Source organism: Aulostomus chinensis, chromosome 5, assembly GCF_037954235.1.
Source record: "Aulostomus chinensis isolate RoL2024-O1b breed Wild chromosome 5, RoL_Achi_v1.0, whole genome shotgun sequence".
In the NCBI taxonomy this organism is placed as follows: Eukaryota; Metazoa; Chordata; class Actinopteri; order Syngnathiformes; family Aulostomidae; genus Aulostomus; species Aulostomus chinensis.
In genome coordinates, this window is record NC_141324.1 from 1220437 (window position 1) to 1364615 (window position 144179).

Consider the following 144179-nt stretch of genomic DNA (forward strand, 5'->3'; position numbering starts at 1 on the left):
GGACTGGATGATTGGATGGGATAAGAAAGGGGGATTGGGGGGCGATGCAGGCGGTGGTTGCAGGAGAGAGATGGAGCTCCGGTGGATTAGTGGAAACACAGAAAGACTGCGAGGCACCAAGACCAACTGCAAAGTGCAACAAGTAATGGTAATGAGAGGAGGGGAGGGGAGGGGAGGGGAGGGCTCCATGTAACCTGATGTGTCCCCCAGCAGTCTAAGCTTATAGTAGCATAGCTATCAATGGTTCAGAGCTACCTGAACCAGTCCTAACTGAAGGCTCTGTCATAAAGGAAAGTCTTAAGCCTGGACTTAAACGTAGTTAAAGTGTCTGCCCATCTGACCCATGGAGAGATGCTGGTTCCATAGTAGAGGAGCCAGGTAACTAAAGGCTCTACCTCCCAGTCTGTTTTTATTGATACTGGGAGTCACTAACAGACCTGCATTCTGGGAGCGGAGTGCTCTGGTGGGACAGTAGGGACTAATGAGCTCTTTCAAATAGGATGGAGCTTTATCATTGAGAGCCTGATGAGTCAGCAGAAGGATTTTGAAGTCGATTCTAGATCCTACAGGAAGGAGAGAAGCTAAAGTGGAGAGATGTGTTCTCTCTTCTAACTCCTGTCAGAACCCTCGCTGCAGTGTTCTGGACCAGCTGGAGACTCTTTAGGGAGTATTTAGGACATCCTGACAGGAGAGAGTTGCAGTGGTCCAGCCTAGAAGTGATAAATGCATGCACCAGTTTCTCAGCATCACTCTGGGAAAGGATGTTCCTAATCTTAGCGATACTGCAGGTGGAAGAAGGCGGTCCTGGTCACATGATTTATGTGGAAGAAGGAAAGGTCCTGGTCAAAAGATGTTCATGTAGCTGCTCCAGGACAACCTTCTCAAGGATCTTGGAGATGTAGGGAGGTTGGATATCGGCCTATAGTTGGCTAACACATCTGGGTCAAGAGAAGGTTTTTTAAGTAAAGGGTTGATGACAGCCACCTTAAAGGCCTGTGGCTCATAACCTGTGACTAAGGAAAGATTAATTTGATTTAATATAGAAGTGTTGACTAGAGGGAAGGCATCCTTAAGGAGGCTTGTCGGGATGGGATCCAGCAGACAAGTGGCTGACTTGGAGGAAGTGACTGCAGAAGTTAATTCTGACAGGTCGATGGGGGAGAAGCTGTCCAAGTGAGCACCAAGTCTGGGAGGTGCTTCTATGGGGACTGTAGTCTGTCCTCCATTACTGGCAATCTTTGTTCTAATATTCACAATCTTTTCAGTAAAGAAAGAAAGGAAGTCGTTACTGCTGAGAGTTGGGGGATGCATGGCTCAACAGCACTGTGGTTCTTGGTGAGCCTGCCCACGGTGTTGAAGAGGAACCTGGGGTGGTTCTTATTCTTGTCTATTAGGGACGAGTAGTAAGCGCTTCTAGCATTATGGAGTTCTTTTTATATATTAATAAACTCTCCTTCCAGGCTTGGTGGACTTCCTCGTGCTGGCTGGAATGTGTCTTCCTTTCCAGTTGTCTGGTCTTCTGTTTTAAGGCACGCAGCTCTGGGCTGTACCAGGGAACTATTCTTTTCTGGTTGATAACCTTCTTCTTCAGGGGAGCTACGGCATCAAGTGTCCCAAGGAGTGCTGCTGCAGTGCTGTCCACAAGATAGTCTACCTGCGAGGGGGTGAAATCAGCATAACTGCCCATTATATCACTACAAGGTGTGGCAGCAAGCTCTGCTGGAATAAGCTCCTAAATCTAGAAACAGCAGTGTCAGATAGACATCTACTGAAGCGGGACTTTTTCCCAGGTAGGATATAATTTGTTAAAGTAAATTCAAATGTAATTAAGGAGTGATCAGACAAGACAGGGTTCTGAGGAAGAACTATGATGCGGTCAGCTTCTATTCCATAAGTGAGTACTAAATCAAGGATGTGATTAAAAGTGTGAGTGGGTTTGTTTACCCTCTGACAGAAGCCAACAGAATCAATAAGCGACTTAAACGCAGTGGCCAGAGAATCATCATTGACGTCCACATGGATGTTAAAGTCACCCACTAGAATGACTTTGTCTGAGTTCAATGCCAAGTTAGACAGAAAGTCAGGGAGTTCTTCTAAGAACTCAGAATAAGGTGCAGGAGGACGGTACACCCCAGCAAGTAAGAGTGGTTTCTCTGCTTTCCAGTCTGGGAGGGAGAAGCTGACAGTCAGGCTCTCAAATGAATTAATGAACAATTAGGTGGAGGGTTAATGAGCAAATTTGACTGATAGATTGCAGCAGATTCAGGTGGATCAACAACAGATAGCTGAGAACAACCAGTCAGGCACCCAACGGGAATCAGTGCTGACCAGCCCGTGGGTGTATATTAAAGTCATCAAGAGAAAGTGGTCAGAACCCAGGTGGCTGGGACCCTATCGGGTGGTGGAGAGAACCTCCACAGCAGTCAAGACATCTGGGAGTGGGGATAAGTGGATTCACTTATCATGTTGTAGACAGGCGGAGGAAAGCAGTAGACCGCTAACAGAGGTTAGAAGAAATTTGGCCGATACAGAATAACATGAACATGGGGGGGTGGACGGCGTTTCTGATGTGTCTGGCTGGAGTGCTTTTGAACAAGATTCCGTTGACAGAGGGAGAAGAGATGACAGTGACATACCAAAAGGGTCGTCAAGCAACATATCAGATTGATTTGTGTGATGTGATTGACTGTGGACAAGGATCACCCGCTTGGCGGGGATATGATGTATATGTGTGTATACATACAAATCAAAATCAGTGGTGTCCGTCATGGGATTATGTGGTCGCGTGGACAGTGGTTAGATGGGCTCCAAGGCCTTGTAAACAAGGGAAGGTGTGCACTAGAAACCAAGTCTCTACCATCAGAGGCCAACTACCTGATGTGGGATCAGCAGGGAATCCCCTGCTGATCCCATGAACAAATATAACTCCTAAAGCACCAGCATGCCTGGTTCCACCAGCATGCCTGGTCAGACACAGACAGGACAGAGTAGTTATGAAACAAGGAAAACAGAAAGTTGCTTCCACAGCCTCAATGTCACAGAGACTTTCAGAAGAAGTGGGACAGGAACAGATGGTGCTGGCACGCAGTCAGACAGAAGAATCTGATGACAACGAAGATCAAAAATACACACTTGAAGCAGAAGCGATCACATCAGCACCTCCTTGTATCACATGAACCTGGAGAGAGAGTGAGGTCGTTGGACTTCCTGCTCCAACGCCAGGGACGACGCGTCTGCGTGTGCTGACTCCAGGATAGGGAGATGATCTCCAGAACTCTGGACTCTTTCCTGTTGGTCTGAATAAATTCTACTGAACCAACTAGAAGGAGTCCTCCCAAGATTTAGAACAGGGCAGTGGAGACTCTGGGGTCCTTCTGACTGATTCATGATGACCTGTTGAAAAGTTCCTACAAGAGCTACACACACAGCTACACGCACAGCTACACACACAGCTACACACACAGCTACACGCACAGCTACACACACATACACAGGGTGCGCTAGCAGAGCCCAGGGACAAGGCCCTGATGAAGGGGATGGCTGGACAGACTGCCACCAGGGTGGCTGAGTCTGTGTCGGATGGAGAGGAGGATGTAATGGATGTTGATCTGTTCACACTTGCTGGGAAGAGGAAAACTCCAGAATCCACAGTTAATAGTAAAAAAATGAATGAAGTATCTAAGGGTGACCCACAATGTTCCTCCTCTCAGTCAGAGGAGAACACCCAGGACACACTCAGCTCACAGATGAACACACAGGAGGATTCCGACTCTGAGGTCATGCAGGTTGAGGCACATGGTGGTTACTCCTTCTCCAGGATCCGCTCCTCTCTCAAGAGCACTAAAGGGATGAGGGCCGTCAAGGTGGACGACTTTTTTCCTGACCTTCAGTTGTTTCACGACTCCATCAAGTTTTTTCCAAGGAAGTCAGGAGACCTGGGCAGCCGACCTTTACTGACCCAGAAGTTTACCATCTGAAGGAACTGTTGGTGAAGGTGCGGGCCCACATCGATAAAGTTGAATAGGCTGAATATGAGTCCTCTCCTTCCTTCCTTGTTGTTGTTCACACAAAGCTCCATCATGTGTGACGTCAGGCTCGGCTCTTTAAACATTAATGGTGCGAGGAGAGACGTAAAGAGAGCCTCTCTCTTCTCTCTGATCCAGTCAAAGAAGCTAAATGTGGTTTTTCTTCAGGAGACCCCCAGTTCTCCTGATAATGAGTCAGACTGGAGGAGGGAGTGGGGTGGAGAGCTGTTTCTCAGCCACAGGAGCAGTAGCAGTTGGGGGGGTTGGAGTTCTCTTCTCCCCAGATTTCCTACCCATTTCCTGCTCTGCGGAGGAAGTCATTCCAGGCCGGATGTTAAAGATTAGTGCTGTGTTGGAGAGCGTCACCATGGTCTTCATCAATGTCTATGCTCCTACTATTGGCTCAGACAGAATGGCCTTTTTGGATGTGTTGAAAAAGGTTCTTTCTAACTGGAGCAGTGAGGAGTTCCTGTTCCTGGGTGGCGATTTTAACTGCACTGAGAACCCTCAGCTAGATAGGAACCATCAGGGGCCTCATGCTCCTTCTGGATGGCTCTGTTTGAAGTGGGTTAGGGTTAGGGTGATGTTTGGAGATGTTTCTATCCCGGTCAGCAGCAGTTCACCTGGGCTCACAGCAGAGAGAACTCTCTGTCCCTGGCCAGACTGGATAGAGTCTACTGTTTTAAACATCACGTCAATGTTTTTAAGTGTCTCAATCAGTCCGCTGGGTTTTTCTGACCACTCTCTGGTGCCCCCGGTGGTTTTTTGTGAAGGATGCTAAATGTACGAGTGCATCCACTCAAACAAACTGTTGTGATTTACTCAATAAAATCCTCCTAACAACTTGTACTGCCTCTTTCAAGTACATTATACTGTTGCAATATTAAGTACAACTCATTGCCACTATCCAGTAATTTTATTCACCCCTGACCTGAAGGTTGAAGTAAATGTTATTTTCTTACCTTCGGTTTGGATGTCAAATCTGATCACATCCATTAATCAAAATCAATTATTATTTTCCAGCAGCAGTCATGTAATCTATTTGAAAATATGATGAAGTCTCATGTATCTTACACATTCACTGTTATGAAATAAACAAGTCGATTTTTTTATTGTTGCACTTGCAGTTCATTGGTTGTTCTTATTTTTTCTTAGTCAATTCTTATAATATATATATATATATATATATATATATATATATATATATATATATATATATATTTCCTGGGGTTCCTCACATTTCAGAATCATCCCAGTGAAGCAGTGGTGAAAGTCTGAACTCCTGTCCTACCAGAAAGGTGTTTGTCTTGAAGTCCTGCAAACTGAAAACTAGTGGACTGACCTGTAGAACCACAAAGACTTGGACAGCCAGCAGTATCTCCTGAATGTCTCTATTTTTCAGAATTTCTGACGACTGCAAAATTGGTCCGTATCTGAATGTCCCTCCCTGTCCCGCATCAGTTTATCCTCTCCTGGTTCAATGATATCAACATTTTCCCTGAGACACTCTTGTCTCCTGGCAGCTGGAGCAGAAGTCCTTGTTCACTTGAGGCTGAAGCAGGAGGATTGAAACGGCAGATGCTTTTTTCCAAATCTCTGATCACCAATTCCTCAACAGTCATTGCTTTGTAAAGTGTCCTGATCACATGATTGATTAGTGGTGCAGATGTGAACCTCTTCTAGTATCTCGTCGTTGCTCCTGCTGGGCTCATTGAAGATGCGGTTCAACTTCAGAAATAATGACCAAGATGAATTACGATGACTCCGCCCACATCTCCACCCTCTTTTACAAGAGTCTCATCATCATTTCCACCTGCCAACCAGGAAGTCTCTTCTGTTGTTGGACTTGAGTGTCTGCAACACAGCAGGTTTCAAGTCTTCAAGGCAGTGAGGATCACGTCGCCTACTTTTATGTGAAGCAAAGCTTGAATATATATTTGTACTGCAGTCGCAGTCTTTAAAAACACAACAAACAGTTTGGTGTTGTTTTGGATGAACTCCAAGGTGTTCAGACAACCGTCTCTCTGGGTCAAAACTCCATGAATTTCAGATGAGACAGCAAAATGATCCCCTTTGCCCCAAGCGTCCCCTCTCAGTGAGGTCCCTTGATAAATGGGTACCAAGTGTCGCCCGAGTTTTAAAAGAAGCAGGACAGTTGGAGTACAAGCATGACGGCGTCCACCGCTCGGTGGATGTTTAAGAGCTCCAAACCTTTAGATGCCCTAAAGGTGCAATTTTAGCACAACAACCATCTCATGGGCACTGAGGACTATCTATCTATCTATCAGTCAAATTTGCTGCACTGTCGTCCTTAGCCTGACAAAGGCAAAGACAGAATTAGTGAGAGGAAAAATGACAACTAAGCTCTTAACAAAAAGTAAATGAAGGACAGCAATGTCGCGTGTCAAAAGACACGGAGACAGACAGGATGCCGCCATTGGTCTTCAGGTCGGGAGCCACGAGTCGTCATGTTGCCAGCAGAAACTATTAACTTATATGGGGGGGGGGGGGGGGGGCTCATATTTACTGGCTGAAGATGCATCCATTTGAACAAAAAAGACCCTCATTGTATGAATCGTGTGAATGTGAAACAAACATGCGAAGACATGAAGAAAATCTGCTGTAGCAGCACCTCAGCAGCGCCATCCTTTGGTTACATGTCACACCATGCTTTTGCATTAACTGTCATCCTGGACTACACGCGACAGCCAAAGTATCAAACACATGCAGTTCCCATGACAATCTAAAAACATCCCTTTCATTCATATCATTTTATCACGTTCACTCTCTTGTGTAGGAGTGAGGAACCAAATCAAAATCAAGAACCATGAGTCTTTCATTGGGGCTCCTTTCTCCATGTTCTGGTACAGAAACTCAGCAGTTTCTATCATTTATTTGACAGGAACAGTTGATGACTCACTGGGAGTTTTGGTGTTCATGCTGTCACTGTCAAGTGCAGCTTCACATGAGAGGTAGCAGGATCATTCATGTGTTTATGCTGTCACCGTCAGGTGGAGCTTCACATGAGAGGTAGCAGGATCCATTCATGTGTTCACGCTGTCACTGTCAAGTGCAGCTTCACATGTGAGAGGTAGCAGAATCCATTCATGTGGTCATGCTGTCACTGTCAAGTGCAGCTTCACATGAGAGATATAGCAGGATCATTCATGTGTTCATGCTGTTACTGTCAAGTGCAGCTTCACATGAGAGGTAGCAGGATCATTCATGTGTTCATGCTGTCACTGTCAAGTGCAGCTTCACATGAGAGGTAACAGGATCATTCATGTGTTCACGCTGTCACTGTCAAGTGCAGTTTCACATGTGAGAGGAAGCAGGATCATTCATGTGTTCACGCTGTCACTGTTAAGTGCGGCTTCACGTGTGAGAGGTAGCAGGATTCATTCATGTGTTCACGCTGTCACTGTCAAGTGGAGCTTCACATGAGAGGTAGCAGGATTCATTCATGTGTTCATGCTGTCACTGTAAAGTGCAGATTCATACGTGAGAGGTAGCTGGATCATTCATGTGTTCATGCTGTCACTGTCAAGTGCAGCTTCACATGAGAGGTAGCAGGATCATTCATGTTTTCATGCTGTCACCATCAGGTGGAGCTTCACATAAGAGGCAGGAGGATCATTCATGTGTTCATGCTGTCACTATCAAGTGCAGCTGAACATGAGAGGAAGCAGGATCCATTCATGTGTTCATGCTTTCACTGTCAAGTGCAGCTTCACATGTGAGATGAAGCAGTATCCATTCATGTGTTCACGCTGTCACTGTCAGATGGAGCTTCACATGAGAGGTAGCAGGATCAATTCATGTGTTCATGCTGTCACTGTAAAGTGCAGCTTCAAACATGAGAGGTAGCTGGATCATTCATGTGTTCATGCTGTCACTGTCAAGTGCAGCTTCACATGAGAGAGGTAGCAGGATCATTCATGTGTTCATGCTGTCACTGTCAAGTGCAGCTGAACATGAGAGGTAGCAGGATCATTCATGTGTTCATGCTGTCACTGTCAGGTGCAGCTTCACATGTGAGAGGTAGCAGGATCAATTCATGTGTTCATGCTGTCACTTTCAGGTGGAGCTTCACATGAGAGGTAGCAGGATCCATTCATGTGTTCATGCTGTCAGTGTAAAATGCAGCTTCACATGAGAAAGGTAGCAGGATCCATTCATGTGTTCACGCTGTCACTGTCAAGTGCAGCTTCACATGAGAAAGGTAGCAGGATCCATTCATGTGTTCACGCTGTCACTGTCAAGTGCAGCTTCACATGAGAGAGGTAGCAGGATCATTCATGTGTTCATGCTGTCACCGTCAGGTGGAGCTTCACATGAGAGGCAGCAGGATCATTCATGTGTTCATGCTTTCACTATCAAGTGCAGCTTCACATGAGAGGTAGCAGGATCCATTCATGTGTTCATGCTGTCACTGTCAAGTGCAGCGTCATATGTGAGAGGTAGCAGGATCCATTCATGTGTTCACGCTGTCACTGTCAAGTGCAGCTTCACATGTGAGAGTTAGCAGGATCCATTCATGTGGTCATGCTGTCACTGTCAAGTGCAGCTTCACATTAGAGAGGTAGCAGGATTCATTCATGTGTTCATGCTGTCACTGTCAGGTGGAGCTTCACATGAGAGGTAGCAGGATCAATTTATGTGTTCATGCTGTCACTGTAAAGTGCAGCTTCACACATGAGAGGTAGCTGGATCATTCATGTGTTCATGCTGTCACTGTCAAGTGCAGCTTCACATGAGACAGGTAGCAGGATCATTCATGTGTTCATGCTGTCACTGTCAAGTGCAGCTGAACATGAGAGGTAGCAGGATCATTCATGTGTTCATGCTGTCACTTTCAGGTGCAGCTTCACATGTGAGAGGTAGCAGGATCAATTCATGTGTTCATGCTGTCACTTTCAGGTGGAGCTTCACATGAGAGGTAGCTGGATCATTCATGTGTTCATGCTGTCACTGTCAAGTGCAGGTTCACATGAGAGAGGTAGCAGGATCATTCATGTGTTCATACTGTCACTTTCAAGTGCAGCTGAACATGAGAGGTAGCAGGATCATTCATGTGTTCATGCTGTCACTTTCAGGTGGAGCTTCACATGAGAGGTAGCAGGATCCATTCATGTGTTCATGCTGTCAGTGTAAAATGCAGCTTCACATGAGAAAGGTAGCAGGATCCATTCATGTGTTCACGCTCTCACTGTCAAGTGCAGCTTCACATGAGAAAGGTAGCAGGATCCATTCATGTGTTCACGCTGTCACTGTCAAGTGCAGCTTCACATGAGAGAGGTAGCAGGATCATTCATGTGTTCATGCTGTCACCGTCAGGTGGAGCTTCACATGAGAGGCAGCAGGATCATTCATGTGTTCATGCTTTCACTATCAAGTGCAGCTTCACATGAGAGGTAGCAGGATCCATTCATGTGTTCATGCTGTCACTGTCAAGTGCAGCGTCATATGTGAGAGGTAGCAGGATCCATTCATGTGGTCATGCTGTCACTGTCAAGTGCAGCTTCACATTAGAGAGGTAGCAGGATTCATTCATGTGTTCATGCTGTCACTGTCAGGTGGAGCTTCACATGAGAGGTAGCAGGATCAATTCATGTGTTCATGCTGTCACTGTAAAGTGCAGCTTCACACATGAGAGGTAGCTGGATCATTCATGTGTTCATGCTGTCACTGTCAAGTGCATTTTCACATGAGACAGGTAGCAGGATCATTCATGTGTTCATGCTGTCACTGTCAAGTGCAGCTGAACATGAGAGGTAGCAGGATCATTCATGTGTTCATGCTGTCACTTTCAGGTGCAGCTTCACATGTGAGAGGTAGCAGGATCAATTCATGTGTTCATGCTGTCACTTTCAGGTGGAGCTTCACATGAGAGGTAGCTGGATCATTCATGTGTTCATGCTGTCACTGTCAAGTGCAGCTTCACATGAGAGAGGTAGCAGGATCATTCATGTGTTCATACTGTCACTTTCAAGTGCAGCTGAACATGAGAGGTAGCAGGATCATTCATGTGTTCATGCTGTCACTTTCAGGTGGAGCTTCACATGAGAGGTAGCAGGATCCATTCATGTGTTCATGCTGTCAGTGTAAAATGCAGCTTCACATGAGAAAGGTAGCAGGATCCATTCATGTGTTCACGCTCTCACTGTCAAGTGCAGCTTCACATGAGAAAGGTAGCAGGATCCATTCATGTGTTCACGCTGTCACTGTCAAGTGCAGCTTCACATTAGAGAGGTAGCAGGATCATTCATGTGTTCATGCTGTCACCGTCAGGTGGAGCTTCACATGAGAGGCAGCAGGATCATTCATGTGTTCATGCTTTCACTGTCAAGTGCAGCTTCACATGAGAGGTAGCAGGATCCATTCATGTGTTCATGCTGTCACTGTCAAGTGCAGCGTCATGTGAGAGGTAGCAGGATCCATTCATGTGTTCACGCTGTCACTGTCAAGTGCAGCTTCACATGTGAGAGGTCGCAGGATCCATTCATGTGGTCATGCTGTCACTGTCAAGTGCAGCTTCACATTAGAGAGGTTGCAGGATTCATTCATGTGTTCATGCTGTCACTGTCAGGTGGAGCTTCACATGAGAGGTAGCAGGATCAATTCATGTGTTCATGCTTTCACTGTAAAGTGCAGCTTCACACGTGAGAGGTAGCTGGATCATTCATGTGTTCATGCTGTCACTGTCAAGTGCAGCTTCACATGAGAGAGGTAGCAGAATCATTCATGTGTTCATGCTGTCACTGTCAAGTGCAGGTTCACATGAGCTTAGAAGTTTCTGAAGGGAGACTGGTGGTCATGAGAGAACTGAATGGATGGAGGGGGGGTAGAAGAACAGGGTGGCAGTAGGGGACACAGGAGTGGATCAGGAGTTTAATGATAGACGTGATGGTAGAATATTGTAGTCGATCTGTTTCGGATAGGAAGACTGGAAGTTCCTGTGTTGTCTGCACTCCGGAACAAAAGGTGGCGGTAATGCGCCAATAAGCTGAATGCCAACCGAAGAAGAATAATAGGAAGAAACCGGGACGTTTTCAAACAACAAGGAAGGAAGGAGAAGTCCGTGAACCCCCGGCCTCGGTCTTTGTCTCCTGAAGGCTGAGTGGCGCCGGTAGAACCTCAACATGTGCGCCGCGCAGCTGCTGCGGGTGTCGGTCCAGGAGCGGATCCTCGCCGCCGCTGAAGACTTCCTGCTGCAGCTGGGAGAAGGAGACTCAGCGGCTGGAGTCCCGGTGCTGAGAGCGCTGCTCACCGAGCGGCTGGCGGCGGCCGCGGAGCAGATCGTGGCTCTGCTGGAGGAAACCGTGGCGGAGTACGAGCGGGAGAACCGCCGGCAGAGGTTGCTGCTCGATGCCGTGCTGAAGCCCCGAGTCAGGCTGGACAGAGCAGGTGAGTCCCCGCAGGGACCTGCTGGGCCCCTCATTCAGCCCAGGAAGTGGAGCTGCAGCAGGGCCGGTTCTAGACAGGCATTTATGAGGAGGCACACTGTGGCGACGGAGGTGTGAAAGGGTATGGTGGTGGTGATTGTGTTGGGGGGGGGGGGGTTATGTGGTTCTCTGGATAACTGATTTTGTCATGTAATTTTTCAGACCTTTACCCTAAGACCGGTCCAACCTGGTCCCACTCGTCCCACCTGAAGGCTCAGCTTCTGCTGGTGTAACTCTTGGGGTCACTGAGGCCCACAAACCCCTGAAAAATTCAAAAAAGAAACTACAAAAACTTAAAACCCATTTCTCATCAGATGCCAACAACAAAATCTTGACATCTGCCTTCATTGGATGGCCTGTATCAAATACATTCAAACCAACAAGAACACTTGTCACTGTTGCCAATAGCAACAAAACTAAAAAGGGTCGGCCAGGTTATGAAAGAGATCAATAATCAAATCCATAAAATAGAACATCTATCCAGATCTTGACAACCAACAACAGAAATGATCTTAACTGGACGGTCCAATTCTGGGATAGATTTACCAAATAAAGTCAGAATCAAAAAAGAGCTCTCAATGTAGCTGATATTCACCAAACTGAAGGGTTGGCGTTGTGTTCAACCTCTTGCTTGTCTTCTTGTCCTGTTCTCAGCTTGTTGTTTGCACCTGAACAGCTCCACTCTCCTTTCTCACCAGTCCACTCCTCAACAACAGCCTCCTGTTAACAAACCTCCATATCCAAGTCATTTGTTCTGGACTTCTCATGGCCCAAGTTGACCAAAGTCCTCTTTCTTTGATGGAACGTGATGCGATGGTAGGGGTTTCAGATCTGTGACAAAGCAGAGAAGGAACTCTCCCAAGATGCTGAAGATGCATCAATGACAGGGCACGGAGGGAAAGAGAGGAGAGGAGGTGAACCTGTCCTCTCAGTGCTGCCTTTTCCAGTGGATTCTTCAGCTTCTGGAGTAAATCTGGTCCACATTCAGTTTGTGGCTCATCTGTTACTTTCTGAAGGGAGAGAGAGAGAGAAAGAGAAACGTCATTCTGAGTGCAACCCAACGCAGCAAAAAGCTGTGCTGGAACCTGACGGGCTACGTCCTGGCCTGGGCCTGTTAGGGTCCAAGCAGTGATTGATGTTGATGGAGGCAGTGGGGTTGGGAGGGTGTTTGTGTGTGTGTGTGTGTCTGTCTGTCTGTCTGTCTGTCTGTACTTGGCTCTTTTCCCAGATGTCTCCTGTTTTTGCTGGGTGGGCTGACATGTGTAGTACAGGTCTCAGTGATCCAGCACTCACTTGTGGTTCTAGTGACTTCACTCTCATTCTCCAGCAGGATCACATTGCAGAAATTAACAATCCGACGAGTGGATGTGATCATGAACGGACAAAAACATACACAACGACACAACGTTGATCCAAGCATCTGAAGCCAGCGTTTCTGTTCCCAGTTTGCTGACTGGTGGTCAGTAGCAGGACGTCTCTTTTCATTGGGTTGATTTCTGTTTCAGTCTGTTGCTCCGCTGTTTCAGAGTCAAATGAAGAGATTTCTGATGTTGCTGTTTGTGTCCTGCAGATGTGGAGCAGCTGCTGGTGATTAAAGAAGAGGTTCCCCCTGAGCTGCAGGACCCAGAGCCCCCCCACATTAAAGAGGAGTGGGAGGAGCTCTGGACCAGTTAGGAGGGAGCGCAGCTTCAAGGGCAGCAGGAGGCTGATATCACCACGTTCCCCTTCACTCTGGTCCCTGTGAAGAGTGAAGGGGACGAAGAGAAACCTCAGTTCCCACAGCTTCATCAGAGTCTAGCTGAGGAGATCTTGAAAGAAGAGTCTCTGACCAGCAGCCCAGTTCATCATCTGAAAACAGAAGCTGATGGAGAAGAGAGTGCAGGACCAGAACCAGAACCAGCCAGCAAGGTAGATCCAGATCCACTTGTACAACCCCAGACTGAAGACCAGATGTCAGACTCTTCTGAAGCTGAGACTCAAGTCAGTGAGGATGAGCATCCTTGTAGGTGCTCAAAATGCAGTCAAGGTTTTAGTAACAGAAGGCGTTTGGATAAACACATGAGAACGCACACTGGGGAGAAACCATTCTCATGCTCAGATTGTGGCAGAAGATTTTCAGAGGAGAAACATCTGAACAGACACATTAGAACGCACACTGGAGAGGAACCATTCCCCTGCTCAGTTTGTGGCAAAATGTTCTCAGTTAAGAGACATCTGAAAAGACACATGAGAACACATACCGGAGAGAAACCATTCCCCTGCTCATTTGTGGCACAAGAATGTCAGAAAAGACATATCCGAAAAACCACACGAGAACACACACTGGGGAGAAACCATTCCCCTGCTCAGTTTGTGGAAAAAGATGGTCAGACAGGGGAAATATGAAAAAACACATGAGAACACACTGGGGAGAAACCATTCCCCTGCTCAGTTTTTTTAGTTGCACTAAAAGATTCTTGGTAAAGAGACAACTGAAAAGACACATAAAAAGGCACACTTGGGAGAAACCATTTGTCCAAACATGGCATTGAAGCCATGAAAAAGAGGGGGAAACACAGGTTGAAAGCCAAATAAGTAATGTATTTGACTAAAAAAACACAGCGATAAATCAAAAATGGGCCCAGGTGCTTCCAACTAGGAGGAATGAACAGCTCCCCATCCTCCAGATACCTGCTGCAACACAAGAAACATCATGAAAGACAAGAGATTCCGCGTGACCTTTCAGTTAAACGTGTTGGGAGCTAATTTGCAGTATGCACCAAAACCTGGTTACATTTGGATGTTGCAAAAATACATCCCTGCAATTCTTCAAAACAATTAATAATACAAGAACACACATTAGGTTGTTTTGCACTGGACTGGTCCTTTAAGAGATTCACAGGATTTTGAACACCACTCTGGATTTTTCAGGAGGCCAGTGCAGCGAAGCTAAGACTTGGGGGTCTTGCTTCTTTGTTCCTGTCAATATGCATGCACCTGCATTGTGGAGCAGCTGCAGAGTCTTCAACCACTTGTTAGTACAGCCTGATAATAAAGAGTTACAATAGAGCAGTGACATCACTAGATAATGGGTCTCTAAGGGTTTGGGGCCAAGCACAGGAACTTCTGTGTTATCAGGGTTGAACAGTGAAAAGTTATAAGTCATCCAGGCCTTCGTGTCTGGAATGCATGCTTGTAGTTTAGACCAGTGTTTCCCAACCAGGGGTACGCGAGCACATTGCAGGGGGTACGTGGAAAAATTAAGTATTTATTTCCACGATAATAAAAAATATTCTTAGTCATTTCATAAGTCCGTCAATAAAATGGTACGTGTGCGACTTGTTTCCCTGGGGAGACAATAACCTGTGCACAGCCATACCAAAATCACACAGCGGGAACCTGTTTACCTGCAGGCAAACATGGATAAATGGCTGAAACGTCCAGTTGCTGTGGATCCAGGAGGGGGAAAAGAGCCGCCGACAAACGCAAGAAAGATTCCAAACTTGAACCAAGGCAGTACAGTGAAAACTATATTTGATATGGATTCGCTTGGACGTCTGCGGACCCACCGCAGCCTCAGTGCTACTTTTGCGGTGAAGTCCTGGCAAATAACTCCATGAATAATAACAATATCATGATAATATATTAGTATTAATAATGCAGTATTAATAATACAAACATTTACTATAATATTGTTTCTTATATTTATAATTTTTATTGCCTTGAAGGCAACATAATTTTATGTTTAATTTGAGTTAAATAAGAAGATAATGCCTGAATATTAAATGTTCAATTTAAGAAGATGAAATAAAATGACTTGCGTTGAATATTCAGTTGTGTTATGTTCTACTTTTGGAGAATCATGAACACGTATGAGTGAAGGGGTGCTCATGGTGTGACAAAAAGGCTCAAGGGGTACACAAGACAAAAAAGGTTGGGAACCACTGGTTTAGACAACTGCTGGCCTTCATCCAGCTTTATTGATAAATGTGACTGAGTACCATCTGTATGGAGTGTTTCCCAACAATGGGACCTAAAGGAAGCATATAGAAAGTGAAGAGTATCGGCCCCAGCACTGAACCTTGAGGAACACCGTGTTTAACTTTGGTTTCTATAGAAGATTTATCATTAACGTCTGCAAACTGAAGTCAACCTGATGAATACGAGTTAAACCAGTTTAATGTTGTTTGCTTAATGCCAGTGATGGGTGGATGAGGCGTCATGAAGCGTGTCGACACAATGACACACTGTGTTGATACTGTGTCACTGAATACTGACACCTGCTGGACTTTAAACTTCCCTGCAGGCTTGACAGACTGAACTGACACTGATTTGATGACCTGGTGTACACAATAATGTCATTGAAGTCTTTGCATTCATATTGGATCATTCCATGTCTTTAAACAATGTGAAGATGTATCTTAATGTGAAAATCTAAGTGAAAATGGTGGTAATGAGGACGCTTGTGGACTTTTACAAATTTTTATTTCAAAAAATAAGTTTTTCTAACGTTTTCAAATCAAGTCTGTTGCGTTTCTTGCAAGCGATTTCTCCTGCCGTGGAGAACACACGCTCACATGGCCCTGATGATGCCGGCGTGCACAGGAAGTCTTTGGCCAGCAGGAAGAGGCTGGGACAGGCAGTCTGCTGGCTCTTCCAGTGTACCAGAGGATCTTGTGTCCGTCCAATATCTGCTAGTATAGCTGTACTCGCTGTAGCTGCACTTCTTCCAAGTCTCCCCACTTCATCATCCAAGTGCTGCCACAGGTCATCTAAAAGAAAGAAAAAACAAAATTGGCTTTTTAGTACAATTTCCAAAAACAAGCACAGAATGACGAGCAACATGGCCGATGGGGTTGAGATAGCTGTGGTGAAGGTCCGGGCTGGGCCTCGTTGGTGCGCCTGATGACACGCGCACACTCATACCGCAGTCTGGTTACAGCCTCGTCCACCTGGAGGAACCCAAGTGATTTGAATCTGGGGTCCAGAAGTGTTGCTAGGGGCAACACACTCATAGACTCCAGACTGGAAGCAGTGGCTGGGACTCCACGCTTCAGGTGCTCATGTAGGTGTGTGGCTGCCTGTGTGTGCAAGGGTGAAGCGTGACGCTCTCGTGCAAGATAGAGCACGTTCATCATCAGGATGACCTTTGACCCTGACACTCACCTCTCTTCAGACAGCTCCTCTGTAGCTTGATGGAAAGGAGCAAGCACTACAAGTGCTTCTCCTATGGTGGTGAACTCCTCAGCTGTCAGTGGAGTCAAATCTGTCTTTAGAGAGGCCAGAGGTTCCCACACTGGTTCCCTCTCATCATGCAGCCCTGACAGCTGTGTGTGCTGTTCCAGCGTGTTGGCACCTCACTGATGAGTTTCAGGGTTGGCCCTCTCATCTGTTGCTGCACCTGAGCCAGCGTCTCCTTGGCTGTAGTGCTTGATCTCAAGTGTGTGACAGTGTTCCTGGCTTTGTATCTGATGATGGAAGTGTGGGTCTGATCACAGGATTTTCTGACTCCTAGATTCAGACGATGTGCAGTGCAGACTGAGTGGTGAATTTGGAGCTGTCTAGTGGATGCTGTCATGTCTGGTGCTGCGTCGGTCACTAGACACTTCACTTTGTTGGTGATGGCCCAGTCCTCCATCATGCCTCTTTGGACTGGGGCCAAACTGTCAGCAGGGTGACTTGGTGGAAAGTCTTGCACTCCCAACACATTCATTCTCACGAACGCAGTGACAGGTCAGAGCCAAGGGAGCCTCCCTGTCCACAGATGTCCACATGGCAGCTGGACTTCCTTTTTCACTCCTTCCCGTTCCTCCTGGTACTTTTTGGCCACCGTTTGTTTGATGGTCTGAAAATGACACCCAGAGTAAATCAATACATTGAAATTCAAGATGAAATAAACTGGAGATATCAACTACTGCTTTAGATCATCTCCACACAAACCTTTCTGGTTGGCAAACATGAGGCTCAAGGACCTGAACCAGTTCCCTGAACCCTTCACTCTCAACAGTGCTGAGGGGCTGGCAGTCCTTCAGGATGAAATTCAGCAGAGCCTCATCCAGCATCTGCTTCCTGGAAGCTGGATGGTTAAACATGAAGTGGAGAATAAATCAATAATAGTTACTGATTCCGAATTAATGATCCACAAAGCAACTGTGAGAAAGTCAGAGGATGGCTGCATGCCTGAGTTTCTCCCAGGGAACTTCATTGGCCTCAGGAAGGAAGGAGGAACAAATGCCACATTTCTCCTGCAAACAAATAACGTGAACAGTGAACTAAGAGCTACCTTGAAATGAACTGGAATTGGAATGGAACAAGACAAGTCGAAAATCTGAGAGGAACTGGGTGAAACAAGGAGATGGAATAAACACCTTGTTGTCCGACAGGACATCAAAATGGTCCCACAGGGCAGAGAGCTGGCGTCCCCCTGGAGCTGCTCCACGATCCTCAGAGACGTCCACGAGGAAGAACTACATCGTTTCAGCAGTTGCGTCCTGTTGACGGATGCGCTTCCCTATGAGCACAGTTGGGTTGAGTCGACGCAGTTCACGCATCGGTCACGTGATTGTTGGAAAGCTGTAGGCGCACCGACGCGGAGATCGCTCTGTGAGTTCGGCGCGCACTCGGTGTTGCGTGACCCATCACCACAGGGCGGCCTGGTCTCGATGTGGCCTGTCCAAACTCCTGAGACAGAGCATCGTGGGATAAAGTCCTTGGTAAGTGCGTTGTCTTCTGTTTGTTTCGGGTTCATATCGGCGGTGGAGGTTCGTCGAGGGGCTTCAAGTTCCGGACATATCGACGGTACTCGTTCTTTGCCGACGTCACCTCGGCACTAGCATGGCTAAAGTTCCCTCAGTAACAAGGCACTGGAGCAGGAATGTGGGGTCCCGGTGACTGACAGTCAACAACCTTGGCGCTCTCCTCCTTCGAGCGTTGGCGCTTCGCGAAGGTTCAGCAGTAAATACCTGAATGACATGTGGCAACCTCACTGATGTCCGAGCCGTAAATACTGCAGTATATGAAGGTACATGTACTGCAGTGAGCTTGAACGAGCTTCGTCCTCGAGCCTCAGGAGTGTGACGAAAAATGTGCTCATTGTTTAAAAAAAGAGAGAGAGAAGAACCGGTTGGCGGGTAACCAGATACATGTGGGATAAGTTCTGGTCCTGAGAAGGGACGGAAGCGTGGAGGCCAGCTGGTTGTTGTCAGGAGGAGAGAACGTTCAGCTGGAGAAATGAACGCTAAACTAGACCCTGATCAACGGCAGAAAGCCAGCATTTACCACACTTTCATTGGTGAGCACGCGACTGGATGGTTCCTGTTGTCATGGACAACGTAAGAACAACTCCTGGGTGCCACCTGCACTCTCCGTCATTGATAGTGGCGTTGAGTCAAGGTGAACTGATGCAGAGGAGCGTTCACATGGTTTAACCTGTGATGCTGAATCACTGTGGTGTGTAAAATGACCACAATCGCTACTGCGTTAACATGTTCTTACCATTTTATGAGTCTTTGCTTGATGAAATGATAGTAAACAATTACTTTTGGCTCCTTGTCTGTTCTGGTGCCAACGCACAGACTCATGGAGAAGAGCAGAACTCCCCTGTGAACAGAGGAGTTCTGCTCCGTCCACACTAGCACAGGAGTTAGAGGCTCCAGTTCCTGCTACTCAGAGCAGGACTCCAACTCATAGTCGACCAGCTCTCCTATCAGCCACTGTGGCCCTGATCTGTGCAATGATTGAAGCTCAGAACGTCAGACTCAAGGCTGTACGTGGTGAGGATGACAGTGTTGGATGGCGTTCGCCTCATTTTACAGGTGCACTGTGTGTACAGCATGTCATGTACCGTCATGAAATGGTTGGAACTGTTGGTTGCTGTGTAGCGTGGCTCCTGGCTGGAACCAAGTTTGACTTTGGCCTGTCTTCATGCGCGTGTCTGCTCTGTTCAGCAGGTGCTCTTCACATCTGATCACTGTGACTTGGTCGATCCAGAGAGAAAGCAACCGTCCCTCCCACCCTCCTGCTCCTGACCCTCCTTCCTCACCATGAATGAAGTCCATGTGGTCAGAGAGGGCTGGCTCCACAAACGAGGTAAAAAGTACGAGGTACAAACGCTGCTCGCTCAGTCCAGCAGAGGGAGACTGGTGAGCTCAGTGTGGTCCTGTTTACCGCACCAAGTTTCATGAGACATCTCTCTGCTCATTTGTCTTCCTCAGGTGAGTACATCAAGACGTGGCGGCGGAGGTACTTTATCCTCAAGAGTGACGGCTCCTTCATCGGTTACAAGGAGAAGCCGGAACTGAGCGATCGGACTTGGCCACCTCTCAACAACTTCTCCCTGGCAGGTCAGTTGTTTAGATGTTGAACATTTTGGTTCTCATTGTGCCTCCAGTTAGTTGGATGTTTTTACTTCAGTTTAGATGGAATCCAATCTAGGGGTGGAACGGAAGACCCAAACCTGGGCAGCCGAGGTGCAACGAAACTTGAATGCTCCTCTGTCCTTCTTTTATTCAGCAGTGGTTCAGACGACTGGCTGGTGGAGAACATTTAGTCTCCTTTTCAAACAAAGAGAGAGTTGGGATTTTCTGTCAGATAAGTGGGAACTTTGAAACTGTTTCTGGAGACAGACGAAAATACCAGGGGATACGACCACGACGGTAAGAGGAGCTCTGAGAGAGAGCTGACGGTCCACAGACAGGCTGTGCCCTGAATGAACCCCTGGTGCTGTTGACCACCCAACAACATGCTGATACGATGCTGTCATCAAGTAAAACCAGCAGGCCAGTGTGGAGCTTTTCTTGGGATCGAGGTCCTTCAAGAGTGCGTCAGATCATCAGTTTAGGAGTTAGACAGACCGTTGAAGGGGAGGCGCAATTTGTTTTGATCAGTTGCTCGATATTTTTCCAGGGGAGACGTCAACAATTGTTCCCACTATTCAGTGAGTTCTGCTTTCATGTCAATCTGCTCCCAGCAGCGGCGCAGGTGTCTAAGACCTCAAGATAAGTAAAACCCTCACTCGGACAAAAACCTGGGTATTTTCTCATGTCGCTGGTCAGCAGCAACTTGCTGTGATTCCAAGTCACGGGTCTTTGGTAGCGTCTGTTGCTGCTGCAGTTGTCTGGTTCAAGCTGCCATTTGTTGTTGTGCAGCGCTCATATGTGTCCAGAGGGGGGGTTGGTCTTGCAGCATTTGTCCTGCCCCTCCTCCACTGTGATTGGACAACACAAACTCTCTGAAATGTAAGGCGAGAGACCTCTCCAGAAACACAGAAAACCAAAATGAAAAAGTGGAACCCAGCTGTCACCACCTTGTGTGGGACAGCGCTGATGCAGGTAAAACACCTCTGCCGAGTCCATGCATCCACACAGGAATTATTCCTGGGTCGTTACACACGTAGGGTTTCCCAGTTTAAAAAACTGTTGGAATTCAACGTCACGAACGCCATGAAACTCTCATCCATTAAAAAATCCCAGTGGATTTGATGCCTGTAGATATTGAGAGTTGAGTCAAGGGAACCTTGTAAAGCTGCGTGAGGTCTGCCACTGCTGAACAACTCCACACCCACAGCCACTCAGGCCGTCCCAGCCTGCTGACACACAAATCAGACTTGGCTCCTTTTTGACCCCAACTGGTCCCCCAACCTGTGGCTCATCTGCAGGGAGGAGAGCTTTGCCTTGCCGGGGTGCCAGTCAGCACTCTGTCACGTCCCACTGAGTCGATTTGAGCAACAGCTCATGAGCCACTCAGCCAGTCACAACCTGTTGGTGATCCCAGCAGGTTTGGTGTCCAGCTGCTGCAGTGCTGACCACAATGGTGACTGGCAGGCATAAATCAGCTGATTCTGTTCCACCTGCTTTAAACCATGCTGGAGGATGTCCAGTCCTGGTGCACCTTCATTGGTGGAGGCTTGGCGGTGTGGATGAACAAACGGCGTCAGAGGAAGCCCTGTGTTTGGAAGGTTCCTCTAAAACAGCAGCACTGCACTGGCCTGGCACACTGGTTGATGGTGATGGAAGCCCAGCAGGTGGTCCTGGGCTGTGGTGCTGACGCAGGAGTCGCTAACCCGTCTGGACATCAGACGTTTGTGTCATTCATGCATCAATCATTCATGTCGCTTGGGTTTTCTCCCGCCCAGAATGCCAGCTCATGAAGACTGAAAAACCCCGACCCAACACGTTTGTCATCCGTTGCCTGCAGTGGACCACTGTCATTGAATGCACCTTTCACGTGGACAGCAATGACGAGAGGTAAGAAGGACTGAAGAATGTGGTAATAATGAAACTCGGTTCATTTGTTTGAGGCCGGCATGTTCACGTGCTCCTAGAGAGGAATGGATGCGAGCAATCCAGGCTGTGGCCAACGGTCTGAAGATGCGAGAACAGGAGGAAGAGGAGCCGATGAATGTGTTCGGCTCCCCCAGCCAGAGCAGCCTGGAGGATGCGGAGGCGGCCACGTCCAAGAGCCGCAACAAAGTGGTAAGAAGATCTGTGGTCGTGGACGATGGAGGTGGAGGGAGCTGACCCAAACATCAGCTAGAAGGGTCTTTGTTTTCCTTGGACCAGTTTGTTTCCTGTTCATGGTGGTTCTTTAATGTTAGCTTCCTTCAGGGCTGTCATTGTGTGTCTGGTGATTGTGATCATCTGGCTTTGCTAAGATGAGGGGCCTGGAGGCTGTAAATGTGGGGGATCTGGATGAATTAGCATTGCTTCCTCTGCAGAGTTGTGTGCTGAAGAGGTTCATGTCAAAGCCCAGCAACGTATCTCTGCAGAGCCAACGTTCTTTTGATTCAGTCGATAGATTTGAAAATAGAAACTTGACGGCAGGTAAGTCAATACCTCATCCAGAGGTGTGGCAACCAAACCAGGAAGTATTCCAGAGTGATTTATGTGTTATCTTCCAGGGGTGAAAAGTCCAAATCCTGCTGAAGTCATTTTGACTTGAGTTACCCAACACCTGCATGAAAATATAGAAAACCCTCACGGGTTCTCTCCGGTGCTCCGGCTTCCTCCACAGTCCAAAGACATCAAGAGGGACCAGGTTAATACAGACTCTAAATTGACCGTAGGCGTGGCTGGGAGAGCCAATGGTTGTCTGTCTCTATGTGTTGGCCCTGCCATGGACTGGTGACCTGTCCAGGGGGAAGGCTGCTGGGATAGGCAGTGGGTCCCAGGGACTGGGGCACCGTACATGTGTGTATGTGGACATACTTACAGACATGCACATGTGTGTGCGTGTTCATGCGATAAATGTGAATGAACACGCTGTCGTTCAGCATTCAGCAAAATGTGATGATGTAACCTGAGTAAAATGAAATGATGCATTCCCAGTATGACCAGTCCCCCATCATCAGTGGCCTGACTGGACTGGTCACCAGTGCAAACTCTTTATTTCCTGTGAGCATGAAGCTTGATGAGCATCAGACGTCCCCTTGAGGACGGTGACGCTTCCTCTGAGACTCAGACGAGCGTCATGAGAGCGGTGGTGGCTTCTTCATTGCGCCGTCATGTAAATGACAGGGAACTCTTCCTCAGTCAGGGAAGCTTGGTGTCTATATCAGCTTTTTATCAAATATATTGTTTGAATTGTGTGATTATTTTATGAAATAAAGGATACAGAATTTACATATTTATGTTATATTTCTTTATTTTTGGTTGATGCAGTTGCTCAGACATGAATGAATGAATCACTAAAAGAGCTTGTTAGTTGTCCGTACACGCTTGTTAGTTGTCCGTACACAGGAAAGTTATGTCTATCAACCACTGACCTTCATGGTGTCCATCATTAAAAATCCCTTTACGAGCCCAGACTTTGTGTTAACTTTGTCTGTTTCTTCTTTCTCCCTCTCCAGGAAAAACAGGTCACAGGTTACCTGCTGTTCTCTCTGGCCACCGCCGTCATCGGCTCTCTGCAGTTTGGTTACAACACTGGAGTCATCAACGCTCCAGAGCAGGTAGGGGACTGCGTTCCTGGTGTGAGCTGCTCTCAGTCTTAACACGTCAAAGAAATCCCAAGAACCCCTAAGAAATGAGAGCAGAGGAAGAGATCTGATCAGGCTCCTCCACGGAGGCTCCTCCACGGAGGCCCCTCCACGGAAGCTCCTCCACGGAGGCTCCTCCACGGAGGCTCCTCCACGTGATGTTCCATACCTTCACATCAATAACACCCAAACAATTCTGCTGTATTTACATATTCATTACGAATGAAGCATTTCTGTGTCTAAAAACGGACAAATAAAACAGAGGTCAAACCTGTTGACACATTTGTTTGTTCATTTGCTTGTCTGTTCATTTGGATTGCAACTCTCTCTCCAACTCCAGAAACTCAGATCCTTCTTCAATGATACTTGGTTGGAGCGCTACGGCGAGGCCATCAGCCCAGGGGTCTGCACCATCGTCTGGAGCATCACTGTTTCCATCTTTAGTGTTGGCGGCATGGTGGGCTCTTTCAGCGTGGGCTTCATGGCAAACCGATTTGGCAGGTGGGGAAGGAAACTTGTTAATTTGTTCGATCATTTACACACAAAAAACAAATAATATTTTCAAGTGAGGTTTAAAAGTATCTGTATAACAGTATTACTACACCGGTGTGCTTCAGTCGTAGCGCCACCACTCTAGATGGAGTTTAGATTTTCACAAGATGCCTCCAAAGTTCCCCACAGTTGTTACTTCTTTGTTTGAGCCAGCACCACACCACTCTTCCTGTTCCATCTGGTGATGAGATGATGATGGTGATGATTAGGGTTCAGATTTCCAGAACGTCAGACTAGGATTACACCATCCTTCCTCCTTCACTTGCTTTCTGTGGTATGCATCAGTTTAGAGATTGTAAGATTTCATCTGACATTCCTCTGGGCTATGATTGTTCCTGGTCTGGTTCTGGGCTGGTCCTGCATTCCAGGCGTCGCTCCATGTCTCTGGTCAACTGTCTGGCCGTGATTGGTGGCCTCCTCATGGGTTTCTCCACCATCTGTTCGTCCTATGAGATGGTGATTGCCGGTCGCCTCGTCATTGGCCTGTTCTGTGGTTTCTTTACCGGCTTGACTCCCATGTATGTGGGCGAGGTGTCACCCACGCCCCTCAGAGGGGCCTTTGGAACCCTGCACCAGCTTGGGGTGGTGGTGGGCATCCTGATAGCTCAGGTGAGAACTTCGCACTCCTAATATGGCATAGATTAGATTAGTTTTACAAGAATTTATAGATAGTGTTTAACCCTATCTTACTGTGTAGATCTGTGGTCTGGAGGCTCTCCTGGGCTCTCAGCAGCTGTGGCCCCTGCTGTTGGCCCTCACAATAGCCCCCGCTGTGCTGCAGTGTATCCTGCTGCCCTTCTGCCCTGAGAGCCCCCGCTTCCTGCTTATCAACCTCAACCAGGAGGAGCAGGCACGTAAAGGTACACACCAGGACTACAGTGCTAGTCATTGCTGCAACTACTGAGTTGGACTATAGTTTTACTGCTGCTTCTAGCACAAATACTACCAAAGATACTCCTGCAACTAGTGACAATACCACTGCTTTTATTGATGATGGTACTGCCTCCAGTGGGTTGGAGCTGTATCTTGTATTGATACTGTGACAAGATGTCAGCAAACGAGGGTCTGAGACCTTCCCTAGTATCAAGAATCTGTCCATGTGTTAAAGGTTCTAGTGGGCTGCACCAGATTTACAGAGTGTTTGTGTGAATGGTTTTTAAAGTGTTGGTGCGTCTCTGCGGTTCGGATGATGTCAGTAAAGACCTGCAGGAGATGAAGGAGGAAAGTGCCAAGATGGCCCTGGAGAAGAAGGTGACCATTCCGGAACTGTTCCGCTCAGCAGCATATCGCCAGCCCCTCCTCATCGCCGTCATGCTGCAGTTGTCTCAGCAGCTGGCAGGCATCAATGCTGTGAGTGTCTCCCTCTCTTTCAAGTCAAGTCAGGTTTATTTGTACGGTGCCAAACCCCAACCAAATTCTGTCCTGACTCTTCTACTCCAAGTAGAGCAGGTCCAGCACCTCCCTCCTTCAATGAACGTCCACCCAACAATTTTCCATCAGGCAGGAAGGTGGAGCAGATCCAGGATCAGTGGGGACTGAGAGAGAGCAGGAGAGCAGGACAGAGACAAAGACAGAGAATGGAGGAAGACAGAGAGACAGAAGGAAAGAGAGGGACAGAGATAAAGAGGGAGAGAAAGGAGGAGAGACTGATGGACAGAGACAAAGACAGAGAATGGAGGAAGACAGAGAGACTGAAGGAAAGACAGGGACAGAGATAAAGAGAGAGAGAAAGGAGGAGAGACTGATGGACAGAGACAAAGACAGAGAATGGAGGAAGACAGAGACAGAAGGAGAGAGAGGGAAAGAGAGAAAGAGAGGAGGAGAGACTGATGGACAGACGGGGACGTGAGCAGGTGGGAGCTACAGGTGGCAGCTGGAGCCTCTTCAGGTCTGCAGCCTCCTCCAGCAGCACCAGGATCTGGGATGAGGGGAGAAGAAGAGGAGTTAGTAACACGTCTGAGGACAGGAGGAGGAGAGAGAAGCCAGTGCATCATGGGAGATCCAGCAGTCTGAACCTATAGCAGCAGTCTAAGGGCCAGCCTAAGCAGTCCTGACTATAAGCCTGATCAACAAGGAGGTCTTAAGTCTGCTCTTAAACCTAGAGAGGGGTCTTGGTCCTGGGACTGGAACTGGGAGACGGTTCCACAGGAGGGGAGCCTGATAGCTGAAGGCTCTGGCTCCATCTACTGTTAGAACTCTAGGAACCAGCAGGAACCCTGCATCCTGGGAGTGAAGGGTTCTAGCTGGATCATAGGGGACTAGGAGCTCTGTCAGGGATGAAGGAGCCTGGTTGTGAGGACTTTTATAGTAGAAGAAGAATTTTAAATTCTGTTCTGAATTTGACAGGGAGCCATGCAGAGAAGCCAGTCCAGGAGAGACCTGGTCTCTGCTACCAGTTCTTTCACACACATACACACACACACACACACACACACACACACACACACACACACCACACACACACACACACTTATAGAACTCAATGTTACCAAATTGTTGAAGCGTGAGACTGAATTTATTTATTACCTCAAACCAGAACCAGAGGAAGGTCAGTCCCAGGTACCAGCTGCAGTAACTGGTTCTAGTGGGTTTGATGTGTTGGTAGCATATTTTACTGTTATTGCCTCACCACCCTGGTCCACACCACAGACCGAGTCAAGAGTGCAGCTTCCACTGCAGTTTAGTTGGACAATCAAGGCCAGTTCAGAGCCCCTGAACTCTTGGTTGGATGATCGGTTCTTCTTCAGGATTACCTGTCAAACTGTTTGCTAACTGCTTTACATGTGCTTTGAGTTGCAGGAAATCAATCGTTATTTAACCTTAAGTTGTCAGTAAACAATCAATCACCCATGGGTGTAGGCCTAGTTGATGTTACCCAGAGTGGCCAGCAAGGTGGAGGGGAGGAGGGAGGAACAACCAGCTCTGTGTTGGTAAATGATATGAAGGGTGTTAAATACAGTTAGCATGTCACTGAATCGGTAACGTTTTGGTGTCCTCTCTCCCTCTGCATTGTGTTCCTCAGGTGTTCTACTACTCCACCGGGATCTTTGAAAGTGCTGGTGTGAAGCAACCCATCTACGCCACCATTGGCGCAGGCATCGTCAACACCATCTTCACTGTTGTTTCTGTGAGTAAAGTGCAGTTGGTTTGAGACACAGGATACATGAACAAGGAAGAACCCATTTAATGGCAATGGTACGTCCATTGGAACACTAGTTGGCACTGTGCCCCCTTACAGATCAAGTGGGTTGATTCCCAACCACATTATCCAGGTCTGACCTTGACTTATGATTTCGGTTGACTAACGCCTGAAGCACACCATAAATCAGCGTCAGTTTGGGGGGGGGGACCTGACCTGGTGTGTCTGAAGCTGAGTGTGATGACATGTCCAACAATTCATAAAGATTCAGATTCAGAAAACTATCTTTATCCCTGTGGGAGGGCAATCGTGGTAGCAGAGAGCGGTACAGTGGGTTCCACAACAACATACAATCGGTGACGAAGTGCAGTGGAACGATCTATACGTCCCAGAGTTAGCAACAGTTACCTTGTAAGGGCATGACAGAAGTAGTAGTGCACAATAGATAAGTAGTATATTTACATTATTGTACTAAGTACTTTGCAAATATTGTGGTCTGTACAGGATGAATCGTAGCATGAATAGAGTATAAATACAGCTGCAGCACATACAGGAAGTACAGGCATACACTCGGTGTAGGACAAGTGGCCAGTGGCGGTCTTGTGGGTGGTACCAGGGGTCAGAGTGCAGGGAGGTCAGAGTTCAGGAGGAGGACAGCCTGGGGGACAAGGGGATCTCCTCCTCTGGGTCATGCAGACACCGGAGTCTGGGACCAGATGGCAGCCTCTCGAATGCCGGGAAGAGAGCATGGGAGGGGTCCTTCAGGATCTGGGCAGCCATGCTGTGGACCTGCTGCTCACACACAGCTGTCAGGGAACGAATGGGAAGTCCAGTAATCTTGGAACTCACCTTGACGATGCTATGTAGGCAGTTCGAAGCGAAGTAAAATCTGGTCAACTGACGTAAGTTTATCTTGAAGACGTTTCACCTCTCATCGAGAGGCTTCTTCAGTTCTAGTGAAGAGTGTGAAACTCCAGCTTATAAACCTATGTGGGAGTGGTCAGTGCTATTGTGGTGGAAACGACCCTCCCCGAGACTCACCTGGCCTCTCCAAACGACAGTCGTTGTGCGGTGTCAGGGAGTTTCAGGGGTGGTCGTTAGGGGGTTTCACCGACCACTCAGATGCTAATGGGCTGTGCTGGCATCAGCCGTTCCACATGGGTCTTTCAGCTGAACTCTTTGGGGAAGCTTTGAAAGGACTTGGTTGTAAATAGGTGAAAGGAAATGTCGCAGTCCACCTCCTCTGTTCAAAGACAATAACGACATTTCACTTGACATTTCCTTTCACCTATTTACAACCAAGTCCTTTCAAAGCTTCCCCAAAGAGTTCAGCTGAAAGACCCATGTGGAACGGCTGATGCCAGCACAGCCCATTAGCACCTGAGTGGTCGGTGAAACCCCCTAACGACCACCCCTGAAACTCCCTGACACCGCACAACGACTGTCGTTTGGAGAGGCCAGGTGAGTCTCGGGAGGGTCGTTTCCACCACAATAGCACTGACCACTCCCACATAGGTTTATTAGCTGGAGTTTCCACACTCTTCACTCGAACTGAAGAAGCCTCTCGGATGAGAGGTGAAACGTCTTCAAGATAAACTTACGTCCAGTTGACCAGATTTTACTTCGCTTCGATCTACGATGACCTGGATGAATGAGAACCTACACAGACATATGTAGGCAGTTCTTCTCCTGCAGGTTGATGGAGTGGAACCAGCAGACCACTGAGAACCATAAGACTAATTCAATAAATGTGAAGGAGCAGGTCAGAAGGATCTTGCTGCTGACAGAGAAATCAGTCCTCCTTGTCTTGGTCCAATAGCTCTTCCTGGTGGAGAAGGCGGGACGAAGGACTCTGCACCTCCTGGGTCTTGGGGGAATGGCAGTCAGTGCTCTGCTAATGACTGTGGCACTCTTGCTGGTGAGTTGAGCACTCATGCACACAGATGCAGAACACAATTCAGTGGCAATGTCTCATGTCTCTGTCTTTCCATCCATGTGAGCAGAAGAGCAACCCTGCCATGAGCTACGTGGCCATCTTGGCTGTCATGCTCTTCGTTGCCATGTTTGGACTGGGCCCTGGGCCAATCCCATGGTTCATTGTTGCTGAGCTCTTCTCCCAGGGACCTCGCCCAGCAGCTATGGCTGTGGCTGGCTGCTGCAATTGGACATCTAACTTCCTGGTTGGAATGAGCTTCCCCAAATTAGTGGTGAGGTTCTTGGGTTAACCCTAACCCTCTTGCTGGTTTTCCTCTCTGTCTTGCTTCTAACATTTTAATGGGTGTCTCTCTCTGTCCTCAGGAGCTATTAGAGCATTGGGTCTTCCTCATCTTCACTGGCTTTCTCATCTTCTTCTTCATCTTCACCTTCCTAAAAGTCCCAGAGACCAAGGGAAAGACGTTTGACGAGATCGCCCGCAGCTTCGGCCCGCCTCCCGCCTCCTCATCGGTTGAGGACCCCCCTGCCCCTGCCAGTTTTGGTAGGACACTTTCCACCTCACCGGTGAAAGAGAAGGTACCACTGGTTGTAGCCCCAGTGGCAGCGCCACCCCCCACAGCTGAAACCACACCCCTTGAAGATAAATCAACCCCACCTGTGCAGGAGAGTGTGTAGAGTAGCCGGACATAAAGATTGAACAGATATGAGGTTATAAATGATGGAAAAACACAATCACTATGAAACAGTAGAAGTATGATTTGATCAGACACCAACATGGCCGCCGCTGCCACTGCAGGATTAGTTTATAGGCTTTGACTGTGAAAAGGTTGTTGAATTTTCTGCCACATTTCCTTCTTTTAAATCCTCCTGTCGTTGAAGTGTGCAGTTGCTGTACGATAGTGAAATCTACATCCCTTAGAATTCAGCTCCGCGCTCCAGAGAGGGTTTCAGGTGTGGTACCAGGCACTTGTCCATGTCAACAGGCTTCGCCAAGATGAGTCGTTAGCGATGGCAGAGCGAAGGAACGTTTCATCTGCCTTGATTCTCATCAAGCACATCTTAAATTCATGCAGTCCCTTGTTTGTTGCAGTGGATATTTCAGTGCAGTATTTCTGCGTACTAGTAGTGTTACATTTCATTGTGATGTGTTCATTTTGTACTTTACTGTGCTCAGAAGTGTTTTCACTAGATTTTTTTCTTTGACCTCAGCTGTTGTGCATGAACTCCCACACTGGAAAACAAACGCCATAATAGTGAATTACTGCCTGAGAAAAACCTGCCTCAAACATGGCGGTGGTGGTGGTGGTGGGGGTATTAGGGGTCTGTGGCACCTTCATTTTGAGGATCTAAGCTGAAACCTTTTATTGGGGGGGGGGGGCACACCCCTGGTACAGTGGCTTTTCTGCTTTTGTGAGCCAATATTTCTGGAACGGTAGCTGCTTGGTAAAAACATGCTACCAGAGGAGAAAAGGTTCTAGCTTTCTTAAATCGGGTGACATGCAATGAACTGTAAGCCTTCCTTTCTTAAAGAGTAAACTACGAATATTTATTCCAATAGAAATGATAATAGATTCATATCAATTTAGAATTATTCTTATTCTGTTCAGTTGTGATACGTTTGTAGTTCAGTCCTCTATGACTGCTGCACTACTACTTCACCTCACAGCAAGTGCAGCCCCTCCGTCATAAAGACACGACTCCAAACAGATCTGCAACTGGAAGTAAATGCATGTTGGAATCGTTGCTCTGCTTCTTGTCTGGTTCACAATCGTGACTAGAAAGTCTGAGCACACCAGGCGGCTGTTTCAGTGGAGGGAAACCCACTCCAAGGAAAAATCACATGCAATCCAAGTAGAAACTAAATGAGCTCTGAGTGACACAGGAAGTCAAAGTTTAGATGTAACCAGTGAGATGCTATTTTGGCCCTGGTCCAATGCCTGGTCTGGGGCCCCAGGTTTAAAATAGAAAGAGGCCAATTTGATAACCAAGCAGTAACGAGCTCGTCAACAGTTGTTAAGGTAACTGTGCATGATGAACGCAGAGACCTCGGGTTCACTTGGTTTTATCGCCATCCAGGCTTGCGTAGACAGATCGTGCAGCAGCAGCCATCTTGTTCCAAGTGAACGTGACCCATAGTCCAAAGCCATCGAGGGCTGAGCTCCAGATGGTGTGAACAGAAAGAGGACTGAAGGGGACCAGAGAGGGAACAGTGCCCTCCTCCAGCTAACTGATAAATGTGAACTGGAGAAGAGCTGAATTTCCTTTGGTCCACTTTGAGAGGAATGAGTTGAGGTCTTCTATCAAGGACAGTGTGTGTCCACTCTGTAAATCTGCTCTGCTGCCCCCCAGCTCACCCCACTCTTCAGACCACAAGTCACGTCAGAGATGGACACGCGGTACTTCGATGATGAGTTCACGGCGCAGACCATCACTGTCACTCCTCCAGACAAGTGGGAGTGCCCTGACCCACCTGGTCCACCTGTCCTGGGTCATGGGCCGGGACGTACCAACTGACCTATCTGCTGTTTGTTGCTCTTCCAGATGACGGTCTTGACTGCGAGGACCCAGGACAACAAGCAAATTTCCCCCAGTCCTCCTACTGTGCTAGCATCAGAGAGTGAGGTCGTGGCTGCCACACAGACAGACACGAGGCAGGTCCAGCTCCTGGACCAGAAGAACTGTCCTCTAACAAGGTTTTCATCCTGGCGGGATGATCAGTGCCTCGGCTGCTGGCCAGGGTCCACACTACAGCCAGCGCGGCGTGGCCGGGCTGTAGTGTGGACCCTGGACTGGCGTACCTCACACGCTCATCAGCACAACTCCACAACACAAGCAGGACCGATGTCAGACCACAACTGCTGCTGCTTCTCCACACTGGAAAAGTGCCAGTAATTCTCTCCCTTCTAAGGTTTCATGAAAGCCGTACGGCTCCTTGATGATGCTGTGATTGACAGGTTCACATATGAGGTAGGAAGAAGTACAGCAGTTTACTGGCTGCAGGTTGTGTGTGTGGATTTGTTTGTTCTTTCTCCTGTTTGTTTGTTTGGGAGTGCATGGTCATCTTACCCAGAGTGACTGCACTGGAAAAAAAAGTCTGTTCAATTTACATGAAAAAAATATGTACATCGGTTGCACACATTAAAATGATGTTTACCAAAAAATATTTATTTGTGTTGTCGACTCAATCCTTATTTGTTCAAATAACACAACTTTTTCATGTAGATTATAAGTTTTTCTCTTATGTGATGTGTACAAAAGTAACCCATGTTAAACCAACATGACCATGTTGAAGCAATTTGAGTTTTTCACATCAAGTATTTGCAGCATTTTGCGATCTCAGCTTAATTTTTTCAGTAGGTCTCACACTATTAAGTTATAAAGCCTCTGCATACTTTGTGTACCCATCCAACAGAAAATGAAGCTATTTCTGTACATGGATTCATTCAAATGAATTCATGCAGCCGGACCGACTACCAAAATTACTAACATAGAATTTTCAAAACAAAGGAGGCCAGGAGAAAAACATTTCTTTTAACAAGACAAAAAACTGTATTTTGTAGAAGAGTAAAACTTCAACATTGACGCACAAATCCAGTTACTGCTTCCATGACACTAGAAAACCCAATCAGAGCCAAAACCCCCTTGTCAGTAGTATGTAGTAAGTACACCTGTGTACAAAGGCACACAATACACAAACAGAATTCACGCGTCAGAGCAAAGTAGCCTTTTCTTTCACCAGGCTACCACCTGACTATGTTTGAGTACATGGTAAACATCTGTTAACACCCTTAAAACCGTTTGCTTATGACAACAAAACAATTCTACGTGTGAGTGTGTGTACATTATCAATCACACTTGTCAGAAAGTAGCCTTTGTGAGCCAGTAGCCTCTCCTGTCTCAGGGGTGTCAGCAACTGCGTGTAATTAACATGTAGCTGCTATGAACTGAGGCTTTACTTCCAGTGCTTCAAACAGTTTCCTAATGAAAGCAAAGCATCAATTAACAATGACCTCAAAACATCAATGAAGAATGTTCTGTATTCCAACTGTGTTGTCTCAGCATCGTCAAATAGGACAGCAGCTCACTGTTTTGAAGCACTTGGGCTTTCTTGGACAGTGTCGCTGTCAAGCTCCATCCCAACTTTCTGAAACACTTCAAAAGTACCCTTCAGTCCACTGGGGTAGTTGAGGTTCAAAGCGTTGTCGGAACTTTTCAACAGGTCATCATGAATCAGTCAGAAGGACCCCAGAGTCTCCACTGCCCTGTTCTAAATCTTGGGAGGACTCCTTCTAGTTGGTTCAGTAGAATTTATTCAGACCAACAGGAAAGAGTCCAGAGTTCTGGAGATCGTCTCCCTATCCTGGAGTCAGCACACGCAGACGCGTCGTCCCTGGCGTTGGGGCAGGAAGTCCAACGACCTCACTCTCTCTCCAGGTTCATGTGATACAAGGAGGTGCTGATGTGATCGCTTCTGCTTCAAGTGTGTATTTTTGATCTTGTGTTATTTTGCAGGTTCTACTGTCTGACGGCGTGCCAGCACCATCTGTTCCCATCGTAGACTTCTTGTTGCAGCTGTGGAGATCAAACCCTCTCTTCTCCTGATCCACCACCTTGCTCTTGTCTACTTCTGACTCCCACCACTTCCTGCTACTGTCGCAATTCTGTGGACTCTGTTCTGACCTGATTAGCTTGAGGGAGTGACGCTAGCATGAGCTGTTGTGACCTTTCACCTGTCCACTCTGATACAGTCTGGACTGTGCTTCACTGCCTTGTGTTTCCTGCACTCTAGTTGAAGCAAATACATGTATAAATTTAACAGCAGTTGAAGCAAATATATGAATAAATTTAACAGCAGTTGAAGCAAATATATGAAGAAATTTAACTGCAGTTGAAGCAAATATATGTATAAATTTAACAGCAGTTGAAGCAAATATATGAAGAAATTTAACTGCAGTTGAAGCAAATATATGAAGAAATTTAACTGCAGTTGAAGCAAATATATGTATAAATTTAACAGCAGTTGAAGCAAATATATGAAGAAATTTAACTGCAGTTGAAGCAAATATATGAAGAAATTTAACTGCAGTTGAAGCAAATATATGAAGAAATTTAACTGCAGTTGAAGCAAATATATGAATAAATTTAACAGCAGTTGAAGCAAATATATGAAGAAATTTAACTGCAGTTGAAGCAAATATATGAAGAAATTTAACAGCAGTTGAAGCAAATATATGAAAAAATTTAACTGCAGTTGAAGCAAATATATGAATAAATTTAACAGCAGTTGAAGCAAATATATGAAGAAATTTAACTGCAGTTGAAGCAAATATATGAAGAAATTTAACTGCAGTTGAAGCAAATATATGAAGAAATTTAACTGCAGTTGAAGCAAATATATGAATAAATTTAACAGCAGTTGAAGCAAATATATGAAGAAATTTAACTGCAGTTGAAGCAAATATATGTATAAATTTAACAGCAGTTGAAGCAAATATATGAATAAATTTAACTGCAGTTGAAGCAAATATATGAAGAAATTTAACAGCAGTTGAAGCAAATATATGAATAAATTTAACTGCAGTTGAAGCAAATATATGAAGAAATTTAACTGCAGTTGAAGCAAATATATGAAGAAATTTAACTGCAGTTGAAGCAAATATATGAATAAATTTAACTGCAGTTGAAGCAAATATATGAATAAATTTAACAGCAGTTTAAGCAAATATATGAAGAAATTTAACTGCAGTTGAAGCAAATATATGAAGAAATTTAACTGCAGTTGAAGCAAATATATGAAGAAATTTAACTGCAGTTGAAGCAAATATATGAAGAAATTTAACTGCAGTTGAAGCAAATATATGAATAAATTTAACTGCAGTTGAAGCAAATATATGAATAAATTTAACTGCAGTCGAAGCAAATATATGAATAAATTTAACTGCAGTTGAAGCAAATATATGAATAAATTTAACAGCAGTTGAAGCAAATATATGAATAAATTTAACTACAGTTGAAGCAAATATATGAATAAATTTAACTGCAGTTGAAGCAAATATATGAAGAAATTTAACTGCAGTTGAAGCAAATATATGAATAAATTTAACAGCAGTTGAAGCAAATATATGAATAAATTTAACTGCAGTTTAAGCAAATATATGAATAAATTTAACAGCAGTTGAAGCAAATATATGAATAAATTTAACAGCAGTTGAAGCAAATATATGAATAAATTTAACTACAGTTGAAGCAAATATATGAATAAATTTAACTGCAGTTGAAGCAAATATAAGAAGAAATTTAACTGCAGTTGAAGCAAATATATGAATAAATTTAACAGCAGTTGAAGCAAATATATGAATAAATTTAACAGCAGTTGAAGCAAATATATGAATAAATTTAACAGCAGTTGAAGCAAATATATGAATAAATTTAACAGCAGTTGAAGCAAATATGTGAATAAATTTAACTACAGTTGAAGCAAATATATGAATAAATTTAACTACAGTTGAAGCAAATATATGAATAAATTTAACTGCAGTTGAAGCAAATATATGAATAAATTTAACTGCAGTTGAAGCAAATATATGAAGAAATTTAACAGCAGTTGAAGCAAATATATGAAGAAATTTAACTGCAGTTGAAGCAAATATATGAATAAATTTAACTGCAGTTTAAGCAAATATATGAATAAATTTAACAGCAGTTGAAGCAAATATATGAATAAATTTAACAGCAGTTGAAGCAAATATATGAATAAATTTAACTACAGTTGAAGCAAATATATGAATAAATTTAACTGCAGTTGAAGCAAATATATGAATAAATTTAACTGCAGTTGAAGCAAATATATGAATAAATTTAACTACAGTTGAAGCAAATATATGAAGAAATTTAACTGCAGTTGAAGCAAATATATGAAGAAATTTAACTGCAGTTGAAGCAAATATATGAATAAATTTAACTGCAGTTGAAGCAAATATATGAATAAATTTAACTACAGTTGAAGCAAATATATGAATAAATTTAACTGCAGTTGAAGCAAATATATGAATAAATTTAACTGCAGTTGAAGCAAATATATGAATAAATTTAACTGCAGTTGAAGCAAATATATGAAGAAATTTAACAGCAGTTGAAGCAAATATATGAAAAAATTTAACTGCAGTTGAAGCAAATATATGAATAAATTTAACAGCAGTTGAAGCAAATATATGAAGAAATTTAACTGCAGTTGAAGCAAATATATGAAGAAATTTAACTGCAGTTGAAGCAAATATATGAATAAATTTAACAGCAGTTGAAGCAAATATATGAAGAAATTGAACTGCAGTTGAAGCAAATATATGAAGAAATTTAACTGCAGTTGAAGCAAATATATGAATAAATTTAACTGCAGTTGAAGCAAATATATGAAGAAATTTAACAGCAGTTGAAGCAAATATATGAATAAATTTAACAGCAGTTGAAGCAAATATATGAATAAATTTAACTGCAGTTGAAGCAAATATATGAATAAATTTAACTGCAGTTGAAGCAAATATATGAAGAAATTTAACTGCAGTTGAAGCAAATATATGAATAAATTTAACTGCAGTTGAAGCAAATATATGAATAAATTTAACAGCAGTTGAAGCAAATATATGAAGAAATTTAACAGCAGTTGAAGCAAATATATGTATAAATTTAACTGCAGTTGAAGCAAATATATGAATAAATGTAACAGCAGTTGAAGCAAATATATGAAGAAATTTAACTGCAGTTGAAGCAAATATATGAAGAAATTTAACTGCAGTTGAAGCAAATATATGAAGAAATTTAACAGCAGTTGAAGCAAATATATGAAGAAATTTAACTGCAGTTGAAGCAAATATATGAATAAATTTAACTGCAGTTGAAGCAAATATATGAATAAATTTAACTGCAGTTGAAGCAAATATATGAATAAATTTAACTGCAGTTGAAGCAAATATATGAAGAAATTTAACTACAGTTGAAGCAAATATATGAAGAAATTTAACAGCAGTTGAAGCAAATATATGAATAAATTTAACTGCAGTTGAAGCAAATATATGAATAAATTTAACTGCAGTTTAAGCAAATATATGAATAAATTTAACAGCAGTTGAAGCAAATATATGAATAAATTTAACAGCAGTTGAAGCAAATATATGAAGAAATTTAACTGCAGTTGAAGCAAATATATGAAGAAATTTAACTGCAGTTGAAGCAAATATATCAATAAATTTAACTGCAGTTGAAGCAAATATATGAAGAAATTTAACTGCAGTTGAAGCAAATATATGAAGAAATTTAACTGCAGTTGAAGCAAATATATGAATAAATTTAACAGCAGTTTAAGCAAATATATGAAGAAATTTAACAGCAGTTGAAGCAAATATATGAATAAATTTAACAGCAGTTGAAGCAAATATATGAATAAATTTAACTACAGTTGAAGCAAATATATGAATAAATTTAACTGCAGTTGAAGCAAATATATGAATAAATTTAACAGCAGTTTAAGCAAATATATGAATAAATTTAACAGCAGTTGAAGCAAATATATGAAGAAATTTAACAGCAGTTGAAGCAAATATATGATATGTGATATGATATGATATATATAACATTTCAACATGACACTGCATGATGGCAACACTTTTACAATCATCTAAAAACTTTGTCTACCTGGATGAGGTTGAGGAAGTGGAACTGAACCAGGGATTTGTGCAGAAAGTCCCCTGAGAAGAGCCCATCATCTTTGAGTGTCTGGAACACATCCATCCAAGACTGGACACTCTTCCTACGCAGGACCCCCCACTACGATTCTGTCCGTTGATCAGCAGTGCTGCATCCCTAAAGGAGAGAACAGAAGAGAGAACACATCTCTCCCACTTTAGCTTCTCTCCTTCCTGTAGGATCTAGAATCGACTTCAAAGTCCTTCTGCTAACTTATAAGGCTCTCAATGATAAAGCTCCATCCTATTTGAAAGAGCTCATTAGTCCCTACTGTCCGACCAGAGCACTCCGCTCCCAGAATGCAGGTCTTTTAGTGATTCCCAGGATCAATAAAAACAGACTGGGAGGTAGAGCCTTTAGTTACCGGTTCCTTTACTGTGGAACCAGCTCTCTCCATGGGTCAGAGAGGCAGACACTTTAACTACGTTTAAGTCCAGGCTTAAGACTTTCCTCTATGACAGAGCCTTCAGTTAGGACTGGTTCAGGTAGCTCTGAACCATTGATAGCTATGCTGCTACAGGCTTAGACTGCTGGGGGACACATCAGGTTACATGGAGCCCTTCCCTCCTCTCCTCCCCTCCCCTCTCCTCTCCTCCCCTCTCCTCTCCTCTCCTCTCCTCTCCTCTCCTCTCCTCTCCCCTCCTCTCCTCTCCTCTCCTCTCCTCTCCTCTCCTCTCCCCTCTCTCCTCTCCTCTCCTCTCCCCTCCTCCCCTTCTCTCTCCTCTCCCCTCTCTCCTCTCCTCTCCTCTCCTCTCCCCTCCTCCTCCCCTCCTCTCCTCTCTTCTCCTCCCCTCTCCTCTCCACTCCCCTCCTCTCCTCCTCCCCTCCTCTCCTCTCCTCTCCTCTCCTCTCCTCTCCTCCTTGGTGTCTCTCAGTCTCTCTGTGTTTCCACTGATCCACCAGAGCTCCATCTCTCTCCTCCAACCGCCGCCTGCATCGCCCCCCCCCCCTTTTATTCCCTACTGTTACACTGGCCTGCCTCCCCTCCCATGAACCAGTCTACCATCCAGTCCCCCATCAAGCTGGCTTGCTCTCCCTGCCTCCCCTCCCATGAACCAGTCTACCATCCAGTCCCCCATCAAGCTGGCCTGCTCTCCCTGCCTCCCCTTCCATGAACCAGTCTACCATCCAGTCCCCCATCAAGCTGGCTTGCTCTCCCTGCCTCCCCTCCCATGAACCAGTCTACCATCCAGTCCCCCATCAAGCTGGCCTGCTCTCCCTGCCTCCCCGTCCATGAACCAGTCTACCATCCAGTCCCCCATCAAGCTGGCTTGCTCTCCCTGCCTACCCTTCCATGAACCAGTCTACCATCCAGTCCCCCATCAAGCTGGCCTGCTCTCCCTGCCTCCCCTTCCATGAACCAGTCCACCATCCAGTCCCCCATCAAGCTGGCTCGCTCTCCCTGCCTCCCCTTCCATGAACCAGTCCACCATCCAGTCCCCCATCAAGCTGGCTCGCTCTCCCTGCCTCCCCTTCCATGAACCAGTCTACCATCCAGTCCCCCATCAAGCTGGCTCGCTCTCCCTGCCTCCCCTCCCATGAACCAGTCTACCATCCAGTCCCCCATCAAGCTGGCTTGCTCTCCCTGCCTCCCCTTCCAGAAGCTTCCTTCTTCAGCTGTTATTAACATTTCCATGTTTCCTCCATTCTGTGTAATAAACTGTTGTCTTGTCTGTACCAACATCTCCTGCACGTCTGTCCCTCCTGGTGAGGGATCCTCCTCCCCTCCTCACCCTGAGGTTTCTCCCATTTTTCCCTGTTCAAGGTTTTCTATGGAGTTTCTCCTCAGTCGATGTGAGGCTCTGAGGGCAGAGGATGTTGCTATGATGCCATGAAGCCTGGAGACAAACTGGTGGTGAAAACAGGCCACAAAGAAAACTGCCTTGCCTAAATTAAGCTCCCATCTCCCCCATGATGGTCCGTGTGATTTCTCCGCAGGAACATCTGCATGTCCCTGACATGTCTGTTTTCTGTACCTGGGTCGGCTCTCAGCCGCTGCGGACAGCCCCCAATGCGCTTCACAGTATTTATGAAGTAATGGGCGATTACCTTGGGTTGCTGTTGGTTGTATATGGTTAATAGCTATGCCGTAGGGCTTTAGTTTATCAAATGAATCCATATGCCATAAGGCATTGGGACCTCTGCACGTCTACTGGTGGCGTCGGAGACTCCATGCTCGCCGGAGCTCGACTCCCTCTGGATCTAAAATCTTCATAATCACCCGCAGAGTTTCTTGGGAAACCACGAAACCTCTCAGAATGGCTCGCTGATGCATCCAGCAGTAACCCTGCCGGCGACCGGGTCCAGCCAGTTCTCCCTCCACAAACTCAACTACTTCATCCAAGAGCGTCTGGTTTTTTCTCTGGAAAAGATGCAATCTCTTGCATCTCCTCTTTAAAGTCCTGATACTCATGACTCTGTGACGCTGATGTGCCAAAAGATTCAGTGTCTCTTTGTTTGAGAAACCTAATCTGAAGTGCAACTTCACGAAATGCTCCACGTCCCTCATTTTAACTGTCCTCTACCGTCTCCTCCTCTGAAACAACAATGTGAATTCTGTTCTCGTAAAAATATGACTTTAATTTTCGTAAATTTATGACTTTTTCTCATAAATTTACGAGTTTAATCTCATAAATTTATGAGTTTATATTTTATGACTTTATTCTCATAAATTTACGAGTTTAATCTCATAAATTTATGAGTTTATATTTTATGACTTTATTCTCATAAATTTACGAGTTTAATCTCATAAATTTATGAGTTTATATTTTATGACTTTTTTCTCATAAATGTACGAGTTTAATCTCCTAATTTTACAAGTTTATAAATTACTTTTTCTCGCAAGTTTAAGACTTTTTTTCTCATAAATTTACGAGTTTATAATTTATGACTTTTTTCTCATAAATATACAAATTAAATCTCCTAATTTTACGAGTTTATAAAATTTCTTTTTTCTCATGAATTTATGACTTTTCTCAGAAATTTATGAGTTTAATCTCCTAATTTTACGAGTTTATAAAATTCCGACTTTTTTCTCGTAACTGTAGAACTCAAACTCGTAGTCTTACTACCTTAGTTTGGTTCTGAATGGCCCTAACCCGAACCCGAACCCTCCGGTAAAAGTCAGTGTCCAAGTCCTGCAGAAATGCAGTGACAAATCCAACTGTGCAGAGCGACGGTCACGCGCCAGTCCGCTCGAGGTGTTGAATGCTGCGCAGGCGCGTGCGGTGGGGATGCCTGGAGTGGCGCCACAGTCGGTAAGTAACGTTAACATTCCTGTGTCCGTAACATCGTTTGATAATTGTTTTTCAAGTAAACACGGTTTTATAGTTTCATGGATGAGGACTGAGGACATGTTGTCAACATTTCTGTCTCTGTTGGGTGACACTGTGAGGAGCTACATGCCTCATACACGCAACTAGCAGCTAACTTGCTAGCAGTGCAGAAGAAGTTGGACATGTTCTCACTGAGTAAAGATGCACCTGCAGAACGTCAAATGTTAACTAGGTATTTTTCTGAGTGCCGATGAGACTTCAATACACGCTGCCTCGTGCTAAAGTTATATCTCATTGTTTACCTGTAGGTCGGAGGAGCTCAACGGCGCCGCTGCGCAATTCGAACTGGATACAAAATGGCGGCGTCCCCGGGGCGATTTGGATACGTTTCTCCAAGGGTTTTTTATTTGATTTTGTCACTCGGACTGTTTATCAGTTCTGGGTTGAGCTCAGACGTCCCGTGTGCCCAGAACTGCACCTGCTACGGGGATTCAGTGGACTGCAGTGGTCTGGCGCTGACAGCTACGCCTCTGGACCTGCCAGTCTGGACGGTCTCCTTGTGAGTAGACTTTGAGGGGATGAAAAAAAAAAAAATCATATATAAAGTAGGTAATATCTGTTGTTATCCATTAGACTGAGCGTCCACTCCAGAATCCCGAGTTGTATGGTCTGTCACCTGCAGCAGCTCTTTTCCGTTCTTCTGAAGAACAGTACTGACAGGCTTCTCTGGAAGAGGTGGACTTGCCCACCTCACCATTATGCCTCCACTTGCACTTTTGACTCTAACACATCGGTAGACGTCCGTTTTCATCGGCAATCGTGCTGAAGCCTGACAGGCTAAATTAAAATGGTGAGATTTATGGTCCATGTCAACATCCTCTGATGCTGCCCTGCGTTCATGGCTTGGACCGTCAAGAATTTCAACATGTCCAACGCCAACTGCTGTCATAGAGACTTGTACAAGCTTTTTTTTTTTGCAGGCGCTCCATCCCAAGTAAAATTCACTTAGTGGCAGGAGAAGAGACTTGCTCAAGGGTGCATGGAGATGTTGTCATACACATTGAAGTTGAGTGGGAGCCAAGATTTAGTTACTTGAATATGAAATTCGTTCAGTCTCCCTCAAAAATGTTTGTGAGGTCACGAGCCGTTATTATACTCCTCACTTTCTAACGCGTTTCTAATTAATTCATTGGACAAGTTGTCTGTTTGCAATGTCGTGTCTTTCCACTGACTGAACAGTGTCAGCTGGTAAACAGCTGGATCCTCCAACATGGTAAAAAATAAACGTTTGCATTATTCAGTGAGATTTATGACGGCTATTGGCCGAATTCCACTCCCTTGCCAGCAGTGGCTCACAAAGTGGATTTCTTGTGAATCAGGCAGGATAAGATTGACACCAGACTGCCAGTTCATGGAGGAAGTGAGCCAATGTGGAGCAATTGTATGGTACATTGTCTCAGGTTTAGGGAATGTAGTTCTTATCAAGCGGAGTGACACAATTCATTTAGAGACGACACTGTTGTCTGTCCTCCTGATCGACTTTTTGTCTCATCAGATCCTGCCCTCTGGCAATCATGAATCTTCGGTGGCAATTGTGTACCAAATTGTCAGCATCTGTCAGTGTGTAACTGTGAACACGAGGTTAAAGAGCAAGACCCCTCTGGCTCCCATGTCCCTGAGTTTGGCAGTGTGTCTTCCCCTGGGAAGTGAGGAATGCAACTTTCAAAAAGTCTCTAAAAACATGGATAACAGCACTTGAACCTGGGGAGCCTCATTGCCATGAAGTACCACTTAGCCAAGTAGAACCAGGAGTACCACCCCAGCTTTGGCTTTGGCCTGGAAGCCGTCCTCGAGATCTTGTGTGGGTAGGGTTACCTGATCCGCTGTAGACCTGCTTCGGCGGAATCCAGCCTGTTTCCTTGGTAACTGGGAGTCGACTACTGGCTCAATTCGGCTGTGTATCATCCTCTCCAGGATTTTAAAAGGGACACACAACAGCGAGATTGGTCGGTAGGACTTAGGGTCATCTGCTGGTTTGTTGGGTTTCGGGAGAGCTATGACAGCGGCCCGTCGCCATGTCCTTGGGAGCTTGAACCACCGGAGGCATGCAGAGAAGAATGCACACAGCCAGGCAGATGTTATTTCGCTCTGGTGGATCACAAACTCTGGGTGAATGTTGTCGGGGCCTGGTGCCTTGCCTTGTTTAAGTTTGGCCATGGTGTCCCTGAGCTCAACTGGTGTGAAATCTCCTGATAGGTTGGTGTTGACACTGGCTGCCCTTGAGAGACTGGATACCTCGCATGACGTTGAGTGGGCAAATTCTTTGTCTGCGTCTGGGAAACGACCATTTTTCAGGAGTTGGGCTGCGATGGCATTTGCTGTCACAGGGCATTTGGGAGCCAGTGTACTTCTTCCTGAGAGTTGGTTTATGGTCTGCCACGCTTCACGGCTGGAATGGGTAAAGTCAATCGACTCAACGGCCTCTGTCCATCTAGCCCTACGGGTGGCGTCCAACTTCTCAAGCAGTGCCTTTGCTGTCGCATCCACTTCAGCTCTTGAGCTAGCCTGCTGGTGGGCTCGCAGGAGGTGGTTACACTCCTCATTCCAACCTGAGATGTAGTTTGCATTGTAACCTCGTGGTATGGTTTTCTTCGCTGCTCCTGTCAGCACTTCTCAGTAGGCTGCATATGCGGCATCTACATCACGAGTGTCTGGGTCCGGGAGGGTGGCGGATCTTCTCTCTGTCTCGACAGAAAATGCAAGCCAATTGGCCTTCCGGAAGTTCATTCTTTTGACAGGCTTCCCCGTGACCGGCTGCACCAGTGATGGCATTCTGATGACGGACGGTCGGTGGTGTGATCATGGGAACCTGTTGATGACCCTTCTTTCTGGCATCGGGTCATGACCGTGGAATACAGCAAAGGCAAGGTCTGGGTTGGTGAAGGTGTTCCATCTGGAGGAGTAGAAGCTTGGTGGTTCTTTGGGGTCAAACAGAAGGTGGGCGTTGGCGTTGGAGGCCCACTTGCTCAGCGTCTCCCCATCCGGTGTTGTGTGGGAATATCCCCAGTCAGTGTGCTGGCAGTTAAAGTCCCCGGCGTAGATGGCAGGTGCTGGGGCATTTGGGAGGGCCGATGTGGACAGTACAGATGGTGGGGGCTTGTACACGTTCACAACCGTTGTTGTCTGTATCCTTGTGGACAACCACTCAAGACTGGAGCCTGGTGGAGATTGGACTGTGGCTGTCCATGGGATGGCCGGCCGCCCTGATGTGAGCTTGCTCCCCCCCGGCCTCTTGCACCCTGGTCTGACGTGACGATTGGTTGGCGATATAAGTTTCATGAGGTGGTCTTGAACCGTATCTCATTAACTTGCTGGGGAGGCCGTGTGGAGGCTGTCGTCTTCGCCCCCTCGGTGGGAACAAGCGGCCATCTCTCGCCAAGCCTGCGAAAGATTCCTGGGCCGTCTCTCACGTCTGGAAAGAGGGATGGAGGGGTGGGAGGCTTCGGGCTCCCTTTGTCTCGCTAGCCTCAGCCCACCATGCAAACTCAAACACACTGCAGCCTCCTCTCTGCCAACAGGCTGTGTGCCAGCTAGGCAGGAGGTGTGTACATGTGTGTGTGTGTGTGTGTGGGGGGGGTAGGTGTCTGACAGAGATAGTCCTTATTTATGCTTGATATAAATTTGAATCATATGGTATGGGAAGCTCAACCTGAAATGCAGATGTGTATGTGCATGAGTCATTGTGTGTGTGCGTGCGCACACACACACACGCACACACACACACTTCCTCCTTACTCTCCTGCTCTGTGTTAGGGGTAACACTATACTACTGGACAAACCACTCTCTAATCAGCCTCTATTAGGGGTGGGCAGTACACCGGTGTCATAGTCATCACCGGTGTGGCATTGCGCCACGACATGGATTTTGCAATACCGTCAATACCGTGGTAAATCAATTGTGCGCTTTGAACGGCTGCATTTACATCAATAACAGCCTAATTCTAAATTAGGCTCTAAATTTTCTTCACTGATTGGAATACTATAGGCCTATCTTGTTGCAAATAAAAAAGTAAAACATATTCATATCAGCTTTGTATGCGGTAAAAGGGGAGTGGCCATTCAATTAGCGTAACGAGCACTTAACCTGGGTAATCAATAAGGAAACGACCGAGGAAACATCGTAAAGAAATATCGGGCCTATTATCTGAAAAGAAATGAGTGGAATGGAGACCGAGGCCGCTGGAGAGGAAACTCTCGTTCCAAAAAGAGGAGGCACCTCCGTTATTTGGAACTGGTTCGGTTTTAAATTATCCGACACGGAGCAAACATCGATAATATGCAAAGTTTGCCGCCGTGTTGTGACAGCAAAAGGTGGAAACACAAGCAACCTGTTCCATCATTTAAAAAACATGCACGCCCGTGAATATGAAAAGGCAACCCGAGCTAAAGCGAGCGCAAGTGGGACCAGCAGCACAAGCGGAGCACGTCCCAAGAATAAACAGCTGTCACTGCAGGCATCGTTTACTGCTGCGACCCCTTACGATAAGAGTAGTAAGAAATGGAAAGATGTAACTAGGGCAATTACGCTCTATATCGCAAAGGACATGGTGCCCATTCAAACCATAGAGAGAGATGGCTTCAGACATGTGGTTCACACTCTGGACTCAAGATACGAGCTGCCTGGTTGTAAATTTTTTAGCCAGAAGTGTCTACCAGAGCTGTACACGGAGGTACGGGACAGGGTAACGAGCGAAATTCGCCACCTTGAAGCCTACTCGGCCACAACGGATTTATGGTCCAGCCGGACGACTGAGCCATACATTAGCCTCACAATCCACTTCATCGACGATGACTGGAAGTTGCGCAGCAGATGCCTACAGACCGCCTTCTTCCCCGAAGACCACACCGGAGCAATAATTGCCTTAGGACTGAAGGATGCACTTTCTGCTTGGGGCTTGGATGAAGCACGTCTGGTGTGCATGACAACGGACAGCGGTGCAAATATGGTGCACGCTCTGGAAATAGATACATGGACGAGACTCGCATGTTTTGGACACAGACTGCACAACGCTATTGGTACGTTAGACTATCTAAACTTAACATTTCATATCCAGAAAATTTGTCAAGTCCTTTTCTGTTTGTATTTTAAAAAAGAAAACAAAAACAAATGTAAGGCCACCACATTAGTATTGTATTTATCATTGTTAGTATAGTAATATTTAGCCGTGATTCCTCTGGGGACCAGGTCAGAAAGTAAAAGGAAAAAAAAAACATCAACATGAGATTATATGAAAAATATTATTTGATAATATGTACTATATGTCTGTGTTTAAAATGAAAAAGCTGTACTATTTGTGGAGGAATGTAAAAAATATTGACCAACATACATACAATATGTAGGCCTATTAGATTTGTAATAGCCTAATATTCAGCGTGTCCATACAATAAATACTTATGCTGCTCGACAATTAATGGTTTATTAAGTTTTTCCAACTATGATAACCTACTTTTACACTTAATGCTAATATCTTTATTCATTCCCTTATTTCCCAGAGAGGAGTGTCCAACATGATCCTCGAGTTGCACGGGCCACAGGTATGTGCAAAAAAGTGGTTGGTACATTTTCCTACAGCTGGAAAAAGAAGAAGGCCCTGACTAGTGCACAGATAGAGCTGAACCTGCCCCCCCACAAGCTGGTCACAGAATCCCCAACAAGGTGGGGGTCTCGTGTCAAAATGATGGAAAGGGTGTTGGAGCAGGAGAAGGCCATCACTCAAGTCCTGGCAGCAGACCAAAAGTCACGTCACCTTCTACCCACCTAGCAAGACATTGAGGTGTTGGAGGCCATAACCAAAGCACTGAAGCCTCTGCAAGATTTTACAGATGCCCTGTCAGGAGAGGAGTCTGTTAGTGTCTCCTATGTTAAGCCAGTCCTCCATCTACTCAATTCAGACATTTTGAAGCCAGAAGAAGACAAAGCAGGACTCTGCGAGGACATCAAGAAGAGGGTCCTGGATTATTTGAATGAAAAATACAAAGATCCTGCCACTGACGAGCTGCACACCATGGCAACATTCCTGGACCCACGGTTCAAGACCACCTACATGTCACCTGAAAAGTTGGAGGAAGTGAGGAGCAGAGTAGCTACAGAAACCAAAGCTCTGGAGGATAAGACAGCCACAGATGCCTCTTCCACAGAGGACCAAAGCAAGAGGGAAACTAGCACTGCTCCTGCACAACTGAAAAAGCCCAAGAACAGCCTGGGCAGTTTCTTTAAAAAGTGTAGCAGTGCACCACCAAGGCAGCAGGGCATTGATGTGGAGTTAGATAGCTACCTGCTGATGGTGACGGCTGACAGTGACTCTGATCCACTGGAGTGGTGGCGTCTCCAATGTTCCCACTTCCCCCGCATTAGCCGCCTGGCAAAAAAATACTTACGCATCCCGGCCACAAGCTCACCCTCCGAGCGTGCATTCAGCACAGGGGGCAATATTGTAACAAGCTCCAGGGCATCACTGAAGCCAGAAAATGTTGATAGGCTGGTGTTCCTGGCAAAGAACTTGAATGTCTAGTTTCATCAGAGTTTGGATGAAGAGAGAGTTCGTTTTTGTGAAAAGTACACATTATTATCCTGTTCTTGTGTTATAATACTACAATACACAAATTTTTGTTTTGTTGCACACTGTTAAGAATGATTGTTAGGTTTTTTGCAAAATAAATATGTTGAGAATGCATAATACTCTCCCGTGTCTCTTTTTGATAAGGCTACCTTCCATTTACTTATTATATTATAGAAATATTAACTTTATTCACATAAAGGCACAAATGTACCAAAAAAAAGTTAATACCGTGATATGGTACCGTCACCGTTCAAAAAATGAAAAATACCGTGATATTAATTTTAGGTGGCAGCTATGAAATATACTGTTTGCCTAAAGTGCCAATTGACCCCTGTGGGTAATGTTTAGAAAGTGAGCCAGGAGGAAGAGACACTGTATCAGTTGTCGTGATCGGCTGTCCTTGAAGGCCGGCTGAATCGATGAACTGCTGTGTTTCCAAGCCTCCTTAAAGTGGATGGATGAGGCTGCGTGTCGCTGAAAAGTGCCTTTGACAAGTGCAATGAAAACAAACGTGGCACTATTTTTACTGTTAAATGCAGGAGTAGACATTGATGTATTCCCTTTTTCTCTGTTTTCAGAAATCTTGGCCGTAACAAGCTAGCTAACGTCAGCGTGGAAGCCTTCGCCAACCTTCCCAATTTACGAGAGCTGTAAGTATTCCCCTACAGTGTATACACACCACACTCCAAGTCACAGCGGTAAAAGAATGTGCGGCACTCTTCACTTGATGCTCAGCCACAATGTATAGGTTGAATAGCATTAGGATTTACGTCTCCATACTGATGACAGTTGTTGCCGGGGGCATTATTTTGGTTTTCTGTCCGTCCACCCTGTTCTCATGAATGCGACGTGTCAACGTGTGGGAATTTTTCTACTTCCGGCACAAACACGTACCTGAACTTGGGGTAACTAATAGGTTAAGATGATCAAATGGCACTGTTGTCTCACTAAAGTCATTTTGGACCATAACTCAAGATGTCATGAGCTGACTATGAGAAAGTGTCACTCAAATGTCTAATAGGATATAATTAGGATATAATTAGTGAGGTCAGTCCCAGTGTGATATCATCATATTCCGCCAAACATGTTTTGGCCTTTATTGGCAGCGGTAGAACTGCAAAGTGGCAATCTTAATGGCTCTCACTAAAGCTGCATGCTGCAAATGTGATAAAACAATGGTGTACCAGCAACAGACACCAGGAAATACTTCATTAGTTTATGGGACGTGATGTCAGTCATGTTGGACATCTGCTACAAAAAAGAAAAACAAGAAGTATATGACAAAACATCTGAGCGGTACATAAATCTAAGCCCTTTTTTACAATTCTTTGTGTTATGCATTGTTAAATTCAGCCTCCTAAAACATTTTCAGCCAGGTCTGTCCCATTACTACAGCTAAGCTATAAGCACTTATGTGTGTAGATGATTTTTAATTCAGTCTTTCAAGGGTTAGGTGGGAGTCTTGTCCATCCCAAGGCTCTGCCCCACATTTTTGTTTTTGCTTACACTTCAAGTCTGCTGAGTCTTGCTTTGTGACTGAAGTTGCTGCTCTCCGAACACGCTGCTCTCGCCACACACCACACGCTTGCCACTCTACTTCCTTGCAGCATCCCCGTATGTGTTGCCTTCAGCGAAGCCCGATTGAGAGTAAAGTGGCGGTTTTCTATAGTAAGCATCCCCTCCACCACCTGATACTGTGGCCACTGCTGGCCTTGTAAATATTTTATATGGTGAGGAGAGGACTTGGCTCGGTGTCACTCAGCACCAATGCACAAGACACATACACACACACATACACTCGCTAACTGGTGACACACACACTGGAGACATCTTCGTCCGGCTGGCCAGCCAGTCATACGCTCCTTGACATCTGTTTTACTTCGGTGTTGTTTTTGTTTTGTGAAAGGATGATTTGATATCTGCCGTGTGGCAGACATGACACGTGGGGTTATGAAATTGAGTTACACTGTTTGATTGAATTCATCCTTATGTGATGGAGCATGTGGAAAGGTCCCACCTGTCCCAGCATCTCTAGCTGAAAGTTTGTTTAGATGTTATAAGATTCAGGTCAAATTAAGAGTAGCTTTAGTTTGAACGAGACCTCTGCCTCGTCTGGTCACATAAAGTTGTTGACGGGTGTCACTGTTTCATTCTTTGTCATTAGAGTCCTACAGGGCTGACACATTTCTGTTGGTCAACCCAGAAGTTAATATCACCATGGGTTCCCCTTGGCCACAAGCTGGCTGCTTCCATGGATTGTAGGTCACTCTACAAAATAAGATGTCAAGTCTTCCAGGTTTATTCAGCAAGATTGTCACAAAAGAACACCACGTTAAGGATTTGGAAGTGTAAATGCAATCTTTACACAGCTGATGCTATGGCACAGATGGGTTATGTACTGCAGATGCATTACCCCAATGTCACCACAACTAACTTCCTGTTTTTGCAGTTTTTACTGTCTGCATCAACTCTCTGTGGACTGATTTAGCTAATAGTTAGCAGCTGCAGTTTTTTTTTTTTTAGAAATATGTCTTTATTATAAATTGTGCAAATAAACCATACAACTCAAATGTAGACAGATTTTACATATGCATTGTGTCTTAATTACATTTACACAACTTTTATACTTTACACCCCCCCCCCCCACCCCACCCCTCAAACCAGCACACGCAGTCTTAGTTCACAAACATAGTGGGATACTGTTAATAAACTAGAAAATACAATAGACATAGATACAGATATCAAAGTCTTTTCACAGCCTTCAACCTTCTTTCTTTGGTCTGGGAAGTACCTTCCAAAATATATTGGATATCCTCGGCCCAACATATTGGAAAAATGGAGTCCATACCTCGTAAAAAAGATCGATTTTGCCACGAGACCAATATGTTAAATAGTCCATCGGTAAAAGATCAAAAATTACCTTATGCCATTCTGAAACTGTGGGTGATTTGTTTGAGATCCATTTTAATAATATGGTTTTACGTGCAGCATAGGTCAACACATTCAACAATTTCTTCCTGTAGATATTCTTGATTCTCAAATGTGGTCTTCCTAACAGAAGGCATAGCGGATCCAAATCCAATTCTCCATCAAATACCAAATTCAACCTTGAAACAACCTTCCCCCAGAAATCCTGAATATGTACACAGGTCCACACAGTATGTAGAAAACTCCCCACCTCTGTACGACACTTCATACACAGAGCTGATTTCTTTGGGTCCATTTTATTTCTGAGTTGAGGCGATATTTGAAGACGATGTAACAACCGGAATTGTAATTCTTTTGTTCTGTTACATATGGATATGTTGTTAGCATTCTCCCATTTACTTGTCCGTGTATCCTCATCCATCACCACCCCAAGGTCCTGAGCCCACGTTTGTAGGATGTCATGATCTACTTTACAGGACTTAGAGAGGGCCTCATAGCAACGCCTCACTATAAACTTATTGTTATGTATTTTATCAAGTAGATGTTCAGTGGGTGACAGTTCCAAATTAAATCTGCACTCAGTTTGATTCTGAATAAAACTTCTCACTTGTAGGAACCTAAAAAAGTGTGTTTGGGGTAGTTTATATTTTAGTCTTAGTTGATCAAAAGACATCATTCTACCTCCTTCAAATAAGTCCTTTAAAGTTCTAATACCTGCCTTCTCCCATAAAGAAAAAACATTGTCCATCATTCCTGGGAGAAAATCTGAATTTTTCTGTATTGGGGTAATTGGTGATAAAACACCTATTCTCTTCTCCCATTTTTTTAATCATATCCCAAACCTTTAGTGTAGATTTGACAATAAAATTGTCCTCCACAATCTCCGAGTCTTTTCGGTTCAAAATAAAAGGGAGACTAGCTAGTGTTATTGGTTTTCCCAAATTGTATGTTTCAATATCTAACCAGACAAAGTTTGGGTCATTTCGTACCCAGTCTACCAAATACCGAAATTGAGAAGCCAACTGGTATAATTTGATGTTGGGGACTGCCATGCCTCCTTTATCTGATGGCAACTGTAACCTTGCTAACTTAAGTCGTGGTCTCTTATGGTTCCAGATATATGTCCTAAACCAGTTATTTATAAGTTTGATAGTGTTATTGTTTAGTAGGATGGGAATCATCTGAAATTGGTAAAGCAGTCTCGGCAAAATGTTCATTTTTATCAAGGAGATTCTTCCCAACATTGAGAGTGGTAGAGAGGCCCATCTATCCAAGTCATCATGGATGCGTTTAAGAAGAGGTTGGAAATTGGTTTTGTACATTTTTTGAAGCACGGGAGTGACAAATATACCTAGATAAACAAAGCCTTGTGTTGCCCATCGGAAAGGTGATAAACCAGGGGGAAGAGTGTGATGTGTTTGACCCAGTGGCATTGCCTCTGACTTATTAAAATTTATTTTGTTAAGTGCCACACCTCCTAACACAACATCATCTATTTTCCTCCAGGTCACAATAAACAACGACTGTGCCGTTGTCTCTTTCAGGTGGCTGAACCACAATGAGCTGACCTCCATACCAGATTTAGGACAGGCTGCTTCTGACATTGTATCACTCTACCTGTGAGTACTGCCATTCTTACTACTTCCTTAGCATGGTACCAGACTGATCTGGTTCTCTGTTACTGTGTTCTTAGGTCAGTGGCCTCTTTGAAATGTTCTTGAAATAGTCACATGACGTCTGTCGAGGATGCAAACTCTTTAGGTAACTCTGCATTAGCATTTGAGAGGCTGCGAAATGTAAAGTGACGAATGTGACCGATTATATGAAAATGTATTAAAAAAAACCTCAAAATTCCACTTGAGCTCTATTGGCATGAGTATGGAGTTCTGTCTTGAGCGATTAGCATGCTGTCAAGTAAATAACTCATCGTATTAGCTGGCTGTGGGGACTGCCTGCTTTGGCATCTCACTGGATATTTACTGCCCTATGTGGAAGGGTGTGTGTGTTCTGTGTTTGTCACAAATGTGAGCCCAGTACTCCATCAACAGCACATCAAGTTTTACATTGCCGAAAGTAAATTTTGATGGAAAATGGCAGTTTTTGGATGTTTTACATGCTGCAGTTTGGAAGGTAGTGAATTGATTCCTTAATTTTTGTGACCGTAATCATAAATGTGAAGTTCTTGAAGTGTAGATGATACACCAGATTCTTCTGAGTCAGAGCTTATTTTTCATTCAACACTTAAAGTATTAAAGTAGTCAATGTTATCCATACACAGATATTTTTTTTGTATTACTGAAGAATGTCTTTAGGAATGCAAGCCAGTGAAAGGCTGTCCCAGGAAGACCAAAATAGTCTCGGAGATGAATGTCAAAGTCCCGGAGCTGTTAGATTACATGGAATAAGATCCTATCAGCTTTTATTGGATATTTAAGATTCAACAGTCAGAAGTACAACCATGTCAGTTTTCCATCTGTTGAATGGGCTGGCGATTTCCAGAGTGCCACATTGTTTTCCTGTCTCACCAGTGAACATTCTTAAAACTCACCCATCCTGAAACTATAAAGACTAACCCAACAGTCATTCTAGTGCTCACGATTAGCTTCACTCTGTATTTTCTTTTGCACCTTGCTAGCATACAAGCCTATTGCCTGAAAGCTTGCAGCTGCTGCTTCCTGTAACACTGGTCATCATCATATCATTTTCATTGGTGAGCAACGGGGGAGTCACACCTTTGCCTCTCAGTGTGTCATCTGCCCCCTTCTCAGCATTCATCATGATGCATTGTCAGACTAATTCTGCTCTGGTTAGTAGAGGTGGGTTAAAAATGTCTAAATCCCGATATTTTATCATATACATTTGTAGGAAAGATTATCGATACATAAATCCCAGTATCGATCTTTTAAAATAAATTAGATTTTACCCGTTTATTTTTTTGTTTTGTTTGCCCCTTCAGTCTGGCGTGATTTAGTGCGTAGTGCAGCGTTACTGCGGTCAGATGATCAGATCTCGCGGGATCCAGGCCACGTGCCTCCGATCAGAGAACAACAAGATGGCGGAAGCGCAACTTTAATATCCGGCAAATTTAAGAGCCGGTGTGTGGCAGCACTTCGGCTTTAAGAAGCAAGAAAACTGCGCCCAACTTGACAAAAATAATGCTGTGCGCAAAATGTGCAAAGTAGAAGTGAACGGAATGGAAATACAACTAATCTCTGGAGCCATGTGACGAGGCATCACCCAGAGGACACTCAGCAACCAGGAAACTACAAGTCCCTGCAACAACCCTCGCTGGAGACAGCATTTGGGACCAAGTTTCCATCCACGCCTCCACGTGCAGAGAACATCACTTTGGCTCTGGCAGTTTTGATCTGCAAGGACCTCAGACCATCCTGAGTGGTAGAAAATGTAGGCTTCAGACCCCTCGTCCAGACACTGGAACCATGCTATGTGCTACCGACACGGAAACAACTGAGTCAAGTCTCAATCCCAAAGATGTACAGAGAAGTTAAAAACAACGTCACAACTGCACTGAAATCAGCAGAGAGAGTTGCCATAGCTGGTGACAGCTGGACAAGCAGAGCTACGATTCCTGCTTGACCATCACCTCTCAGCACACTGACAGTCACTGGTCCCTCATGTCCCACGTTGACAAACGCGGGCGATTGAAGCTCGCCACACCGCGAGTCATCCTGCTGAGCTGCTGACGGTTTGTGGAAGTCTAAGTTGCCCTTTTGTTTTGAATGACGGTCAAATATTTAAATAAAAAGTGCATGATATTGTACAACTATTGTTTAATGGTCAGTTCTCAATGTAAATATTAATATTTAATGATGCAGCAGGGTAGAGGGTTACTTTTACAATTAAATTTACAGCATTAGTCCTTTGAGAATGTCTTCCATTACCAAAGCAAAATTGGTATTGGAACTAAAATATTGTATCGTATATTGGATCGAATCGTATCGGAAATCGCATCGACTTGGGACCCAGTGGAATCGTATCGTATCGGGAGGTCAGTGGTGATACCCAGCTCCACTGGTTAGTAAGGAAAGATTCGAGATGTATGTGTCATGTTTCCGAAGCATTGTGTCATTTGAATTATTTTTCTTTTAGTTTGGATCTTTTGTGTCCAGTGTAGCTGGCAGTTTGCATTCAATACAAAACAGACTGGAACAAGTTCAAATTGCCGAATTGCAGCCCCTCCAAATGATGGGGGTGTCTTTTTTGGGCTTGACTCGAAGCCTGTTGCTAGGGGAAGGCCTGTGGGCCTGATCTTCAAGCAGGCCAGAGGGAGGGTCGGATATTTACAAAGCCACGCAGGAAAAGTGAAGGCTCACTGAAGCACTTGCAGCTGCAGCTGTCAGTCACATGGCTTACAGTAAAATGGGTAACAGAGCAGGGTAAGAAGGATGAGGCATGGAGGAAGGGATAAGGCATGTGTAAAGCGTCAGATCAGGGTGACATCATCGTGCGGCGAAAGCAGAATAGTTTAGAGGGAGTAATAAAAGAGGCTGCAGGAGGGTAGTGCGAGGCAAAGGAAGGAAGATCAATGTGTATACTTGGTTACTCCCAAAGTTAAATCCAACCAGCGCTGTGCTTGTTTCATAAGGATCTAGTGTTAATGGGCTGGTAAGTTGGTCGTCACTTGCAGGACTTTATATCTCATGTGTAACCACAGACATTGGAGCCAGTGGCAAACCTCAACGTGAATCACCCACCTGTGGCTATTCTGGGCTGGGGATCATCAGCACAAACCACCCAGTTGTTGGCGAGCAGGGAGGTCCAAAGACCAGCCCCTGAATTTGTTTTCAAAGATTTGAAAATTCAAATTCAGGGGCTGGAGTAAGGATACTGATGACTCGTGACATAGTTCAATTTACAGCAGTCCCACTCCAGCACTCACACCATAGTCCTTCTTTAAACAGATTGCTGACAGATCTTGCAAGTGGTCACATACTATTCAGATCTGCTAGCATAGCAGATAGCATTTCCTCTACCTTACTTTCCTTTTCCCTCTTGCAAAAATCCTCTGCAGAACAAAATGCTGTTTGTTTGCCACGAGGAAGGCAAGGTGTGGTAGCAAGCCGGCCCATGTGGCCACTTCTAACCTATAAAGCATTGAGTCCTACTAAAAACTATTGGCTATGGATAAATGTAAATACAGAAATAATGATACACAGACAATTATTCACATCTATGGTACTCAATTACACAAGCTGAGGTCGCAAAATTGCCTGTCTGCTAAAATGAGGTCAGGCTGGGGAGTTTTCTCTGGCCCCCTTTCAAACCTGACCACCAGTGATATGTATAGCCATGTTGTCCTCAAACCTGGGTGGATAATATGCGGGTTCTGTAGGGCCAGAGTGTTCTCCATATATTCGTAGATGGACTGTCAATGTCACTGACATCATGACAATGTTGCCCTGCCCTAGAATAACCACCAAACATCACAGATGCTTTTCTAAAGTTTCTCAAGAATCTTGACTCCAAATTACTTCAAACTCCTTCTTTCGATCTTCAGGATGACACCTACAAAGGTTAAAATGCATGATATCAGCCATTTAGAAGAAGATCACCTCAACATTCTCTCTTTTGTCAGAGAGATGCCTCTGCCAGCCCTCTAGTGTTCTTGTGCCACCCATGGAGGATGGTCTGGAATTCAAGCTTGTGTGAGACAGTGACACACAAGCACACACACAGCAGATAGGTCAAGAATTTGATTTCAGCCACTCATCAACAGTGAACTTCTCCCATGTGGCTGCTACTGTCTGACTTCCGTGCATTCTTCAAATGTGTCTCTCTCTCAGCTGTAGTGCGCTGAAGAGCGATTTGGTCTAAAAGAATAATCATCAATAAGTATGAATATAACTATTGATTACTGAATACATTTACTAATTAATATTAAATATTAATTATTCAGGGCACCACCCTGATGAGTTCAGGGAAACTAAAATGTTGACCAAGTTTGAGAAAAGTGATCAGTCTCAAACAGTTTATCCACTAAACAGTCAATATTCAGTAATATCAACTAAATAGGGACAACTCTGATCTTGAGATCCGAGCGCTGGCCACCACTTGGACACGTGACCACAGTTTTGTACACAAAAGACACTACGACTTCTCTCTTACAAATAAAAGTGTTCATTAAACACAATGCATCAATCGATCAGCAACACGTTGATATAACGGCTCTATCTAACCAAAAGATATAAAGTGATATGTGTGAGCGTGTGAGTGAAGGAGTGTGTGTGTGTGTGTGTGTGTGTGTGTGTGTGAGTGTGTGCGTGCGTGTGTGTGGGAAGGAGAGAAGGAGGAGGGGAGGGTGGAACCTGGTTGCCTAGCAACCACTTAGCGTAGACAGTGGAGGCTAACAGTTTTGGCTAACAGCTGAGGCCAGCTAGCCGCTAGTTAGCACCGTGAAGGTATAAAACGCGGAGCAGTCAGTTAGTAAGCTGAATGGCTCAGTGAGAGAGAGAGAGAGAGAGAGAGAGAGGAAAGACAGAAGTAAACCCAAAAACGTGTGTTAACGCACTTGTGCAGAATCAATATTATGTAGCACCTTCTTGAAACGTTACAGTTATTAACAATCAACATTAGTAGATACAGCGTAATGCCATACAATAGTATCTGCTGTTCACAGGACGTCCGTCACAAAAACAGTGCATTCATAGACACTATATAAACACAACTAAGCTGTTTCTCTGCCCAGAAAATGCCCAGTTAGGGAAATCCTTACTTGGTCCGGTAGGACGATAAGGAATTGAATCTCTGTTGATCCAGAGCGCGGGTCGGCTCGGTTCGGAGGTTCGCAGAAACAGCGGCAGGCAGCCTGCAAGGATCTGCTGGAGTTTACTGGTGGAGGGGTGAACAAGCTTGGCCGAGCTTTCGTTCACCAGGGAACCAGTTCATGCGGGTCGTGTGGCTCAACGGTGTCTTGTCTCGATGAGTGGACGGGGGGAGAGAGGTGTCTGCTTATGGAGTTCTCGCCGTCGCTGTACTTCCAGGCCAAGGTGCGAAGAGGTCCGAAGAGAACCGAAGAGGAGAGCCGAAGAGGGCGAGCCGAAGAGGGCGAGCCTTCTTGGACCGGTCCCTTTTATTTGGTTAGGCCGGTGATGTCACTTCCTGTGGGGCCTACTGGCTCTCAGCCAATAGAGTCGCGGCACGTGAACTTCCGGGCAAGCGGGGCGCGAGTTTTGGGGGGGGTCAGTGGCCAGAGATGATCCCCTTTTTACGACCCTTTGTTTTAAGAGCGTGTGGTCACTCCTAATGCAGGCTTCAGAAAGGGGTGTTAGGCCTCGAAGGCCTGAAAGTCCTTTCTTCAGATTAGTTGTAAAATCTCTGAATTAATCTCTTCTCCTGGTTGTGTTGGCACAACACTGCTAAATACTGGTGAGGTCTGAAAGGACTGATGTTCATGACAAATTCAGTACCAAAAATTCTGTCTGGTAAACCACATGTGAAGTTTCCCGTATATTTAGTAAGAAGTGAATTTGCTTGGAGTGTGAAAGTGGTGCGTTTGGAAGACTAGGTGCAAGGAATTTAAAAACAGTTGATACAATTTCTGGTTTTATCACTACTGTTGCACCTCACTGAATACAGCAGCATTTAGTATTCACAAACCATGTTCATAGGAAGTTGGCAGAAGTGCGAGAATGGAAAGAAAAATCATTGTCACAAACCAACAGCAGAGTGGCAGGAACTTTCCCCATTGTGTTCATTGTCCAGCCCGGCAACATCAAAGGGAACCTTTCAAGCAGCTCAGTGTAGAAATCATATGGGTGGCTGGATGATCTGATTTTTTGAATAAGTCTCCTACCAGCTTCAGACAAGAATGGACAAGCCAAACAATCATCCCCAAAGATGACACCACAAACAGGAGAATGGGCATGCTAGTGTCAACCGCTGATGCACTTGGCAAACACCAAAAGAAGTGTCAAAAGGAGCTGGACTCAGGCTAATCAGACGGTCAACGGTGCACGTGAATGAGATTTGGAATTAGGTGGAATCAAGAGTGAATAAAGCCCCCAGACATCAAAGGGAACAAGAGTGAAGCAAAGTCTTTATCAGAAGTGTCACTGGCTGTCTGATAATCCGTTTTTCTGAACATTATGATTGTGTTTGCAGGCTTCAAACACGCTCAGGCCATGCGCTGAGAGCACTGTTGCGGTGCTTGCTTCAGACGGTACCCGTCTCTGTGGGCCGCTTGCTTGGCCTCAAGTGCCACTGCTTTCCCAAGAAGCGACAACTTGACACTCAACACTGATTGTGTGATCTAAATGTTTACACTGATGCCCAAACGAGCTGATGCTGTTGACAGAGAGGGTCAGACAGGGTATAATGTAGAGATTCACCCAAAAAGTAACTTTTCAATCATTAGATTGTTCTAATAGCTAATGACCACTTTAGGGATGAAGGGTGTCGATCAAATTCTACACTTTGTCGGGACGTAGCCATCCCCACAGTGTTCTGTAATTGTCTTAGTCCTAACGTAGCCACAGGCTATCAGGTTTTGTTAAAGGCTTTTCAAGTGTCTTTCTCTGTTGATGATTGTTATTTTCCAGACATCATAACAAGATCAATGGTATTGATGGTGGACGGACTGGAGAACTTGTCTCTGTGGAAACACTGGACCTAAGCAACAATGACATCATGGAGCTACGAGGGCACTCTTTCCCCGAAGGCCTCCAGATCAGAGATTTGTAAGTACGACGATGGTACATAACTCAGAAAATCATTCAAGTGCAGCTATTCAAATCAAAGAAGATGGACTGCAAAATCCTGGGAATATTCCATTCAAAAAAGGTCCAAATTCCCCAACATGGAAAATAGAATTATTTTAAAGAAATTAACAGGAAACATACAACACCTGTCCAATCCTATATATGAGAATTCTGTTGAGGGGAATTTTATTTTACCAATAATTTTGGTAGAAAAACTGTTAAATATATATATATATATATCCCAAATCTCCCTACCAAAGCTGAATAATGTGCATTGATAAAATTGGTGGAAAATAACAAAGAAAACAGAAGTAAGTAACATTACTGAACACAGGCAGAAATGAAGATCATGGAATTTTGTGTTCAGGTTCCTGAGCAATAACCAGATCACTGTATTGGAGCTCGGTGCTCTGGACCATCTGGGCTCCACTCTGCAGGTCCTGAGACTGAGCCAGAACCACATCACTCAGATTCCTGTGAAAGCCTTCCAGCTTCCGAGGCTCACCCAGCTGTGAGTACCACTGGACTTCATCCATTTAACAAGCGAGTCGGAGTGCTGACGAGCATCTTAGGCCCCTTTCGCACTGCACCAAAAATGCGGATGAACGGGGGTGTTTGTGCACTCTGAAAGGGTCGACTTTGCATTTTGACCGGCGTCCACCAAACCTACAAGCGACCCGGGTGTTTAGCGGCTTGCCTCGGCTCTGCTCGGTTTCCCTGCAATGTGAAAAAAGCAACCTGCGTTGTCTCAGGTTTCACGCGACCTTCCTGTTGCATTCTGATTTTGTCACTGTGCCGCCTGTCAGGCCGTCATTGTGGAAGCTCTGGAAAATAAATACATAAATAAAATCAGGCTGGGCTGGGCTGCGAGAGCTGCTCACTCATCTCTCAATAAAGCTTTGGCTTCTGCAATAAGATCAGTCTTCCTGTTGGGAGCTCAGACCCTGGTCTGCTTGAAGCTTGAATGTGCCCCAATACCAAGCAAACTCAGGTACAAGAAGCCGCTTTGACACGCGTTTCAGTTTGAAAGGGGTCTTAGGGTGAATGTCTCGGTCACCTTGATCTTTGTGTTTTAAAACTCTCAACGTGTAGTGCTTATTTTACCTCTGTGGATTGATAAGGTCTGACTGGCTATATTATCAGTGATTTAGTGCCTTCTTTTATATCCTCAAATAGTTGGTTTATTGCCAGCACCATGCTTCGTCGTCTTAATCAAACGTCCATCCGGTGTCTCGGTGACTCCAGTCTAGAGAGCAAAGGGGACTCTAGTAAAGAAAGAGGATCCCACAGTTTCCCCAGGTGTCCACAGTTGGAGAGGTGGCCCCTCGTCGGTGATACTGCACCTTAGACACAAAAGAACCTGCCGGGATGTTTATATTTGCTAACATGGGGGCCTGTGCGCGCGTGCACACACACACACACACACACACACACACACACACACACACACACACACACACACTAAATGCACAAACTCTATATGCAGAAAAAAAAGACTGACAGGTGGAGAGACACCACCGAGGAATGCCTGCTGAGCTGGGGGCTGTTAATGGCAAAACTGAATTGAATTGAATGCCTTTTATTGTCATTATACAAGTATAATGAGATTAGAGGAAAATGCTCCAAATGAAGCATGCAGGCTACAGAATCCTTTGGTTTTGACCTTGGTGTGATGGAGAATGAAAGCAAAACATTCCTCAATCAACAGGAAAAATGTTTTTGTGCATTTAAATGTTGGCATTATTGTGAAACGGTTCAGAAGGTATGATCAAGTGTTTCACAGATGTTCCCCCGTGTTTCCTCTGTGTTTTTTTCCGTCCAACCTCCAGTGACTTGAACAGGAACCATATTCGTCAGGTGGTGGGTTTGACCTTCCAAGGTCTGTCCCGGTTGAAGGTGCTCAAACTGCAAAGAAACAGCATCAGCAAGATGACTGACGGGGCCTTCTGGGACCTGGTCAAGATGAAAGTCCTGTATGCATCCCCATTAGAGATGAACCAAGAAACAGAACATCAATGGAATTGTCACAAACAAGTAGACTAAGTTCTTGCGCACACATCTTCATCAGAAACATCTCACAGCTAATACCAAAACCAACCCTTCTCCTTAACACACCTGGGCGTAGCACGTCAGCTGAGAGCAAGCCTCTACCTGTTACAAACTGTGAAATGAGTACTCATTAATCACCAAAATAAAAAGAACAATTTTGTACCCTGACTTGAACGTACCGACAATCGCTGCAATCTCACATTCTCTGCTTAATTCTTGCAATTACATATAAAATAACACCATCATGGTTACAATTTTTTTTTTTTTTTAAGAAGTGGTTCCTCCAGATTTAGCCTGCACAAGAATGTTCATTCTGTGATTTTATCCTACAGTTCCCTGCATCCAGATCCCTTCATTCTCACAGTGTTGCTCCATGTCTAATGCAGCTACCTGGACCACAACAGCTTGACTGAGGTGAACGCTGGCTCCCTGTATGGCCTGACTTCCCTTCGGCAGCTTTTCCTCAGTAACAACTCAATAGCCCACATCAATTCTGATGGATGGAAGTTCTGCCAGAAGCTGAGGGAACTGTGAGTACCAGCATGTAAATTAGCCTGAACACCCAAGCTTTCATGCCAGATGTCCTCCTGCAAACCCTTTAGGAGACAAGCAAAAAAAACAGTCTTTCATTTTAGTCTAATGTAAAAAATAAGGCTTGTATTCTGGTCACATCAGCTGAAGAATGAGAATTTCCTCCCATCAGTTCCTGGGGAATTAAACGGGCCGTCCTCCAGTCAACCCATACCGTCACGCTATCTTACCAGGGTTAGGGTTAGGCTGAGCTGGTCATCTCCACACGTGACTGGCCAAGCAAACCTGACGCACAGCAAGGGCCACAGGGAGGGCAACAAAATGCACAATACTTCTTCTGACAACTGTCTGAAAGATGCCATTATGGAATATATTGTGATTTATAATCTGAATTTATAAAGAATAACAGCTCATCTGCAAAATATGCTCTTAGGTTGTTAAACAAGTAGTGAGACCTTGTTTAACGCCAGGTGTGAATGCCTAAAACTATTATTGTTATTATTATTAATAATAATAATTATTATTATTGTTATATTTGGTACTCATTTTGACAATTGAGTCACCTTTTTTGAGTGCCTAGACATGCTCAAAAACTCTAAACCCGTCACCTTATGGTCAGGGGGAAAGTTCTCCGCAGAAATTCTGAAAAAATGATCACCGGCCACGTGTTTCATCATTAATGCACCACATTCACTCGGCAACAGACTTTAAAAAAATCTGATGGTGCCACAAACTAAGTCCCCTTTGTTAATTCCTTTGAACGCATGACCATCCCCAGGGGTTGTATTGTAATTTTACCTGCTTCTCAAACCTGTGGTTCCATTGCGACCTCTTCAGCATGTGGGCGGCGTGGCTCAGGGGTAGAGTGGCCATCTAGTAACTAGAGGGTCGCTGGTTCGATCCCCGACCCCGGTGAACATGTTGAAGTGTCCTTGAGCAAGATACTGAACCCAAAATTGCTCCTGATGGGTAGGTCGGCGCCTTGGATGGCAGCCTCCACCGTCAGTGTGTGAACGGGTGAATGAGACGACGCTGTAAAGAGCTTGGAGTGCTGCTAAGGTAGAAAAGCGCTTTATAAAACTGAGTGCATTTAGGTGTCTTTTTCACCAAATTCCTAAAGTAAGTGAAACATCTTGGAAGTCCATGTCATGTTTTCATCCCATTTGTATATTCTCTAGCCTGTTAAGAAAAATAGGAATGAGGATGCTCTTGTATGTGCGGGCTGCGGGCCACATGAGGGTTTACCACGTGCCCAAGTACGCTTATAAATGGAGGCTGTAGACATGTAAAACTCCAACCAAGAATTTCTTTTCTTCCCTGTCAAAACCCTCGCACCTCTCTTGAGCTGTGAGGTCTGCTCAGCACATTCTCTGTTAACAATTTGTGAAAAAGAAAATAAAGTCACAATGGAAAAACTTGATGACCAAAAAAACAATTTCAGCCATAAAATTGAAGTGTAAAGATGTGAGCTGCCTCACCGTTTTGCCAGCCTGACATCTCCTTCCAGACCTCACACAGAACAGTTCTCTTTTATCCCCCTTTTTCCACTCTCTCTTTCTCCTACTCTCTCTCTGTCCTGGTGTCTGCCTTCCTTTCCTCTGCACTGTCTGTCTTGCTCTCTGTCTCTCTCTCTCCAGGAATCTGTCATACAACAACTTGACTCGTCTGGATGAAGGCAGTCTGGCTGTCCTGGGGGATCTCCAGACCCTCCGTCTGGGGCACAACTCCATCAGCCACATCACCGAGGGAGCCTTCAGAGGTCTCAAGGCCGTACGCGTCCTGTGAGTGTACCCCCCCCAACTGCCATTAGCAGACCCAAATCACTCCAAACAACCCCCGCTTGAGTGCTTCACTCCCACGGACAATCAAGGGATGTGCCACTTGGAGAGCAGTGAGAGCTGCGATGTCTGAATATTGCTCTGTGGTATTTGATATCAGGCTCCCTTTAGTTGACATCAGAAAGTACAAGCTGCTCTGTTTCATTTTATTTTCATAGCTTTTACAAGGTGTTCTTGCATCACTTCTGTTGAGGTTTCGGTGGCAACTACCTTCTGTCTCTTTATTTCTTTTGTTTGGTCTTGTTTTGTTGTCAACGCCGGTTCTCAACAAATTTGAATCTAAAAGGTTCCGTGTCACCAGTTCCCTCGAGGACACCCCCTCCTGCCCCTTTTTAGCAGCGGGTTTCTTTTCCGTCTGATCCACCTTTCACACATACAGACTAGAAGAAAGAATCAGGTGATTAATCCAGGAGAAAGACTTGGGGTCTTGGTTCCCAAGTTCCTATTGGCGGTGCTTCTGTTCAGTGAGAGAGGAGAAGCTTCTTTGTCAGTGGGGTGACGAGCCAAGACGCTTGAGGCCCTTTTTTTTTTGGCATTCTGGGTGATAGATAACTAGCTACAGAGAAAGTAGAGGGTGGTACCAAGAGCTGAGTTGGGACTGCCAGATCTCAGCTTTTTCTCATGTTTCTATTTCTTTGACTCGCCCACTTTGTTTGTGTTGGCTCTACCTTTTCAAAGCACAAGAAATGCTCATTTCTCCCTCTCGGCAATGCAAAGTTTATTCTGCCATCTCCTCATTATCCTCCAGTACACGCACATCTCTGTCTGTCTGCATCTCTTTTCTCCCTCCCTCTCCTCTGTTCAGTCCTGGTTTCTGTGTCTTTGAGGCAGACCTAATCTAGTCACTGGTGGGGAGGAGAGGCAAAGGCGGGGCCCTGAAAAGGAGCTGGGGGAGCTTTAATTGGGCCTGTGCTGCTGGTCGTGCTGGCATGGGGCAGGAGCCTGCATTGGGGTGTGAAAGCTCCAAACAAGCCAGGCTGCCCTCGAATTCGGCCACAGGGGCGGTTGGCTCACTTGGGCAAGGCAAGGGACGGACGGACGATGGGGGGACGGAGGGAATGTGGGCAAGTGGGCAACCTGTGACTTCCAGACCAGCTTTTGTCAGGGCAGTGAAACGCTTCACTGCTGGCAGACTGTCCCTGTTCTCATCCTCCCTCCTTCCGTCTTTTTTATCCTAACCCTCTTTTCTCTCCTTCTCCACAGGGAGCTGGACCATAACGACATCTCAGGCACAGTAGAGGATACCAGAGGGGCCTTTTCAGAATTGGACAGCCTCAACAAGCTGTGAGTGTATTTCCTCATTCTATTCTTTTAATCCCCAACCCCCGTTTTCTCTTTTGCCATCAACCCTTTCTTTTCATCCCCCTGTCCTGATGTTCGTCAGAACAGACCATCAGAGGAACAGGACAGAGCTGTCTCATTTGTCCTCATCCAAAAGTTTCCTATCAATTCCCAACTCTCTTTCTGCTGCCAGCTAAATTAAGGCCAGAGTGTTCAGTAGTTGGCGATCACTCCCTCCTCAGGACCCTACACTTCACTTGGAAAGGAATTAGTTTGCGCTGAGCGATGACTTGGAGGGCCCCTCTTCCATCTTTACAAGGCTTGCTCAAGAAACTGCAATTAGACTTGTGTTCATTCCCATCATTCTGTGGAGGCAGAGGCCAGCTTTTGTCCAGTTAAATCTGGCTTTCATCTTATGATATCATTCCATTCCACTTCAGCTTCATGGCCAAACTGGGTTCTGCCTGCTTCTTGTGATTCAAGACAGAGATGCTGTGAATCACTTGTATCAGTTTTCTCATCAATGTTTCCATCAAGGCAACTAAGTTGGCTAGGTGAGAAATTACAGTGGGCATGGAGTTGCTGGTGTTGAGCGTCCATGCACTGTCGCCAACCTGAAGGATGAAAAGACAATGTCCAGCCAAGATGGTTCCCTGTGTGAGCGCCACTGAAAGAGACAGAACATGAGAAAAGAGCTGGCAGGGGTTTTGCTCCCCAATAAGATTCTTTCTGTTTCTCCTCCAAGCCTGCACACCTCCCGTCCCCTCCTTCCCCATCTTTGTTGTTGAAAATTGAGGGTGAAATTGAGGGCTGCATTCAGTCATCAAATTCAAACGCCTCACACACCCCCGTACTCTGACCCTACCCTTTTTGCCATGTGTTGGCAGAAGCAGCCTGCTGCATCCTAAGGATGGCAAATCGAGGCATGGGAGAAAGAGGATCTGAAAAAAGAAGGGGGGGGTGGCGAACATCAAAGACTTAATTTTCCTAAAAGCGGCCTGTATTCCAGTCCTAAAATTGCTGGATCTCAGTGCTGCTTTCGACACGGTTGACCACAGCACTCTACTAGATCGACTGGAAAACTGGGTGGGACTTTCTGGAACAGTACTAAACTGGTTTGAATCCTACTTAAAGAAAACTTACTTTGTGTCTGTAAGTAATTACACATCAGAGCGGACAAAAATGACATGTGGGGTTCCCCAAGGTTCCATTCTGGGGCCACTCCTATTCAACATCTACATGCTCCCTCTGACTCAAATGATAGAAAACTACAAGATATCTTACCATGATTATGCAGACGACACACAGATGTACGTAACCATACCACCAGGAGACTACAACCCAATACAAACACCAAGGAAGTGCATTGAACAAATCAATGATTGGATGTGCCAGAATCTTCTTCAACTGAACAAAGATAAAACCGAAGTCATTGTTATTGGAGTTGAAGAAGGGCGATAAAAAGTCAGTGCTCAGCATCAATCTGTTATGTTAAAAAGCACAAACCAACCAGAAATCTTGGTGTAGTCATGGAGACATGAATCTGAACAGCCATATAAAGACAATGACAAAGTCAGCCTCCTATCACCTGAGGAACACATCAAGGGTTAAAGGACTGATGTCCCAGCAGGATTTGGAAAAGCTTGTCCATGCGTTTATCTTAAGTAGACTCGACTACTGTAACGGTGTCTTCACGGGTCTCCCTAAAAAATCCATCAGACGGCTCCAACTGATTCAGAACACTGCTGCTGGAGTCCTCACTAAGACCAGGAAAGTAGATCACATCACTCCAGTTCTGGCTTCCTGTCTGCCAAAGAACTGATTTTAAAATCCTGCTGCTGGTTTATACAGCACTGAATGGTTTAGGACCAAAATACATTTCTGATCTGCTGGTACGTTACGAACCATCCAGACCTCTCAGGTCGTCAGGAACAGGTCTGCTCTCTGTCCCAAGAGTCAGAACCAAACTCGGAGGAGCAGCATTTAGTTTCTATGCTCCACATTTCTGAAACAAACTCCAAGAAAACTGTAGGTCTGCTGAAACTCTCAGTTCTTTTAAATCACAGCTGAAAACCCCTATGTTTGCCGTGGCCTATTATTAAATCAAACTTGAGCCTCTGATCAGCGTCTCACTGCACTGTAACGTCTGTCTGCCTGTTCAGCTTCTATCTCTAACTTGACTTTAGCTGCAGTGTAACTCTTCTAATTGTGTCGAACGTCTCTCTCTGTCTTTACTCTCTCTAATTATGTTAAATGTCTTTTTATGCTTCTTTTTTGTAAAGCACTTTGAATTGCCCCGTTGCTGAAATGTGCTGTACAAATAAACCTGCCTTGCGAATGACACCACATGGGATGGAGGCGGGGCCGTGCAGGCAGCCATAAGCCAAGTAAATGTCTTGTTCTTTTTATATTGCCTCAATCATGTGCACTTGTCAGGACCGGACTCAAAGGAGGACCTAGATTCAGGATTGCAGTATAGGAACAAGCTTTATTGGTTGTTCACCAAAGTCAGAGGAGCGGGCTATGAAAAATCCTAAAGCCTCTCACGCGCACAAGCACTCACACACACACACACACACACACACACACACACACACACACACACACACTGACTTCCGGGCTAATGGCTATCGATCCAAGAGGGGGAGAAAACAAATTCAAGAAAGGGGAAAAGATCTTCACAAAGAGATCCAACCAAATCTACTCTACCAAAGGTAAAGCGCAACTGACGACTGTCTCTGGCTGAAATAAAGCTCCATCTATGCCTGGCTGGCTACTCCATTACTAAATGCTACGCTAAAAAAGCAAAGCTCGCTCACTCAACAGAGGAGGGCTGAGAAAACTACAATAAAAAATGAATCACAACGTGACCTCACCAAGACTAGAAAATAACAAACTTCTGAACTCAAACTGATCTTGACAATAACTTCTTCTTACCTGACTGTAAAAATGACAAAATAAAGCTCTTGACTTGATAACAATGACTCAACTGTGACAGTGGGGCTTCCGTGGTCGGCAATGAACAACACTTCTGCGACGAGACAGGTGAAGACAGAGACACAGACACACGAGGAGCGAATCACGCTGATGGAGGACAGGTGTGCGGGGCGTAACAGGGGAGAGTGGAATCAGCAGCATGAGACACAAGAGGGGGCGGGGCGGACGCTAACTGACAGGACCGGGGAATGCAGGACGACAACAGGAGGAGAGGCTGGTGCACTGAAATGAGAGGGAAATTAATTCTTAAAAAATAACACAAAGAAATAAACAAGACAATAAACCCAGACAAGACAAGCTCACCGCTGTGACTGTGACGGCACTGATTTCTTCAAATTAACAATCTGAAAATGCGGCCCCCTCGTCCAGTGACAAGACATTTGAGTTCCATCTCTGGGGTCTTCACTATGAAGCAGCCAACCATGTCTCCTCTTCCTGTGTAGTCAAGGGTACGGCGCAAAAGAAACAGGGGAGGGGTTAGGGTTCGCGGGTGAGGGTGGACGAGGGGATTAGGACCCCAAATCAGACAAACGGCAACTGGCTTCTTGTCTCAAAGTAGGCTGCAGTGCGGTGCACTGGAAACACACACACACTCGCAGGGTCGCAGGGGTATTAGGGCTGCAACTAACAACTATTTTAATAGTGACTCGTCACCGACTATTGAAACGATCAGTCGACTCATCGGATAATTATTATTTTTCTTAAATTTAGCATGAAGTTGATTTAATTATGTGTCAAATGACAATAAACAAGACAGATGGTTCAATGAAAAACACATCTTTTATTGAGTTCATTCATTTAAAACACGTGTGTCAGGCACAGTCTCATAACGCTAGAGCTCTCTTTTATAGTGACAACACTCTTCTAAAATGTCCAATGTGTCCTAAAACCGTCCTGCTTGAATGTCACTTGAGTCTCACCGAGGAGAGTCAGGCTGCGCTTCCTTCAGCTGCCCGACGGCTTCTTTAAATGTTCCTGCATCATCGCCATGACACCAAGGTCTGCTTAGCAACCTTTGCTAGTAGTCTTTTTATTCGCCGTATCCAGGCTAGAATGCTCCAGACTTGAGAAGTTTTGGTGCGCGTACCTGATGTTGACGCCGCCATTTCTCTATGTTCCCGCTCAGAGAAGAGACGCTACTGCGCATGAGCGACTCTCGCAGAGATGATAATCAAGAGAGACGCCTCACTCTGTTGGAGAAACGCGTGTGGCGGCAACAGTCGACGATGAATTCATTGTGGACAGCGTCGACTAATCGTTGCAGCCCTACTGGGTATCCCCACAAACTCTGCTGGGTCATTGCTGTTAAATTCTAATCAAGATAAAAGTGGTCTTCGAAGAGCAGTGCGGAGCCGAGGTGCCCCCCCCCCCCCAACCTTTCCAGTCACCCTGCCTCTTGGCTCATCTCCACACAGGTCATATCTCCAATACCTCAACCCCCCTACTCTTATCAGCTTCAGTCTTGCTAATTGTGCTTCTCTCCCCATCTTGTTCTCTCTCTCTCTGTCTTTCCTCATCCCCTGACCCACTCTGCTCCCCCCTCACTCTGTCTCTCATCATCTGTGGACACCCTTCTTGTTTGGAAACGGCAGAACTCTGTTTGGAAATAAGATCAAGTCGGTGGCTAAGAAAGCCTTCTCCGGCCTGGAGACCCTGGAACACCTGTGAGTATTCCACAACGCTCGGCAGCTCATCCTGTCGCTAGACTGGAGATGGGAGTAAGGGAGGGGAGGAGCTGGCAGAGAGGGGGTGGTGAGCAGTTTGATCGTGTCGTTGTGAAGCACCACCTCAACTTAAGCCTCTATTTTTCCTGAGTTAAGGAGCACGTATTGAATTTCGTCAGAGAAATGGAACTCTTTGAAAGGTCTTTCCTGACATGATTCCTAGATCTCCCTGTCTGCTTTAAGAAAAGCCAGACACCTGCTGATGACAGTTATCATGGATCATTGTTGATGAGCTGCTGTGGCCCAACAGGGACTTGGGAGAGAACGCTATCCACTCCATCCAGCCGTATGCCTTCAGTAAGATGAAGAACCTCAAAAGTCTGTGAGTTGTCTGACTCTCAAAGACAAACACACATTATTTTTGGGCTCAAATCTCACTGAAACACACTCCCTCAGTTCAGTACACTTGCTCACTGAAACACACGTTTCCCCTCCCCAGGCTCCTTCAGAGCGACAGCTTCCTGTGTGACTGCCGGCTCCGGTGGCTCCCAGAGTGGTTGGTGTCACGTGGTTTAAAGGCCGGCATCAACGCCACCTGTGCCCACCCCAACAGCCTGAAGGGTACCAGCATCTTCCAGGCACCATCCAGCAGTTTTGTTTGCGGTGAGGAGTTTGCGTGTGTGCTCGTTTGTTTGTTTGGAGCAGAGTTGGAGGGACAGGTGGGCCACGTAATTTCTATCCTTGCAAATGTTGTTTGTGTCGTGTTCAGAGTTTGCTCTTGTGTCTTTTTATAATCCAGTCACACTGAGCTCCACAAGCAGACGCCTGCTGAGCAACATTTGAGTATAGCCTGGACCAGATATTTGCTTTGTGCTTCCATTTGAGACTCATCAAGTCCTAACTGGTGTCATCTCAGTCGTCCCCCTGGGAACCTCTTTTCTCTCCGACTGCTAACTCTGCCTTTTCTCCCTTTCTCTGTCCTCCTGCCACTCCTCTTTCTACATCGAGATGACCTTCTCAAGCCCCAGATCACGGTGCAGCCAGAGACAGCGATGACTGTCCTGGGTAGCAACGTGCGTCTCACCTGCACGGCAGCAAGCAGCAGCTCCTCCCCCGTGACCTTCTCCTGGCGCAAGGACCAGGAGCTTCTTCACCAGGCGGAGACGGAGAAGTACGCCCACGTGCGCGACCCCCATCATGGCACCACATCTGATGCCGTAGGGGGAGGGGCCAGAGGTGTTATTGAGTACACCACAATCCTGCACCTGCGGCATGTCACCTTCGCCCATGAAGGGCGTTACCAGTGCATCATCACCAACTACTTTGGCTCCGCCTACTCCAGCAAGGCCCGCGTCATCGTCAACGGTAGGTTTTTCTCTTTCTTCAGGTCAGAACTTATCTGTTTGGAGGAGTTTTATTCCTCTCTTTCTGAGCTGCACATTTTAGAAACGGAGCAACACACAAGACAGGCATCTAAAGACATGCCACTCCATTTGTTAGCATGTGTGTGATGACATTGCTTCCATCAAGTACAACGCCTCTTTGCATTCTGCTTGTCTGATTCACAATCATGCCTTTTGACGGATGAGCCACGACTTCTCTTCCCCTTTAACAAGTCGTCTCTCTCTTCTGCCGCCATCTCTGCTGCAATGGTATTGGTGACAAATTGATTGAACTGCATGTCCGAACTCACGGGGGCGGTGTCTTCTATGCGTGGTCACTTGGCTGTCTTGCAGCTGGAGTGTACATGTAGCGTCGCGTCTCCGTTAACTGTGTGCCAGACCGCTGCCTTCTTCTCTGCTATGACAGGCACACCCACTCAGTGTGTATGCAAAGACATGGAAACAGCAGACACCCACTTCGCATCAACGCAGACACAGGCTACAGCGGGTCTTCACTGTCTCAGTCACCCCTCTTTTTTTTGTCCTCAGTCTTGCCGTCCTTCGTGAAGACTCCCGGGGACAGCACGATCAGGATGGGCCAAACCGCCAGGCTGGAGTGTTCCGCCGAGGGCCACCCGACTCCGCAGGTCGCCTGGCAGAAAGACGAGGGTACAGACTTCCCTGCTGCCCGTGAGCGCCGCATGCACGTCATGCCCGGCGATGATGTTTTCTTCATCATGAACGTCAAGCCAGAAGACACGGGCGTGTACAGCTGCACTGCAAAGAACAGGGCGGGAACTGTCTCTGCCAATGCCACACTCACGGTCCTGGGTAAGGACTGGTTTCTGTGCTGTGTCTTTGGTTGGTGGCGTGTGTTGAGTTTGGATACTTTCCCCACATCTCTGAGAACCGGCTCTTGCACACAGCCAAGCACTCAGTTGGGCATCAGTCAGTGCGAGGCTTTCTGTGTGTGTGTGTGTGTGTGTGTGTGTGTGTGTGTGTGTGTGTGTGTGTGTGTGTGTGTGTGTGTGTGGGTGTGTTTCTGCAGTGCAGAAACCAACCCTGTTTCATGCCCAGTGCAACAATCCAGTGGAGCGGTTTAGTCCTGTGGGAAGCGTTCAAAGTGGACAAGCACCTTGTCCCTCACAGCACTTTCCCTCTGGTCATGGGCCGGGTATTCACCTGACCAAGTAATGTGTCCAGGACCGACTTTGGCCTCTGTCTTCTTGAGTGACCTGGCAGGCCACTGGGGACTCAGGCTCCTCCCTCACTGGCACTTGTTTGGCTTCAAGTGCAAGGGTCCGAAGTTTGATTTCCACCCTCAGGGTGTCGTCTGTGGACAGAAACTTGAGTTTTCTGAATCTTGGTTCAAGGGCCGCAGTGAAGATGCAGACATTGTTCCCGTCTTCATCACATGTAGTCAGACCCTTCCATCTGAGAAATAATAGATTTAATTTGTAAACCTTCATTAAAAAAACCAAGGTGCTTGAAGAGAACCATCACTGCTGAATCAGCAGCTCAACTGGATGGACTCACAATGGGACAGCATTGGAAGATCCAGACTGATCAAGTTTCAGCCAAATATTCAGTTCGTTCACTCCAGGAGGTTTAAAAAGCTGCATTTTCAAAGCAGGGTTACGTGAGCCAGCCGAGAGGGTCATGACTCACTCCGCTAGTCTGCCAGTGGTACCAAACGGAGCCCCATAATGGTAGCTAGTGGCTAGACAGCTGTGCATTCGTTAGAGTCTGTTAGCATTTCGTGCTAACAGACTCTGCTTCACTCTTTACATGCTCCCATTAGGTGACATAATCCGGAAGCACTCGATCAACTTCCACTGTTATGCAGATGACACACAACTTTACTTGTCGATGGAGCCAGACGACACAAGCCAGCTTACTCATCTGCAAGACTGCCTGAAAGACATTAAATCCTGGATGTCTTCTAACTTCTTAATGCTCAATTCAGATAAAACTGAGGTAATCATTTTTGGACCTAAACACCACAGGGACACACTCTTGAATCGGATCTCTACTCTAGATGGCATCACCCTAACTTCGAGTACAACTGCAAGGAACCTTGGAGTCATTTTTGACCAGGACCTTTCCTTCAGCTCCCACATAAAGCATGTGACTAGGACCGCCTTCTTCCATCTGCGAAGTATCGCTAAGATTAGGAACATCCTTTCCCAGAGTGATGCTGAAAAACTGGTACATGCATTTATCACTTCTCGGCTGGACTACTGCAACTCTCTCCTGTCAGGATGTCCTAAATACTCTCTAAAGAGTCTCCAGCTGGTCCAGAACGCTGCAGCGAGGGTTTTGACGGGAGTTAAGAAGAGAGAACACATCTCTCCCACTTTAGCTTCTCTCCACTGGCTTCCTGTAGGATCTAGAATCGACTTCAAAGTCCTTCTGCTAACTTATAAGGCTCTCAATGATAAAGCTCCATCCTATTTGAAAGAGCTCATTAGTCCCTACTGTCCGACCAGAGCACTCCGCTCCCAGAATGCAGGTCTTTTAGTGATTCCCAGTATCAATAAAAACAGACTGGGAGGTAGAGCCTTTAGTTACCGGGCTCCTCTACTGTGGAACCAGCATCTCTCCATGGGTCAGAGAGGCAGACACTTTAACTACGTTTAAGTCCAGGCTTAAGACCTTCCTCTATGACAGAGCCTTCAGTTAGGACTGGTTCAGGTAGCTCTGAACCATTGATAGCTATGCTGCTACAGGCTTAGACTGCTGGGGGACACATCAGGTTACATGGAGCCCTTCCCTCCTCTCCTCTCCTCTCCTCTCCTCTCCTCTCCTCTCCTCTCCTCTCCTCTCCTCCCTGCACATTTTTGGAACTGTCATTACCATTACTTGTTGCACTTTGTAGTTTGGCCTTGGTGTCTCGCAGTCTCTCTGTGTTTCCACAGATCCACCAGAGCCCCAACCGCCGCCTGCATTGCCCCCCCCCCCTCTTATTCCCTACTGTTACACCGGCCTGCGCTCCCCTTCCATGAACCAGTCTGCCATCCAGTCCCCCATCAAGCTGGCTTGCTCTCCCTGCCTCCCCTACCAGAAGCTTCCTTCTTCAGCTGTTATTAACATTTCCGTGTTTCCCACATTTTGTATTGTAAACTGTTTTCTTGTCTGTAACAACATCTACTGCACGTCTGTCCGTCCTGGGTGAAGGATCCCTCCTCTGTTGCTCACCCTGAGGTTTCTCAGATTTTTCCCTGTTAAAAGGGTTTTCTATGGAGTTTTTCGTCAGTCGATGTGAGGGTCTAAGGGCAGAGGATGTTGTTATGATGCCGTGTGAAGCCCTTTGAGACAAACTGTTTGTGAAAACGGGCTATACAAAGAAAATTGCCTTGCCTTGCCTTGCCTTGCCTTGCCTTGCTAGCTGGAGTGGTAGCTTACAGCTGCAGAACACAGTTACCATATCCATCCGCTGGTAGCTAGCTGACTTTAACTACAAGCACGAAGACCTAAGTGCAGTGCTTAAGCTGCACCACTCACTGCACAAACTTAAATTCAGTTTAGCCAAACTTGGTACTGACTTACTATTGTGCCCTCCTCGAGAGACGAGGGGGTGCCTCCACTGTAGGTGCTCCAGCATCGCGGTTGTGCTGCTGTGGTATGCCAGCTCAGTTTGGCAAAGGCCGCAGATCACGATACCTTTTGGCCTGGGACTGAGTTGAAAGTATTCCCACACTGCAGATGATTGAGGGCGAGCTGCTTTTTGTAGGGTGAGTTGGGCACCCTGTGAGGAGGTCGCAGGTTCCCACTCCATTCTGGAAAGTGCTGCGCTAACTGCTGGCTTTGGCTGACCCACGTATGTCCGGCGATGTGGCGACGCCAAAATATGACATCGATGATATTTTTCAGTCAAGGCCTAACACACACACACACACACAAACACACACACTGTGGGAAAACATGGCATCATAAAATCTTGTGTGAGAACCTGCTTCCTCTCTTCTCCTCAGAAACACCCCACCTGGCCCAGGACATGGAGGACCGCACCGTGGTGATGGGTGACACGGTGGCCCTGCAGTGCAAGGCACTGGGCAGCCCCCCTCCCCGCATCACCTGGCTGCACAACGATCATCCGCTGCGCCCCTCTGACAGACACCACTTCACCCCAGGGAACCAGCTGCTGGTCATCAGCGCAGCATCGCTGGAGGATGCAGGTCACTACACCTGCCTCATGTCCAACACCCTGGTCACAGTGCGCGTTCACAGCCAGCTGACGGTGAAGCCGCGCCGCAGCCTCTGCTCCCCGCCGCCTGAACCCAGCACCGTCACCACAGTGATCATCATTATCTCCGTGGTTACGAGTATGGCGGCGACCTCACTGGTATGGGTGTGCATCATCTGCCAGACGAGGACAAAGAGTGAGGATTGCAGCGTCACCAACACAGGTGGGTTGGGATGAGCACCGGTGATTAGTCAGTGTTGATCGATCAGATGGCTCAGTTCCGACAGAGAACGTCCAGCACCCTCTGTCTTTCCTCTCCTCCAGATGAGACCGTGGTTCCTCCAGACCTTCCCAGCTCCCTCTCCTCTCAGGGTCCTGTGTCTGTGTGGCAGGACCTTTGTGTCCGCGTGGACACCGGTGGAGGACCCGCAGTGTGAAGACGCAGCTTGTGTGGGTGGCGTCCCCTCTGAGCGCCTCCCTTTCGCTGTACATAGTTAAAAGCTTCCGTTGGGAGGGGACCGATTCAAAGTCTTGCTCCAGTTCAGTGTGACTTGCATTTGAAGCCTGCAAATGTAGGGGGTCTTGTTTGGGACGCACACACGCAGGGGAAAGACAGCTGCACAAGGAAAGAAGGTTCGGATTCACGGAGGGATGGAGCTTTTCCCTGTCTTCTTTTTCCTTTTTCAGCTTTCAGCAACATTCTGCTGCGGTGCCTCATTGCATGCTCAACTTGCACGAACATGTATGGAGACGTGTTCTTGAGAGCAAACAACATGTGATGCACTTGAAACAAGGCCTTCCAGAAACCCTGCTCCCTGATCATGTATGAAGGAAGAGCTGGGACGTTCACTGTCTTTGTTCTGAGGGTATCGGGGGGCCACCAGCTCAAGCACTTTGTCTCCGTTCAGAACAAGCAGATGGTGCACTGGATGCAGGAGGGTGTCCAGGCTCCTCCACTCGCTCCAATTCAAGTGACTGCTCTGATCTGTTTGGGAGAAACCGTTCTTCTCTGCACTTTGTTCGGAAGTTTGTCCAGGAAAGAGGCGCGTGTTCAAATGTGAGGACTGTTATTTGAGTGTGCTTTTCACTTCTGCAAGGAAATGGACGCTAAATGTTCATTGGTTCTGCAGAGAGAAGCCGAGGCTTGAAGCTGCAACAGCGTTGTTGAAGTCCCTTCAGCCTCAGGCCCTCGTGTGTGTTGTTGATGGTTTGGTTTGCACTGAAGCTGTAATAAAGCCACATTTTGTTAGCAGTTCCAACGTCTTCCTGCGTGAATGAAACAGTGAAGGATGTTTTTGTGACGGACAGCTGAGCTAGCGCTTAGCATCATGGCTCACGTCCTGGTGGTTATGGAGACGCCATCAATTCAAATGGAGCGTACACACATGAACGTAGAGACCTTGACCTTCAAAGCAGCGATGTGTCCTTAGCCTTGGACCTCAAACGCACACACGCACGCACACACGCACACACATGCAGCTAACCCTCCAAGCAGGAATGTCTCCTGGCTCACTAAAGCTGCAAAGACAGCAGGCATATTTTGTTTCAAATATTTGCTCGTGAGTCGGGCTGCTTCAGGGTCAGTGGCCGTCCAGAACGTGCAGTCCAGATACATGTTTGCTACCGGATGGTTGACGTGCCCTCGACCACGGCCTCCACCAATCACACATCGGCCATTGTTTTCCAACAGCCTGGCGACAAGCAGCATAACAAACCTGTGAGGCCACACCCCCACCCCCCCGGCCGCACACACCACCGCCAGATTTCACTGAAACCAGAGTTGACGCAGAGGCACCAGAGAGCCTACTTCATGTCATCGTTGTAAAAATCTCAAGTTGCAGGTTCTTTCAGCTCTGACGAATGAATCCACTGAACCAGGGTGTGACTTGTTCCAGGGGATGACTGTGTGATTTTATTTTGAAAATATCTATAGCCACACAGCAGATGGAAAACACATCATGTGAAACCCAGACAAGAAGTTTCCAGAACCCAACAGTCCCACAGGGTTCCCGAACTGACAACCCCTCAACACTCAGCCGCAAATGTTCGAAGTTCATAATCGGGACAGTTCGTCAGGCAGACACCTCATCGACCTGCGCGGCGTGATGACGGCCTCATTGACCTGGCGGCGTGATGACGCCTCCTCGACCTGTGCGGCATTAGGAAAATGACACACACACAATGACATCATCATCATCACTTGACAGTGACAGCATGAACACATGAATGATCCTTCTACCTCTCATGTGAAGCTGCACTTGACAGTGACAGCATGACCACATGAATGGATCCTGCTACCTCTCACATGTGAAGCTGCACTTGACAGTGACAGCATGAACACATGAATGGATCCTGCTACCTCTCATGTGAAGCTGCACTTGACAGTGACAGCATGACCACATGAATGGATCCTGCTACCTCTCACATGTGAAGCTGCACTTGACAGTGACAACATGAACACATGAATGATCCTGCTCCCTCTCATGTGAAGCTGCACTTGACAGTGACAGCATGAACACATGAATGGATCCTGCTACCTCTCACATGTGAAGCTGCACTTGACAGTGACAGCATGAACACATGAATTATCCTGCTACCTCTCATGTGAAGCTGCACTTGACAGTGACAGCATGAACACATGAATGATCCTGCTACCTCTCATGTTCAGCTGCACTTGACAGTGACAGCGTGAACACATGAATGATCCTGCTACCTCTCTCGTGTGAAACTGCACTTGACAGTGACAGCATGAACACATGAATGATCCTGCTACCTCTCATGTGAAGCTGCACTTGACAGTGACAGCATGAACACATGAATGATCCTGCTACCTCTCATGTGAAGCTGCACTTGACAGTGACAGCATGAACACATGAATGATCCTGCTACCTCTCATGTTCAGCTGCATTTGACAGTGACAGCATGAACACATGAATGATCCTGCTACCTCTCACATGTGAAGCTGCACTTGACAGTGACATCATGAACACATGAATGATCCTGCTACCTCTCATGTGAAGCTGCACTTGACAGTGACAGCATGAACACATGAATGATCCTGCTACCTCTCATGTGAAGCTGCACTTGACAGTGACAGCATGAACACATGAATGATCCTGCTACCTCTCATGTGAAGCTGCACTTGACAGTGACAGCATGAACACATGAATGATCCTGCTACCTCTCATGTGAAGCTGCACTTGACAGTGACAGCATGAACACATGAATGATCCTGCTGCCTCTCATGTGAAGCTGCACTTGACAGTGACAGCATGAACACATGAATGATCCTGCTACCTCTCATGTGAAGCTGCACTTGACAGTGACAGCATGAACACATGAATGATCCTGCTACATCTCATGTGAAGCTGCACTTGACAGTGACAGCATGAACACATGAATGATCCTGCTACCTCTCATGTGAAGCTGCACTTGACAGTGACAGCATGAACACATGAATGATCCTGCTACATCTCATGTGAAGCTGCACTTGACAGTGACAGCATGAACACATGAATGATCCTGCTACCTCTCATGTGAAGCTGCACTTGACAGTGACAGCATGAACACCAAAACTCCCAGTGAGTCATCAACATTTCCTGTATAATAGATATGCTAGAAGCTGTTGAATTCCTGTATCAGAACAAGGAGAAAGGAGCCCCAATGAAAGAGTGATGGTTCTTTATTCTGATTCTGTTCTTCACTCCTACACCAGAGAGTGAAAGTGTGGGCTGGCTGGGAGCAACTGCCTGCTTCAGAGTGGGAGGAGCCTCAGGACTTTCCAGTGAGAGCTGCAAACTTCCACCAGCGCCCAGTGCCAGCAGGTCTTCATGATGGAGCTGACAAGAACACAACAGCACCAGAGCACTGGAGAGAAGCACCAGAGCACTTCTTTGCTTCCTGGCCACTCTCATATCTGTCTGTCCCATCTGGAGCTGGGGGGAGGAGCTTCACATGTTTGTTTGTTTTTTTCAAAAGGGAATGACATGACTTCCTCTGTGTGTTAGTGTATGAACTACTAAAAATGTTCATCCCAGTTTGAAGTTAGAATTCAATAGAAAGTAGAAAAGTAGAAAAACCTTCCCTCTTCAATCCTGTCCCTCAGTGTTGTAAACGGTTTCTAACAAACTCTCCTGTTCAACAGTTCAAGTGTTTCTGATGAAGCTGAGTGTTCTCTACTTTCCTCAGTTGGGTTCCTTTCATGTCCTCCTGAGATCAAAGACAGAATTCTAGGTACAAATAAAGACACTATCAAAGCCCTGATGACATCATCCTCAATTCTGACTTGGATCTGGAGGCTCTTGCTTTCTTGCTTCAAATAAAATCCGTTGTTCCAGAGAAAAATTTGCACACACACGCACACACATACGCACACACTCACGCACACACACACACACACACACACACACTCCCAGTCACTAACCCATATTGTCATCACTTAAACCTCCACTGGAGTATTGAAGAGAGTCCACATGTTGGTCAACCAGAGGAGCTCCAACTGGTGAAGGTCATCCAACCATGATGAAGGTCAACCTCCATCATCTGCTGCTCATTAGCAGGGACTTAGCTCCAATGGTAGAGTGCTAGCTTAGCATGTGAGAGGTAGAGGGATGGATGCCCTCCTTCTCAGAATACTTCAGCTTGTTCTGTTGATCAGAGGAGCTGCTGGGTGATGAATGCTGATGTTTGTCCACTGCTGTGATAAAGTGTCCCCTGTTACTGAGATGAGGATGAACACCTGCTCAGGTCAAAGCTGCAATCAAACCAGGGACTCTGAACCTCCCACACAGTGAAGGAGTTTGTCCTGCAGGTCGATGGACGCTTTGGAATTCCTTCAACATTGATGACTTTCCTGTCTCCTGCTGAGTCAGCATCCAGAACCTGGTCAAGAGGAGGCTGAGAGCTCAGGAGGTGATGTGACGGCTGGTTGGACAACTCAGCAGCCAGAGCTTCCAGTCTGAGACCCCAGCTCCACACCATGGAGAGCCTCCTGGACGATGTCCTCAAGCCTCAAACTTCTTCCTGTGTCAAACCACTTTGCGCTGCTCAAAGAGCAAACTGACCCAGTGGCTACAGGCAGGGTGCTGCTCTTTTTTCCAAAGAAAAATTCCAGACTTTTTCCAAACTTCGATATTTTTTCTCCAAGACCTTAACTTGAAGTATTTTATACTTGTGTGCTTACTTTGTTGGTGAAGATTGTTCCTGGAGACTTCCGGTGAGCGTGTTACGTCATTTCCTGCCTGTAATCCTGTCGCTGTGTTGTTCACTCTCTCAATGCTCCCTCAGGTGTACTGCTAACTTCATCGCTTTAAGCACCACTGTATACGACGTTTTGGTGTAATACAGAGGTTTCTGTCACTTCAGTCTTGAGCAGGACTTTGCTCTGAAATTCCTCGTTCTATTTGTTCTATTTGCCACAGGTCCACTAGCTCACCTTAGCATACTAGCTATGGCCGCTCTCTCTCTTTCCGCCTCTCCCCCACCTCTCCCTCCCTCTCCTGCTCCATGTGCCAGATGTTTAGTGACTCCTCTGCCTCCTTTAGTGATAATGGTACGTGTAAAAAGTGTAGTTTGTTTGTAGTCCTGGAGGCGAGGCTTAGAGAGTTAGAGACTCGGCTCCGCACCATGGAAGCTAGCGCTAGTCCTTTACCTTCAGGAGCTGCTCAGTCCACCTTAGCGGGTGCGGAGCCACCTAGCCTAGCCACCGCTAGCAGCTCCCGAGCAGCCGGGAACTAGCCAGTCCCGCTGGGTGACATCACGAGGGAAACCTAGACGCAGTGAGCCCGTGTTTGCCCACCAACCCCTTCATGTTTCCAAGCGCTTTTCTAAGTCTGTGCACGGTGTAATTTTAATGTTGGACACATGTAGCCATGACGGTTCTAATGGTTTTTCTTTTTTATCCAACTGTCCACTGCTGACTTCTCATGGACAGAGTAACTCATGGATCAGTGTGTTCGTCTTGTTGTCTACACATGGAGTTTGAAAATTTCAATAAAAATAAAAAAAAGAAAGAAACAGAAACATTCAATTCCCTTCCGGGGGGGTTGAACAGGTCAATATTGAAGCGCAGTTTGCAGCAACAGCCTGATTCTCTAATGTCTGATTCTCTAATGACTGCACTCATGTTGCCATGAAAGCACCGTCCCTTGAGGAACACGCTTCCGTCCATCGTAAGGGTTTCCACTCCATCGATGCGCAGAGGCTGGAGGGATGGACGCCGATCCCGGCCGGGCAGCCGTCCTCGCACGCCAGAATTTCATTTCCACAGTGTGAATGAGTAAGAAGCTGCTACACGATTCATGAAGCCAGATTAATTTATTTTGTCCACCAAACGTTCCAGAACATTTATCAGGCGGTCGAGCCGATCACTGATCCCCGTTATTCCCCTAATAATGTCCTCCTGCAGGACCGCCTGTGTGAGGACCCTCCCTCTGGATCCCTGTGGGCCGGAGGATGCGCCGCTTGGTCCGGGTGGGCTGGAGGACTGTCCGCCACTTGTCGGCCTGGTGCTGGTGCTGGGGCCGGGGGACGGGCTGCCCGAATGCCGCTGGTCCTGGCGGATGACTCTGAGCCAGCAGGGGTGCTGCACCTCGGCGGCATGTCTGACGGATCAGTTTCTGTTAAACATGTTGGTTTATTGAATGTCTGATTCTGTGTCTTTGTTGCCTTCACATCTGTGGCAAAGCAGGTGGAAATGTTGCTAAGAAATGGAGGTGCCACTGACCCTCCAGGCTCTCGGAGTCAGCGTGGGTGGTGGTGACAATCCCCCCACAGAGGTGCTGCCCATGACTGCCACCACCCGCTGCTCAAACTCCGTCAGGTGCCCCTCTCCCTGACCCCCACCTGTCTGGCCAGCACTCCTCCAGAGGGCAGCTGAACGCCGCTTGACCTCCACCTTGAGGTCCTGTTAGTGCCATTTTCCATGTTGAAGTGAAGCCAGTTGATGATTGTAGTTGTTCATTTAGTGATTGTGCAGTGTTGAATGTAGTCCTACTTTAGCTTGCATTGTTCAGGAAGTTAGAACTGCAGACCTGCATTAGAAACAGAGAGGAAATCTTTCAGAGCGCCAGCAGAGGTGCAAGCTGATGACGTAGTGATGCTGGCGCAGGTTTAGAGAGGAAAACTGAGCTTTGTATCACTTTGATGTTCAGTAAAGGAGGAGCCAACACTTTTCTACCGTCGTCATCAAACCTCAAACACGTAGCGACTCGTTCTTCCCGTCAGTAGAAGAGGTTCAGATGTATGAACATGACGATCAACAACACTGCTGATGAGAAGGGAACTTCAGCCAATAACAGGTCCCACCACTGTTTTCATCTCGCGGGGGGCGTGGCTCTGAACCCACCTGGTTCACCCTCTCACTTCTTCTCCACTCTCAACCTTCATTGTTCATCCTAACACCACTGGACAGGCTGACCAACAGAATCTGCTGTCTCTCCTCCACCTCTCCTACCAGCACCTCCAGCTCCACGCCGTGAACCTCTTTTTCTTTAACATTGTTTTGAGAGCGCCGACAGCTGAGACCCTCTTTAAATGAATTTGAGTATTTATAGGTGGGCGTAACGGAGGCGGGCCCAGTCCTCCGACACCTGATTGGGATGTATCAAGGAAACGTGCGTGGATTCCAGCACTCACACAGATTGAGACATCCGGAGATTTTTTTGCAGAAGCAACTTTCAAGATTGTTGCAACCGCAGTTTTTTAGTATGAGATCCACGCAAGTAGTGATACACGAGGCCTCTAGACCCTGCCCCTATGGAAGGACCCGCACCCTGACCCTATGGACTGAGCTCTGTGCGGGGATGGTAGGTAGACATGGAAGATGCTCCCAGGTCCGTCTTAGCTTCCATATGAAGTTTGTCCATTTTCAGCGCTCCTCAAATGAGCAGACATAAAGAGGAAGCCTCATAATTTGTCGACGGTCCCGGAGCCACAGCTCGACAGGCCCTTGCAGCCAGGCAGCCTTGAACAACCACTCAGGCCTGAGGGCTGCTCAACTGACAGGTTCGGTTCTCCTACAGGGAGGCTGTGAAAGCTGGGAGGTTCCTTCCTGACAAGGACCAAAGGAGGCAGCAGTGCCATTTGGAACCAGTAGGATAAAGACCACCGCTGCTGAGTGGCTTTACTTGTTGACACTCCTTCATTTGTTGGTTGTTTGGTTTTTAATTTCACTGAGAATTTGTTGGGTTTTTCTTTTTATCTTTTGTTTTGACAGTGCCTTTAGTTGTTTGTTTCATTGGTGGACTTTTTGTCCTTTCATTCAAAAGTTTATTTATTTAAATAAACGTTCTTCCTTCATTTCACTACGTTCTCCGTCCTTTTTCATCCTCTCCTGATTCATTGATTTATCCTTCTATGGTTCTGGTTTTATCTGTCAGTTCTAAAATACAGTCTGCAACAGGTCGAGTCAGGTCAGGTTTATTAGTGTGTCACCAAACCCCAACCAAAGTTCTGTCCTGACTCTGTCCAAGTAGAGCAGGTCCAGCACCTCCCTCCTTCAATGAACCTCCACCCAACAATTCTCCATCAGCAGCACATCCTGCAACAGCAGCCACCAGAACCTTCCTTTACCAGCAGGAAGGTGGAGCAGATCCAGGATCAGTGGGGACGGAGAGAGAGCAGGAGAGCAGGACAGAGACAAAGACAGAGAATGGAGGAAGACAGAGAGACAGAAGGAGAGAGAGGGACAGAGATAAAGAGAGAGAGAAAGGAGGAGAGACTGATGGACAGAGACAAAGACAGAGAATGGAGGTAGACAGAGACAGAAGGAAAGAGAGGGACAGAGATAAAGAGGGAGACAATGGAGGAGAGACTGATGGACAGAGACAAAGACAGAGAATGGAGGAAGACAGAGAGACAGAAGCAAAGAGAGGGACAGAGATAAAGAGAGAGAAAGGAGGAGAGACTGGTGGACAGAGACAAAGACAGAGAATGGAAGAAGACAGAGAGACAGAAGGAAAGACAGGGACAGAGATAAAGATAGAGAGAGAGAGAAAGGAGGAGAGACTGATGGACAGAGACAAAGACAGAGAATGGAGGAAGACAGAGAGACAGAAGGAGAGAGAGGGACAGAGAGAAAGGAGGAGAGACAGATGGACAGAGACAAAGACAGAGAATGGAGGAAGACAGAGAGACAGAAGGAAAGAGAGGGACGGAGATAAAGAGGGAGAGAATGGAGGAGAGACTGATGGACAGAGACAAAGACAGAGAATGGAGGAAGACAGAGAGACAGAAGGAAAGAGAGGGACAGAGATAAAGAGGGAGAGAATGGAGGAGAGACTGATGGACAGAGACAAAGACAGAGAATGGAGGAAGACAGAGAGACAGAAGGAGAGAGAGAGAGGGACAGAGATAAAGAGGGAGAGAATGGAGGAGAGACTGATGGACAGAGACAAAGACAGAGAATGGAGGAAGACAGAGAGACAGAAGGAAAGAGAGGGACAGAGATAAAGAGGGAGAGAATGGAGGAGAGACTGATGGACAGAGACAAAGACAGAGAATGGAGGAAGACAGAGAGACAGAAGGAAAGACAGGGACAGAGATAAAGATAGAGAGAGAGAGAAAGGAGGAGAGACTGATGGACAGAGACAAAGACAGAGAATGGAGGAAGACAGAGAGACAGAAGGAGAGAGAGGGACAGAGATAAAGAGAGAGAGAAAGGAGGAGAGACTGATGGACAGAGACAAAGACAGAGAATGGAGGTAGACAGAGACAGAAGGAAAGAGAGGGACAGAGATAAAGAGAGAGAGAAAGGACGAGAGACTGATGGACAGAGACAAAGACAGAGAATGGAGGAAGACAGAGAGACAGAAGGAAAGAGAGGGACAGAGATAAAGAGGGAGAGAAAGGAGGAGAGACTGATGGACAGAGACAAAGACAGAGAATGGCGGAAGACAGAGAGACAGAAGGAAAGAGAGGGACAGAGATAAAGAGGGAGAGAAAGGAGGAGAGACTGATGGACAGACGAGGACGTGAGCAGGTGGAGCTACGGGTGGCAGCTGGAGCCTCTTCAGGTCTGGAGCCTCCTCCAGCAGCACCAGGGTCTGGGATGAGGGGAGAAGAAGAGGAGTTAGTGACACGTCTGAGGACAGGAGGAGGAGAGAGAAGCCCAGTGCATCATGGGAGATCCCAGCAGTCTGAGTGGGGGGGGGGGATTCCCAGCACACGCTACTCTGGGGCATCACACTATGTGTGTAAAGTTTGGTGTATGTAGCCCAAGTAGAAACACCAGAACCCAGTTTTGATCCTCAATTCTGCTCCAAAAGGCTCTCGGAGTGCAGCGGTCACAGACCCTGATTTTGTCCAGTTTCACAAGAGGGTAGTTTTTTTCTCTTTGAACCTAGGAAGTTGTAATTTTAGTGTGTTGTTCTGTCCTCCATAAGGATCGCATCTGTGCTGGTTTGACCCCATTAAGTCCTTTCTGCTGTCCGTAAAGGGCGTGGCAAAGTCCAGTAAAGTCTATCAATGAAGCATCATAACTGGTCAAAGTTGCTCCAAATGAGATGAGATTTCTGGGAGGAGTTCACACCTCTGCCAGAAACCAACATTTAAAACTTTGAAGCCCCACCTCCTTCCTGAAGCTACTTCCTGTTTGGGAGGGGGTTCTAGAGTTATTCCACCAGATTATGATTTGATCAATTTGAGAGGCCTCACAGTTCAAGTTTCAGGTCTGTATCCACTGTAGAGGCCAAATGAGAGCAAAAGAGCAACAGGGTCAAAGGTCAACAGGCCTCATGTCTCAGCCAGGCCTCAAAGGGTTAAGTGAGCCTTTTGGAGCTCTTTTGAAAAAAGGCCTGACACCAATCTTGTTCAGGACAAACATGGAGAAGGATCTTTGGAACATTTTCACATCTTTAAGACCGCCTTGACTCCTTTTTACAGCAGGAGGCACTGAACAGCACAAAGCTGCTATTGCAGCCATCAGGCCTCATTTCTGATCAGTTATTATTGATGAAACACAGCTGAATATCAGTTATTGATTTTATTGTCATCATTGTGAACACATGATCAGACCATCAGGCCTCATTTCTGATCAATGATTATTGTTGAAACAAAGCTGAATATCAATTATTGATTTTATTGTCATCATTGTGAACACCTGATCAGACCATCAGGCCTCATTTCTGATCAATTATTATTGTTGAAACACAGCTGAATATCAATTATTGATTTTATTGTCATCATTGTGAACACCTGATCAGACAATCAGGCCTCATTTCTGATCAATGATTATTGTTGAAACAAAGCTGAATATCAGTTATTGATTTTATTGTCATCATTGTGAACACATGATCAGACCATCAGGCCTCATTTCTGATCAATGATTATTGTTGAAACACAGCTGAATATCAGTTATTGATTTTATTGTCATCATTGTGAACACCTGATCAGACCATCAGGCCTCATTTCTGATCAATGATTATTGTTGAAACAAAGCTGAATATCAGTTATTGATTTTATTGTCATCATTGTGAACACCTGATCAGACCATCAGGCCTCATTTCTGATCAATGATTATTGTTGAAACACAGCTGATATCAGTTATTGATTTTATTGTCATCATTGTGAACACCTGATCAGACCATCAGGCCTCATTTCTGATCAATGATTATTGTTGAAACAAAGCTGAATATCAATTATTGATTTTATTGTCATCATTGCGAACACCTGATCAGACCATCAGGCCTCATTTCTGATCAATGATTATTGTTGAAACACAGCTGAATATCAGTTATTGATTTTATTGTCATCATTGTGAACACCTGATCAGACCATCAGGCCTCATTTCTGATCAATGATTATTGTTGAAACACAGCTGAATATCAGTTATTGATTTTATTGTCATCATTGTGAACACCTGATCAGACCATCAGGCCTCATTTCTGATCAATGATTATTGTTGAAACAAAGCTGAATATCAGTTATTGATTTTATTGTCATCATTGTGAACACATGATCAGACCATCAGGCCTCATTTCTGATCAATGATTATTGTTGAAACAGCTGAATATCAGTTATTGATTTTATTGTCATCATTGTGAACACCTGATCAGACCATCAGGCCTCATTTCTGATCAATGATTATTGTTGAAACAAAGCTGAATATCAGTTATTGATTTTATTGTCATCATTGTGAACACATGATCAGACCATCAGGCCTCATTTCTGATCAATGATTATTGTTGAAACAGCTGAATATCAGTTATTGATTTTATTGTCATCATTGTGAACACCTGATCAGACCATCAGGCCTCATTTCTGATCAATGATTATTGTTGAAACACAGCTGAATATCAGTTATTGATTTTATTGTCATCATTGTGAACACCTGATCAGACCATCAGGCCTCATTTCTGATCAATGATTATTGTTGAAACACAGCTGAATATCAGTTATTGATTTTATTGTCATCATTGTGAACACCTGATCAGACCATCAGGCCTCATTTCTGATCAATGATTATTGTTGAAACACAGCTGAATATCAGTTATTGATTTTATTGTCATCATTGTGAACACCTGATCAGACCATCAGGCCTCATTTCTGATCAATGATTATTGTTGAAACACAGCTGAATATCAGTTATTGATTTTATTGTCATCATTGTGAACACCTGATCAGACAATCAGGCCTCATTTCTGATCAATGATTATTGTTGAAACACAGCTGAATATCAGTTATTGATTTTATTGTCATCATTGTGAACACATGATCAGACCATCAGGCCTCATTTCTGATCAATGATTATTGTTGAAACACAGCTGAATATCAATTATTGATTTTATTGTCATCATTGTGAACACCTGATCAGACCATCAGGCCTCATTTCTGATCAATGATTATTGTTGAAACAAAGCTGAATATCAGTTATTGATTTTATTGTCATGATTGTGAACACCTGATCAGACCATCAGGCCTCATTTCTGATCAATGATTATTGTTGAAACACAGCTGAATATCAGTTATTGATTTTATTGTCATCATTGTGAACACCTGATCAGACCATCAGGCCTCATTTCTGATCACTGATTATTGTTGAAACAAAGCTGAATATCAGTTATTGATTTTATTGTCATCATTGTGAACACCTGATCAGACCATCAGGCCTCATTTCTGATCAATGATTATTGTTGAAACACAGCTGAATATCAGTTATTGATTTTATTGTCATCATTGTGAACACCTGATCAGACCATCAGGCCTCATTTCTGATCAATGATTATTGTTGAAACACAGCTGAATATCAGTTATTGATTTTATTGTCATTATTGTGAACACATGATCAGACCATCAGGCCTCATTTCTGATCAATGATTATTGTTGAAACAAAGCTGAATATCAGTTATTGATTTTATTGTCATCATTGTGAACACCTGATCAGACCATCAGGCCTCATTTCTGATCAATGATTATTGTTGAAACAAAGCTGAATATCAGTTATTGATTTTATTGTCATCATTGTGAACACCTGATCAGACCATCAGGCCTCATTTCTGATCAATGATTATTGTTGAAACACAGCTGAATATCAGTTATTGATTTTATTGTCATCATTGTGAACACATGATCAGACCATCAGGCCTCATTTCTGATCAATGATTATTGTTGAAACAGCTGAATATCAGTTATTGATTTTATTGTCATCATTGTGAACACATGATCAGACCATCAGGCCTCATTTCTGATCAATGATTATTGTTGAAACAAAGCTGAATATCAGTTATTGATTTTATTGTCATCATTGTGAACACCTGATCAGACCATCAGGCCTCATTTCTGATCAATGATTATTGTTGAAACAAAGCTGAATATCAGTTATTGATTTTATTGTCATCATTGTGAACACCTGATCAGACCATCAGGCCTCATTTCTGATCAATGATTATTGTTGAAACACAGCTGAATATCAGTTATTGATTTTATTGTCATCATTGTGAACACCTGATCAGACCATCAGGCCTCATTTCTGATCAATGATTATTGTTGAAACACAGCTGAATATCAGTTATTGATTTTATTGTCATCATTGTGAACACATGATCAGACCATCAGGCCTCATTTCTGATCAATGATTATTGTTGAAACACAGCTGAATATCAATTATTGATTTTATTGTCATCATTGTGAACACCTGATCAGACCATCAGGCCTCATTTCTGATCAATGATTATTGTTGAAACAAAGCTGAATATCAGTTATTGATTTTATTGTCATCATTGTGAACACCTGATCAGACCATCAGGCCTCATTTCTGATCAATGATTATTGTTGAAACAAAGCTGAATATCAGTTATTGATTTTATTGTCATCATTGTGAACACCTGATCAGACCATCAGGCCTCATTTCTGATCAATGATTATTATTGAAACACAGCTGAATATCAGTTATTGATTTTATTGTCATCATTGTGAACACCTGATCAGACCATCAGGCCTCATTTCTGATCAATGATTATTGTTGAAACACAGCTGAATATCAGTTATTGATTTTATTGTCATCATTGTGAACACCTGATCAGACCATCAGGTCTCATTTCTGATCAATGATTATTGTTGAAACAAAGCTGAATATCAATTATTGATTTTATTGTCATCATTGTGAACACCTGATCAGACCATCAGGCCTCATTTCTGATCAATGATTATTGTTGAAACAAAGCTGAATATCAGTTATTGATTTTATTGTCATCATTGTGAACACCTGATCAGACCATCAGGCCTCATTTCTGATCAATGATTATTGTTGAAACACAGCTGAATATCAGTTATTGATTTTATTGTCATCATTGTGAACACCTGATCAGACCATCAGGCCTCATTTCTGATCAATGATTATTGTTGAAACAAAGCTGAATATCAGTTATTGATTTTATTGTCATCATTGTGAACACCTGATCAGACCATCAGGCCTCATTTCTGATCAATGATTATTGTTGAAACAAAGCTGAATATCAATTATTGATTTTATTGTCATCATTGTGAACACATGATCAGACCATCAGGCCTCATTTCTGATCAATGATTATTGTTGAAACAAAGCTGAATATCAATTATTGATTTTATTGTCATCATTGTGAACACCTGATCAGACCATCAGGCCTCATTTCTGATCAATGATTATTGTTGAAACAAAGCTGAATATCAGTTATTGATTTTATTGTCATCATTGTGAACACATGATCAGACCATCAGGCCTCATTTCTGATCAATTATTATTGTTGAAACACAGCTGAATATCAATTATTGATTTTATTGTCATCATTGTGAACACCTGATCAGACAATCAGGCCTCATTTCTGATCAATGATTATTGTTGAAACAAAGCTGAATATCAGTTATTGATTTTATTGTCATCATTGTGAACACCTGATCAGACCATCAGGCCTCATTTCTGATCAATGATTATTGTTGAAACAAAGCTGAATATCAGTTATTGATTTTATTGTCATCATTGTGAACACCTGATCAGACCATCAGGCCTCATTTCTGATCAATGATTATTGTTGAAACAAAGCTGAACATCAGTTATTGATTTTATTGTCATCATTGTGAACACATGATCAGACCATCAGGCCTCATTTCTGATCAATGATTATTGTTGAAACAAAGCTGAATATCAATTATTGATTTTATTGTCATCATTGTGAACACCTGATCAGACCATCAGGCCTCATTTCTGATTAATGATTATTGTTGAAACAAAGCTGAATATCAGTTATTGATTTTATTGTCATCATTGTGAACACCTGATCAGACCATCAGGCCTCATTTCTGATCAATGATTATTGTTGAAACAAAGCTGAATATCAGTTATTGATTTTATTGTCATCATTGTGAACACCTGATCAGACCATCAGGCCTCATTTCTGATCAATGATTATTGTTGAAACACAGCTGAATATCAGTTATTGATTTTATTGTCATCATTGCGAACACCTGATCAGACCATCAGGCCTCATTTCTGATCAATGATTATTGTTGAAACACAGCTGAATATCAGTTATTGATTTTATTGTCATCATTGTGAACACCTGATCAGACCATCAGGCCTCATTTCTGATCAATGATTATTGTTGAAACACAGCTGAATATCAGTTATTGATTTTATTGTCATCATTGTGAACACATGATCAGACCATCAGGCCTCATTTCTGATCAATGATTATTGTTGAAACACAGCTGAATATCAGTTATTGATTTTATTGTCATCATTGTGAACACCTGATCAGACCATCAGGCCTCATTTCTGATCAATGATTATTGTTGAAACAAAGCTGAATATCAGTTATTGATTTTATTGTCATCATTGTGAACACCTGATCAGACCATCAGGCCTCATTTCTGAACAATGATTATTGTTGAAACAAAGCTGAATATCAGTTATTGATTTTATTGTCATCATTGTGAACACCTGATCAGACCATCAGGCCTCATTTCTGATCAATGATTATTGTTGAAACACAGCTGAATATCAGTTATTGATTTTATTGTCATCATTGTGAACACCTGATCAGACCATCAGGCCTCATTTCTGATCAATGATTATTGTTGAAACAAAGCTGAATATCAGTTATTGATTTTATTGTCATCATTGTGAACACCTGATCAGACCATCAGGCCTCATTTCTGATCAATGATTATTGTTGAAACACAGCTGAATATCAGTTATTGATTTTATTGTCATCATTGTGAACACATGATCAGACCATCAGGCCTCATTTCTGATCAATGATTATTGTTGAAACACAGCTGAATATCAATTATTGATTTTATTGTCATCATTGTGAACACCTGATCAGACCATCAGGCCTCATTTCTGATCAATGATTATTGTTGAAACAAAGCTGAATATCAGTTATTGATTTTATTGTCATGATTGTGAACACCTGATCAGACCATCAGGCCTCATTTCTGATCAATGATTATTGTTGAAACACAGCTGAATATCAGTTATTGATTTTATTGTCATCATTGTGAACACCTGATCAGACCATCAGGCCTCATTTCTGATCACTGATTATTGTTGAAACACAGCTGAATATCAGTTATTGATTTTATTGTCATCATTGTGAACACCTGATCAGACCATCAGGCCTCATTTCTGATCAATGATTATTGTTGAAACACAGCTGAATATCAGTTATTGATTTTATTGTCATCATTGTGAACACCTGATCAGACAATCAGGCCTCATTTCTGATCAATGATTATTGTTGAAACAAAGCTGAATATCAGTTATTGATTTTATTGTCATTATTGTGAACACCTGATCAGACCATCAGGCCTCATTTCTGATCAATGATTATTGTTGAAACAAAGCTGAATATCAGTTATTGATTTTATTGTCATCATTGTGAACACCTGATCAGACCATCAGGCCTCATTTCTGATCAATGATTATTGTTGAAACACAGCTGAATATCAGTTATTGATTTTATTGTCATCATTGTGAACACATGATCAGACCATCAGGCCTCATTTCTGATCAATGATTATTGTTGAAACAGCTGAATATCAGTTATTGATTTTATTGTCATCATTGTGAACACCTGATCAGACCATCAGGCCTCATTTCTGATCAATGATTATTGTTTAAACAAAGCTGAATATCAGTTATTGATTTTATTGTCATCATTGTGAACACCTGATCAGACCATCAGGCCTCATTTCTGATCAATGATTATTGTTGAAACAAAGCTGAATATCAGTTATTGATTTTATTGTCATCATTGTGAACACCTGATCAGACCATCAGGCCTCATTTCTGATCAATGATTATTGTTGAAACACAGCTGAATATCAGTTATTGATTTTATTGTCATCATTGTGAACACATGATCAGACCATCAGGCCTCATTTCTGATCAATGATTATTGTTGAAACAGCTGAATATCAGTTATTGATTTTATTGTCATCATTGTGAACACCTGATCAGACCATCAGGCCTCATTTCTGATCAATGATTATTGTTGAAACAAAGCTGAATATCAGTTATTGATTTTATTGTCATCATTGTGAACACCTGATCAGACCATCAGGCCTCATTTCTGATCAATGATTATTGTTGAAACAAAGCTGAATATCAGTTATTGATTTTATTGTCATCATTGTGAACACCTGATCAGACCATCAGGCCTCATTTCTGATCAATGATTATTGTTGAAACACAGCTGAATATCAGTTATTGATTTTATTGTCATCATTGTGAACACCTGATCAGACCATCAGGCCTCATTTCTGATCAATGATTATTGTTGAAACACAGCTGAATATCAGTTATTGATTTTATTGTCATCATTGTGAACACATGATCAGACCATCAGGCCTCATTTCTGATCAATGATTATTGTTGAAACACAGCTGAATATCAATTATTGATTTTATTGTCATCATTGTGAACACCTGATCAGACCATCAGGCCTCATTTCTGATCAATGATTATTGTTGAAACAAAGCTGAATATCAGTTATTGATTTTATTGTCATCATTGTGAACACCTGATCAGACCATCAGGCCTCATTTCTGATCAATGATTATTGTTGAAACAAAGCTGAATATCAGTTATTGATTTTATTGTCATCATTGTGAACACCTGATCAGACCATCAGGCCTCATTTCTGATCAATGATTATTATTGAAACACAGCTGAATATCAGTTATTGATTTTATTGTCATCATTGTGAACACCTGATCAGACCATCAGGCCTCATTTCTGATCAATGATTATTGTTGAAACACAGCTGAATATCAGTTATTGATTTTATTGTCATCATTGTGAACACCTGATCAGACCATCAGGCCTCATTTCTGATCAATGATTATTGTTGAAACAAAGCTGAATATCAATTATTGATTTTATTGTCATCATTGTGAACACCTGATCAGACCATCAGGCCTCATTTCTGATCAATGATTATTGTTGAAACAAAGCTGAATATCAGTTATTGATTTTATTGTCATCATTGTGAACACCTGATCAGACCATCAGGCCTCATTTCTGATCAATGATTATTGTTGAAACACAGCTGAATATCAATTATTGATTTTATTGTCATCATTGTGAACACATGATCAGACCATCAGGCCTCATTTCTGATCAATGATTATTGTTGAAACAAAGCTGAATATCAGTTATTGATTTTATTGTCATCATTGTGAACACCTGATCAGACCATCAGGCCTCATTTCTGATCAATGATTATTGTTGAAACAAAGCTGAATATCAGTTATTGATTTTATTGTCATCATTGTGAACACCTGATCAGACCATCAGGCCTCATTTCTGATCAATGATTATTGTTGAAACACAGCTGAATATCAGTTATTGATTTTATTGTCATCATTGTGAACACCTGATCAGACCATCAGGCCTCATTTCTGATCAATGATTATTGTTGAAACAAAGCTGAATATCAGTTATTGATTTTATTGTCATCATTGTGAACACATGATCAGACCATCAGGCCTCATTTCTGATCAATGATTATTGTTGAAACACAGCTGAATATCAGTTATTGATTTTATTGTCATCATTGTGAACACATGATCAGACCATCAGGCCTCATTACTGATCAATGATTATTGTTGAAACAAAGCTGAATATCAGTTATTGATTTTATTGTCATCATTTTGAACACATGATCAGACCATCAGGCCTCATTTCTGATCAATGATTATTGTTGAAACAAAGCTGATATCAATTATTGATTTTATTGTCATCATTGTGAACACCTGATCAGACCATCAGGCCTCATTTCTGATCAATGATTATTGTTGAAACAAAGCTGAATATCAGTTATTGATTTTATTGTCATCATTGTGAACACCTGATCAGACCATCAGGCCTCATTTCTGATCAATGATTATTGTTGAAACACAGCTGAATATCAGTTATTGATTTTATTGTCATCATTGTGAACACCTGATCAGACCATCAGGCCTCATTTCTGATCAATGATTATTGTTGAAACACAGCTGAATATCAGTTATTGATTTTATTGTCATCATTGTGAACACCTGATCAGACAATCAGGCCTCATTTCTGATCAATGATTATTGTTGAAACACAGCTGAATATCAGTTATTGATTTTATTGTCATCATTGTGAACACCTGATCAGACCATCAGGCCTCATTTCTGATCAATGATTATTGTTGAAACAAAGCTGATATCAATTATTGATTTTATTGTCATCATTGTGAACACCTGATCAGACCATCAGGCCTCATTTCTGATCAATGATTATTGTTGAAACAAAGCTGAATATCAGTTATTGATTTTATTGTCATCATTGTGAACACATGATCAGACCATCAGGCCTCATTTCTGATCAATGATTATTGTTGAAACAAAGCTGAATATCAGTTATTGATTTTATTGTCATCATTGTGAACACCTGATCAGACCATCAGGCCTCATTTCTGATCAACTCTCAACCCTTAGGAATGTTCGTTTTCATGACCAAACCTGAGTTTAGCATCGCGCGCTCCTCCTGTCTGAAATTCGCAGGAAGCAGGCATCCACATGGAAACAGAGAAAGGTCATGATGGAAGCTGATCAAACGACACGGCCAAGGGTTGATGTGTGAAGGGGGGGTGAGGGGGCGTGGCCTGCCTCGACTCTCAGAGGAAGAGATTTAGAGTCGAGCCAACGCCGCATCTCTGCTCCACGCTGGACGTGACAGGACCGCCTTCGTGGTCAGAAAATGAGCCCCCACCAAGGGAGGAACCAACAATCATGGACTTGACCATGAACACGGATGTTCTCATGTGTGGGACCTCTGAGTCTTCCACCGTTTCGATGTTTCTTCAAGAACCCGGGGTTCTGATAGGATCCTAGTCGTGGAGGGACGATGTTCATCAAGATGATGGACCTCACCAGAGTCAGTGTGGTAACCTGTACATTCTTGTGAGCTGAGAGCTGCAGACTGGACCTGAACAGCGTCCCCCATGTCCTGCTGACTCAGAACGATTCAGTACACCAATAGGGACATGAAATATGATGTCTTCATTTTTAGGAGGCCCGTCGGAACAGGGCGCTCCTCTCCAAAGCTGAGAAAGGAGCCAAATGAGCTCAGTGTGCTGATCAGCTGGACTTCTGACTAATTAGTAAATGTAGTAAAGACATTAGTGTTCCCAAAGAGGTAGAAAGTGATCCAACACCGGATTTAGTTCATCAATGTTCTTCTTTCATGTTGGAGACGGATCCAGGATCTCCTGCTCGTGCATCCCAGGCAGAATCAGTGACATCGCTGCATGTAACCTCATTTAGACCCCTGAACCTCAGGAAGTAGTGAAGGTGATTGACAAGGGGGTCTCCCAGCTCTCCTGAGCACTCACACTAGGTGGCGCCGTTCCACAACAAAGAGATACTCACATAAGGATTGTATGGAAGCGCATTCCAAGAATACTTGTCTTTAGATCTACATGAACTTGTATCATGTATATGCTTGACTTATAAGTACACGTGAGTACAAAGTATCATGAACAGATAATAAATAAGACAACAGAAAAACACTTCCTATCAATAAATCAGTGGTTAGAAAATGTTACCATATCAACAAAGTAGAAGTGGAAAGAATGTGGCGGTTTCACATAGAAGAGGGAACCCTCCTGTCTATTAGGGTTCTTATACGTTCTATAAAGGGGCTCCTCTGCATGTCTCTTCCTGTAAACCCTTAGAAGAACAGCATGCTCGTTCTAAAAAGCCTGGATTCATGAGGAAAAATCAGGTTGTTTTCTCTTCTCAGTTCACGAGGTTCCACAACAACCCTCCGTGTGAACTGCAAAGGAGTGATTTCTGAGGCCCCCAAGACCTGCAAGTCCTGCAAGGCAGTGCAGCCAAGGACGCCAAGGCTGGCGACAGAGCTTCAAAAACTGAGGCAAGAGAGACAGCTGGTTGAAAAACCCCAAAATAAATGAAAAAACAAGCTGACATGTCATGATGAGGCATCTGTGTTGGTATGTGTTTAACATCTGGAATTGTTCTTCACAAAGTTAAGACTGATTGGAGGACATTTTTTAATTTTACACACCAGAGCGCAGAGTCAAGTCAAGTCAGTTTTATTTCTATAGCGCCAAATCACAACAAAAGTTCTCTCATGACACTTTACAGGTAGAGCAGATCCAGGATCAGTGGGGACGGGCTTCTGCTTTGACCGGTTGGGGGGAGAGAGAGCAGGAGAGCAGGACAGAGACAAAGACAGAGAATGGAGGAAGACAGAGAGACAGAAGGAAAGAGAGGGACAGAGATAAAGAGAGAGAGAATGGAGGAGAGACTAATGGACAGACGGGGACGTGAGCAGGTGGAGCTATCTCCTCCTTTCTCTCCCTCTTTATCTCTGTCCCTCTCTTTCCTTCTGTCTCTGTCTACCTCCATTCTCTGTCTTTGTCTCTGTCCATCAGTCTCTCCTCCTTTCTCTCTCTCTTTATCTCTGTCCCTCTCTTTCCTTCTGTCTCTCTGTCTACCTCCATTCTCTGTCTTTGTCTCTGTCCATCAGTCTCTCCTCCTGTCTCTCTCTATCTCTGTCCCTCTCTTTCCTTCTGTCTCTGTCTTCCTCCATTCTCAGTCTTTGTCTCTGTCCATCAGTCTCTCCTCCTTTCTCTCCCTCTTTATCTCTGTCCCTCTCTTTCCTTCTGTCTCTCTGTTTTCCTCCATTCCCTGTCTTTGTCTCTGTCCTGCTCTCCTTCTCTCTCTCAGTCCCCACTGATCCTGGATCTGCTCCACCTTCCTGCCTGATGGAAAATTGTTGGGTGGAGGTTCATTGAAGGAGGGAGGTGCTGGACCTGCTCTACTTGGACAGAGTCAGGACAGAACTTTGGTTGGGTCTGGTGCCACACAAACAAATAATACAGATGTGACTTCACATGTAGTACACAACTCATCTCCAGCCTGTAGTAACAGTACTAGTTAGTAGTCCACAACTCATCTCCAGCCTGTAGTAACAATACTAGTTAGTAGTCCACACCTCATCTCCAGCCTGTAGTAACAGTACTAGTTAGTAGTCCACACCTCATCTCCAGCCTGTAGTAACAGTACTGGTTAGTCGTCCGCACCTCATCTCCAGCCTGTAGTAACAGTACTAGTTAGTAGTCCACACCTCATCTCCAGCCTGTAGTAACAATACTAGTTAGTAGTCCACACCTCATCTCCAGCCTGTCGTAACAGTACTGGTTAGTAGTCCGCACCTCATCTCCAGCCTGTAGTAACAGTACTAGTTAGTAGTCCACACCTCATCTCCAGCCTGTAGTAACAGTACTGGTTAGTCGTCCGCACCTCATCTCCAGCCTGTAGTAACAGTACTAGTTAGTAGTCCACACCTCATCTCCAGCCTGTCGTAACAATACTAGTTAGTAGTCCACACCTCATCTCCAGCCTGTAGTAACAGTACTGGTTAGTAGTCCACACCTCATCTCCAGCCTGTAGTAACAATACTAGTTAGTAGTCCACACCTCATCTCCAGCCTGTAGTAACAGTACTGGTTAGTCGTCCGCACCTCATCTCCAGCCTGTAGTAACAGTACTAGTTAGTAGTCCACACCTCATCTCCAGCCTGTAGTAACAGTACTAGTTAGTAGTCCACACCTCATCTCCAGCCTGTAGTAACAATACTAGTTAGTAGTCCACACCTCATCTCCAGCCTGTCGTAACAGTACTGGTTAGTAGTCCGCACCTCATCTCCAGCCTGTAGTAACAGTACTAGTTAGTAGTCCACACCTCATCTCCAGCCTGTCGTAACAATACTAGTTAGTAGTCCACACCTCATCTCCAGCCTGTAGTAACAGTACTGGTTAGTAGTCCACACCTCATCTCCAGCCTGTAGTAACAATACTAGTTAGTAGTCCACACCTCATCTCCAGCCTGTCGTAACAGTACTGGTTAGTAGTCCACACCTCATCTCCAACCTGTAGTAACAATACTAGTTAGTAGTCCACACCTCATCTCCAGCCTGTAGTAACAGTACTAGTTAGTAGTCCACACCTCATCTCCAGCCTGTAGTAACAGTACTGGTTAGTAGTCCACACCTCATCTCCAGCCTGTAGTAACAATACTAGTTAGTAGTCCACACCTCATCTCCAGCCTGTAGTAACAGTACTAGTTAGTAGTCCACACCTCATCTCCAGCCTGTCGTAACAATACTAGTTAGTAGTCCACACCTCATCTCCAGCCTGTAGTAACAGTACTGGTTAGTAGTCCACACCTCATCTCCAGCCTGTAGTAACAATACTAGTTAGTAGTCCACACCTCATCTCCAGCCTGTCGTAACAGTACTGGTTAGTAGTCCGCACCTCATCTCCAGCCTGTAGTAACAGTACTAGTTAGTAGTCCACACCTCATCTCCAGCCTGTAGTAACAGTACTAGTTAGTAGTCCACACCTCATCTACAGCCTGTAGTAACAGTACTAGTTAGTAGTCCACACCTCATCTCCGGCCACAGTACAACAGCTGAAATGCCTCATCTAAGCTCGTGCTGGCCGGCGTCACGAACTTCTCCTAAACTGACCGTGAGAGCGCCTGACTCCCCTGTCAGTTCAAGATCAGCAGGAAAATATGCTCACCACGCCGGGGAAGGACGTCCATCCTCCAAACTTCTGGGCTAAGCCATCGCGGAGTGGCGTGGACGAGCCATGCAGCGGCGCGGAGACACCGGTCCGACTGTTGCGGGACTGAGAGCGTGCATCTTGGACGTTCGCCTAACCACGCCCCCTGATTGCATATTGTCACAGCAGCTCCGCGGTTCTCGCAGCAGTTTGACCATTCTTGTGCCGAGACACCTGTTTCAGCAGTGACGTCACAGTCCACGTGAATGCTGTATTTGTACTTGCCTTTTCTCCTCGTCGTAAATATGCCGTCTGCAACCACAGCAGCGCATGAACAGGTATAGTAGATGACGGCGTTCATGTTGCCTCAGTTGAAGTAATTAACAAAATACTTGTAAGCCTTTTTTACTGGTGCCCACAGTGTGTAAAAATGCACTCTAAAATGAGGTCTGACAGTACTTCTTTGTTTCAGATAGCAGTGGCACACATCCTGCACCCCCAAGTCTAGTACTTCGACTGGGCACAGGAACCTGTGAGATATTGTGGTTCATCTTCAAAGTCCTTTCCAAAGCAGTTCAATCTGATCCGGCATCAACAATCCGACCCTCAAACTGTCAGTTGGTGGGCTGTGGCACCTCCCGGTGAGGACGGCTCCCATAGGTGGTCTTTCCTCACTAGGATTTTCAGTGCCCTGCCATGTTCCTACTGACAGTCAGTGTGTGTGTGTGTGTGTGTGTGTGTGTGTGAGGGGGTGCATGTTTGTGGTCATGTAGGTTGGGAAGGTCGGGTTCTTCACATTTATTGTATTGTTCTATATTTCATTTAATGTAGCAGTCTCTGTATGGAAAGTGCTGCACAAACATCAATAAACTGAACTCATGTCTGGTGTTGCTTCGTCAGCACATCGTCAGTTTCTAACAAACGCCGCACACAAGCCCCGCCTACTTACGTAACCCTGGCAGCCTCTCGCGGCACAACTTGGAGGTCCTGCACCGCTGCTGCTCGTATCAACAGGACAGGAGTCGTGTGCATCAACTGCATGCTGGGAGCAGGGCACGCCCACCCGGTTCCTGAGTCCACATTCTAGCAGATCCAGGTGGACTGCATCTGCTGTCTCCGTCAGTCTGTTCCAACTCAGAGGAGTTACAAGAAGCCACTGGCCGCCGCTCACTGTACGTTTTGTCCCTCAAGAAAATTTCCTGTGTACTCACCAGCATTCTACTGCGCTTTGCTCGTGACTCCTCGCTCTGGCATCGAGACCACAAGCAGATCAGAAGTTCTGCACTCGTCCAGACACACACAGCCACACGTGTAGGTATGTAGGGCAGGTAACATGTATTGAGTCATTCTTTCAATCTACAGTCATGGACAAATAGGAACCACTTGTTTCAATACAATCATGGAACTGAACAACACTTCTTTCAACCATACCGCTCTGTAATCCGGGACATTCCGAAGGGGGTCCAGGGTACAGGATTTACAAAGGGAAGCATCAACAAAAGGAAACACAAGAAGACAGCAAAAGCAAGTTCGTTCTCCTCAACAGCACCGGTAGAGGAAGTGTGGCACCACACAACCAACCTGGTTACCATGTGATGATCTGGACAGACTTAGGAGGAGACGGGACAAACTGAAACCCTCAAGAGACATCTTTGCACTCAAACATAAAATCTCCCAATGAACCACGTTCACCACACACAGCTCCCTGGGTCGGCTTTGCACGTCAAATGAGTGGAGGTTCAGCTGAGGCGGGGCTCCGTGCTGAGGCGGGGCTCCGTGCTGAGGCGGGGCGGGGCTCCGTGCTGAGGCGGGGCGGGGCTCCGTGCTGAGGTGGGGCGGGGCTCCGTGCTGAGGCGGGGCTCCGTGCTGAGGTCGGGCTGGGACCAGTGGGCCTCTGTGGCAGGCTAGGGACCAACGGCATCAACACATCTGAACACGCGTCTCTCCCTCTCCTGGCTTGAGGGATCTTGCAGGAGTGGATTTGAGTGTTCCACAGGGTCGGAAGCACCAACTTCACGCTGCAGAAACGTTCAAGACAGATCAGAGACCTGTGTGGGATGAAGCTGGCGGGAAGGGTCACGCTGCAGCAGCGGGGCCGGGAGCCCAGCTGATACGACCATGGAGCTAAGAGCTACGGCAAAATGAGCTCAGCACCCACACCTCTACCTGCACATCCACATAACCAAATTCAAAAGTACATTCAGGTAATATTTAAGAGAATTTTGCTTGTGAACAAATGGAAAAAACTGACAATTGCTAATGCGATCAATATAAGAACAGCCTGAGACCAGAGGGGGACATTAAAGCTTTGATTTTTCAAAACGCTGTTGAAAGAAAACTGAAAAGGGGACTTCAATGCTACCAAGAGACGAGGTGAACTCAGTTTGGTTGAAGGTTTTGTCTCACTGACAGTTGTCCAAAAGTAGTGCTGGTAAAACCTTGGGTATCAATGCAGAAACAATCGCGTATGATTTTAACTTCTAACCAAGGAAGAGGAAAGGTCCCAAAATGAAAACCAGGTTCTCAGAATCCAGCAGAGTGACTGCAGCCAGGAAATATCGATCAGCAGCTCCAAACTCAGCATGTCACATGATATGTGGAGCTCAAAACAAAACTGGTGCGACTGCTGACACGCGGGCCGGGCCACCGGTCCAGGACTTCAGTTTCCTCCACGCGGCCCATCTGAGAAACGGTGCATCTCATTTTAATCCCTGAGTGCTGAATGGCCTTCTTAAAGTAAATGGCTGGTGTTTACTTGTTGGATCAAGAAAGATCCAAACCATCTCAGAATTAAAAAGCAAACTTAAAAACTAAAAACATGCACCTTGTGCTTTGAGGCTCCACCGCTCTACTTGTTTGCTCTGGTTGCACTGAAGAGCTAAGTTTAAAAAAAGAAATCACAGCCACTTCTGTGACGAGCACACCAAAGTCCAACTGATAGTTGAAAAAAGGAGGGCGTGTTTGGCCTGGGCAAGGCTGCTGACCAGCATGGAGTCATCAGCTGCTCCTGACGCAGAGTGGACGCCACCGCCACACGCACCTGACTCCACTGAGGACAGTCACTCTGGGTAAGATGACCATGCACTCCCAAACAAAAACAGGAGAAAGAACAAACAAATCCACACACACACATACACACACACAACCTGCAGCCAGTAAACTGCTGTACTTCTTCCTACCTCATATGTGAACCTGTCAATCACAGCATCATCAAGGAGCCGTACGGCTTTCATGAAACCTTAGAAGGGAGAGAATTACTGGCACTTTTCCAGTGTGGAGAAGCAGCAGCAGTTGTGGTCTGACATCGGTCCTGCTTGTGTTGTGGAGTTGTGCTGATGAGCGTGTGAGGTACGCCAGTCCAGGGTCCACACTACAGCCCGGCCACGCCGCGCTGGCTGTAGTGTGGACCCTGGCCAGCAGCCGAGGCACTGATCATCCCGCCAGGATGAAAACCTTGTTAGAGGACAGTTCTTCTGGTCCAGGAGCTGGACCTGCCTCGTGTCTGTCTGTGTGGCAGCCACGACCTCACTCTCTGATGCTAGCACAGTAGGAGGACTGGGGGAAATTTGCTTGTTGTCCTGGGTCCTCGCAGTCAAGACCGTCATCTGGAAGAGCAACAAACAGCAGATAGGTCAGTTGGTACGTCCCGGCCCATGACCCAGGACAGGTGGACCAGGTGGGTCAGGGCACTCCCACTTGTCTGGAGGAGTGACAGTGATGGTCTGCGCCGTGAACTCATCATCGAAGTACCGCGTGTCCATCTCTGACGTGACTTGTGGTCTGAAGAGTGGGGTGAGCTGGGGGGCAGCAGAGCAGATTTACAGAGTGGACACACACTGTCCTTGATAGAAGACCTCAACTCATTCCTCTCAAAGTGGACCAAAGGAAATTCAGCTCTTCTCCAGTTCACATTTATCAGTTAGCTGGAGGAGGGCACTGTTCTCTCTCTGGTCCCCTTCAGTCCTCTTTCTGTTCACACCATCTGGAGCTCAGCCCTCGATGGCTTTGGACTATGGGTCACGTTCACTTGGAACAAGATGGCTGCTGCTGCACGATCTGTCTACGCAAGCCTGGATGGCGATAAAACCAAGTGAACCCGAGGTCTCTGCGTTCATCATGCACAGTTACCTTAACAACTGTTGACGAGCTCGTTACTGCTTGGTTATCAAATTGGCCTCTTTCTATTTTAAACCTGGGGCCCCAGACCAGGCATTGGACCAGGGCCAAAATAGCATCTCACTGGTTACATCTAAACTTTGACTTCCTGTGTCACTCAGAGCTCATTTAGTTTCTACTTGGATTGCATGTGATTTTTCCTTGGAGTGGGTTTCCCTCCACTGAAACAGCCGCCTGGTGTGCTCAGACTTTCTAGTCACGATTGTGAACCAGACAAGAAGCAGAGCAACGATTCCAACGTGCATTTACTTCCAGTTGCAGATCTGTTTGGAGTCGTGTCTTTATGACGGAGGGGCTGCACTTGCTGTGAGGTGAAGTAGTAGTGCAGCAGTCATAGAGGACTGAACTACAAACGTATCACAACTGAACAGAATAAGAATAATTCTAAATTGATATGAATCTATTATCATTTCTATTGGAATAAATATTCGTAGTTTACTCTTTAAGAAAGGAAGGCTTACAGTTCATTGCATGTCACCCGATTTAAGAAAGCTAGAACCTTTTCTCCTCTGGTAGCATGTTTTTACCAAGCAGCTACCGTTCCAGAAATATTGGCTCACAAAAGCAGAAAAGCCACTGTACCAGGGGTGTGCCCCCCCCCCCCCAATAAAAGGTTTCAGCTTAGATCCTCAAACTGAAGGTGCCACAGACCCCTAATACCCCCACCACCACCACCACCGCCATGTTTGAGGCAGGTTTTTCTCAGGCAGTAATTCACTATTATGGCGTTTGTTTTCCAGTGTGGGAGTTCATGCACAACAGCTGAGGTCAAAGAAAAAAATCTAGTGAAAACACTTCTGAGCACAGTAAAGTACAAAATGAACACATCACAATGAAATGTAACACTACTAGTACGCAGAAATACTGCACTGAAATATCCACTGCAACAAACAAGGGACTGCATGAATTTAAGATGTGCTTGATGAGAATCAAGGCAGATGAAACGTTCCTTCGCTCTGCCATCGCTAACGACTCATCTTGGCGAAGCCTGTTGACATGGACAAGTGCCTGGTACCACACCTGAAACCCTCTCTGGAGCGCGGAGCTGAATTCTAAGGGATGTAGATTTCACTATCGTACAGCAACTGCACACTTCAACGACAGGAGGATTTAAAAGAAGGAAATGTGGCAGAAAATTCAACAACCTTTTCACAGTCAAAGCCTATAAACTAATCCTGCAGTGGCAGCGGCGGCCATGTTGGTGTCTGATCAAATCATACTTCTACTGTTTCATAGTGATTGTGTTTTTCCATCATTTATAACCTCATATCTGTTCAATCTTTATGTCCGGCTACTCTACACACTCTCCTGCACAGGTGGGGTTGATTTATCTTCAAGGGGTGTGGTTTCAGCTGTGGGGGGTGGCGCTGCCACTGGGGCTACAACCAGTGGTACCTTCTCTTTCACCGGTGAGGTGGAAAGTGTCCTACCAAAACTGGCAGGGGCAGGGGGGTCCTCAACCGATGAGGAGGCGGGAGGCGGGCCGAAGCTGCGGGCGATCTCGTCAAACGTCTTTCCCTTGGTCTCTGGGACTTTTAGGAAGGTGAAGATGAAGAAGAAGATGAGAAAGCCAGTGAAGATGAGGAAGACCCAATGCTCTAATAGCTCCTGAGGACAGAGAGAGACACCCATTAAAATGTTAGAAGCAAGACAGACAGGAAAACCAGCAAGAGGGTTAGGGTTAACCCAAGAACCTCACCACTAATTTGGGGAAGCTCATTCCAACCAGGAAGTTAGATGTCCAATTGCAGCAGCCAGCCACAGCCATAGCTGCTGGGCGAGGTCCCTGGGAGAAGAGCTCAGCAACAATGAACCATGGGATTGGCCCAGGGCCCAGTTCAAACATGGCAACGAAGAGCATGACAGCCAAGATGGCCACGTAGCTCATGGCAGGGTTGCTCTTCTGCTCACATGGATGGAAAGACAGAGACATGAGACATTGCCACTGAATTGTGTTCTGCATCTGTGTGCATGAGTGCTCAACTCACCAGCAAGAGTGCCACAGTCATTAGCAGAGCACTGACTGCCATTCCCCCAAGACCCAGGAGGTGCAGAGTCCTTCGTCCCGCCTTCTCCACCAGGAAGAGCTATTGGACCAAGACAAGGAGGACTGATTTCTCTGTCAGCAGCAAGATCCTTCTGACCTGCTCCTTCACATTTATTGAATTAGTCTTATGGTTCTCAGTGGTCTGCTGGTTCCACTCCATCAACCTGCAGGAGAAGAACTGCCTACATAGCATCGTCAAGGTGAGTTCCAAGATTACTGGACTTCCCATTCGCTCCCTGACAGCTGTGTGTGAGCAGCAGGTCCACAGCATGGCTGCCCAGATCCTGAAGGACCCCTCCCATGCTCTCTTCCCGGCATTCGAGAGGCTGCCATCTGGTCCCAGACTCCGGTGTCTGCATGACCCAGAGGAGGAGATCCCCCTTTGTCCCCCAGGCTGTCCTCCTCCTGAACTCTGACCTCCCTGCACTCTGACCCCTGGTACCACCCACAAGACCGCCACTGGCCACTTGTCCTACACCGAGTGTATGCCTGTACTTCCTGTATGTGCTGCAGCTGTATTTATACTCTATTCATGCTACGATTCATCCTGTACAGACCACAATATTTGCAAAGTACTTAGTACAATAATGTAAATATACTACTTATCTATTGTGCACTACTACTTCTGTCATGCCCTTTACAAGGTAACTGTTGCTAACTCTGGGACGTATAGATCGTTCCACTGCACTTCGTCACCGATTGTATGTTGTTGTGGAACCCACTGTACCGCTCTCTGCTACCACGATTGCCCTCCACAGGGATAAAGATAGTTTTCTGAATCTGAATCTTTTATGAATTGTTGGACATGTCATCACACTCAGCTTCAGACACACCAGGTCAGGTCCCCCCCCCCCAAACTGACGCTGATTTATGGTGTGCTTCAGGCGTTAGTCAACCGAAATCATAAGTTCAAGGTCAGACCTGGATAATGTGGTTGGGAATCAACCCACTTGATCTGTAAGGGGGCACAGTGCCAACTAGTGTTCCAATGGACGTACCATTGCCAATAAATGGGTTCTTCCTTGGTTCATGTATCCTGTGTCTCAAACCAACTGCACTTTAACTCACAGAAACAACAGTGAAGATGGTGTTGACGATGCCAGAGCCAATGGTGGCGTAGATGGGTTGCTTCACACCAGCACTTTCAAAGATCCCGGTGGAGTAGTAGAACACCTGAGGAACACAATGCAGAGGGAGAGAGGACACCAAAACGTTACCGATTCAGTGACATGCTAACTGTATTTTAACACCCTTCATATCATTTACCAACACAGAGCTGGTTGTTCCTCCCTCCTCCCCTCCACCTTGCTGGCCACTCTGGGTAACATCAACTAGGCCTACACCCATGGGTGATTGATTGTTTACTGACAACTTAAAGGTTAAATAACGATTGATTTCCTGCAACTCAAAGCACATGTAAAGCAGTTAGCAAACAGTTTGACAGGTTAATTCTGAAGGAAGAACCGATCATCCAACCAAGAGTTCAGGGGCTCTGAACTGGCCTTGATTGTCCAACTAAACTGCAGTGGAAGCTGCACTCTTGTACTCGGTCTGTGGTGTGGACCAGGGTGGTGAGGCAATAACAGTAAAATATGCTACCAACACATCAAACCCACTAGAACCAGTTACTGCAGCTGGTACCTGGGACTGACCTTCCTCTGGTTCTGGTTTGAGGTAATAAATAAATTCAGTCTCACGCTTCAACAATTTGGTAACATTGAGTTCTATAAGTGTGTGTGTGTGTGTGTGTGTGTGTGTGTGTGTGTGTGTGTGTGTGTGTGTGTGTATGTGTGTGAAAGAACTGGTAGCAGAGACCAGGTCTCTCCTGGACTGGCTTCTCTGCATGGCTCCCTGTCAAATTCAGAACAGAATTTAAAATTCTTCTTCTACTATAAAAGTCCTCAACAACCAGGCTCCTTCATCCCTGACAGAGCTCCTAGTCCCCTATGATCCAGCTAGAACCCTTCACTCCCAGGATGCAGGGTTCCTGCTGGTTCCTAGAGTTCTAACAGTAGAATGGAGCCAGAGCCTTCAGCTATCAGGCTCCCCTCCTGTGGAACCGTCTCCCAGTTCCAGTCCAGGACCAAGATCCCCTCTCTAGGTTTAAGAGCAGACTTAAGACCTCCTTGTTGATCAGGCTTATAGTCAGGACTGCTTAGGCTGGCCCTTAGACCTGCTGCTATAGGTTCAGACTGCTGGGATCTCCCATGATGCACTGGGCTTCTCTCTCCTCCTCCTGTCCTCAGACGTGTTACTAACTCCTCTTCTTCTCCCCTCATCCCAGATCCTGGTGCTGCTGGAGGAGGCTGCAGACCTGAAGAGGCTCCAGCTGCCACCTGTAGCTCCACCTGCTCACGTCCCCGTCTGTCCATCAGTCTCTCCTCCTCTCTTTCTCTCTTTCCCTCTCTCTCCTTCTGTCTCTCTGTCTTCCTCCATTCTCTGTCTTTGTCTCTGTCCATCAGTCTCTCCTCCTTTCTCTCTCTCTTTATCTCTGTCCCTGTCTTTCCTTCAGTCTCTCTGTCTTCCTCCATTCTCTGTCTTTGTCTCTGTCCATCAGTCTCTCCTCCTTTCTCTCCCTCTTTATCTCTGTCCCTCTCTTTCCTTCTGTCTCTCTGTCTTCCTCCATTCTCTGTCTTTGTCTCTGTCCTGCTCTCCTGCTCTCTCTCAGTCCCCACTGATCCTGGATCTGCTCCACCTTCCTGCCTGATGGAAAATTGTTGGGTGGACGTTCATTGAAGGAGGGAGGTGCTGGACCTGCTCTACTTGGAGTAGAAGAGTCAGGACAGAATTTGGTTGGGGTTTGGCACCGTACAAATAAACCTGACTTGACTTGAAAGAGAGGGAGACACTCACAGCATTGATGCCTGCCAGCTGCTGAGACAACTGCAGCATGACGGCGATGAGGAGGGGCTGGCGATATGCTGCTGAGCGGAACAGTTCCGGAATGGTCACCTTCTTCTCCAGGGCCATCTTGGCACTTTCCTCCTTCATCTCCTGCAGGTCTTTACTGACATCATCCGAACCGCAGAGACGCACCAACACTTTAAAAACCATTCACACAAACACTCTGTAAATCTGGTGCAGCCCACTAGAACCTTTAACACATGGACAGATTCTTGATACTAGGGAAGGTCTCAGACCCTCGTTTGCTGACATCTTGTCACAGTATCAATACAAGATACAGCTCCAACCCACTGGAGGCAGTACCATCATCAATAAAAGCAGTGGTATTGTCACTAGTTGCAGGAGTATCTTTGGTAGTATTTGTGCTAGAAGCAGCAGTAAAACTATAGTCCAACTCAGTAGTTGCAGCAATGACTAGCACTGTAGTCCTGGTGTGTACCTTTACGTGCCTGCTCCTCCTGGTTGAGGTTGATAAGCAGGAAGCGGGGGCTCTCAGGGCAGAAGGGCAGCAGGATACACTGCAGCACAGCGGGGGCTATTGTGAGGGCCAACAGCAGGGGCCACAGCTGCTGAGAGCCCAGGAGAGCCTCCAGACCACAGATCTACACAGTAAGATAGGGTTAAACACTATCTATAAATTCTTGTAAAACTAATCTAATCTATGCCATATTAGGAGTGCGAAGTTCTCACCTGAGCTATCAGGATGCCCACCACCACCCCAAGCTGGTGCAGGGTTCCAAAGGCCCCTCTGAGGGGCGTGGGTGACACCTCGCCCACATACATGGGAGTCAAGCCGGTAAAGAAACCACAGAACAGGCCAATGACGAGGCGACCGGCAATCACCATCTCATAGGACGAACAGATGGTGGAGAAACCCATGAGGAGGCCACCAATCACGGCCAGACAGTTGACCAGAGACATGGAGCGACGCCTGGAATGCAGGACCAGCCCAGAACCAGACCAGGAACAATCATAGCCCAGAGGAATGTCAGATGAAATCTTACAATCTCTAAACTGATGCATACCACAGAAAGCAAGTGAAGGAGGAAGGATGGTGTAATCCTAGTCTGACGTTCTGGAAATCGGAACCCTAATCATCACCATCATCATCTCATCACCAGATGGAACAGGAAGAGTGGTGTGGTGCTGGCTCAAACAAAGAAGTAACAACTGTGGGGAACTTTGGAGGCATCTTGTGAAAATCTAAACTCCATCTAGAGTGGTGGCGCTACGACTGAAGCACACCGGTGTAGTAATACTGTTATACAGATACTTTTAAACCTCACTTGAAAATATTATTTGTTTTTTGTGTGTAAATGATCGAACAAATTAACAAGTTTCCTTCCCCACCTGCCAAATCGGTTTGCCATGAAGCCCACGCTGAAAGAGCCCACCATGCCGCCAACACTAAAGATGGAAACAGTGATGCTCCAGACGATGGTGCAGACCCCTGGGCTGATGGCCTCGCCGTAGCGCTCCAACCAAGTATCATTGAAGAAGGATCTGAGTTTCTGGAGTTGGAGAGAGAGTTGCAATCCAAATGAACAGACAAGCAAATGAACAAACAAATGTGTCAACAGGTTTGACCTCTGTTTTATTTGTCCGTTTTTAGACACAGAAATGCTTCATTTGTAATGAATATGTAAATACAGCAGAATTGTTTGGGTGTTATTGATGTGAAGGTATGGAACATCACGTGGAGGAGCCTCCGTGGAGGAGCCTCCGTGGAGGAGCTTCCGTGGAGGGGCCTCCGTGGAGGAGCCTCCGTGGAGGAGCCTGATCAGATCTCTTCCTCTGCTCTCATTTCTTAGGGGTTCTTGGGATTTCTTTGACGTGTTAAGACTGAGAGCAGCTCACACCAGGAACGCAGTCCCCTACCTGCTCTGGAGCGTTGATGACTCCAGTGTTGTAACCAAACTGCAGAGAGCCGATGACGGCGGTGGCCAGAGAGAACAGCAGGTAACCTGTGACCTGTTTTTCCTGGAGAGGGAGAAAGAAGAAACAGACAAAGTTAACACAAAGTCTGGGCTCGTAAAGGGATTTTTAATGATGGACACCATGAAGGTCAGTGGTTGATAGACATAACTTTCCTGTGTACGGACAACTAACAAGCTCTTTTAGTGATTCATTCATTCATGTCTGAGCAACTGCATCAACCAAAAATAAAGAAATATAACATAAATATGTAAATTCTGTATCCTTTATTTCATAAAATAATCACACAATTCAAACAATATATTTGATAAAAAGCTGATATAGACACCAAGCTTCCCTGACTGAGGAAGAGTTCCCTGTCATTTACATGACGGCGCAATGAAGAAGCCACCACCGCTCTCATGACGCTCGTCTGAGTCTCAGAGGAAGCGTCACCGTCCTCAAGGGGACGTCTGATGCTCATCAAGCTTCATGCTCACAGGAAATAAAGAGTTTGCACTGGTGACCAGTCCAGTCAGGCCACTGATGATGGGGGACTGGTCATACTGGGAATGCATCATTTCATTTTACTCAGGTTACATCATCACATTTTGCTGAATGCTGAACGACAGCGTGTTCATTCACATTTATCGCATGAACACGCACACACATGTGCATGTCTGTAAGTATGTCCACATACACACATGTACGGTGCCCCAGTCCCTGGGACCCACTGCCTATCCCAGCAGCCTTCCCCCTGGACAGGTCACCAGTCCATGGCAGGGCCAACACATAGAGACAGACAACCATTGGCTCTCCCAGCCACGCCTACGGTCAATTTAGAGTCTGTATTAACCTGGTCCCTCTTGATGTCTTTGGACTGTGGAGGAAGCCGGAGCACCGGAGAGAACCCGTGAGGGTTTTCTATATTTTCATGCAGGTGTTGGGTAACTCAAGTCAAAATGACTTCAGCAGGATTTGGACTTTTCACCCCTGGAAGATAACACATAAATCACTCTGGAATACTTCCTGGTTTGGTTGCCACACCTCTGGATGAGGTATTGACTTACCTGCCGTCAAGTTTCTATTTTCAAATCTATCGACTGAATCAAAAGAACGTTGGCTCTGCAGAGATACGTTGCTGGGCTTTGACATGAACCTCTTCAGCACACAACTCTGCAGAGGAAGCAATGCTAATTCATCCAGATCCCCCACATTTACAGCCTCCAGGCCCCTCATCTTAGCAAAGCCAGATGATCACAATCACCAGACACACAATGACAGCCCTGAAGGAAGCTAACATTAAAGAACCACCATGAACAGGAAACAAACTGGTCCAAGGAAAACAAAGACCCTTCTAGCTGATGTTTGGGTCAGCTCCCTCCACCTCCATCGTCCACGACCACAGATCTTCTTACCACTTTGTTGCGGCTCTTGGACGTGGCCGCCTCCGCATCCTCCAGGCTGCTCTGGCTGGGGGAGCCGAACACATTCATCGGCTCCTCTTCCTCCTGTTCTCGCATCTTCAGACCGTTGGCCACAGCCTGGATTGCTCGCATCCATTCCTCTCTAGGAGCACGTGAACATGCCGGCCTCAAACAAATGAACCGAGTTTCATTATTACCACATTCTTCAGTCCTTCTTACCTCTCGTCATTGCTGTCCACGTGAAAGGTGCATTCAATGACAGTGGTCCACTGCAGGCAACGGATGACAAACGTGTTGGGTCGGGGTTTTTCAGTCTTCATGAGCTGGCATTCTGGGCGGGAGAAAACCCAAGCGACATGAATGATTGATGCATGAATGACACAAACGTCTGATGTCCAGACGGGTTAGCGACTCCTGCGTCAGCACCACAGCCTCTGCCCAGGACCACCTGCTGGGCTTCCATCACCATCAACCAGTGTGCCAGGCCAGTGCAGTGCTGCTGTTTTAGAGGAACCTTCCAAACACAGGGCTTCCTCTGACGCCGTTTGTTCATCCACACCGCCAAGCCTCCACCAATGAAGGTGCACCAGGACTGGACATCCTCCAGCATGGTTTAAAGCAGGTGGAACAGAATCAGCTGATTTATGCCTGCCAGTCACCATTGTGGTCAGCACTGCAGCAGCTGGACACCAAACCTGCTGGGATCACCAACAGGTTGTGACTGGCTGAGTGGCTCATGAGCTGTTGCTCAAATCGACTCAGTGGGACGTGACAGAGTGCTGACTGGCACCCCGGCAAGGCAAAGCTCTCCTCCCTGCAGATGAGCCACAGGTTGGGGGACCAGTTGGGGTCAAAAAGGAGCCAAGTCTGATTTGTGTGTCAGCAGGCTGGGACGGCCTGAGTGGCTGTGGGTGTGGAGTTGTTCAGCAGTGGCAGACCTCACGCAGCTTTACAAGGTTCCCTTGACTCAACTCTCAATATCTACAGGCATCAAATCCACTGGGATTTTTTAATGGATGAGAGTTTCATGGCGTTCGTGACGTTGAATTCCAACAGTTTTTTAAACTGGGAAACCCTACGTGTGTAACGACCCAGGAATAATTCCTGTGTGGATGCATGGACTCGGCAGAGGTGTTTTACCTGCATCAGCGCTGTCCCACACAAGGTGGTGACAGCTGGGTTCCACTTTTTCATTTTGGTTTTCTGTGTTTCTGGAGAGGTCTCTCGCCTTACATTTCAGAGAGTTTGTGTTGTCCAATCACAGTGGAGGAGGGGCAGGACAAATGCTGCAAGACCAACCCCCCCTCTGGACACATATGAGCGCTGCACAACAACAAATGGCAGCTTGAACCAGACAACTGCAGCAGCAACAGACGCTACCAAAGACCCGTGACTTGGAATCACAGCAAGTTGCTGCTGACCAGCGACATGAGAAAATACCCAGGTTTTTGTCCGAGTGAGGGTTTTACTTATCTTGAGGTCTTAGACACCTGCGCCGCTGCTGGGAGCAGATTGACATGAAAGCAGAACTCACTGAATAGTGGGAACAATTGTTGACGTCTCCCCTGGAAAAATATCGAGCAACTGATCAAAACAAATTGCGCCTCCCCTTCAACGGTCTGTCTAACTCCTAAACTGATGATCTGACGCACTCTTGAAGGACCTCGATCCCAAGAAAAGCTCCACACTGGCCTGCTGGTTTTACTTGATGACAGCATCGTATCAGCATGTTGTTGGGTGGTCAACAGCACCAGGGGTTCATTCAGGGCACAGCCTGTCTGTGGACCGTCAGCTCTCTCTCAGAGCTCCTCTTACCGTCGTGGTCGTATCCCCTGGTATTTTCGTCTGTCTCCAGAAACAGTTTCAAAGTTCCCACTTATCTGACAGAAAATCCCAACTCTCTCTTTGTTTGAAAAGGAGACTAAATGTTCTCCACCAGCCTTGCAGTTTATCACTGAGGACAGGCCAGTCGTCTGAACCACTGCTGAATAAAAGAAGGACAGAGGAGCATTCAAGTTTCGTTGCACCTCGGCTGCCCAGGTTTGGGTCTTCCGTTCCACCCCTAGATTGGATTCCATCTAAACTGAAGTAAAAACATCCAACTAACTGGAGGCACAATGAGAACCAAAATGTTCAACATCTAAACAACTGACCTGCCAGGGAGAAGTTGTTGAGAGGTGGCCAAGTCCGATCGCTCAGTTCCGGCTTCTCCTTGTAACTGATGAAGGAGCCGTCACTCTTGAGGATAAAGTACCTCCGCCGCCACGTCTTGATGTACTCACCTGAGGAAGACAAATGAGCAGAGAGATGTCTCATGAAACTTGGTGCGGTAAACAGGACCACACTGAGCTCACCAGTCTCCCTCTGCTGGACTGAGCGAGCAGCGTTTGTACCTCGTACTTTTTACCTCGTTTGTGGAGCCAGCCCTCTCTGACCACATGGACTTCATTCATGGTGAGGAAGGAGGGTCAGGAGCAGGAGGGTGGGAGGGACGGTTGCTTTCTCTCTGGATAGACCAAGTCACAGTGATCAGATGTGAAGAGCACCTGCTGAACAGAGCAGACACGCGCATGAAGACAGGCCAAAGTCAAACTTGGTTCCAGCCAGGAGCCACGCTACACAGCAACCAACAGTTCCAACCATTTCATGACGGTACATGACATGCTGTACACACAGTGCACCTGTAAAATGAGGCGAACGCCATCCAACACTGTCATCCTCACCACGTACAGCCTTGAGTCTGACGTTCTGAGCTTCAATCATTGCACAGATCAGGGCCACAGTGGCTGATAGGAGAGCTGGTCGACTATGAGTTGGAGTCCTGCTCTGAGTAGCAGGAACTGGAGCCTCTAACTCCTGTGCTAGTGTGGACGGAGCAGAACTCCTCTGTTCACAGGGGAGTTCTGCTCTTCTCCATGAGTCTGTGCGTTGGCACCAGAACAGACAAGGAGCCAAAAGTAATTGTTTACTATCATTTCATCAAGCAAAGACTCATAAAATGGTAAGAACATGTTAACGCAGTAGCGATTGTGGTCATTTTACACACCACAGTGATTCAGCATCACAGGTTAAACCATGTGAACGCTCCTCCGCATCAGTTCACCTTGACTCAACGCCACTATCAATGACGGAGAGTGCAGGTGGCACCCAGGAGTTGTTCTTACGTTGTCCATGACAACAGGAACCATCCAGTCGCGTGCTCACCAATGAAAGTGTGGTAAATGCTGGCTTTCTGCCGTTGATCAGGGTCTAGTTTAGCGTTCATTTCTCCAGCTGAACGTTCTCTCCTCCTGACAACAACCAGCTGGCCTCCACGCTTCCGTCCCTTCTCAGGACCAGAACTTATCCCACATGTATCTGGTTACCCGCCAACCGGTTCTTCTCTCTCTTTTTTTAAACAATGAGCACATTTTTCGTCACACTCCTGAGGCTCGAGGACGAAGCTCGTTCAAGCTCACTGCAGTACATGTACCTTCATATACTGCAGTATTTACGGCTCGGACATCAGTGAGGTTGCCACATGTCATTCAGGTATTTACTGCTGAACCTTCGCGAAGCGCCAACGCTCGAACATGGAGGAGAGCGCCAAGGTTGTTGACTGTCAGTCACCGGGACCCCACATTCCTGCTCCAGTGCCTTGTTACTGAGGGAACTTTAGCCATGCTAGTGCCGAGGTGACGTCGGCAAAGAACGAGTACCGTCGATATGTCCGGAACTTGAAGCCCCTCGACGAACCTCCACCGCCGATATGAACCCGAAACAGACAGAAGACAACGCACTTACCAAGGACTTTATCCCACGATGCTCTGTCTCAGGAGTTTGGACAGGCCACATCGAGACCAGGCCGCCCTGTGGTGATGGGTCACGCAACACCGAGTGCGCGCCGAACTCACAGAGCGATCTCCGCATCGGTGCGCCTACAGCTTTCCAACAATCACGTGACCGATGCGTGAACTGCGTCGACTCAACCCAACTGTGCTCATAGGGAAGCGCATCCGTCAACAGGACGCAACTGCTGAAACGATGTAGTTCTTCCTCGTGGACGTCTCTGAGGATCGTGGAGCAGCTCCAGGGGGACGCCAGCTCTCTGCCCTGTGGGACCATTTTGATGTCCTGTCGGACAACAGGGTGTTTATTCCATCTCCTTGTTTCACCCAGTTCCTCTCAGATTTTCGACTTGTCTTGTTCCATTCCAATTCCAGTTCATTTCAAGGTAGCTCTTAGTTCACTGTTCACGTTATTTGTTTGCAGGAGAAATGTGGCATTTGTTCCTCCTTCCTTCCTGAGGCCAATGAAGTTCCCTGGGAGAAACTCAGGCATGCAGCCATCCTCTGACTTTCTCACAGTTGCTTTGTGGATCATTAATTCGGAATCAGTAACTATTATTGATTTATTCTCCACTTCATGTTTAACCATCCAGCTTCCAGGAAGCAGATGCTGGATGAGGCTCTGCTGAATTTCATCCTGAAGGACTGCCAGCCCCTCAGCACTGTTGAGAGTGAAGGGTTCAGGGAACTGGTTCAGGTCCTTGAGCCTCATGTTTGCCAACCAGAAAGGTTTGTGTGGAGATGATCTAAAGCAGTAGTTGATATCTCCAGTTTATTTCATCTTGAATTTCAATGTATTGATTTACTCTGGGTGTCATTTTCAGACCATCAAACAAACGGTGGCCAAAAAGTACCAGGAGGAACGGGAAGGAGTGAAAAAGGAAGTCCAGCTGCCATGTGGACATCTGTGGACATGGAGGCTCCCTTGGCTCTGACCTGTCACTGCGTTCGTGAGAATGAATGTGTTGGGAGTGCAAGACTTTCCACCAAGTCACCCTGCTGACAGTTTGGCCCCAGTCCAAAGAGGCATGATGGAGGACTGGGCCATCACCAACAAAGTGAAGTGTCTAGTGACCGACGCAGCACCAGACATGACAGCATCCACTAGACAGCTCCAAATTCACCACTCAGTCTGCACTGCACATCGTCTGAATCTAGGAGTCAGAAAATCCTGTGATCAGACCCACACTTCCATCATCAGACACAAAGCCAGGAACACTGTCACACACTTGAGATCAAGCACTACAGCCAAGGAGACGCTGGCTCAGGTGCAGCAACAGATGGGAGGGCCAACCCTGAAACTCATCAGTGAGGTGCCAACACGCTGGAACAGCACACACAGCTGTCAGGGCTGCATGATGAGAGGGAACCAGTGTGGGAACCTCTGGCCTCTCTAAAGACAGATTTGACTCCACTGACAGCTGAGGAGTTCACCACCATAGGAGAAGCACTTGTAGTGCTTGCTCCTTTCCATCAAGCTACAGAGGAGCTGTCTGAAGAGAGGTGAGTGTCAGGGTCAAAGGTCATCCTGATGATGAACGTGCTCTATCTTGCACGAGAGCGTCACGCTTCACCCTTGCACACACAGGCAGCCACACACCTACATGAGCACCTGAAGCGTGGAGTCCCAGCCACTGCTTCCAGTCTGGAGTCTATGAGTGTGTTGCCCCTAGCAACACTTCTGGACCCCAGATTCAAATCACTTGGGTTCCTCCAGGTGGACGAGGCTGTAACCAGACTGCGGTATGAGTGTGCGCGTGTCATCAGGCGCACCAACGAGGCCCAGCCCGGACCTTCACCACAGCTATCTCAACCCCATCGGCCATGTTGCTCGTCATTCTGTGCTTGTTTTTGGAAATTGTACTAAAAAGCCAATTTTGTTTTTTCTTTCTTTTAGATGACCTGTGGCAGCACTTGGATGATGAAGTGGGGAGACTTGGAAGAAGTGCAGCTACAGCGAGTACAGCTATACTAGCAGATATTGGACGGACACAAGATCCTCTGGTACACTGGAAGAGCCAGCAGACTGCCTGTCCCAGCCTCTTCCTGCTGGCCAAAGACTTCCTGTGCACGCCGGCATCATCAGGGCCATGTGAGCGTGTGTTCTCCACGGCAGGAGAAATCACTTGCAAGAAACGCAACAGACTTGATTTGAAAACGTTAGAAAAACTTATTTTTTGAAATAAAAATTTGTAAAAGTCCACAAGCGTCCTCATTACCACCATTTTCACTTAGATTTTCACATTAAGATACATCTTCACATTGTTTAAAGACATGGAATGATCCAATATGAATGCAAAGACTTGAATGACATTATTGTGTACACCAGGTCATCAAATCAGTGTCAGTTCAGTCTGTCAAGCCTGCAGGGAAGTTTAAAGTCCAGCAGGTGTCAGTATTCAGTGACACAGTATCAACACAGTGTGTCATTGTGTCGACACGCTTCATGACGCCTCATCCACCCATCACTGGCATTAAGCAAACAACATTAAACTGGTTTAACTCGTATTCATCAGGTTGACTTCAGTTTGCAGACGTTAATGATAAATCTTCTATAGAAACCAAAGTTAAACACGGTGTTCCTCAAGGTTCAGTGCTGGGGCCGATACTCTTCACTTTCTATATGCTTCCTTTAGGTCCCATTGTTGGGAAACACTCCATACAGATGGTACTCAGTCACATTTATCAATAAAGCTGGATGAAGGCCAGCAGTTGTCTAAACCAGTGGTTCCCAACCTTTTTTGTCTTGTGTACCCCTTGAGCCTTTTTGTCACACCATGAGCACCCCTTCACTCATACGTGTTCATGATTCTCCAAAAGTAGAACATAACACAACTGAATATTCAACGCAAGTCATTTTATTTCATCTTCTTAAATTGAACATTTAATATTCAGGCATTATCTTCTTATTTAACTCAAATTAAACATAAAATTATGTTGCCTTCAAGGCAATACAAATTATAAATATAAGAAACAATATTATAGTAAATGTTTGTATTATTAATACTGCATTATTAATACTAATATATTATCATGATATTGTTATTATTCATGGAGTTATTTGCCAGGACTTCACCGCAAAAGTAGCACTGAGGCTGCGGTGGGTCCGCAGACGTCCAAGTGAATCCATATCAAATATAGTTTTCACTGTACTGCCTTGGTTCAAGTTTGGAATCTTTCTTGCGTTTGTCGGCGGCTCTTTTCCCCCTCCTGGATCCACAGCAACTGGACGTTTCAGCCATTTATCCATGTTTGCCTGCAGGTAAACAGGTTCCCGCTGTGTGATTTTGGTATGGCTGTGCCACAGGTTATTGTCTCCCCAGGGAAACAAGTCGCACACGTACCATTTTATTGACGGACTTATGAAATGACTAAGAATATTTTTTATTATCGTGGAAATAAATACTTAATTTTTCCACGTACCCCCTGCAATGTGCTCGCGTACCCCTGGTTGGGAAACACTGGTCTAAACTACAAGCATGCATTCCAGACACGAAGGCCTGGATGACTTATAACTTTTCACTGTTCAACCCTGATAACACAGAAGTTCCTGTGCTTGGCCCCAAACCCTTAGAGACCCATTATCTAGTGATGTCACTGCTCTATTGTAACTCTTTATTATCAGGCTGTACTAACAAGTGGTTGAAGACTCTGCAGCTGCTCCACAATGCAGGTGCATGCATATTGACAGGAACAAAGAAGCAAGACCCCCAAGTCTTAGCTTCGCTGCACTGGCCTCCTGAAAAATCCAGAGTGGTGTTCAAAATCCTGTGAATCTCTTAAAGGACCAGTCCAGTGCAAAACAACCTAATGTGTGTTCTTGTATTATTAATTGTTTTGAAGAATTGCAGGGATGTATTTTTGCAACATCCAAATGTAACCAGGTTTTGGTGCATACTGCAAATTAGCTCCCAACACGTTTAACTGAAAGGTCACGCGGAATCTCTTGTCTTTCATGATGTTTCTTGTGTTGCAGCAGGTATCTGGAGGATGGGGAGCTGTTCATTCCTCCTAGTTGGAAGCACCTGGGCCCATTTTTGATTTATCGCTGTGTTTTTTTAGTCAAATACATTAATTATTTGGCTTTCAACCTGTGTTTCCCCCTCTTTTTCATGGCTTCAATGCCATGTTTGGACAAATGGTTTCTCCCAAGTGTGCCTTTTTATGTGTCTTTTCAGTTGTCTCTTTACCAAGAATCTTTTAGTGCAACTAAAAAAACTGAGCAGGGGAATGGTTTCTCCCCAGTGTGTTCTCATGTGTTTTTTCATATTTCCCCTGTCTGACCATCTTTTTCCACAAACTGAGCAGGGGAATGGTTTCTCCCCAGTGTGTTCCCATGTGGTTTTTCATATTTCCCCTGTCTGACCATCTTTTTCCACAAACTGAGCAGGGGAATGGTTTCTCCCCAGTGTGTTCTCATGTGGTTTTTCATATTTCCCCTGTCTGACCATCTTTTTCCACAAACTGAGCAGGGGAATGGTTTCTCCCCAGTGTGTGTTCTCATGTGGTTTTTCGGATCTGTCTTTTCTGACAATCTTGTGCCACAAAATGAGCAGGGGAATGGTTTCTCTCCGGTATGTGTTCTCATGTGTCTTTTCAGATGTCTCTTAACTGAGAACATTTTGCCACAAACTGAGCAGGGGAATGGTTCCTCTCCAGTGTGCTTTCTAATGTGTCTGTTCAGATGTTTCTCCTCTGAAAATCTTCTGCCACAATCTGAGCATGAGAATGGTTTCTCCCCAGTGTGCGTTCTCATGTGTTTATCCAAACGCCTTCTGTTACTAAAACCTTGACTGCATTTTGAGCACCTACAAGGATGCTCATCCTCACTGACTTGAGTCTCAGCTTCAGAAGAGTCTGACATCTGGTCTTCAGTCTGGGGTTGTACAAGTGGATCTGGATCTACCTTGCTGGCTGGTTCTGGTTCTGGTCCTCCACTCTCTTCTCCATCAGCTTCTGTTTTCAGATGATGAACTGGGCTGCTGCTCAGAGACTCTTCTTTCAAGATCTCCTCAGCTAGACTCTGATGAAGCTGTGGGAACTGAGGTTTCTCTTCGTCCGCTTCACTCTTCACAGGGACCAGAGTGAAGGGGAACGTGGTGATATCAGCCTCCTGCTGCCCTTGAAGCTGCGCTCCCTCCTCACTGGTCCAGAGCTCCTCCCACTCCTCTTTAATGTGGGGGGGCTCTGGGTCCTGCAGCTCAGGGGGAACCTCTTCTTTAATCACCAGCAGCTGCTCCACATCTGCAGGACACAAACAGCAACATCAGAAATCTCTTCATTTGACTCTGAAACAGCGGAGCAACAGACTGAAACAGAAATCAACCCAATGAAAAGAGACGTCCTGCTACTGACCACCAGTCAGCAAACTGGGAACAGAAACGCTGGCTTCAGATGCTTGGATCAACGTTGTGTCGTTGTGTATGTTTTTGTCCGTTCATGATCACATCCACTCGTCGGATTGTTAATTTCTGCAATGTGATCCTGCTGGAGAATGAGAGTGAAGTCACTAGAACCACAAGTGAGTGCTGGATCACTGAGACCTGTACTACACATGTCAGCCCACCCAGCAAAAACAGGAGACATCTGGGAAAAGAGCCAAGTACAGACAGACAGACAGACAGACAGACACACACACACACACACACAAACACCCTCCCAACCCCACTGCCTCCATCAACATCAATCACTGCTTGGACCCTAACAGGCCCAGGCCAGGACGTAGCCCGTCAGGTTCCAGCACAGCTTTTTGCTGCGTTGGGTTGCACTCAGAATGACGTTTCTCTTTCTCTCTCTCTCTCCCTTCAGAAAGTAACAGATGAGCCACAAACTGAATGTGGACCAGATTTACTCCAGAAGCTGAAGAATCCACTGGAAAAGGCAGCACTGAGAGGACAGGTTCACCTCCTCTCCTCTCTTTCCCTCCGTGCCCTGTCATTGATGCATCTTCAGCATCTTGGGAGAGTTCCTTCTCTGCTTTGTCACAGATCTGAACCCCCTACCATCGCATCACGTTCCATCAAAGAAAGAGGACTTTGGTCAACTTGGGCCATGAGAAGTCCAGAACAAATGACTTGGATATGGAGGTTTGTTAACAGGAGGCTGTTGTTGAGGAGTGGACTGGTGAGAAAGGAGAGTGGAGCTGTTCAGGTGCAAACAACAAGCTGAGAACAGGACAAGAAGACAAGCAAGAGGTTGAACACAACGCCAACCCTTCAGTTTGGTGAATATCAGCTACATTGAGAGCTCTTTTTTGATTCTGACTTTATTTGGTAAATCTATCCCAGAATTGGACCGTCCAGTTAAGATCATTTCTGTTGTTGGTTGTCAAGATCTGGATAGATGTTCTATTTTATTGATTTGATTATTGATCTCTTTCATAACCTGGCCGACCCTTTTTAGTTTTGTTGCTATTGGCAACAGTGACAAGTGTTCTTGTTGGTTTGAATGTATTTGATACAGGCCATCCAATGAAGGCAGATGTCAAGATTTTGTTGTTGGCATCTGATGAGAAATGGGTTTTAAGTTTTTGTAGTTTCTTTTTTGAATTTTTCAGGGGTTTGTGGGCCTCAGTGACCCCAAGAGTTACACCAGCAGAAGCTGAGCCTTCAGGTGGGACGAGTGGGACCAGGTTGGACCGGTCTTAGGGTAAAGGTCTGAAAAATTACATGACAAAATCAGTTATCCAGAGAACCACATAACCCCCCCCCCCCCCCAACACAATCACCACCACCATACCCTTTCCCACCTCCGTCGCCACAGTGTGCCTCCTCATAAATGCCTGTCTAGAACCGGCCCTGCTGCAGCTCCACTTCCTGGGCTGAATGAGGGGCCCAGCAGGTCCCTGCGGGGACACACCTGCTCTGTCCAGCCTGACTCGGGGCTTCAGCACGGCATCGAGCAGCAACCTCTGCCGGCGGTTCTCCCGCTCGTACTCCGCCACGGTTTCCTCCAGCAGAGCCACGATCTGCTCCGCGGCCGCCGTCAGCCGCTCGGTGAGCAGCGCTCTCAGCACCGGGACTCCAGCCGCTGAGTCTCCTTCTCCCAGCTGCAGCAGGAAGTCTTCAGCGGCGGCGAGGATCCGCTCCTGGACCGACACCCGCAGCAGCTGCGCGGCGCACATGTTGAGGTTCTACCGGCGCCACTCAGCCTTCAGGAGACAAAGACCGAGGCCGGGGGTTCACGGACTTCTCCTTCCTTCCTTGTTGTTTGAAAACGTCCCGGTTTCTTCCTATTATTCTTCTTCGGTTGGCATTCAGCTTATTGGCGCATTACCGCCACCTTTTGTTCCGGAGTGCAGACCACACAGGAACTTCCAGTCTTCCTATCCGAAACAGATCGACTACAATATTCTACCATCACGTCTATCATTAAACTCCTGATCCACTCCTGTGTCCCCTACTGCCACCCTGTTCTTCTACCCCCCCTCCATCCATTCAGTTCTCTCATGACCACCAGTCTCCCTTCAGAAACTTCTAAGCTCATGTGAACCTGCACTTGACAGTGACAGCATGAACACATGAATGATTCTGCTACCTCTCTAATGTGAAGCTGCACTTGACAGTGACAGCATGAACACATGAATGAATCCTGCTACCTCTCACGTGTGAAGCTGCACTTTACAGTGAAAGCATGAACACATGAATTGATCCTGCTACCTCTCATGTGAAGCTCCACCTGACAGTGACAGCATGAACACATGAATGAATCCTGCTACCTCTCTAATGTGAAGCTGCACTTGACAGTGACAGCATGACCACATGAATGGATCCTGCTACCTCTCACATGTGAAGCTGCACTTGACAGTGACAGCGTGAACACATGAATGGATCCTGCTACCTCTCACATGACGCTGCACTTGACAGTGACAGCATGAACACATGAATGGATCCTGCTACCTCTCATGTGAAGCTGCACTTGATAGTGAAAGCATGAACACATGAATGATCCTGCTGCCTCTCATGTGAAGCTCCACCTGACGGTGACAGCATGAACACATGAATGATCCTGCTACCTTTCTCATGTGAAGCTGCACTTTACAGTGACAGCGTGAACACATGAATGGATCCTGCTACCTTTCTCATGTGAAGCTGCACTTGACAGTGACAGCGTGAACACATGAATGGATCCTGCTACCTTTCTCATGTGAAGCTGCATTTTACACTGCAGCATGAACACATGAATGGATCCTGCTACCTCTCATGTGAAGCTCCACCTGAAAGTGACATCATGAACACATGAATTGATCCTGCTACCTCTCACATGTGAAGCTGCACCTGACAATGACAGCATGAACACATGAATTATCCTGCTACCTCTCATGTTCAGCTGCACTTGACTGTGACAGCATGAACACATGAATGATCCTGCTACCTCTCTCATGTGAAGCTGCACTTGACAGTGACAGCATGAACACATGAATGATCCTGCTACCTCTCATGTGTGAAGCTGCACTTTACAGTGACAGCATGAACACATGAATTGATCCTGCTACCTCTCATGTAAAGCTCCATCTGACAGTGACAGCGTGAACACATGAATGGAACTGCTAAATCTCACATGTGAAGCTGCACTTGACAGTGAAAGCATGAACACATGAATGATCCTGCTACCTCTCATGTGAAGCATCACCTGACAGTGACAGCATGAACACATGAATAATCCTGCTATCTCTCATGTGAAGCTCCACCTGAAAGTGACAGCGTGAACACATGAATGGATCCTGCTACCTCTCACATGTGAAGCTGCAGTTGACAGTGACAGCATGAACACATGAATGGATTCTGCTATCTCTCATGTGAAGCTGCACCTGACAGTGACAGCATGAACACATGCATGGATCCTGCTAACTCTCTCATGTGAAGCTGCACTTGACAGAGAAAGCATGAACACATGAATGGGTCCTGCTACCTCTCATTTAAAGCTGCACCTGACAGTGACAGCATGAACACATGAATGGGTCCTGCTACCTGTCATTTGAAGCTGCACTTGAAAGTGACAACATGAACACATGAATGGATCCTGCTACCTCTCATGTGAAGCTGCACTTGACAGTGACAGCATGAACACATGAATGATCCTGCTACCTCTCACATGTGAAGCTGCACTTGACAGTGACAGCATGAACACATGAATGGATCCTGCTACCTCTCTAATGTGAAGCTGCACTCGACAGTGACAGCATGAAAACATGAATAGATCCTGTTCCCTCTAATGTTCAGCTGCACTTGACAGTGACAGCGTGAACACATGAATGGATACTGCTACCTTTCTCATTTGAAGCTGCACTTGACAGTGACAGCATGAACACATGAATGATCCTGCTACCTCTCTCGTGTGAAGCTGCACTTGACAGTGACAGCATGAACACATGAATGATCCAGCTACCTCTTACGTGTGAAGCTGCACTTTAAAGTGACAGCATGAACACATGAACTCATCCTGCTACCTCTCGAATGTGAAGCTGCAGTTGACAGTGACAGCATGAACACATGAATGGATTCTGCTACCTCTCATGTGAAGGTCCACCTGACAGTGACAGCATGAACACATGAATGATCCTGCTACCTCTCGAATGTGAAGCTGCAGTTGACAGTGACAGCATGAACACATGAATGGATTCTGCTACCTCTCATGTGAAGCTGCACCTGACAGTGACAGCATGAACACATGCATGGATCCTGCTAACTCTCTCATGTGAAGCTGCACTTGACAGAGAAAGCATGAACACATGAATGGGTCCTGCTACCTCTCATTTAAAGCTGCACCTGACAGTGACAGCATGAACACATGAATGGATCCTGCTACCTCTCATGTGAAGCTGCACTTGACAGTGACAGCATGAACACATGAATGATCCTGCTACCTCTCACATGTGAAGCTGCACTTGACAGTGACAGCATGAACACATGAATGGATCCTGCTACCTCTCTAATGTGAAGCTGCACTCGACAGTGACAGCATGAAAACATGAATGGATCCTGTTCCCTCTAATGTTCAGCTGCACTTGACAGTGACAGCGTGAACACATGAATGGATACTGCTACCTTTCTCATGTGAAGCTGCACTTGACAGTGACAGCATGAACACATGAATGATCCTGCTACCTCTCTCGCGTGAAGCTGCACTTGACAGTGACAGCATGAACACATGAATGGAACCAGCTACCTCTTACGTGTGAAGCTGCACTTTAAAGTGAAGGCATGAACACATGAACTCATCCTGCTACCTCTCATGTGAAGGTCCACCTGACAGTGACAGCATGAACACATGAATGATCCTGCTACCTCTCGAATGTGAAGCTGCACTTGACAGTGAAAGCATGAAGACATGAATGGATCCTTCTACCTCTCACATGTGAAGGTGCACTTGACAGTGACAGCATGACCACATGAATGGAACCTGCTACCTCTCACACATGAAGCTGCACTTGACAGTGACAGCGTGAACACATGAATGATCCTGCTACTTCTCACATGTGAAGCTGAACTTGACAGTGACAGCGTGAACACATGAATGGATCCTGCTAACTCTCTCACGTGAACCTGCACTTGACAGAGAAAGCATGAACACATGAATGGGTCCTGCTACCTCTCATTTAAAGCTGCACCGGACAGTGACAGCATGAACACATGAATGGGTCCTGCTACCTCTCTCATGTGAAGCTCCATTTGACAGTGACCGCATGAACATATGAATGGATCCTGCTACCTCTCACATGTTCAGCTGCACTTGACAGTGAAAGCATGAACACGAGAATGATCCTGCTACCTCTCATGTTAAGCTCCACCTGACAGTGACAGTGTGAACACATGAATGAATCCTGCTACCTCTCACGTGTGAAGCTGCAGTTGACAGTGAAAACATGAACACATGAATGGATCCTGCTCCCTCTCATATGTTCAGCTGCACTTGACAGTGACAGCATGAACACATGAATGATCCTGCTGCCTGTCATGTGAAGCTGCACTTGACAGTGAAAGCATGAACACATGAATGATTCTGCTGCCTGTCATGTGAAGCTGCACTAGAAAGTGACAGCATGAACACATGAATGATTCTGCTACCTCTCATGTGAAGTTGCACTTGACAGTGAAAGCATGAACACATGAATGATCCTGCTTCCTCTCAAGTGAAGCTGCACTCGACAGTGACAGCATGAACACATGAATGGATCCTGCTACCTCTCTAATGGGAAGCTGCACTTGACAGTGACAGCATGAACACATGAATGGATTCTGCTACCTCTCATGTGAAGCTGCACCTGACAGTGACAGCATGAACACATGCATGGATCCTGCTAACTCTCTCATGTGAAGCTGCACTTGACAGAGAAAGCATGAACACATGAATGGGTCCTGCTACCTCTCATTTACAGCTGCACCTTCCAGTGACAGCATGAACACATGAATGGGTCCTGCTACCTCTCTCATGTGAAGCTCCATTTGAAAGTGACAGCATGAACACATGAATGGATCCTAGTACCTCTCATGTGAAGCTGCACCTGACAGTGAAAGCATGAACACATGCATGCATCCTGCTAATTCTCTCATGTGGAGCTGTACTTGACAGTGACAGCATTAACACATGAATGGGTCCTGCCACCTCTCATTTGAAGCTGCACCTGACAGTGACAGCATGAAGACATGAATGGGTCCTGCTACCTGTCATTTGAAGCTGCACTTGAAAGTGACAGCATGAACACATGAATGGATCCTGCTATCTCTCATGTGAAGCTGCACTTGACAGTGACAGCATGAACACATGAATGATCCTGCTACCTCTCACATGTGAAGCTGCACTTGACAGTGACAGCATGAACACATGAATGGATCCTGCTACCTCTCTAATGTCAAGCTGCACTTGACAGTGACAGCATGAAAACATGAATGGATCCTGCTACGTTTCATGTGAAGCTGCACCTGACAGTGACAAAATGAACACATGAATGGATCCTTCTACCTCTCTCATGTGAAGCTGCACTTGACAGTGACAGCATGAACACATGAATGGATCCTGCTACTTCTCATTTGAAGCTGCACCTAACAGTGACAGCATGAACACATGAATGGGTCCTGCTACCTCTCATTTGAAGCTGCACTTGACAGTGACAGCATGAACACATGAATGGATCCTTCTACCTCTCATGTGAAGCTCTAATTGAAAGTGACCGTATGAACACATGAATGGATCCAGCAACCTCTCATGTGAAGCTGCACCTGACAGTGACAGCATGAACACAAGAAAGGATCCAGCTACCTCTCATGAGAAGCTGCACTTGACAGTGACAGCGTGAACACATGAATGGATCCTGCTACTTCTCTCATGTGAAGCTGCACTTGACAGTGACAGCATGAACACATGAATGGGTCCTGCCACATCTCATTTGAAGCTGCACCTGACAGTGACAGCATGAACACATGCATGGGTCCTGCTACCTGTCATTTGAATCTGCACTTGAAAGTGACAGCATGAACACATGAATGGATCCTGCTACCTCTCATGTGAAGCTGCACTTGACAGTGAAAGCATGAACACATGAATGATCCTGCTACCTCACATTTGAAGCTGCACCTGACAGTGACAGCATGAACACATGAATGGATCCTGCTCCCTCTCACATGTTCAGCTGCACTTGACAGAGACAGCATGAACACGTGAATGATCCTGCTACCTCTCATGTGAAGCTGCAATTGACAGTGACAGCATGAACACATGAATGGATCCTGCTACCTCTCATGTGAAGCATCACCTGACAGTGACAGCATGAACACATGAATAATCCTGCTATCTCTCATGTGAAACTCCACCTGAAAGTGACAGCGTGAACACATGAATGGATCCTGCTACCTCTCACATGTGAAGCTGCAGTTTACAGTGACAGCATGAACACATGAATGGATTCTGCAACCTCTCATGTGAAGCTGCACCTGACAGTGACAGCATGAACACATGCATGGATCCTGCTAACTCTCTCATGTGAAGCTGCACTTGACAGAGAAAGCATGAACACATGAATGGGTCCTGCTACCTCTCATTTAAAGCTGCACCTGACAGTGACAGCATGAACACATGAATGGGTCCTGCTACCTGTCATTTGAAGCTGCACTTGAAAGCGACAACATGAACACATGAATGGATCCTGCTACCTCTCATGTGAAGCTGCACTTGACAGTGACAGCATGAACACATGAATGGATCCTGCTACCTCTCACATGTGAAGCTGCACTTGACAGTGACAGCATGAAAACATGAATGGATCCTGTTCCCTCTAATGTTCAGCTGCACTTGACAGTGACAGCGTGAACACATGAATGGATACTGCTACCTTTCTCATTTGAAGCTGCACTTGACAGTGACAGCATGAACACATGAATGATCCTGCTACCTCTCTCGTGTGAAGCTGCACTTGAAAGTGACAGCATGAACACATGAATGATCCAGCTACCTCTTACGTGTGAAGCTGCACTTTAAAGTGACAGCATGAACACATGAACTCATCCTGCTACCTCTCATGTGAAGGTCCACCTGACAGTGACAGCATGAACACATGAATGATCCTGCTACCTCTCGAATGTGAAGCTGCAGTTGATAGTGAAAGCATGAACACATGAATGGATTCTGCTACCTCTCATGTGAAGCTGCACCTGACAGTGACAGCATGAACACATGCATGGATCCTGCTAACTCTCTCATGTGAAGCTGCACTTGACAGTGACAGCGTGAACACATGAATGGGTCCTGCTACCTCTCATTTAAAGCTGCACCTGACAGTGACAGCATGAACACATGAATGGGTCCTGCTACCTGTCATTTGAAGCTGCACTTGAAAGTGACAACATGAACACATGAATGGATCCTGCTACCTCTCATGTGAAGCTGCACTTGACAGTGACAGCATGAACACATGAATGATCCTGCTACCTCTCACATGTGAAGCTGCACTTGACAGTGACAGCATGAACACATGAATGGATCCTGCTACCTCTCTAATTTGAAGCTGCACTCGACAGTGACAGCATGAAAACATGAATGGATCCTGTTCCCTCTCATGTTCAGCTGCACTTGACAGTGACAGCGTGAACACATGAATGGATACTGCTACCTTTCTCATTTGAAGCTGCACTTGACAGTGACAGCATGAACACATGAATGATCCTGCTACCTCTCTCGTGTGAAGCTGCACTTGACAGTGACAGCATGAACACATGAATGATCCAGCTACCTCTTACGTGTGAAGCTGCACTTTAAAGTGACAGCATGAACACATGAACTCATCCTGCTACCTCTCATGTGAAGGTCCACCTGACAGTGACAGCATGAACACATGAATGATCCTGCTACCTCTCGAATGTGAAGCTGCACTTGACAGTGAAAGCATGAAGACATGAATGGATCCTTCTACCTCTCACATGTGAAGCTCCATTTGACAGTGACCGCATGAACATATGAATGGATCCTGCTACCTCTCACATGTTCAGCTGCACTTGACAGTGACAGCATGAACACGAGAATGATCCTGCTACCTCTCATGTGAAGCTGCAATTGACAGTGACAGCATGAACACATGAATGATCCTGCTACCTCTCATGTGAAGCTGCAGTTGACAGTGAAAACATGAACACAAAAATGGATCCTGCTCCCTCTCATATGTTCAGCTGCACTTGACAGTGACAGCATGAACACATGAATGATCCTGCTGCCTTTCATGTGAAGCTGCACTTGACAGTGAAAGCATGAACACATGAATGATTCTGCTGCCTGTCATGTGAAGCTGCACTAGACAGTGACAGCATGAACACATGAATGATTCTGCTACCTCTCATGTGAAGTTGCACTTGACAGTGAAAGCATGAACACATGAAAGATCCTGCTTCCTCTCAAGTGAAGCTGCACTCGACAGTGACAGCATGAACACATGAATGGATCCTGCTACCTCTCTAATGTGAAGCTGCACTTGACAGTGACAGCATGAACACATGAATGGATCCTGCAACCTCTCTTATGTGAAGCTGCACTTGACAGTGACAGCATGAACACATGAATGGATTCTGCTACCTCTCATGTGAAGCTGCACTTGAAAGTGACAGCATGAACACATGAATGATCCCGCTACCTCTCATGTGAAGCTGCACTTGAAAGAGAAAGCATGAACACATGAATGGGTCCTGCTACCTCTCATTTAAAGCTGCACCTTACAGTGACAGCATGAACACATGAATGGGTCCTGCTACCTCTCTCATGTGAAGCTCCATTTGAAAGTGACCGCATGAACATATGAATGGACCCTGCTACCTCTCATTTGAAGCTGCAATTGAAAGTGACCGCATGAACACATGAATGGATCCAGCTACCTCTCATGTGAAGCTGCACCTGACAGTGACAGCATGAACACATGAATGATCCTGCTACCTCTCTCATGTGAAGCTGCACTTGACAGTGACAGCATGAACACATGAATGGATCCTAGTACCTCTCATTTGAAGCTGCACCTGACAGTGACAGCATGAACACATGAATGGGTCCTGCTACCTCTCATTTGAAGCTGCACTTGACAGTGACAGCGTTTTGACATGAATGGATCCTGCTACCTCTCACGTATGACGCTGCACTTGACAGTGACAGCTTGAACACATGAATGGATTGTGCGTCCTCTCATGTGAAGCTGCACCTGACAGTGACAGCATTAACACATGCATGGATCTTGCTAACTCTCTCATGTGAAGCTGCACTTGACAGAGAAAGCATGGACACATGAATGGGTCCTGCTACCTCTCATTTAAAGCTGCACCTGATAGTGACAGCATGAACACATGAATGGGTCCTGCTACCTCTCATGTGAAGCTGCACTTGACAGTGACAGCATGAACACATGAATGGATCCTTCTACTTCTCATTCAAAGCTGCACCTGAAAGTGACAGCATGAACACATGAATGGATCCTGCTACCTCTCATGTGAAGCTCCACCTGAAAGTGACTGCGTGAACACATCAATGGATCCTGCTACCTCGCATGTGAAACTCCATTTGACAGTGACCGCAAGAACATATGAATGGATCCTGCTACCTCTCATGTTAAGCTCCAATTGAAAGTGACCACATGAACACATGAATGGATCCAGCTACCTCTCATGTGAAGCTGCACCTGACAGTGACAGCGTGAACACATGAATGGATACTGCTAACTTTCTCATTTGAAGCTGCACTTGACAGAGAAAGCATGGACACATGAATGGGTCCTGCTACCTCTCATTTAAAGCTGCACCTGACAGTGACAGCATGAACACATGAATGGGTCCTGCTACCTCTCATTTGAAGCTGCACTTGACAGTGAAAGCATGAACACATGAATGGATCCTGCTACTTCTCATTCAAAGCTGCACCTGACAGTGACAGCATGAACACATGAATGGGTCCTGCTACCTCTCATTTGAAGCTGCACTTGACAGTGACAGCATGAACACATTAATGGATCCTACTACCTCTCTCATGTGAAACTCCATTTGACAGTGACAGCGTGAAGACATGAATGGATCCTGCTACCTCTCACGTATGACGCTGCACTTGACAGTGACAGCATGAACACATGAATGAGTCTGCTACCTCTCATGTGAAGCTGCACTTGACAGTGAAAGCATGAACACATGAATGAATCCTGCTACCTCTCTAATGTGAAGCTGCACTTGACAGTGACAGCATGAACACATGAATGATCCTGCTACCTCTCATGTGAAGCTCCACCTTAAAGTGAAAGCGTGAACACATGAATGGATCCTGCTACCTCTCATATGTGAAGCTCCATTTGACAGTGACCGCATGAACACAAGAATGGGTCATGCTACCTCTCATTTGAAGCTGCACTTGACAGTGAAAGCATGAACACATGAATGATCCTCCTATATCTCTCATGTGAAGCTGCACTTGACAGTGACAGCATGACCACATGAATGGATCCTGCTACCTCTCACATGTGAAGCTGCACTTGACAGTGACAACGTGAAGACATGAATGTATCCTGCTACCTCTCACGTATGACGCTGCACTTGACAGTGATAGCTTGAACACATGAATGGATCGTGCTACCTATCATGTGAAGCTGCACCTGACAGTGATAGCATGAACACATGCATGGATCTTGCTAAGTCTCTCATGTGAAGCTGCACTTGACAGAGAACGCATGGACACATGAATGGGTCCTGCTACCTCTCATTTAAAGCTGCACCTGACAGTGACAGCATGAACACATGAATGGGTCCTGCTACCTCTCATTTGAAGCTGCACTTGACAGTGAAAGCATGAACACATGAATGGATCCTGCTACTTCTCATTCAAAGCTGCACCTGACAGTGACAGCATGAACACATGAATGGGTCCTGCTACCTCTCATTTGAAGCTGCACTTGACAGTGACAGCATGAACACATGAATGGATCCTGCTACCTCTCATGTGAAGCTCCACCTGAAAGTGACAGCGTGAACACATCAATGGATCCTGCTACCTCTCTCATGTGAAACTCCATTTGACAGTGACCGCATGAACATATGAATGGATCCTGTTACCTCTCATTTTAAGCTCCAATTGAAAGTGACCGCATGAACACATGAATGGATCCAGCTTCCTCTCATGTGAAGCTGCACCTGACAGTGACAGCGTGAACACATGAATGGATACTGCTAACTTTCTCATTTGAAGCTGCACTTGACAGTGAAAGCATGAACACATGAATGATCCTGCTACCTCTCTCGTGTGAAGCTGCACTTGACAGTGACAGCATGAACACATGAATGGATCCTGCTACCTCTCTTATGTGAAGCTGCACTTGACAGTGACAGCAGGAACACATGAATGGATCCTGCTACCTCTCATTTGAAGCTGCACTTGACAGTGACAGCATGAACACATGAATGGGTCCTGCTACTTCTCATTTGAAGCTGCACTTGACAGTGACAGCATGAAAACATGAATTGATCCTGCTACTTCTCATTTGAAGCTGCACCTGACAGTGACAGCATGAACATATGAATGGGTCCTGCTACATTTCATTTGAAGCTGCACTTGACAGAGAAAGCATGGACACATCAATGGGTCCTGCTACCTCTCATTTAAAGCTGCACCTAATAGTGACAGCATGAACACATGAATGGGTCCTGCTACCTCTAATTTGAAGCTGCACTTGACAGTGACAGCATGAACACATGAATGGATCCTGCTACTTCTCATTTGAAGCTGCACCTGACAGTGACAGCATGAACACATGAATGGATCCTGCTACCTCTCATGTGAAGCTCCACCTGAAAGTGACAGCGTGAACACATGAATGGATCCTGCTACCTCTCATGTGAAGCTCCACCTGACAGTGACAGCGTGAACACATGAATGAATCCTGCTACCTTTCGAATGTGAAGCTGCAATTGACAGTGACAGCGTGAAGACATGAATGGATCCTGCTACCTTTCTCATGTGAAGCTGCATTTGACAGTGACAGCATGAACACATGAATGGATCCTGCTAACTCTCACATGTGAAGCTGCACTTGACAGTGAAAGCGTGAACACATGAATGGATCCTGCTACCTATCACATATGACGCTGCACTATACAGGGACAGCTTGAACACATGAATGGATCCTGCTTCCTCTCTTGTCAGCTGCACTTGATAGTGACAGCATGAAAACATGAATATTCCTGCTGCCTATAATGTGAAGCTCCACCTGACGGTGACAGCATAAACACATGAATGATCCTGCTACCTCTCTAATGTGAAACTGCACTTGACAGTGACACCATGAAAACATGAATGGATCCTGCTACCTTTCTCATTTGAAGCTGCACTTGACAGTGACAGCATGAACACATGAATGGATCCTGCTACCTCTCACATATGACGCTGCACTTGACAGTGACAGCTTGAACACATGAATGGATCCTGCTTCCTCTCATGTTCAGCTGCACTTGATAGTGACAGCATGAACACATGAATGATCCTGCTGCCTATAATGTGAAGCTCCACCTGAGGGTGACAGCATAAACACATGAATGATCCTGCTACCTCTCTAATGTGAAACTGCACTTGACAGTGACAGCATGAACACATGAATGATCCTGCTACCTCTCATGTGAAGCTGCACTTGACAGTGAAAGCATGAACACATGAATGATCCTGCTACCTCTCATGTGAAGCTACACTTGACAGTGAAAGCATGAACAAATGAATCATCCTGCTACCTCTCATGTGAAGCTGCACTTGATAGTGAAAGCATGAACACATGAATGATCCTGCTACCTCTCTAATGTGAAGCTGCACTTGACATTGACAGCATGAAAACATGAATGGATCCTGCTACCTCTCATGCTAAGCTGCACCTGACAGCGACAGCATGAACACATGAATGGATCCTGCTACCTCTCTCATGTGAAGCTGCAATTGACAGTGACAGCATGAACACATGAATGATCCTGCTACCTCTCATGTGAAGCTGCACTTAACAGTGATAGCATGAACACATGAATGATCCTGCTACCTCTCTAATGTGAAACTGCACTTGACAGTGACACCATGAAAACATGAATGGATCCTGCTACCTTTCTCATTTAAAGCTGCACTTGACAGTGATTGCATGAACACATGAATGGATCCTGCTACCTCTCACATATGACGCTGCACTTGACAGTGACAGCTTGAACACATGAATGGATCCTGCTTCCTCTCATGTTCAGCTGCACTTGACAGTGAAAGCGTGAACACATGAATGGATCCTGCTACCTATCACATATGACGCTGCACTATACAGGGACAGCTTGAACACATGAATGGATCCTGCTTCCTCTCTTGTCAGCTGCACTTGATAGTGACAGCATGAAAACATGAATATTCCTGCTGCCTATAATGTGAAGCTCCACCTGAGGGTGACAGCATAAACACATGAATGGATACTGCTACCTTTCTCATTTGAAGCTGCACTTGACAGTGACAGCATGAACACATGAATGATCCTGCTCCCTCTCTAATGTGAAGCTGCATTTGACAGTGACAGCATGAAGACATGAATGGATCCTGCTACCTTTCTCATGTGAAGCTGCACTTGACAGTGACAGCATGAACAAATGATTGGATCCTACTACCTTTCTCATGTGAAGCTACACTTGACAGTGACAGCCTAAACACATGAATGATCCAGATACCTCTCACGTGTGAAGCTGCACTTTAGAGTGACAGCATGAACACATGAATGATCCTGCTACCTCTCTCATGTGAAGCTGCAATTGACAGTGACAGCATGAACACATGAATGATCCTGCTACCTCTCATGTGAAGCTGCACTTGACAGAGACAGCATGAACAAATGAATGGATCCTGCTACCTTTCTCATGTGAAGCTGCACTTGACAGTGACAGCATGAACACATGAATGATCCAGCTACCTCTCACGTGTTAAGCTGCACTTTACAGTGACAGCATGAAAACATGAATTCATCATGCTACCTCTCATGTGAAGCTCCACCTGACAGTGACAGCGTGAAAACATGAATGAATCCTGCTACCTCTCACATGTGAAGCTGCATTTGACAGTGACAGCATGACCACATGAATGGAACCTGCTACCTCTCATACGTGAAGCTGGACTTTACAGTGACAGCATGAACACATGAATGGATCCTGCTACCTCTCACATGAGAAGCTACACTTGACAGTGACAGCATGAACACATGAATGATCCATCTACCTCTTACGTGTGAATCTGCACTTTACAGTGACAGTATGAACACATGAATTCATTTTGCTAACTCTCATGTGAAGCTCCACCTGACAGTGACAGCGTGAACACATGACTGAATCCTACTACATCTCAAGTGTGAAGCTGCACTTTACAGTGACAGCATGAACACATGAATGATCCTGCAACCTCTCATGTGAAGCTGCACTTGACAGTAAGAGCATGAACACATGAATGATCCTGCTATATCTCTCATGTGAAGCTGCACTTGACAGTGACAGCATGAACACATGAATGATCCAGCTACCTCTCACGTGTGAAGCTGCACTGTACAGTTACAGCATGAACTTATGAATGAATCCTGCTAACTCTCTAATGTGAAGCTGCACTTGACAGTGACAGCATGAACACATGAATGATCCTGCTACCTCTCATGTGAAGCTCCACCTGAAAGTGAAAGCGTGAACACATGAATGAATCCTGCTAACTCTCTAATGTGAAGCTCCAATTGACAGTGACAGCATGAAGACATGAATGGATACTGCTACCTTTCTCATGTGAAGCTGCATTTGACAGTGACAGCATGAACACATGAATGGATCCTGCTTACTCTCACATATGAAGCTGCACTTGACAGTGACAGCATGAACACATGAATGGATCCTGCTTCCTCTCATATTCAGCTGCACTTGATAGTGACAGCATGAACACATGAATGAACCTGCTGCCTCTAATGTGAAGCTCCACCTGACGGTGACAGCATAAACACATGAATGATCCTTCTACCTGTCATGTGAAGCTGCACTTGACAGTGACAGCATGAAGACATGAATGGATCCTGCTACCTTTCTCATGTGAAGCTGCACTTGACAGTGACAGCATGAACAAATGATTGGATCCTGCTACCTTTCTCATGTGAAGCTGCACTTGACAGTGACAGCCTAAACACATGAATGATCCAGCTACCTCTCACGTGTGAAGCTGCACTTTACAGTGACAGCAGGAAAACATGAATTCATCATGCTACCTCTCATGTGCAGCTCCACCTGACATGAAAGCGTGAACACATGAATGAATCCTTCTACCTCTCTAATAAGAAGCTGCACTTTAGAGTGACAGCATGAAAACATGAATGATCCTGCTACCTCTCTCATGTGAAGCTGCACTTGACAGTGACAGCATGAACAAATGATTGGATCCTGCTACCTTTCTCATGTGAAGCTGCACTTGACAGTGACAGCCTAAACACATGAATGATCCAGCTACCTCTCACGTGTGAAGCTGCACTTTACAGTGACAGCAGGAAAACATGAATTCATCATGCTACCTCTCATGTGCAGCTCCACCTGACATGAAAGCGTGAACACATGAATGAATCCTTCTACCTCTCTAATAAGAAGCTGCACTTTAGAGTGACAGCATGAAAACATGAATGATCCTGCTACCTCTCTCATGTGAAGCTGCAATTGACAGTGACAGCATGAACACATGAATGATCCTGCTACCTCTCATGTAAAGCTGCACTTGACAGTGACAGCGTGAACACATGAATGATCCTGCTACTTCTCACATGTGAAGCTGAACTTGACAGTGACAGCGTGAACACATGAATGGATCCTGCTACCTCTCATGTGAAGCTCCACCTGACAGTGACAGCATGAACACATGAATGATCCTGCTGTATCTCTCATGTGCAGTTGCACTTGACAGTGACAGCATGACCACATGAATGATCCTGCTAACTCTCACATGTGAAGCTGCACTTGACAATGACAGCGTGAACACATGAATGGATCCTGCTACCTCTCACATATGACGCTGCAATTGACAGTGACAGCTTGAACACATGAATGGATCCTGCTTCCTCTCATGTTCAGCTGCACTTGATAGTGACAGCATGAACACATGAACGAACCTGCTGCCTCTAATGTGAAGCTCCACCTGACGGTGACAGCATAAACACATGAATGATCCTTCTACCTCTCATGTGAAGCTGCACTTGACAGTGACAGCATGAACACATGAATGGATCCTGCTACATCTCTCATGTGAAGCTCCACCTGACAGTGACAGCATGAACACATGAATCATCCAGCTTCCTCTCATGTGAAGCTGCACTTGACAGTGACAGCATGAACACATGAATGATCCTGTTACCTCTCATGTTCAGCTGCACTTGACAGTGACAGCGTGAACACATGAATGAATACTGCTACCTTTCTCATTCTAAGCTGCACTTGACAGTGACAGCATGAACACATGAATGATCCTGCTATCTCTCTCGTGTGAAGCTGCACTTGACAGTGACAGCATGAACACATGAATGATCCAGCTACCTCTCATGTTAAGCTCCACCTGACAGTGACAGCGTGAACACATGAATGAATCCTGCTACCTCTCACGTGTGAAGCTGCACTTTACAGTGGCAGCATGAACACATGAATGGATCCTGCTACCTGTCGAATGTGAAGCTGCACTTGACAGTGACAGCGTGAACAAATGAATGGATCCTACTACCTTTCTCATTTGAAGCTGCACTTGACAGTGACAGCATGAACACATGAATGATCCTGCTACCTCTCTAATGTGAAACTGCACTTGACAGTGACAGCATGAACACATGAATGATCCTGCTACTTCTCATTTGAAGCTGCACTTGACAGTGACAGCATGAAAACATGAATTGATCCTGCTACTTCTCATTTGAAGCTGCACCTGACAGTGACAGCATGAACATATGAATGGGTCCTGCTACATTTCATTTGAAGCTGCACTTGACAGAGAAAGCATGGACACATCAATGGGTCCTGCTACCTCTCATTTAAAGCTGCACCTAATAGTGACAGCATGAACACATGAATGGGTCCTGCTACCTCTAATTTGAAGCTGCACTTGACAGTGACAGCATGAACACATGAATGGATCCTGCTACTTCTCATTTGAAGCTGCACCTGACAGTGACAGCATGAACACATGAATGGATCCTGCTACCTCTCATGTGAAGCTCCACCTGAAAGTGACAGCGTGAACACATGAATGGATCCTGCTACCTCTCATGTGAAGCTCCACCTGACAGTGACAGCGTGAACACATGAATGAATCCTGCTACCTTTCGAATGTGAAGCTGCAATTGACAGTGACAGCGTGAAGACATGAATGGATCCTGCTACCTTTCTCATGTGAAGCTGCATTTGACAGTGACAGCATGAACACATGAATGGATCCTGCTAACTCTCACATGTGAAGCTGCACTTGACAGTGAAAGCGTGAACACATGAATGGATCCTGCTACCTATCACATATGACGCTGCACTATACAGGGACAGCTTGAACACATGAATGGATCCTGCTTCCTCTCTTGTCAGCTGCACTTGATAGTGACAGCATGAAAACATGAATATTCCTGCTGCCTATAATGTGAAGCTCCACCTGACGGTGACAGCATAAACACATGAATGATCCTGCTACCTCTCTAATGTGAAACTGCACTTGACAGTGACACCATGAAAACATGAATGGATCCTGCTACCTTTCTCATTTGAAGCTGCACTTGACAGTGACAGCATGAACACATGAATGGATCCTGCTACCTCTCACATATGACGCTGCACTTGACAGTGACAGCTTGAACACATGAATGGATCCTGCTTCCTCTCATGTTCAGCTGCACTTGATAGTGACAGCATGAACACATGAATGATCCTGCTGCCTATAATGTGAAGCTCCACCTGAGGGTGACAGCATAAACACATGAATGATCCTGCTACCTCTCTAATGTGAAACTGCACTTGACAGTGACAGCATGAACACATGAATGATCCTGCTACCTCTCATGTGAAGCTGCACTTGACAGTGAAAGCATGAACACATGAATGATCCTGCTACCTCTCATGTGAAGCTACACTTGACAGTGAAAGCATGAACAAATGAATCATCCTGCTACCTCTCATGTGAAGCTGCACTTGATAGTGAAAGCATGAACACATGAATGATCCTGCTACCTCTCTAATGTGAAGCTGCACTTGACATTGACAGCATGAAAACATGAATGGATCCTGCTACCTCTCATGCTAAGCTGCACCTGACAGCGACAGCATGAACACATGAATGGATCCTGCTACCTCTCTCATGTGAAGCTGCAATTGACAGTGACAGCATGAACACATGAATGATCCTGCTACCTCTCATGTGAAGCTGCACTTAACAGTGATAGCATGAACACATGAATGATCCTGCTACCTCTCTAATGTGAAACTGCACTTGACAGTGACACCATGAAAACATGAATGGATCCTGCTACCTTTCTCATTTAAAGCTGCACTTGACAGTGATTGCATGAACACATGAATGGATCCTGCTACCTCTCACATATGACGCTGCACTTGACAGTGACAGCTTGAACACATGAATGGATCCTGCTTCCTCTCATGTTCAGCTGCACTTGACAGTGAAAGCGTGAACACATGAATGGATCCTGCTACCTATCACATATGACGCTGCACTATACAGGGACAGCTTGAACACATGAATGGATCCTGCTTCCTCTCTTGTCAGCTGCACTTGATAGTGACAGCATGAAAACATGAATATTCCTGCTGCCTATAATGTGAAGCTCCACCTGAGGGTGACAGCATAAACACATGAATGGATACTGCTACCTTTCTCATTTGAAGCTGCACTTGACAGTGACAGCATGAACACATGAATGATCCTGCTCCCTCTCTAATGTGAAGCTGCATTTGACAGTGACAGCATGAAGACATGAATGGATCCTGCTACCTTTCTAATGTGAAGCTGCACTTGACAGTGACAGCATGAACAAATGATTGGATCCTACTACCTTTCTCATGTGAAGCTACACTTGACAGTGACAGCCTAAACACATGAATGATCCAGATACCTCTCACGTGTGAAGCTGCACTTTAGAGTGACAGCATGAACACATGAATGATCCTGCTACCTCTCTCATGTGAAGCTGCAATTGACAGTGACAGCATGAACACATGAATGATCCTGCTACCTCTCATGTGAAGCTGCACTTGACAGAGACAGCATGAACAAATGAATGGATCCTGCTACCTTTCTCATGTGAAGCTGCACTTGACAGTGACAGCATGAACACATGAATGATCCAGCTACCTCTCACGTGTTAAGCTGCACTTTACAGTGACAGCATGAAAACATGAATTCATCATGCTACCTCTCATGTGAAGCTCCACCTGACAGTGACAGCGTGAAAACATGAATGAATCCTGCTACCTCTCACATGTGAAGCTGCATTTGACAGTGACAGCATGACCACATGAATGGAACCTGCTACCTCTCATACGTGAAGCTGGACTTTACAGTGACAGCATGAACACATGAATGGATCCTGCTACCTCTCACATGAGAAGCTACACTTGACAGTGACAGCATGAACACATGAATGATCCATCTACCTCTTACGTGTGAATCTGCACTTTACAGTGACAGTATGAACACATGAATTCATTTTGCTAACTCTCATGTGAAGCTCCACCTGACAGTGACAGCGTGAACACATGACTGAATCCTACTACATCTCAAGTGTGAAGCTGCACTTTACAGTGACAGCATGAACACATGAATGATCCTGCAACCTCTCATGTGAAGCTGCACTTGACAGTAAGAGCATGAACACATGAATGATCCTGCTATATCTCTCATGTGAAGCTGCACTTGACAGTGACAGCATGAACACATGAATGATCCAGCTACCTCTCACGTGTGAAGCTGCACTGTACAGTTACAGCATGAACTTATGAATGAATCCTGCTAACTCTCTAATGTGAAGCTGCACTTGACAGTGACAGCATGAACACATGAATGATCCTGCTACCTCTCATGTGAAGCTCCACCTGAAAGTGAAAGCGTGAACACATGAATGAATCCTGCTAACTCTCTAATGTGAAGCTCCAATTGACAGTGACAGCATGAAGACATGAATGGATACTGCTACCTTTCTCATGTGAAGCTGCATTTGACAGTGACAGCATGAACACATGAATGGATCCTGCTTACTCTCACATATGAAGCTGCACTTGACAGTGACAGCATGAACACATGAATGGATCCTGCTTCCTCTCATATTCAGCTGCACTTGATAGTGACAGCATGAACACATGAATGAACCTGCTGCCTCTAATGTGAAGCTCCACCTGACGGTGACAGCATAAACACATGAATGATCCTTCTACCTGTCATGTGAAGCTGCACTTGACAGTGACAGCATGAAGACATGAATGGATCCTGCTACCTTTCTCATGTGAAGCTGCACTTGACAGTGACAGCATGAACAAATGATTGGATCCTGCTACCTTTCTCATGTGAAGCTGCACTTGACAGTGACAGCCTAAACACATGAATGATCCAGCTACCTCTCACGTGTGAAGCTGCACTTTACAGTGACAGCAGGAAAACATGAATTCATCATGCTACCTCTCATGTGCAGCTCCACCTGACATGAAAGCGTGAACACATGAATGAATCCTTCTACCTCTCTAATAAGAAGCTGCACTTTAGAGTGACAGCATGAAAACATGAATGATCCTGCTACCTCTCTCATGTGAAGCTGCACTTGACAGTGACAGCATGAACAAATGATTGGATCCTGCTACCTTTCTCATGTGAAGCTGCACTTGACAGTGACAGCCTAAACACATGAATGATCCAGCTACCTCTCACGTGTGAAGCTGCACTTTACAGTGACAGCAGGAAAACATGAATTCATCATGCTACCTCTCATGTGCAGCTCCACCTGACATGAAAGCGTGAACACATGAATGAATCCTTCTACCTCTCTAATAAGAAGCTGCACTTTAGAGTGACAGCATGAAAACATGAATGATCCTGCTACCTCTCTCATGTGAAGCTGCAATTGACAGTGACAGCATGAACACATGAATGATCCTGCTACCTCTCATGTAAAGCTGCACTTGACAGTGACAGCGTGAACACATGAATGATCCTGCTACTTCTCACATGTGAAGCTGAACTTGACAGTGACAGCGTGAACACATGAATGGATCCTGCTACCTCTCATGTGAAGCTCCACCTGACAGTGACAGCATGAACACATGAATGATCCTGCTGTATCTCTCATGTGCAGTTGCACTTGACAGTGACAGCATGACCACATGAATGATCCTGCTAACTCTCACATGTGAAGCTGCACTTGACAATGACAGCGTGAACACATGAATGGATCCTGCTACCTCTCACATATGACGCTGCAATTGACAGTGACAGCTTGAACACATGAATGGATCCTGCTTCCTCTCATGTTCAGCTGCACTTGATAGTGACAGCATGAACACATGAACGAACCTGCTGCCTCTAATGTGAAGCTCCACCTGAC

General features: G+C 45.7%; 3 protein-coding genes and 1 pseudogene across 9 annotated transcripts; 3 read left to right on the forward strand and 1 right to left on the reverse strand.

Moving 5' to 3' along the window:
- Window positions 1-17273: 17273 nt before the first annotated feature.
- LOC147260834 (solute carrier family 2, facilitated glucose transporter member 1-like) lies at window positions 17274-32171 on the forward strand. Of its 3 annotated transcripts, none has more exons than XM_086205106.1 (15): window positions 17274-18162; window positions 19396-19537; window positions 19663-19791; window positions 21582-21693; window positions 21771-21921; window positions 23295-23396; window positions 23764-23924; window positions 24344-24584; window positions 24673-24835; window positions 25138-25325; window positions 26998-27102; window positions 28934-29032; window positions 29118-29321; window positions 29413-29625; window positions 31591-32171. In XM_086205106.1, the coding sequence occupies exons 2-15, from the start codon at window positions 19492-19494 to the stop codon at window positions 31939-31941; spliced, it is 2265 nt and encodes a 754-aa protein (XP_086061232.1). In that variant the 5' UTR covers window positions 17274-18162; window positions 19396-19491; the 3' UTR covers window positions 31942-32171. The 3 variants fall into 3 exon arrangements, with proteins under 3 accessions (XP_086061232.1, XP_086061234.1, XP_086061233.1); XM_086205108.1 differs by having other exon boundaries at window positions 17279-18162; window positions 29413-29590; window positions 31591-31809; XM_086205107.1 differs by having other exon boundaries at window positions 18066-18162; window positions 19399-19537.
- An 8729-nt stretch (window positions 32172-40900) lies between these two features.
- On the forward strand, window positions 40901-80449 carry LOC147260835 (leucine-rich repeats and immunoglobulin-like domains protein 1). 3 transcript variants are annotated; one of them, XM_086205103.1, is made up of 17 exons: window positions 40901-41045; window positions 41372-41622; window positions 48262-48333; window positions 52156-52230; window positions 59170-59307; window positions 59696-59839; window positions 61158-61301; window positions 61764-61907; window positions 63546-63689; window positions 64950-65030; window positions 69617-69688; window positions 69999-70070; window positions 70188-70351; window positions 70697-71053; window positions 71620-71901; window positions 75045-75479; window positions 78972-80449. In XM_086205103.1, the coding sequence occupies exons 1-17, from the start codon at window positions 41022-41024 to the stop codon at window positions 79088-79090; spliced, it is 2718 nt and encodes a 905-aa protein (XP_086061229.1). In that variant the 5' UTR covers window positions 40901-41021; the 3' UTR covers window positions 79091-80449. The 3 variants fall into 3 exon arrangements, with proteins under 3 accessions (XP_086061229.1, XP_086061230.1, XP_086061231.1); XM_086205104.1 differs by lacking the exon at window positions 78972-80449 and adding an exon at window positions 75581-76508; XM_086205105.1 differs by lacking the exon at window positions 40901-41045 and adding an exon at window positions 41167-41295 and having other exon boundaries at window positions 78972-80448.
- On the forward strand, window positions 45473-47635 carry LOC147260836 (E3 SUMO-protein ligase ZBED1-like; annotated as a pseudogene).
- A 20663-nt stretch (window positions 80450-101112) lies between the features above and the next one.
- On the reverse strand, window positions 101113-116211 carry LOC147260837 (solute carrier family 2, facilitated glucose transporter member 1-like). Of its 3 annotated transcripts, XM_086205112.1 has the most exons (15): window positions 116046-116211; window positions 114670-114811; window positions 114416-114544; window positions 112482-112593; window positions 112254-112404; window positions 110800-110901; window positions 110272-110432; window positions 109612-109852; window positions 109361-109523; window positions 108871-109058; window positions 107086-107190; window positions 105959-106057; window positions 105670-105873; window positions 105401-105578; window positions 101113-103399 (listed from the first exon to the last, which is right to left on the reverse strand). In XM_086205112.1, exons 2-15 carry the CDS (start codon window positions 114713-114715, stop codon window positions 103320-103322), a joined length of 1959 nt encoding a protein of 652 aa, XP_086061238.1. In that variant the 5' UTR covers window positions 114716-114811; window positions 116046-116211; the 3' UTR covers window positions 101113-103319. The 3 variants fall into 3 exon arrangements, with proteins under 3 accessions (XP_086061238.1, XP_086061236.1, XP_086061235.1); XM_086205110.1 differs by lacking the exon at window positions 101113-103399 and having other exon boundaries at window positions 104701-105578; window positions 114670-114808; XM_086205109.1 differs by lacking the exon at window positions 101113-103399 and having other exon boundaries at window positions 104701-105578.
- Window positions 116212-144179: the final 27968 nt, after the last annotated feature.

Bases quoted from the DNA above. Each gene is read 5' to 3' on its own strand.
- LOC147260835 (XM_086205103.1), top strand. From the start codon at position 41,022: ATGCCTGGAGTGGCGCCACAGTCG. The intron at 61,908-63,545 runs GTGAGTACCAGC...CTCTCTCTCCAG, and splicing joins TGCCAGAAGCTGAGGGAACT to GAATCTGTCATACAACAACT. The intron at 71,902-75,044 runs GTAAGGACTGGT...TCTTCTCCTCAG, and splicing joins TGCCACACTCACGGTCCTGG to AAACACCCCACCTGGCCCAG.
- LOC147260837 (XM_086205110.1), bottom strand. From the start codon at position 114,715: ATGAATGAAGTCCATGTGGTCAGAGAGGGCTGGCTCCACAAACGAG. The intron at 110,902-112,253 runs GTAAGAAGATCT...CTCCCTCTCCAG, and splicing joins CCAAGAGCCGCAACAAAGTG to GAAAAACAGGTCACAGGTTA. The intron at 109,853-110,271 runs GTGGGGAAGGAA...CCTGCATTCCAG, and splicing joins ATGGCAAACCGATTTGGCAG to GCGTCGCTCCATGTCTCTGG.
- LOC147260834 (XM_086205106.1), top strand. From the start codon at position 19,492: ATGAATGAAGTCCATGTGGTCAGAGAGGGCTGGCTCCACAAACGAG. The intron at 19,792-21,581 runs GTCAGTTGTTTA...TCTCCCGCCCAG, and splicing joins CAACAACTTCTCCCTGGCAG to AATGCCAGCTCATGAAGACT. The intron at 25,326-26,997 runs GTGAGTGTCTCC...TGTGTTCCTCAG, and splicing joins AGCTGGCAGGCATCAATGCT to GTGTTCTACTACTCCACCGG.